The sequence below is a fragment of the Lissotriton vulgaris genome, chromosome 1_1 (genome assembly GCF_964263255.1).
Source record: "Lissotriton vulgaris chromosome 1_1, aLisVul1.2, whole genome shotgun sequence".
Lineage (NCBI taxonomy): Eukaryota > Metazoa > Chordata > Amphibia > Caudata > Salamandridae > Lissotriton > Lissotriton vulgaris.
Window position 1 is genome coordinate 972,570,597 of NC_141685.1, and position 144,179 is coordinate 972,714,775.

Below are 144,179 nucleotides of genomic sequence, written 5' to 3' on the forward strand. Positions count from 1 at the left end.
TTTAACTGGTCAAGTAATGGACATACTGAAATAGGCACAATTCACCAACGTTTTGGCAGACTAACTCACCAATGACTCCAGAAGGCCCTTACGTAGAACTATTTCTGAAGGAACCACTTCAGTAATGGTCCATCTATGTACTTCTATTTAATCAGCATTTTGGCCCCATAAGTAACCTCAGAGGAAGAGTTCTCTAGGCCCGACCCTTCTAAGGACCAGAACCCCTCTTCCCCCTGAGGCACCTGGCATGCCTTGACTCAAAGACTGATTAACACGAGCGCCTAGTCCTTTTCTCCACACATGTTTCACAGAATACGTGAGAGAATTCTACAAGAACACGGTTTTACACTCCTTGCTCTAACACCGCAGAAAAGAGAAGCGCCATCTGGTGGCTGACTATGATCCCTGCATGACAAAATAATTTATTTTAAGAGTGCGGTTTGTCAAAAGCACACTTTTAAAGCAAATCTCAAAACATACCAACGCACAAAAGTAACACATTAACTCGACTGCGCGCTGACAGGAAGTCTTGATGACAAAAAGAAACATCTGCTCTGTAAATGCAGCTCTAATCGATAAGACTCGTTTAGGGCATCTCTGTCTATGCTGCCTCACCTGCCTTCAGTGTAACTTTGCCACTACTGAACGAACGGCTGTCTAAATAGAGGTCCTAAAACTTTTTGTATGCCGAGCCCCCCGAACCCCCCACCCCCCCCCCCCCCCCCCCCCCGTCACAGTGAAAAAAATGAATCACGGCCCCCCTTAGATATTTTTACAATTATTTTTGCTGAATAGGCAATGTTTAAATATGTCTACACATATTTAAACATTCCGGTAAAGTTCTGTTGCAGTTTTAAAAAATGCAATCCAATACATGATTGCCATACATACTATTCTGGTCAGGTAGGCCTTACTAACTTGTAAAAGCGTCCACAGTGTGATTATTAGAAATGGGGGTGGGGGTTTGGAAGAATATTTGGCATATTTTCCCTTTTGACACATACTTACAGCTAGGATATAAATGGCAAAAGATGTTAGTGATGGTCCATTACAGGGTGGCTTATAGCCGCTAATTCTTTTCGCTTAAAACAAAGCACTGTTATCAACATCATGCTTCTTTTGGCCAGAGTCTAGCACCCCTATGGGACCTCTTGAAGCTCCCCTAGGGGGGCCCACCCCCAGTTTGAAGACCCCTGGTCTAAAATGTGTCTATGTCATTGTTACAGTACTTCTCCACGGTGTATCTCTGTCAATGCTGCTTCACCTGCCTGCAGTGTATGTCGGTCACTGCTGGTGCATGACTCAGCAATGCATCCATATCAATGCTGCATCACCTGCCTACAGTGTATGTCTGTCACTGCTGGTGCATGACTCAGCAATGCATCCATATCAATGCTGTATCACCTGCCTACAGTGTATGCAGGCCACTGCTGGCGCATGACTCAGCAACACATCCATATCAATGCTCCATCCTGCCTACAGTGTATGCCGGCCACTGCTGGCGCGTGACTTAGCAATGCATCCATATCATTGCTGCATCACCTGCCTACAGTGTATGTCTGTCACTGCTGGCGCATAACTCAGCAATGCATCCATATCAATGCTGTATCACCTGCCTACAGTGTATGCAGGCCACTGCTGGCGCATGACTCAGCAACACATCCATATCAATGCTCCATCCTGCCTACAGTGTATGCCGGCCACTGCTGGCGCATGACTCAACAACGCATCCATATCAATGCTGCATCACCTGCCTACAGTGTATGCCGGCCACTGCTGGCACATGACTCAGCAATGCATCCATATTAATGCTCCATCCTGCCTACAGTGTATGCCAGCCACTGCTGGCGCATGACTCAGCAATGCATCCATATCAATGCTGCATCACCTGCCTACAGTGTATGTCTGTCACTGCTGGCGCATGACTCAGCAGAGCATCCATATCAATGCTCCATCCTGCCTACAGTGTATGCCAGCCACTGCTGGCGCATGACTCAGCAATGCATCCATATCAATGCTGCATCACCTGCCTACAGTGTATGTCTGTCACTGCTGGCGCATGACTCAGCAAAGCATCCATATCAATGCTGCATCACCTGGCTACAGTGTATGCCGGCCACTGCTGGCGCATGACTCAGCAACACATCCATATCAATGCTCCATCCTGCCTACAGTGTATGCCAGCCACTGCTGGCGCATGACTCAGCAATGCATCCATATCAATGCTGCATCACCTGCCTACAGTGTATGCCGGCCACTGCTGGCGCGTGACTCAGCAACGCATCCATATCAATGCTGCATCGCCTGCCTACAGTTTATCTCTTTTTTCTCGATCAATGGTGAGGGAGGAAGGAATTTGTGATCCGTTCTATTCCCTTGTATAAATATCAACTAATCAAAAGTGAAAGGATCACTTGTCCTGCATTGGAGGATCACTTGTCCTGCATAACATTGGGTATGCGGTCTCGGTACTAGTCCCAATAAAAAACCCTCATTAACGTGTTGTTTTTGTGGTTGTCTCTGAGCGGTATATTTTCGTTCTCCGCTTCTTACACACGTTTTTGCAAATTCATGGGGTTTAGTGGTTTTGCAACCTCCACCAGGAGGTAATACCCTTTGCTATAACAGTAGTGACCAGAGATGGTGCTCGTGAAATAGTGAAGTGGATTTAAAAGTCTCTCGGTTCCGGATATAACTTTTTATTCGTTCCGGGGTCTTTTGAGACAGTAAAACTATTAGAGGTGATTGAGGAGCTTGTTATGGCTCTATCACGCAATGATTGTGAATAAGGTCGACATGTTTCAGCCCTTGTTCGCCAACAGGTCGGGTGGGCTTTCTTCAGGACCAGGGTGAGGTGAAAAGGTGAAGGATACTCCTAAGAATTACTTGGTGTATCTCAATTCAGAACGTCATTCATTAGTGTTCTGACAAGGTCCTTTACTGGTACCTATGGGAAAAGGATGTATAGAATGTGATAGCTAAAATAACATTAAACAAAGGGAGGGGATATGGGAAAGATGTAACATTATTTACAATTATATACACTATCCAGTGTGGTAGGGTATAATCGATTTTGTGCTCGCTCTCCAACCCCTGCACAGTGGGTCAGGTCAACTCATCAAAAAACAGTCTACTTTCCTTCTCAAGCTATCACCCTAGACCACTTAGGGAAAATCTTCCCTATAGCCAATTCCTGAGGTTACGCAGGAATTGTAGCGAGACCACAGAATACAAGAAACAAGCGAATGAACTCAGTGAAAAACTTAGAGACAGGAATTATCCATCAAGAATCATTGAAAAATGCAAGAAGAGAGCACGCAATCAAAACAGAGACGGACTCCTAGAACCTGCCATACACGAGCCAGACACAGAAACTTTGACATGTGTAACCACGTATGGTCCTGGAAGCAACAACCTTAAAAAAAGTGTGAACAAGAACTGGAGAATTTTGACATCTGCAAACATTAAATGGCCCAAACCCAGGTTCGCAAATAAGAGGACAAAAAACTTAAAAGACATACTAGTACACACTAGGCCCCAACCAAAAAAACCAACAGCAATAATGATGACACCTTGGAATACAAACCCAGTCACTGGCCATTATCCCTGTGGTTCCTGTTCAGTCTGCCACCTAACGAAGGTAACAAAGGAGATTCAACTATTACCAAATCTGAAATGGCAACTACGGAATCATACTAATTGTAACACGAGCCATGTGATCTATATGATCACATGCCCCTGCGACAAACGTTACATAGGCATGACTTGCAGGAAAGTAAAGCTTCGCCTATGTGAACACAAAAGCAACATCAAGTGTAAAAAAGCAACAACGAAAATGTCAACACACTTCCTGGAGGCAAGACACACAGTAAATGACCTTATCTGGGTCGTCTTGGAAACCCTGTCCCAAAAAGACCATAATGCTGAAAGCATCCTCTTTGAAAAAGAGCAAAGATGGGTGCATAGGTTGGGCACAGATCGCGAAGGACTGAATGATAGCATCCCATGGGGAAGCATCTACAAGTGAATACAGATACTGTCAACATCGACCTGCTCCAAAAACTATAGCTTTCTTAACATCTCTTTAAAATAATCGCAATAAGTGCGACCTATTAAGATAAAAGGACCTATTAATATAAAATAATTCGGAACAAAAAAGACTCAGCGTAGTCTGTTAACTATGTCTATCCTTCAACATGAACTTAAACACTGAACCCGGAAGTAGAACTAGTTTCCGGGACTGCAGTGGCAGAGTCAGCACAAGACGAGTGACGAGGTGGCCGAAGGTAGCAGAGAGAACGACCGCTACAAAACCGTAATGTATTACCCTGAAAACAAGATATACTGAGTTCTATTTTGTTGTATTAGGCCCCCGCTGACCCACACAGATTCCGATGAGGTCTAAGTAGACCAAAACAAAGGTATGTGCATATTAAGAGCACGCGTCATAGTAGCGCGCAGAATCACGCACTTGAATGTTCCAAAAAAAATACGCATGCCCTAGGAAATAATAGGAAGCACAAAACGAGCACGACGAAGCTAATAGCATGCTGGAATGACACTCACTGGAAAGGGTGTTGTTGATATTTGAACCATTTCCCAGAATAGATGGTGTATGTATGAAATAAAAAAGAAGGTACATGAAATACGCCTTCGAGCCTGCAAATGAATGAGTGAATGACTGATGAGAACCTTGAATGTTTCTATACAAGACAAACGATGGTCGTTTTTTAACTAATACCGAGACAGTCAGTATCCATACAAAATCCAGACTGCTTAATACATTCAGTTTGCCTAAGTTACCGAGAGAGTTGACCTGACCCACTGTGCAGGGGTTGGAGAGCGAGCACAAAATCGATTATACCCTACCACACTGGATAGTGTATATAATTGTAAATAATGTTACATCTTTCCCATATCCCCTCCCTTTGTTTAATTTTATTTTAGCTATCACATTCTATACATCCTTTTCCCATAGGTACCAGTAAAGGACCTTGTCAGAACACTAATGAATGACGTTCTGAATTGAGATACACCAAGTAATTCTTAGGAGTATCCTTCACCTTTTCACCTCACCCTGGTCCTGAAGAAAGCCCACCCGACCTGTTGGCGAACAAGGGCTGAAACATGTCGACCCTATTCACAATCATTGCGTGATAGAGCCATAACAAGCTCCTCAATCACCTCTAATAGTTTTACTGTCTCAAAAGACCCCGGAACGAATAAAAAGTTATATCCGGAACCGAGAGACTTTTAAATCCACTTCACTATTTCACGAGCACCATCTCTGGTCACTACTGTTATAGCAAAGGGTATTACCTCCTGGTGGAGGTTGCAAAACCACTAAACCCCATGATTTTGCAAAAACATGTGTAAGAAGCGGAGAACGAAAATATACCGCTCAGAGACAACCACAAAAACAACACGTTAATGAGGGTTTTTATTGGGACTAGTACCGAGACCGCATACCCAATGTTATGCAGGACAAGTGATCCTCCAATGCAGGACAAGTGATCCTTTCACTTTTGATTAGTTGATATTTATACAAGGGAATAGAACGGATCACGAATTCCTTCCTCCCTCACCATTGATCGAGAATATTGAGCAGCGCACAGCTGTGGGAGTAACTAGTTGCAACCAACTCTGCACTCCAAAATCAGGAAGCGCAAGTAAGATGGCAGACAACTTAGGATTGAGTTACTCAATCGAAGAAATAGATGAAATACTCGCTCGACCTCAACTGTTACTGGATAAGGACCTCTCTCAGACTTTGGCAAATAATACTGAATGGGATGAACTAACTGAACTTAAAAAAGAACAAGTAAGAACAGCGGTCCATGGGATAATAATGACCGAGTACTTGAGGGTCAACGCAGCACCCAAAGGACTTTGGGTAACCAACGCTCCACGCATTTTCCTCAAAAACTTAGCCTTTCGGAAAGACTGGTCAGCTATTTCTTGGAAATGTACCCGTGATTATCTAGTACTGATAATAAAAACAGCCACGAAAATGACTGACGAACTAACAATCAAAATACAAGTCATAGAGACCAAACTGAATAATATGGTACACATAACGGTATATAAAGATCGATTGGAAGAAATCAATAAAGAAATGAAGCAGACCCAGGAATACCTTACACAACAGAAGCTACAAAAATTGGGAAGAGAACTAAAGAAATTTTCCTTAGAAAAAATCCACCCATACAGTAGCAAGGATTTTGATCCTAATGAAAATATATCAAATAATGGCTCCAACAGTGGTACTTCCACCGACGGGTCAGATTGGAGCGGAGATGAGTCCTCCACAAACTACAGAGGAAGGAACCGCAACAGGAGAGGCAATAGACGAGGACGCAACCATTGGCGAATACCTCAATATCCAATGAATCACCAAATGATCCCCTTTCCGCCTTTCAATCCTCACTTTCAGGGGTGGGTGGACCCATATTTCCAGGGCCCAACCCCAATGAACCATGCAATGCAACAACAAAACTTCCAACAAGGGCGTCCTTTTTTAGGGAGAGGCCAGAACAACCGAGGACCACGACAAAGAGGGGTAACCTGGCAGGAGCAACCGCGACAAGTACAAACCAGGAGTGTAACCAAAGGAAGAGCGGGAACAAGCACAACAACCTCATAGTGAATCTATCAGATAAAGTCCTGACAAAAGATCAAGAAAATGTCCTGAATAAAGGACTTGGTTATGTGCCAACACCAAACCTAGACGTCTTCAAAATGAAGTGTGAAGCAGCTGAATTCTGCCGAAAACTAAAACTCAAATCCTTTTTTGAAAATCAACCTCCCTACACATCAGATGGAGATACTACTCTTCGAAAAAAGTCTACCTTCTGCCCTCTGAACTCACAAGTACCCATCGAAATAATAACTTTCGAACAAGCATTGATGAAGGACATAGACAATTTACAAGACACCATCAAAAAACCCTTTCAAAACCTATCAAAGGTAGAACAACAGGCCCTAAAAGAACTAAAAGAGGATAAAGACATAATCATAAAACAAGCGGATAAAGGGGGAGGGATTGTACTCCTCACAAAAGAAGGATATAACCGACAATGCTTGGACTTACTATCTGATGAAAAATTCTACCGCAAGATAGACACGGATCCCACCCCAAGACTACAAATGACGATAAAATTGATGACTGAGGAAGCTGAATTGAATAACTGGATTTCTAAAAAAGAAGCGGAATTCTTGGAAACAACTAACCCTCGGATTCCGTATTTCTATTCCCTACCAAAGACACATAAGGAACGTACTCCACCACCAGGAAGACCCATAGTGTCTGGAATTGGTTCAGCATTAGAACCACTGTCTCAATTTGCGGACCAATATCTAAAACCAATCGTCCAAAAAACACCAACCTATCTACAAGACACCCGGGATCTACTCAATCTCCTAAAGACTCTCAACTATTCAGAAGAAACCATGCTGCTAGTTGGGTTAGATGTCGAGAGCCTCTATACGAGTTTACCTCAACAACAAACTCTAGAGATGTTAGAAACCACTCTCTTTGAGCTGGACTGGGATCATAAAACTCCAAGACACTTTGTGTTAGAATGTTGCAAGATGGCTCTTACAGAAAACTACTTCCTGTATAATGACACCATGTACTTGCAATGCCATGGCACGTCTATGGGCAGCTCTTTTGCGCCTAGCGTAGCCGGGTTGTACGTGAGCAGCTTTGAGGCACAGTACATCAACAACCCGGCTAACCCCTTCCAAAAACAAATTCTGTTTTGGCGTTGTTATATTGACGACGTCATACTGATCTGGGAGGGAGATATGGAGAGCTTAAAAAACTTTCACAATTGGATAAACGCATGTGATGAGTGGCTCAAGTTTACATACACAGCCAACAAAAAACATCTAGACTTTCTGGATATCACCATCTACGCAGAAGGGTCCACTCTCCAAACAAAAACTTACCATAAACCAACATCAAAAAACAGTCTACTTTCCTTCTCAAGCTATCACCCTAGACCACTTAGGGAAAATCTTCCCTATAGCCAATTCCTGAGGTTACGCAGGAATTGTAGCGAGACCACAGAATACAAGAAACAAGCGAATGAACTCAGTGAAAAACTTAGAGACAGGAATTATCCATCAAGAATCATTGAAAAATGCAAGAAGAGAGCACGCAATCAAAACAGAGACGGACTCCTAGAACCTGCCATACACGAGCCAGACACAGAAACTTTGACATGTGTAACCACGTATGGTCCTGGAAGCAACAACCTTAAAAAAAGTGTGAACAAGAACTGGAGAATTTTGACATCTGCAAACATTAAATGGCCCAAACCCAGGTTCGCAAATAAGAGGACAAAAAACTTAAAAGACATACTAGTACACACTAGGCCCCAACCAAAAAAACCAACAGCAATAATGATGACACCTTGGAATACAAACCCAGTCACTGGCCATTATCCCTGTGGTTCCTGTTCAGTCTGCCACCTAACGAAGGTAACAAAGGAGATTCAACTATTACCAAATCTGAAATGGCAATTACGGAATCATACTAATTGTAACACGAGCCATGTGATCTATATGATCACATGCCCCTGCGACAAACGTTACATAGGCATGACTTGCAGGAAAGTAAAGCTTCGCCTATGTGAACACAAAAGCAACATCAAGTGTAAAAAAGCAACAACGAAAATGTCAACACACTTCCTGGAGGCAAGACACACAGTAAATGACCTTATCTGGGTCGTCTTGGAAACCCTGTCCCAAAAAGACCATAATGCTGAAAGCATCCTCTTTGAAAAAGAGCAAAGATGGGTGCATAGGTTGGGCACAGATCGCGAGGGACTGAATGATAGCATCCCATGGGGAAGCATCTACAAGTGAATACAGATACTGTCAACATCGACCTGCTCCAAAAACTATAGCTTTCTTAACATCTCTTTAAAATAATCGCAATAAGTGCGACCTATTAAGATAAAAGGACCTATTAATATAAAATAATTCGGAACAAAAAAGACTCAGCGTAGTCTGTTAACTATGTCTATCCTTCAACATGAACTTAAACACTGAACCCGGAAGTAGAACTAGTTTCCGGGACTGCAGTGGCAGAGTCAGCACAAGACGAGTGACGAGGTGGCCGAAGGTAGCAGAGAGAACGACCGCTACAAAACCGTAATGTATTACCCTGAAAGCAAGATATACTGAGTTCTATTTTGTTGTATTAGGCCCCCGCTGACCCACACAGATTCCGATGAGGTCTAAGTAGACCAAAACAAAGGTATGTGCATATTAAGAGCACGCGTCATAGTAGCGCGCAGAATCACGCACTTGAATGTTCCAAAAAAAAATACGCATGCCCTAGGAAATAATAGGAAGCACAAAACGAGCACGACTAAGCTAATAGCATGCTGGAATGACACTCACTGGAAAGGGTGTTGTTGATATTTGAACCATTTCCCAGAATAGATGGTGTATGTATGAAATAAAAAAGAAGGTACATGAAATACGCCTTCGAGCCTTCAAATGAATGAGTGAATGACTGATGAGAACCTTGAATGTTTCTATACAAGACAAACAATGGTCGTTTTTTAACTAATACCGAGACAGTCAGTATCCATACAAAATCCAGACTGCTTAATACATTCAGTTTGCCTAAGTTACCGAGAGAGTTGACCTGACCCACTGTGCAGGGGTTGGAGAGCGAGCACAAAATCGATTATACCCTACCACACTGGATAGTGTATATAATTGTAAATAATGTTACATCTTTCCCATATCCCCTCCCTTTGTTTAATTTTATTTTAGCTATCACATTCTATACATCCTTTTCCCATAGGTACCAGTAAAGGACCTTGTCAGAACACTAATGAATGACGTTCTGAATTGAGATACACCAAGTAATTCTTAGGAGTATCCTTCACCTTTTCACCTCACCCTGGTCCTGAAGAAAGCCCACCCGACCTGTTGGCGAACAAGGGCTGAAACATGTCGACCTTATTCACAATCATTGCGTGATAGAGCCATAACAAGCTCCTCAATCACCTCTAATAGTTTTACTGTCTCAAAAGACCCCGGAACGAATAAAAAGTTATATCCGGAACCGAGAGACTTTTAAATCCACTTCACTATTTCACGAGCACCATCTCTGGTCACTACTGTTATAGCAAAGGGTATTACCTCCTGGTGGAGGTTGCAAAACCACTAAACCCCATGATTTTGCAAAAACGTGTGTAAGAAGCGGAGAACGAAAATATACCGCTCAGAGACAACCACAAAAACAACACGTTAATGAGGGTTTTTTATTGGGACTAGTACCGAGACCGCATACCCAATGTTATGCAGGACAAGTGATCCTCCAATGCAGGACAAGTGATCCTTTCACTTTTGATTAGTTGGTACAGTTTATCTCTAACAGTGCTGAGCATCTGACCACAGTGTATCTTCGTTTTTAATGCAGCATTTGTCTACAGAATTGATACTTCTGACCTTTACATGCAGCCCCCTGGCCAACAGCAGCCCAGCGCTGCTGTTTACTGGACTCAACCCTAACATTAGATATTAAAAACAGGCATGTCTTTATTTAAAGGTTAATTTAAGTTGATGAAAGGAAATAGCTTGGTTGTCCTGCACCACTTAACTTTAGGAGCACCTTCATTTTAAGGACATTTTGCAGCAAAAGTGTGAAACTGATCAGGTCTCTTCAAAATTCAAAAAGTGCATTTCATTAACATGCAGAACCATGTCACCGCAGTAAATCAGTGCATTGAGAAGCATTTTTTTTTATATAGCGATATTTTCCAGAATTCAGAAACATTTATTCATCTCCCCTACTCTGACAACAATGCCAATAGTGAACTAAGAGGAAATCCTGTTGTTTTATGCACTCTTTGGGTGGCCTGGGTTACTGTTATACATGAACAAGATTATAGTTTATTAAATCAAACACAGGAGAAGGTTTTGTACAGCACACATCCTGAAGTCACGTATTTTGAGGTCCTCTTAGATGAGATAATGAAGAAAAAGGATGGAAAGTGAAATAAAATAATTGCCTAGGATCACAAAATTTGGAAAAGTGGGAAAGCTGAGATTAATCCCAAGTTTTCTGGTTTTACATTGTACAGTTTAGCCACTAGGTGTATATGCTTTAGTTCCTCTATACCCACCTTACAGCAACGCCGAAATAGGGAGCCACTGGGTGGCCCACCTCCTGACCGGTACCTTGCTAGCATCAATGTGACCTTCGGTCACGTCACAGACCAAACTTTATGGCTGCTGGGAAATTGTTTGTGAGTACTCATGGTCTTCAGTGCATTTCCATTACTGCTGTCTCACCTACCTACATTGTATGCCGGTCACTTATGGTCCACCTCTGTACAATGCATTTGTGTCAATTCTACATCACCTGCCTACAGTATATCTCTATCAGTGTGCGACACCTGTCTACAGTGTGTTTCCATCACTGCTGAACATCTGACTACAGCGTGTCTCTGTCAGTGCACGCTACATGTTTACAGTATATGTTGGCCACTGTGAAGCACTTTTCAACAATTTACTTTGTCATTGCTCCTTCAATTGTCTACTCTGAATGCCCCAAAAGTGTAACTCTGGGCTCTCACTCGATTATCCCATTGCGTTGTCCATGTAAGCAGAGACGGCATGATCCATACGGAACATACTCACAGATTTGCCCTTTCGTCCTTACTATTGCCCAACAGTTTGGTTACTCCTGTGCCACTTGACCAGCTCTCGAGATTTGAACAATGTCAAAACGGCAATGTTTTTGATGTAATTCCTGAGTACATTATGTAATGTTATGTTATGATATGTTATGTTATGTTATTTTATGCTATCGAAATTTATAACGCACAGATCCTCAAAAGAATGTCCTGGCGCAAGCCTAGGAGTCAGCTGGAAAAGGGAAGAGGAACAGTAAAAAAGAAACACAGAACCAGCTCAGATAAAAGGAAGGTTTTAAGTTTCTTCCTAAATTGGGTAGAGTTCTGTAAGCTGTGCAAGTTAAAAGGGGGGAGTTCCATGCCATAGATGGCAAATAGGCCAGGGAACGTCCGCCATTTCTTTTCAGGCGGAATCTAGGGATCGTGGCCATAAGCATGTTAGAGGAATGCAAGTGTCTGCTAGGGGTGTAGAACTGAAAGCGTTTCCTGAGATAGAGGGGGCCATACTCATAGAGCGCAGTATGAGCCGTTACCAGGACCTTGAAAGTGACCCTTGCCTTCACCGGTAACCAGTGCAGATTGCGCAGAAGTTGCCTGACGCTGGTACGTTTGGGAAAGTCAAGAAGCAGGTGGGCAGTGGCATTTGGTACTACCTGAAGTCTGTCCATAAGGTAGCCAGGAAGGCCCACATACAGTGCATTTGCATAATCAATGCGGGAGGTAACAGCTCGGACAACCGTTTCTTTTGCTGCTAAGGGCAAGAAGGGTAGACATTTTTTGAGATGCTTCAGGATGCCGAAACAGGTACCTGTCAGTTTATTGATTTGATTGGTGATACTGAGCTTTTCGTCAAACCAAATCCCGAGATTTTTTACTGGGAACCCCAAAGGTGAGGGCCTGGGAGACTCATCCGGCCAGAAAGAATGCCAGACCTGAGGGGGGATGTCCCCAAAGAGTAAAATCTCGGTTTTATCTTCATTACATTTCAGCTGAGCACGCGTAAGCCAATTGAACACCGCAGCCAAACAAGTTTTAACATGGGCAGTGGCTGTCTCATGAATTCTGGCACATGATATCAAGACGTTAACTAGTCTATGTAGACCCACTTTAGTTGAGCTGAAAAGTACAATGTCATCTGCATCTGACAGGTGGGTGAGACGAAGGGGACCCAGCCGTGGAGGATGGGAATTTTCCTGATCGAAGGCTGGTGATGTCTGCCATGAAGAGGTTAAAGAGGTAGGGCACTAACACACATCCCTACTTGAGCAATTGGTAAGTAGGTATCTTCCACAATATTCTAGTGCCATCTCCAAGCTCTTGTAGTGCTCATAACAGCTTGTCCGGGAGACCCCTGCTCCTTAGCTTATTCCATATTAACACCGGTTAACACAGTAAAAGGCTGCTTTAACGTCAACTAAGCAAATATGTAATTGCCTTTTAGTCCCGTTACATTGATCAATTAAAAAAGATGTTGCTAAGATGTTTGTTGTTTAGCGGGATCATGTTGTTTACATATGACCAATCAATTAAGTCATATAATATGAGGGAGGCATATTGCTTGGCTTCCTCATCCTGGAGGGCTATAAGCGGTAGTTGGCCGGATTGGCCCTATCACCTCCTTTAAATACCGGTGTTATAATGGAACCACGCCAACTCTTGGGTACAACACTGCTTAACTGAACTTCCTTATATGATGTAGCCAGTAAAGCTGACCAGAATTGGGCATCCTCTAAAAAAATGACTTGCGGGAGACCATTCAGCTCTGGCACATCATCTTGGCACACAGCAAGCAGGACTTTTTCAACTTGAGCTGGTGAGTAGAGTGTGCTTTTGCCAGCTAAAGGAGTTTGCTCTGTATTTTCTTCAAGATCTACCCCGACCATTAGATTTGTCATCATAGATTTTTGATGGAGTAAAATGCCTTATGGCACTGTGATTGTTTTCATGGTTGCCAGCACCTAGAGGATGTTGATTTATAGCAAATACATCGGCAAGATGGGCTACCAATAACAGCTCTGAGATATTTGAGTTGTTAATCACTTTTCCTTGTCTGTTAGAGATGCAGAATTTCCTTGAGTTGGTCTGCTTGGCGTTAAATGTTAACCTAGTTCAGAAGGCGTCCTTGATGGCTTTCTTACTTTCCAAAGATGCTTTTTGTGTTTTGTCTTTAACAGATTTAGGTGCTCCCAGAGGAGGGGCTTCTGGAAGGCTGTTTTCAGTTGACTAGCTATTTTCTTTTGTTCTCTTCTTAGCACGGTACATTTATCTGAGATTCGAGGTTTTAATCTTCGTGAAGCTGATGGAGCAGTTATCACTAAGGTGGCTTTCATTAATTTGATCATTTGTAAAGCGCACAGCTACCTCCGAAGTGGTGTCCCGGCGCTGGGGGCCGTCGGGAAGATTAAGCGAGCTACTGCCCAGAGTCACATGGTGCTGAGCTGACCTGCCGCCGGCACCGGGGCTCGAACATGGAACCCCGTAGTCCACAGTCAGGCACCCTGACTGCTGCGCCACACCTCCTTGAGGAGTCGGCACCATGCTTGCTCATGCTTCTATTTTTTGTTTCGTAATGTTGATACTCTAGGTCATTAATTTTTTGGCCAAGGATGAAAGATCTGCTATGGATTTATTGTCCCATCTCAAATGCCTTAGGTTAGTTCAGCTTGTAAACTGAATCCTAAGAGTAGAGTTTGGTATGTGTGGTCACTGTCCGTTGTGTATTTGATGGAGAAATGCTGGCTGAATGGAATTAACAGCAAGGAAACAATTGTATAGTCACGAGTCGATCAGGAGTTTGTACCATAATAAGTATAGTTGGAGGAGGGGAGGGGGTGTCATCTGGGAATCTTCCAATCAGGACCCTCATACTAAGGAATTCCATGGCTGTAACGAAATTTTCTCCAATGAGATCTCAACGTTTGACCAATAAACCTGCTTGGGTCGAAACGTTCCCGAGTATATTCTCGACGTTTAGCATGTCATCATCTGGGGTGTAAATTAAGTTTGTGTCAATATTATGTCCCACGTTGGATTAGCTAGCTTATAGCTGTTTATTGTGGTAGTTATTATTTCTAGGAGTGATTTATTTTCCTGACCGAGTTTGGATGAACGTAAACATTAAATAGGGTCTCGTGTCTTGGGCCCATTTCCTAAATTTGATGATTTGAAGGCCGGGGTCTACGTGCGGTAGTTCTTCTGTGGCAATCTCTAATCTAAGCGGAATGTAAACCACTAAGCCAACCTTTTGGTATTCAATAGCTTTGTTTTTTTGTTGCCTTGATTGGATGATGTGAGAAACCTTCTTGGAAGGCCTACCGAGGACCAGATTTTTGAAGAGTGATGATATCAAAATGTTTTTAGTTCTGCAGGGGGCAGCCATCTTTCGGCAAGTTTTTGTTCCATAATAAGAGATGCAGGTCGGTATATTCCTATTCTGTTTCCTTCCAATGATGAGTTCATCAGGTCCTTGAGGCACTTACCACAGAGGAGATCCAGTCCCAGTGGGAGTACATTGACCTGCCAGACAGATTCTTATGAGCTGGCTCCTCCACAGAGTTACTTCTTGCACACTGCAAAACCGATTGAGTAGGGATTACTATGGGAGACTTGGTTCTCTCTCTCTCTGCTAGGGTGTAAATGGGTATCCTGGCACCTGGTATCTCTTTAACCTTATTCCCTATTTTACAAAGAAGTTATCAAACGTTAGGATTAATGATACTATGTCGTTTGTGCCCAAGGTTGTTTAAGTTCCGACTAATATGGCGCGAAACTTGGGAGTTCCGTTAAGCGCCAATTGTCTTTGGAGTTGCAAGTGAATAAGACGGTGGGATGTTGCTTCGGTCTGATCAGGGCTTTGAGAAAGATTCTCCCGTGGCTTCCGAATTCGGTCTAAGCCTTAATAGTAGAAGGCGTTATTTTAAGTAGACTTGATTATTGTAACGCCCTACTGTTGGAGTCACCTAATTATTTGGTCCAACGCTTGCAACGCGTGCAAAATGCGGCGGCAAAACTGGCGTTGTCCAGACCACGAGACTCCTCTGCATCATTGTGTTTTGCCGAGTTACACTGGCTGCCAGTACTGCAAAGAATACACTTTAAATCCCTATGCATAGTGTTTAGGGCTTGGCCTGGTATACTCCTACTCAGCGACTTCGCTCCTCTTCTGCTTGTTTAGTGAAGGTCTCCAGATTCATAAAAGCTGAAACTGGAGGGAGGGCTTTTAGTCTTGCAGCTGCAAGGTTATGGAATGAGCTACCATTGGAAATTAGATAGTGTAAGACCTTATCGTTGTTTAGGAAACAAATTGAAACTTGGCTGTTACCTAGAAAATGATCCTGTTGTTTCTCTTCCCTTCACATTCTGATGGGCTGCGTTTTGTACTATAGCGCCAGGGTACCCGTAGGGTGATTGTTGCGCTTTATAAATACTGTATACAATACAATAGGTTTTGTTCATAAGGGGTTATCATTCACCAGGAATTCCACTGATTGTAAATCTGTTGAGGTTATGTCTTTCCGTGCAGGTATCTCTATTAGTAGCATCATTATATTTCCTCAATTGAGGATATCCTGTCGCTCTTGGGTTATATATTCCAGTCTAAACAGGATTTTGTTGCAGCTACTCTCCTTACAAGGGGTGTTTTAGGGAAAACTAGATGATTTAAGACGTCTTGTGTTGGGTGCTATTGATGATATTCTTGATGGCACAGTTATGGCGCCATTTTTTTGTAGTTTTTCTGGGCCTGTTGTACTTCAATGGGATTTTCATATTTTGGAATAGTCAGCTTACTCTTTAGCTGATCAGTATATTTTAACGATATCTTTCTGTTGTATCTGTTGGTTACAATAGAAACTATGTATGGCTTCACTATGTGTAGGCTCTTGGTGTCTAGTAGCTTAGAATTTTTATTGCCCCTTGATTGAGAAAGGATATTGGCAGGTTGAGCCAGTGGAGTAGGAGGTGTACTTGGAGCTGATACCCGTTTGGGTGTGTTAGCAGATTTCTTTGAATTAGAAACCTGTTCTGAGCCAACAGAATGGTCAACTTGCCCTCTGATTAATTTGCATCTTTGGCCCTCTGCCGTGTCAAGTTGTATATTTGTTGAGCAATGAATGTTTAGTATGTAATTTGTTTGAACTATTTCATGTCTGTGGTTATTGACATTCAGTAAATGAATCCCTTGCCTTTACTGTGTTTGTCTCTTGATGGTTTCTTCTGGCAGGGGCATTACATCCATAGTGACTTGTGAGGCGGTGTCGCATCAAGGTGGTAGTCTGATGTATTAATGATAAGACTGCCCTCACCTCCTGTTGTTCTTGACCCAAATATTGGACAGAGTCTCTTTGATAAAGCCTCCTTTAATCACAGCATCTTGTTTCTTTTCTTGCGCTCTCGTTTACTCTGTTTTTAGTTGGTTTGGGGAATGGAGTGCTTTTCTCGATCCTAGTGCAAGTTGTACCGGGGATGGGGATTGGGACTGGGAACCCACTCTGTCCTTTTTTTTGTTGGTGTTTTATTAATCAGTCAGGTGTATGTTCAGGAAGTTCAGTTTCCACCACTACCACTTCCCTGTTTGAGACTGGTTTGGGTAGCCATGACTGACTTGCTTTCTAGCGCTGTTCTTTCTACTTCCAGAATGATGGATGGGCTTCAAGGAGGGTGAACAGTTTATCTATTATTGGACCTCATGTACACTCTGTTGGTGAACGTGAATAAACTTCTTGAACTCTTGAGATTAGGGCTGTTAGAGTTTCCAGTTTCAAGTTGATGCTGGAGATGTGTGAGCCTATCAAGTTTATTAAATCAATCTGCAAGTCTAACTTGTCAAACTGGAAATTTAAAACTTCTATTGACTTTTACAGCGTTGTTAGTAGGGATTCACACCAAGGTGGAAAAATTATGTGATGTCAGAATTGTTGAGGAAGCATTCCCATTGTTGGTGGAACAATATGGGCAGGCCGGATGTTTTGCTGTCTGTTAAGAGAAATATTTGCCTTACCCTCTGAGGTTCTTTGAATTATACAGACATCTGCGCTTGCATTTGAGGGAGCTTTTTCTTGTTCCTCTGATCTCTCCGGATCAGGGTTTTGGATTATAGATTCAAACACATTTGTAGTTACAGTGGGCCGATTCACAGAACTAACTTAAGACAAAATCCTAAACTTGTCCTAAGTTTGTCTTAAGACAGACTTAAGACAGACTTAAGACAAAATCCTAACTTAAGTCTGTCTTAAGTCTGTCTTAAGACAAACTTAAGACTAAATCCTAACTTCTGTGAATATCAAAAGTAGTAAGTTTAGGATTTTGTCTTAAGTTAGTTCTGTGAATCGGCCCCATTGTCTATTTCACTGAGGTTTGTACTTGTCCTGGGCTGGCGCCTCTCTCTTTAATTCCTGTCGTCATTTGTTTTGCTCCAGATTTGTTTGCTTTGTTTGTGTTGGGCAAAGGTTCTGGGCTGTGGCTGTCTTCATCTAGCATTAAAGTCCTAACATCCAAAGCTTGTAACAGGTTCATATTGTTTGAAATTGAAATCGAATGCGACCATGAGCCGTCAGTCCCACAATCTTTAGCAGCGATATCGGAACCAACATGATTGTCACACTCTGGATTTAAGGGCTTAACACTGGCTCGGCTTGGGGTGGAGTGCAATCTATTCGGAGCATGGGCCTGTGCTTCTACCAGAATAGTTGTAGGTTTAGAGTCCACAGCTAGCATGAGGGACTTTCCACTGGAATTGACAGTACTACCAGGCTTTTGAATTGGACTTCCTTGGAGGACTTTCGACATACCTAACTCCTTTAGTTCACTGAGTGAGTGACATTCTGTTCCTTGGTCATATTTTTGAGGTGTAAGAGGATGAGGCAGCCTTGGTGTTTTCTCAGGCATTCCAAACATTTCTGCCATAGTGTCAATTAGGAATGCAAATGTTTGGTTTTGGATTGATTTTCCCGAAGAAGGATGCTATGGACGCTGGGGAGCAGCCAGTAGGAATATTTCCAGGGGGGATTTAATTGGTTTAGGCCCTTAAGTTCTGCCCATCAGCACTGAGCACTTCCGGTCTTTAAGGTCGGCGGTTGCCGAGATCTTCCTGATCTCATCCTATCCTAGGTACAACTGGGAGAAAACACCATGATTTACCCCTATTTTAGATTATTTTGTTTGTTTGTTTTTCTTTGAAGCCACCACTTATGCACTCGGGAGCTATCAAAACTCAGGTGGTTTAAGTGATGGGCCTTGTGAAGGTTCAAGGAGGTAAAGGCTTGATGAGGCAAAGGTGAAGGCTTGATGGCTCAGTGGGCACGAGTCAAGACTACAGTGCCTCGTGGTCCCGGTTCCTTCGTGCTTTATTTTCCTGGAGCTATATCCTAAAAATAGGATAGAATCTCCCAATCTTTTTTTCCGCCCAGGGTCTGCACAAGTCAGCACCCACTACAACATTGTGAGATGGCTCTCCTTGAAGCCAACGCCCTGTTGCCAGTTTTTCCCCCCCAAGGCATTATGACGGGCAGGAGGTGAGTGAGCTTTGGGTATTTCTATTACTAGAGGACGAGGCACAGGAGCACACCCGGCATGCAAGTCGCCCTCGTACCTAGTCAGGCCACATCCGCGGGACGAGGCTCGACCTGCGTGCAGCGTGGTCTAAACCCACTGCTACCATGCCCAAATCCACCTCTTTTACCACACTCTTGCTGGAGGTCATGGCATTCTGTGGTGCAGCCGGGGTCGTGCCAGGTCTCACCGCACTGCATCTTCTGGGACCCGATGGGGGGGGGGGCACACCTTCCACTCTTTGTACCACGGCTCAGAAAACTTTGGCAGATGGCCGGGCGGGCAGGAGATCAGCAATCAAGCAAGCAGGCTCCAAAAAAGGGCACCCCTTTCCTGGATGCCACTACCCAAAACCGTACTGCAGCTCTGCTCAGCCACTCCTCTTCACTGTGTCGTGCATTGTGCATCTGACGTGCAGTATCCTACAAGCCAAAGGAAGCAAATAATCCCAAAGCAAGAGTAGCTATGGCTACAAAATGCCGCACAAATGTTAGTTTTGTACGGGAATAGTTGTAGACACTCACCCTCTAATGGTCAAACTACTCCACAACCATAAATACAATTGAACAGACAAAAAACACAAAAGGGAGTGCCTCAGGTGTCAGACAAATGTATTATAGAGCTTGTTCTCTTTTTGTTGTTCCTCCTTTCATTAAGAACACAATTCTATGGTGTCGATCACAATATACTCTTCTCCAAGACCAAAATACCATGGGAGCATAGTATGAAGTCTCAAAACAATTCGCTTTATTATTCTTCAAAACATCAATGAAACAGCCCAGTCAATGCGTTTCGTCCTCTGAAAAGACTTCATCAGGGTTTATGTATTTCTTTGCAGCAATATCACAGCAAAATCTAAGTGTGAGGGAATCAGTTCTCCCAGATATTCTTGGAACACTTGTATTGCTCCTATATTATTGTAGAAAAAAACTGAAGGCCATATATTAATAATACAGCTTAATATCCACACTCCATTAGGTTCTGTAAGCTCAGACCGTGTAGCATGACGCGCCACCCACCACCATCAAGTACCTTCTTCTGTGTGGGTTGGCATAGCGGCCGGGGGTTGTCAGGGTCTCACCATGCTGCTTCTTCTGAGGTCCGATGAGGGGGGGGGGGCACACCTGCTACTCTATGTACCGTGGCTCAGCAAACCTTGGCAGATGGGCGGGCAGGCGGTCAGCAGGCAGGCACAAATGAAGGCCACCCCCATTCCTGAATGCCACCGCTCAAGACCGCCACGGCCAAGTGAACTCTATCCTTGAGCTCTCGAGGCCATGAGCCCATGGCACCGTACCGAACGTCCACTCAGTCACCTCCTCACCGTGTCGTGCATTGTGCATCTGACGTACAGAATGCTACAAGCCAAAGGAAGCAGTCCCATAGACACTCCAGCAGCCTGTGTGTGTCAGGTGAGGCCAGGATCCATGCAATGTCAGTGGGCGGGATCTATTGCTAACTATGTTCACATACTTTTCACAATTTAATAAAACAGTTCACCTGCTTTTTGAAAAAAAAGAGCCAAATTCTGAATGGTTACTACTGAGCTTTAGTTGCCTCAGTTGGAAGGGAAGGAGGGAGTCCTTGAACTGCGGGGCAAGAGAATCTAAAAAGAAACAAATCTACTCTCCAGGGTGCCTGCTATCTGAAAACATGTACATATGTGCAGAAGGTTAATCAGCAAACCAAAAGGCTGCTTGGGAGCCTGGATAGGCTTTTATTGATGGCATAATTTAAAGCTTTAATGGTGAGAAAGTCTTATTCTTTTTTATAAGCACACTGTGTATTGCCAATTCTTGAGTGCTTTCTTTTAGTGGAAAGCACCTACTCTAATTGATATTACTAGATAAAATTGCTTTTGAAAAACTGTAAGTGCTTAACAATTAATCTTTTTGCACAGTTTGCACCAGCTGGTCTTATACTATTTACATCCTAGCCTATACTGTGAGCAATACATTTTGAAACAGTAGCCTAATTTATACATTGTATAATTCTTTTTTTAAATTATTGCTTTTTGTCACAGGCAGGGAGGTAAGGTAACAGTAAATATGCTTGTCACTGGTCCCCTGTGAAACAATTAGGATTCAAGTCCTTGACCTTCCACTTTGACACGTGCACATCATCAGATGGCATTAACAGAGCTTTCCTACCAGAATAATGCATTTCATAGAGATTCAATTAATGCATATTTCCTTTTCTTTCAAGGTGTGTGCATTGTATAATATTTCCACTCACGTGACACTGGTGGACACGACTCATTGTGCTCAAACAGTAGTATGATGTTATTTTTTTTAAACAATGGCCAAAATCAATACATGTACAAATGTGAGGCCGATTAGTTTAGAGGAGGGTCAGACACAAATATAGGCCGGTCGGGCCCTGCTGAAGTCTCCCTTCCCTATGGCTATGGCCCGGAGTCCTATAATTTTTAGGGAAAAGAGCAACTTTCCACAAAAGATTCCCTGAGGCTTTTTAGCTATTCTAACTCCAGTCCACGAATACTTTGGGAAAAGTTATACATTCTTTAAGTGTTTTACTTTTAAGAAACAGTTAAAAAGGAGTAATTATGCATCGGTGAAGACAACGGCAATACACTGGAAATACCGTTATCTAGCTTCATTGGTTCCTCAGGACTTCCGCGCATCAAGATTCAGCTCCAATTGGAGCAGCAGGACCAAGATTGTTTGAATTTGACCTTGTCTCTGCCTAGGGGTCAAAAACAATGCTGCTTGAGGGTTCTCCAACGGTGGGCATCTATTCAAGCTTTCCGGCCATAAATGTGTTCTTTGTTACAGTTTTAAACCCAGCAGGGCCGACTCAGACACTTAATCCCCCCCCCCACTCCCCTCACCCCCCTCACCCCCGCCCCCATCCCCAAGGATAACTAATGAGAATAATTGAGTTGGGTATTGAAACCTATTTTAAAGAGAGACAAGAGCCAGACCATTTGTGGCGAGGGGTTTATGAATAAACTATATCATTGTAGGAAACCAGCGAACAAGCTCCTTTCTGGGCCTTCTCTTTCAGCTGATTGGCCGCCGACACAGGCTCGTTTAGCAGACGTGGCAGCCCTTTTGTTGAGAGAGTCATTTAATGTGGATATAAAATGCCACATTGTTTGACGCACGAGGTGAAATTAAAAGCACTGAGGCGCTTCCGCCTGGAAGGGAAATGGCGGCCCATTCCTCTCCTCCTCGTATGAAGCCCATTCATCACTGAACCGTCCTCCTCATTATTGTCTCATTACAAAATTAAGACAATCTGTTTAACAGCGCATGAAAAAGTCCATTTCGTTCCTAGAAAATAAATAACATTAATCAGAACAGGCACATTGAAATAATGTCTATTGGTCGCGTACTCGTTGGAGTCAATGGAATGAAAATAAAAGAATGCACACATTTTTATCCAGTTTTTGCATGCACGGTAAATAAGAGTTCAAGGATGGCCCCTTGTTTGATGACGTTTGGTTGGGTTTTAGATTCCCAATTGGCCCAGGTTTGTTGATGATTTGTAGTGTGGACTTACATTTCAAATGTCCCTGTTCTGGGACTGCTTGTATCGCTGTCTAAAGGGAGCCATGTCGGTATTTTTAGCTTATGGATTCTGGAGTAGCGTGCTACTCACCGAAAAAGTGCTTCAACACCTCGTCAGGGGTAGCAAGCGCAGCTGTATAAATGTTATCCTTTTCCCTCTTCTAACCCTCCACTATCCTTCTCAATCCAAATAACTGACTAACGTATCCACCACTCAAATGACTCATATTTCACTATACTAATTCACCACTAATCCTTTATGGGTTCTGGAGTAGCATGCTACTTGCTGAAAAAGCGCTTTGATGCCTCGTCAGGGGTAGTAAGCGCTATATAAATGCAATTACAATCCAATTTTTAGGCTGCACTATTTATATTTGTACAGAACAAGCCTTGATCTCACACAAATAACGTGGCTGTGATCTGTGTGGGATGGCATAGTGGGCAAGAAAATGATGGACTGGAATGTGCTCCAAGTATTTACTGTTGTCTGAAATTAATTTAAGCATCCCACCCATCAGTTTTTAGTTTTCTCAGTACAACAACATGGTCACCCACACAGACCTGCTAAACTCACCAGTGAGATCCTATTGCCCACTCTGTCCCATTAACCTACAGTAGTGTAACAATGTCATACCACATTCAGGGGGCCATTGGGCAAGCAGGGGCCACTGAGCCTCAACCATGGGGGTTGAGGTCCTTTTCCTCTGAAGTCCTGTGGTTTCTCCTATTAATGTTCTGCATACTGGGCCCAGTACACTGCCCTCAACACATGACTCTCAGTGGCAGAGATGGTGAGCAATCAATCCCTTCTTCAGAAGGTTATGTGGGAGTGCTCGACATACGGACTCAACAATCGCACACAAGTGCATTAACTGAATGTCCAACCCTGTGCTTCTCTATCAGGAAAGAAAAGTACTTTAATTCACACTAAAATGGAAAAATACATGTACATAGGCAAAGCACAATTTAGTGTCCCAAGTGTTGTTGGAAAAGGCTGCATCTCTATCCACTATCTCTCCTTACATCCCCGCCCTCCCACCTCTTGTGGTATTGGTGGTTGCTTCTGGGATTAAGACAGCAGTGAGCTTAAGTATAGATCTACCCCTTTTAGGTATATACACTCAACTATTTACAGTCCAGTAGTTTTAGGTCCCATACAGTTAATTTGCTCAGTTTTTATCACCCATGATGGAACTGTCATTTTATTTTTATTATTTTTTTTTAATTGTTTTATAGAGCACGAACTTGACCCATTAGGGCACAGCTTTCCAAACTTTTCATGTTGGGGACACACTTTTTGGAGATGCATCATTTAGGGACACAGTAGGGCAGTGTAGTGAGAGAGCGTAGCATAGCAAGACCGAACCACCTAAGGGGGGTTCTCACTCACTCCGTCTCCCTCTCTCTCTCGAACTGTCTCCCTCTCTCTGTCTCTATTCCTCTCTCTCTCTGTCTCCCTCCCTCTGTCTGTCTCCCTCTCTCTGTCTCCCTCCCTCTGTCTGTCTCCCCCTCTCTGTCTCCCTCCCTCTCTCTGTCTCCCTCTTGTCTGTCTCCCTCCCTCTGTCTCCCTCATCTGTCTCCCTCCATCTGCCCCCTCCATCTGTCTCCCTCTATCTGTCTCCCTCTATCTGTCTCCCTCTATCTGTCTCCCTCCCTCTGTCTTTAACCCTCTGTCTCCATCCCTCTGCCGCCCTCCTCCCTCTGTCGCCCTCCTCCCTCTTTCTGTCTCCCTCCCTCTGTCTGTCGCCCTCTGTCTCCCTCTCTCTGTCTCCCTCTCTCTGTCTCTGTCCCTCTGTCTCTGTCCCTCTGTCTCCGTCCCTCTGTCTCCCCCTCTCTCTCTCTCGCCCTCTGTCTCTCTCTGTCTGTCTCCCTCTGTCTCCCTCCCTGTGTCTGTCTCCCTTTGTCTCCCTCTCCCTCCCTCTGTCTACCCCGGACTCCCTCCCTCTGTCTACCCCGGACTCCCTCCCTCTGTCTCCCTCTCTCTCTCTCTGTCTCCCAAGGTTTCCCTCTCTCTGTGTTCCCCTCCCTCCCTCTGTCTGTCTCCCTCTGTATCCTTCCCTCTGTCTCCGTCCCTCTGTATCCGTCCCTCTGTCTCCCTCCCTCTCTCCCTCTCTCTGTCTCCCTCTCTCTCTGTCTTCCTCCCTCTATCTCCCTCTGTCTCCCTCCCTCTGCCTGTCACCCTCTGCCTATCACCCTCTGTCACCTCACCCTAGCTTTTGGTGCAGATGTAATTCGAAGAACAAAGATGTCTACTGTTTCTCCTTAACAGAGATAGCTTAAGTCTGAAACATTGCTAAGAATCAAATGAGGTTTCATTCAAACTAATATTCCCTTTAACTCTAAAATAAATATTGGCAAAGCCCTGCCAGTTCGGAAAGTTCCCACATTGTGCAAATTGCCCTTAACATCTGATAATATGCTGGCAAGAATAGCACATACTTTTTCTTTTTAATCTCATGATTAATCACCACTCCAACAGGATTTATTCAAGGTCAAAAGTCACATGCTACATTTTCAAAAAGATTTGTGTCCTACAATGGGACATAAAATAAAAGTTGGAAATACAGCATAAAATATAGAAGGTGCAAGCATCGCAGTACATGCTAAAACACATGGATGCTAATAACGTTTCACTTTCCACCATTTACTTGTTATTGGGGCTTTGTTTTGAATCGCCAGGCCCCCATAGAGCAGAGTGTCTCTGAGTCTGCGCTGCTGCGGCTGACTCAGAGACACTCTTTCAAAGGAATGCATCTTAATTAGCAGCAGTTATGTGCTAAGTACCCTTTATACTGGGTCTTCCCGCGACACACCCACCATTTGCAGGCAACACAGTACTGTGTCGGGACACACAGTTTGAAAAGCTCTGCGTTAGGGTATCAGAGCGCTTTACAGGGGGTCACATTAGGCAAGGAATCACTTTAAGGGTAGAGGACATGTATATACAGTTTACCTTTAAATAACTTCATATAAGGCCCCAGATTTCTTGATGAGGTAGCTCGGTATTCCGAAGGGAGTCGCTAGTCGGTAGTTGGTCAAGGTCTATGTGTTGGTAGGAGGCACCATTTAGGAGAGGAATTTAACCATAAGGAAGGTTTTGGCCTCCTTTTTTAAACGTGCCAGAGAGGGTATTCTTCTGATGGCTGGAGGGAGAGAGTTCCATATTCTTGGAGCGGATCCAGAGAAAGCCCGGTTAAAAGTTTTTTTTTTCCGGATCCATGCAGGGTGGAGTAAGAGGTCTCTGGCGGACCGGGAGTTTCTGATTCCGCCGGATACCACACGTTTCTGTGCGAGATAAGCAGGGGAGTTTGAGTGTAAGGCTTTGTATGTAATGCAAGCCAGTTTGAGTTGTATTCTGGCCTCGAGGGGAAGCGAGCTCAATGCTTTCAGGTGTGGAGTTATATGGTCACATTTTTTTGAGCTTGTAAGAAGTCTGGCGGCAGCTTTAAGGCAGGCTTTTAAGTGTGCCAGTTAGATCTTGGGTAAACCAGAGAGGGTGGAGCAGCCATATTCCAGTCTGGAGATTACTAACGCCTGGACTCCACTTTTTAGGAAGGTAGTGTCATGGAAGGGTTTCAGTTTCCAGAGGTAGCTCAAGTGGAATCTGGCTGATTTGGCCATTGAGTTGTTGTGGTCTTGCATGTCCAACTTGCAGTCAAGGGTTATTCCCAGAGATTTTGCTGAGTCCACGATGGTAGGTGAACAGTCTAGGGCTGTGATAGCCTTGATCCATATCTGAGTCTCGAGATTGGTTTTTGGAGGGGAAATTAAGAGAAATTCTGTTTTCTTAGCGTTGGGCTTGAGTTGATTGGAGGTGAGCCAATGAAGGGTTGATTTCAGGGCCTCATCTAGGGAGAGAATATCCTTGAGAGAGGAGGCTTTGATGTAGAGCTGAGTGTCGTCTGCATACATATGGTAGGAGATATTTGCTGAGCGTAATACTTCGGCAAGTGGTTCGAGGTAAAGGTTGAAGAGGGTAGGGGACAGGGTTGATCCTTGGGGGACTCTGACTTTGACCGGAGAGGGAGTAGTAAGGTTGCCGTTGATTAGGAATCGCTGCGATCGGTTTTGGAGGAAGGATCTTAACCATTCTAGAACAGAGCCATTCAAACCCATCCTGAGTTTGAGGCATTCGATTCGTTTTTCGTGGTTGACTGTGTCGAAGGCCAAGGATAGATCTAGGAGGATTAGAAGGCACATTTTCCCTTGGTCCAAAGCTTGGAGGGCGCCGTCAACGATGTGGAGCATGGTCGTTTCAGTACTGTGCCCAGGTCTGAATCCAGATTGAAGTCATTGAGAAGGTGGAATTTGTTGATGTATTGACTTAGTTGCTGATGTACACACTTCTCCAACACTTTGGCTAAGAGGGGGATGTTGGAGATAGGTCAGAAATTGTCTGGAATAGCTGGGTCCAGCGACAGCTTTTTCAAAATGGGGAGGACTTGGCCGGCTTTCAGAGAGTCAGGAATGGAACCCTGCTGGAGCGAGGCATTAATTATTGCAGTCCAGCTAGGAATAATGGATTGGGCGACGGCCACTAGACAGTTGGAGGGGAGCGGGACGTTGAAATGGTTATTCGGTTTTAGGGACAATAGGATTTTAGATACGGAGTCTTCGTCGTAGAGGTTGAAGTCAGTGCAAAGTGCTTGATTTTTAGGTGAAGACTGTGGGGGCATCGCAGGAGGAGGGTGCATGTCAGGAAGGGATAGAGAGTATGTGGCGGCACTAAGTTCATTTTGTAAGGCTGTGACTTTGTCAGCGAAAAAGGAGGAGAATTCCTCTGATAATATTAAAAACTTGAGTGTTTCTTTCAAGGTTTTTTTTTTTTTTTAAAATTTTTGAAAACCTTTATTAAAGTCGGAACACACAGCTATTCAGCCTGACATCCCGGAGGCAAGGCAGCAGCAATAGCAGGAGAGAAATAGTGTCAAACAATTGAGACATAGTCATTGAAGGTTAATTTTATATTAAAGTAATTGCAAGAACAAGGCGCCCGCGGGCGCGAAAGCGGCAGTGGGAATAGCGCGACGCTGGGTGTCAGGGTTGGGTAGGGGAAGAAGGCAGGAAAACGTACATCAAGGATAGGTCGCAGAATGGGGAGAAGGAGGGAGGGGGAAGGTAACAGGAGAATACAGTACAATATGGCTCAGTTGGCGTCACAGGCTAGGGAGACATATTATCATGCAGGCTGACTGATTCAGGCGGTAAGCACACATTTCCCCTGTATTCATTCCATGCTCCCCAAATTTTAGACCAAGTTTGAGGTTTCCCCCTGGCCACATAGACTGTCTTCTCCCTAAACATGCACCAGTCCATGTTGGCCTTCCACTGCACCAGCAGGGGGGCCTCGGACGCACCCCACCTCTGGGCTATGTCCCTCTTAGCCACCATGTTTCCAAGGGTAACCCACCTAGTCTGCGCAACGTTGTGATCAGAAGGCTCCCACACGTTCAGAAGGCATCGACGGGCTTCAGCGTGAGCAGCCACGCCAGTCACCTCCTCCATAATGCGGTGCACTCTCCTCCAGTAGGAGGCGATCACCGGGCAGTCCCAGAGGATGTGCAAGAAAGTGGCAAGAGCTCCGCAGCCCCGACGACAGAGACCGTCAGGCGAGAAACCCATGCGCATTAATCGGGGCCCTGTCATATACACCCGGTGCAGAATCTTAAACTGCACGAGGCGAAGACGGGAAGAAATGGCAACCTCCTTAGGGGAGGAAACTGCGCTCTGCCAATCCTCATCGTCCAATTCAAGACCATCCGCCACCCACTGGTCCCTCAAACTAAGAAGGAGGTCCGTGCGTACATTGATCAGTTTTTTATAGGAGAGGGAGATTGCGCTGTCCGGCATGTGCCCATCTAGTATCCTGTCTTCCAGAGGGGAGCTCTCAGGAATGACGCCGTCCGGCGGAGAGGCCGAGAGCAGCGCGTGTCGCAGTTGAGCGTAGCAAAAAAACTCTGTCGCGCCCAGCTGGTATTCTGTTTGTAACTGGGGGAAGGTCTTAATTGAGCCCTTGAAGAGCATATCATCGACCCTACTGATGCCGATAAGGTCCCACTTATCAAATCCCTTGGTGTGCCATAGTCTACCCAAGATGTCCGAATCAAAGAGGGGAGTGAACCTCGTGAGTCTGCCCTGCCACCCTTGTGCCTTAGTAATCGCCCGCCAGGTGCGGACCGCAGTCCGGGTGGGGCCCGTCAACCGTCGGTCAAAGGACTTCGAGTATAGGGCCCGATAGTAGTTGCCATCGCCCATCAGCCATCTGTCCATGGCATAGCCGGGGCTCCCCATTGGGCCATAGAAGCCGTGATTGAGGGCAGCTAGTTGCGAAGACCAGTAGTAGCGGCGCACGTCTGGGAGGGCGATGCCACCGTCGTACCAGGGGAGTGTAAGTTTGTGGAAGGCAATCCGGGGCCGACCGTCCCAGAGGAGGGTCCGGAGAAGGCCCTCAAGATCACGAAAATAGCGCGCCGGGACCGGGTCCTGAGCGTTCTGGAGCGCGTATAGGAACCTGGGCAGGGACATCATTTTGAATAGAGCGGCACGGCCAAGAAGGGAGAGCGGCAGTTTACGCCAGCTGTCCACATCACGTCGTAATCGCTGAAGAGGAGGAAGGAGGTTGTTATCATGTCTCAACTTGGGATTGCCAGAAATATAAATGCCCAGGTATTTGAAGCCGCGCGTGGCGATCTGAATCCTGCAGCCTCTGGGGAGACGTGGAGTATCCCCCTTGAGGACATATAGGGAGGACTTGGCCCAGTTAATAATCAGGCCAGAGTACCGCCCAAAAAGTCTGATCACATCACAGGCCACAATGAGGGACCTGCAGGGGGAAGTCAGGTAGAGCAGGATATCATCGGCGTACAGGGAGACCCTGTCTTCGAAGCCAGGAGCCCACGTAATGCCTCGCAGGTCAGGATGCACGCGTAATAAAGCTGCAAGTGGTTCGAGGGCCAATGCAAACAGAAGGGGCGACAGGGGGCAACCCTGTCTAGTACCCCGACGTAGGGGGAAAGGCGCCGACAGGCGGCCATTGACCGTAACATTAGCCATCGGGTCCGCATACAAGAGCTTCACCCAGCTCACAAAAACAGGTCCGAACCCGAGTTTGGTCAGCACTGCCCAGAGGTAGGGCCATTCGAGCGAGTCGAAGGCCATGGTGGCGTCGAGAGATGCCAAGACAGCCGGCTCATCGAGAGTGTGGGCCCTAGCCATGACACCATGGAGGCGTCGCAAGTTGAGGGCGGTGTTCCGGTGGGGGATGAATCCCGACTGGTCAGGATGAACGAGGTCGCTAATGACGCCAATCAGTCGGTTGGCGAGCAACTTGGCGAGGACCTTGGGCTCCACGTTAAGGAGGGAGATAGGACGGTACGATCGACAGACGTCCCGTGGTTTACCCTCCTTGTGGATGACCACGATGGTTGCTAGTCGTTGATCCAGGGGAAGACAGCCTCTCTCAAAAGACTCTAAGAACATTTTACGGAGATGCGGGGAGATCGCGTCCGAGCGGATTTTATACAATTCCACCGGTATGCCGTTAGGCCCGGAGGCCCTTCCGGTACGCAGGGAGCGGATCGCGAGGTCAATCTCATCAGCTGTAATGTCTCTATCCAGGTCCGCTCTCTCCTCCTCGGAAAGGCAGGGCAGGTCAATATCCGAGAGGAAGGCCGATGAGTCCGCCTCCGAAAATTCCGAGGCAGACTCATAGACCCCCTGAAAGTAGCCAGCGAATGAGTCCACGATAGCACTCGGGTCCGTAAGAACCACACCGTCATCCCCGAGGAGTTCGGGTACCACACGGCTGGCCAGCTCCCGCCTGTCCAACCAAGCCAGCAACTTCCCGGCCTTGTCGCCCACGTCGTAGATGCGGCCTTGTTGTTCCTTGGCTAGAGCGAGTGCGGCATTCGTGGCCAAGGCATGGTATTCCGCCTGTTTCAGCGAGAGGGTATGTAGGACAGAGGGGTCCGGCTCGGGCCCCAGCTGGGTCTCGAGTCGCAGGACCTCCTGCTCAACCACCAGCATATCAGAGTCCCTAGTGCGGCGGGTCTCAGCGATGAGCGCCTGGGCTTCGCCACGGAGCACCGTCTTGAAGGCCTCCCAGAGAGTCACGGCCGACCTCACCGAGCCCACGTTCTCGGAGAAATAAAGATCAATGGCTTTGGCCAGGAGGGAGCGGGTTTTGAAGTTCCGGAAATACCACGGGTTGACCGCTGCCGGTCGCTCCGACAGGACCACCCCAAAGTCAAAGGAGACCCATAACGGGGAGTGATCGGAAATGCCCCGCGCCAGGAAGCGGGCCTCGGAAACGGCCAGCGCATCCGAAGCCAACGTGAGGACATAGTCGATACGAGAAAGGCTCCCGTGCGCACCCGAAAGGAAGGAAAATTGACGGAGCGTGGGATGTAGAAGTCGCCACCCGTCTACCAGACCCATGGACTCGAGAAAGGACGGCAGCCACATCTGCGGGCTACGTAGGTCGCGGGGCGGTTGGCGATCAAGCTGCCCAGAGCAAACTGAATTAAAGTCTCCTCCCACTATCAACCGGCCAGCCGGCATAGACAAGATGGCACCACCAAGGTCCTGGAAGGTACTAGACTGGAGCCCCGGAGGGACATACACAGAAAACAACGTGAGGGAACGCCCTTCCCATCTACCCGCCACGGCGCCGTACCGCCCCCTGTCATCAATCAAGGTGGTCTCTATCTCCAGGGGAAGGGACGCGTGCACGAGGATACCCGCCCCTCGGGAGCCGGAAGAGAACCCCGAGTGCACCACCATTTTGTAACCCTTACGGTTCAGAGCTTTACAAGCATTGCCCACTAAGTGCGTCTCCTGAAGAAGGACAATATCTGGCATGTGCCGTTTAATCAATTGTATCACCACCCCTCTCTTGATTTGGTCACCCAACCCGTTAACATTCCAACTGAGAATTCTTAACATCCTACCCCCCATCCCCCCACTGCCCGTCCCACCCAACACCCAAAGACACCCGCATCAAAGTGTTACGGTCCACGGCGGTGGGACACTGTGAACACTGCCTAGAGCCATGTTTTCCGGAAAAGACTACAATTCCCATGATTCCCGGGGGAGAGCGACGCGTCTGGCTATGACGTCGATGCAAGGAAGTCTCAAGACGGAAGGATTCCCGCATCGCCTCGCCGTTTATTCTGGTTCCGGAATGCTGTTACGGTAGGATACCAATTCCCGGAGTGTGGCTGCGTATCCTTTTCAGTTCCCACTGTTTCCTTCCTTCGTGTATCTTACTTGTGTTCTGCAGTAACGGGTTCCGCTCAGGGGAAGTCTCCTCTTTGCGGGTTACGGAGCCATTCCAGTGGCTTCGTGATTGGGGACCCGTTGTTCTTGTTTTCTGATGTTCCATTGACTGTGTAAGTCTCCTGTGGGTAATCTTTTGTTACAGGGAGGTTACAGACTGCCGCTTTACGTTTGACATTTGGTTGAGTTACCACGGGCAGTGGCTGCTTCTCGTGTTATTATTTTTATCACCATCGGCAGAGATTGTGTATCTGTTGGGGTGATTGAAAGAACCTTTATTTAACGAACTGGAGGACAGCATTACTTTGTTGGACAATTTCATATATATATATATATGCTCGCTGGTTCAGGAGCTAATCAGCAGGGTATAACAACTTTAAGGCTTCGGGTGACGTAACCCAGAAGTCTTTTCTCTTCGTGTTCTAGAGGAAGCAAAATCCTATTATCGCTGTTTTACTTTTCTTTACACAACAGGGGTATAATGAGCTTCGCCTGGCTGGCTGTTTTCCATTCTGCCCTCTGTTGAAGCCCCTACATTAAGCAACGCTGGTATGTGAAATATACCATAGGAAGATATTGCTGTTTTACCGTGCATTCATTTAATACGCATTGTCTTGTATTTTAGGATTGTGCTGTTGTATTCTACACTTTGATGGCCAGGCAAAGCCTACCCTTTCTTACCCTCCAGGTAACTAGTGTTTAGCCACAGGACGGTATAGATTAGAGAATTACAAGAAGTTAGGTTATATAGGTATGCATGGCAGGTTGTGATTATTGCATCTTGTTCTCATTTCAGCTTCTCCGCCCTCCCGTTCCTGCCCTGCAGTTCCTGTTATCCCTCGCTTGATCACCACTGTGAGTCTGTTTATTGTCAGACCCAGAGGTTATCGAGAGGTGGAACCCTTTTTGGCATCGTACCATCCTGAGGACATTGGGACCTGACAGAATAAACGGCCCAAGAATTTAGTCCTCCCGGTAGTACGATATCATGTCCACCCTCGAAGACATAATGGCCGCTTTGGCCCTGGTGCAGACTGAGTTACAGGTTTCCAGGACTGAAAATGCAACATTGCAAGCACAGGTGGATAGAATGAGTAGAAACCCTTTCAATGCAGGCACCCAGCCCGCTTCCTCCGTGGTAGTGGAAGTCCCCGCCCCGATACCATTGGCCCCTCCAGAACGATTCCATGGGGATAGTGATAAAGTGCAGGTTTTTCTCACTCAAGTCCTTCTACACTTTTCATGCAAACCTAAGGTCTTTAACACTAACCATGCAAGGGTGGCCTTTCTCATATCTTATTTGGGTGGGGATGCGGCTCAATGGGCCGTACCACTAGTAAAGAGAGACGATCCTTTGTTAAGGGATTGGGAGGCCTTTAAGTCAGATTTCGAGAAAACCTTTAACCGCAGGTCGGCCACCTTGTCTGCAGATAGGGACCTGCTGGGGTTAAGACAAGGAAATAGGGATCTGATAACATACCTTAATGACTTTAGGAGGTTAATTACTGAAACGGACTGGCCTGAAAATAAGCGCTTAGCCATCTTTTACAACGGATTGACTGGCAAGATGAAAGACGTCCTGGCCCAAATAGACCCCCAGCCCAGTAATTGCGAGGATATGGATCAAAGCAATGTTAGACTCGGGGGCGACTGGTTGTTTTATGGATCAGGCCACAGCCAGTAGTCTAGGTCTGGAACTGCAAGAGAAGGAAACCCCTGAAGCAGTGTTTGCGGTAGATGGTCGGAAGTTGAATTCCGGACCTATTCGGTTACAAACCAAGGAACTCTGTATGACCATGGGTGTAGAACATCAGGAGAGGTTGTTCTTCAACATTATTCACGCACCGCAGTATGGGGTGATTCTTGGACTCCCATGGCTGAGGAAACACAATCCCGCAATAGATTGGGAAAATCAGGTTCTCCATTTTTCATCGGAGTTTTGCCAGAGGAATTGTTATCCGATAACACTAAGTCCTGCTATAGGTTTGGCTAGCATCCATCATATTGCCACGGCAGTTGAACATGATGTGGAACTCCCGGCTGAATATCAAGACTTGGCAGAGGTATTTAGTGAGACAAAAGCGGAAACTTTACCACCCCACAGACCGTATGATTGCCAAATTGATTTAATTCCTGGGGCTAAAATACCATCAGGACGAGTGTATGCTCTGACGGAACCAGAGACTCTGCATCTCCGTTCATACTTGGATAAGCTGTTAGAGCTCGGATTCATCAGGGAATCTAAGTCCCCGGCCGCCTCTCCGTTATTCTTCATCCCAAAGGCCAATGGTGATCTTCGAGCCTGTGCTGACTACAGAGCATTGAATGCCATTACGGTGAAGAATAAATATCCTCTTCCTCTAATCAATGTATTACTTGAGCAGGTGAAAGATGCAGTGATATTCACACGGCTAGACCTCAAGGGAGCTTACCACTTAGTCCGAATGAGGACCGGGGATGAGTGGAAGACAGCCATAAAGACACGGTTTGGGCTATACGAATATTTAGTGATGCCCTTTGGGCTGTGTAACGCTCCGGCAGCCTTCCAGTTCTTTTTGGATGACGTTCTGAAGGAGTACTTGGATCGCTTCGTCGTTGTATATATAGACGACATCTTGATTTACTCCTCTACCATAAAACAACATACGGGTCATGTGAAGGCAGTACTACGTACTTTATTGGAGCATCGACTATACTGTAAGCTCAGTAAGTGTGAGTTTAACACTACCACAGTGGAATTTCTAGGAGTCGTGCTCACACCACAGGGCCAGGAGATGTCCGAAAGGAAGATTTTGGCAGTAAAAGAGTGGCCTACACCCAAAACCGTAAGAGACATCCAGTGCTTTATTGGGTTTGCGAATTTCTATCGCAGGTTCATCGAAAACTTCTCTGCTATGGCCTGCCCTATGACGAGACTATTAAAGAAGAAGGTGGCCTTTGTTTGGACAGAAGAAGCCCAACGAAGTTTCGATGAGCTGAAGAAAGCCTTTGTTTCGGCACCTGTACTGATACATGCAGACCCTAGCAAGCCTTTTATAGTGGAAGCTGACGCTTCGGATGTAGCTGTAGGAGCGGTGTTATCGCAACGTCATTCTGACACGGGCCAGTTGCATCCAGTGGCGTATCTATCTCGTACGCTAAATCAAGCTGAACGAAATTATGTAATAGCAGAGAAGGAATTACTGGCGATAAGAACAGCTTTTCTGGAATGGAGGCATCATCTCCTGGGTGCTAGACATGCTGTAACCGTTTATACGGACCATCGCAATTTACAGTACATGGCTGCAGCACGCCACTTAACGCCTAGACAGATGCGATGGATGATGCATTTCGCAGAATACGATTTCATCGTGACCTACAGGCCGGGAAAGGATAACCGAAAGGCAGATGCATTATCGCGACAGTACACTAACATGGACTCTGCAGACAGAAAGGAAGAGGCCATCATCAACCCTGAGAAGGTTATAGGTGTCACTTGTACCCAGATGTTTCTACGCAGCGTTCTTAGAAATGTACAGAGAGAGGAATGGAAGAAATGGTTACAAGCACATAAAGAGTGGACAATGGTGCAGGGTCTCCCCATGCGAAAGAAACAGTTGCTATTACCCATCCAGGCCCTACGGAAGCAAGTGTTTCAGTGGTGTCACAATGCGCCTTGTGCAGGACATAACGGCAACAACAAGACACTAGAGCGGATACAAAGACAATTCTGGTGGCCAAACATCAAAAAAGACGTAACGAATTGGGTGGCGGAGTGTCCGGTTTGCAGCCAGATGAAAACGTTGCATACAAAACAGTCAGGTTTATTACAGCCACTCCCCACGCCTGATGTTCCATGGGAATGCATCTCTATGGAATTTGTGGTAGGCATGCCATAGATCAGGGGTGTTCCGTCATCCTAGTGGTAGTGGATTATCTGACCAAAATGGCGCATTTTATTGCATGCAAGAAAGTACCTTCTGCTAGTGTGTTGGCGCATCTAATCCTCCAAAACATAGTGAGGTTGCATGGGTTACCCCGAGTGATTATATCTGACAGGGGCAGTCAGTTTACGGCCAGATTCTGGAAAACGTGGTGTAAGGCTTTAAGTATAACATCCAGTACATCCACGAGTTTCCATCCTCAAACAGATGGGCAGACAGAAAGGGCAAATCAAACCTTGAAACAATACTTGAGATGCTATGTGGATGTCACTAATGAGGATTGGGTGGGTCGGTTATGGTTGGCTGAAATAGCTTATAACAGCGCTGTTCATGGGTCCACAAAACATGCCCCTTTCTACTGCACATATGGCTTCCATCCTAATTTCACTCCGTTCCATCACCCAGCTTCCGCTTCCCCTGTCCCCGAGGTTCAGGAAAGGGTGCAGAATCTCCAGGAGACCTGGCTGAAGGTTAAGGGGCATTTAGCACAAGCCAAGGCAAAGTATAAAACCTACGTAGACAAGCACAGACAGATTGGTCCAGTGTACAAAAAAGGTGACTATGTGTGGTTATCCACAAAGAACATACGATTCAGGAGGTACAGTATATTCAATCCTAAATACATAGGTCCTTACAAAATTCTTAAACTGGTTAATCCTGTGGTGGTGAAATTGGCTCTACCTTCATCCTTGCGAATACATCCAGCATTTCATGTATCACTAGTCAAACCCGCGAGTGTAGGTAAAAAGATCAGGCCTTCTCCTGTTGAGGTCAATGGTGAGGAAGAGCATGAACTGAGGGGTATAGTGGATTCTAAGATCTATCGCACCAGATTGTGGTATTTAGTGGCTTGGAAGGGGTACGGAAATGAAGAGAATTCGTGGGAGCCTGCATCAGGTGTTCATGCTCCCAAGTATGTTCAGCTGTTCCACAAACGTTTCCCCCACAAGCCATGTCTCTGTCAGTGTTCTTCTGGGGAGGGATGTACTTTTACGGCCCACGGCGGTGGGACACTGTGAACACTGCCTAGAGCCATGTTTTCCGGAAAAGACTACAATTCCCATGATTCCCGGGGGAGAGCGACGCGTCTGGCTATGACGTCGATGCAAGGAAGTCTCAAGACGGAAGGATTCCCGCATCGCCTCGCCGTTTGTTCTGGTTCCGGAATGCTGTTACGGTAGGATACCAATTCCCGGAGTGTGGCTGCGTATCCTTTTCAGTTCCCACTGTTTCCTTCCTTCGTGTATCTTACTTGTGTTCTGCAGTAACGGGTTCCGCTCAGGGGAAGTCTCCTCTTTGCGGGTAACGGAGCCATTCCAGTGGCTTCATGATTGGGGACCCGTTGTTCTTGTTTTCTGATGTTCCATTGACTGTGTAAGGCTCCTGTGGGTAATCTTTTGTTACAGGGAGGTTACAGACTGCCGCTTTACGTTTGACATTTGGTTGAGTTACCACGGGCAGTGGCTGCTTCTCGTGTTATTATTTTTATCACCATCGGCAGAGATTGTGTATCTGTTGGGGTGATTGAAAGAACCTTTATTTAACGAACTGGAGGACAGCATTACTTTGTTGGACAATTTCATATATATATATATATGCTCGCTGGTTCAGGACCTTTCAAACCATTACTCCCGCAGTCATGCAATCTTTCCAAGATGGTATGAGAGCGGTGGCAGGTTGGATGGCCCAGAACTTCCTCCAATGCAACGTGACCAAAACTGAGGTTATGTTGTTTGGAGGGGCCACCCTGCTCTGGTCCCCGGAATGGTGGCCACCTGAGCTTGGACCTGTCCCAGCGCCCAAACAAACCATCAAAAACCTGGGGGTACGCCTAGACCAAACTCTGATCATGAAAGATCACGTCAGTCAGGTTGCGGGAACGTGTTTCCGTACAATTGGTCTTCTACGGCGTATTTTCCCTTTCCTACCAAACACTCATAGGAAGACGCTGGTTCAGGCACTAGTCCTTGGACGGGTGGACTATTGTAATAGTCTACTCATTTCCGCCAACCAGGAACAACTTCGCAGACTGCAGGTGGTACAGAACACCGCGGCAAGACTTATCCTGAATGCTCCCCCCCGCACCCCTTCCCGCCCCCTCCTTTCCCACCTTCACTGGCTCCCAGTGCAACAGCGGATTCAGTTCAAACTCTGCTGCATCATGCATAAATGTATCTACGGTTCTGGTCCCAAATATCTGAAGAATATCTTTCTTCCTTACTCTCCTGGACGCACTCTACGCTCTAGCAACACTATGTTGCTATATGTACCTAAAGTAAACAGAGCAAGACAGGGTGGCCGTGCCCCCTCCCTTAAAGGTCCAATGCTGTGGAATTCCCTCCCGCCCCAGCTAAGACAAACTCCTCACCTTCTCAACTTCAGGAAGAAATTGAAAACTTACCTATTCACACAGGATTAATTTAGCCTCCCCTCTGCCTTTTCCGATCTACAGTTTTGTTTAACTCAATCAGAAGCCACGCGCGGAGATACCCCTTCGGGGCTGATTCACGCGCGATACAAGACTATAAATAAATAAATAAATAAATATAACAACTTTAAGGCTTCGGGTGACGTAACCCAGAAGTCTTTTCTCTTCGTGTTCTAGAGGAAGCAAAATCCTATTATCGCTGTTTTACTTTTCTTTACACAACAGGGGTATAATGAGCTTCGCCTGGCTGGCTGTTTTCCATTCTGCCCTCTGTTGAAGCCCCTACATTAAGCAACGCTGGTATGTGAAATATACCATAGGAAGATATTGCTGTATTACCGTGCATTCATTTAATACGCATTGTCTTGTATTTTAGGATTGTGCTGTTGTATTCTACACTTTGATGGCCAGGCAAAGCCTACCCTTTCTTACCCTCCAGGTAACTAGTGTTTAGCCACAGGACGGTATAGATTAGAGAATTACAAGAAGTTAGGTTATATAGGTATGCATGGCAGGTTGTGATTATTGCATCTTGTTCTCATTTCAGCTTCTCCGCCCTCCCGTTCCTGCCCTGCAGTTCCTGTTATCCCTCGCTTGATCACCACTGTGAGTCTGTTTATTGTCAGACCCAGAGGTTATCGAGAGGTGGAACCCTTTTTGGCATCGTACCATCCTGAGGACATTGGGACCTGACACAAAGACAGTTCAGAAGCACCAATGTCCCATTGCCACACAAGAGAGAAAAAGGAAGAAACAACAAACAAAATAACTGTACCCAACAAACCCCCCACCCTGCACCCCTGCAATAGACTAAAAAGCCCCCCCAACCAGCAGTGTGCCTGTCGCCCCATTAACTACTCTACGAAAGACCCAGAGGAGTAAGGAATCCCCGTGAAATCGTCCCGCCACCCATCATGTAAATGAAGGAGAGATCATTAAGTAACAAGGCACCAGTCCGGCGGTCATTCGAGGCGGGAGTAGCACCAGCTCCTAGTTCATTCTTGCTGCTCCGCTCCTCCCGAGGCACCTCCATCATCTTCTTCTTGCTCACCACGAGCAGGTGAAACAGTGTCGAGCCATTCACTGACATTGTCAGGATAGTCAAAAAAGAGGGCACGTCCCTTGTGTTCAACACGGAGTTTCGCAGGGAACATCATTGAGTACTTGAAACCCAAGTCTCTGAGGCGTCTCTTCACCCCCGCGTAGCTCAGGCGCTGACGCTGCACCATCCTGGTGAAGTCCGGATAAAAGTTCACCTCCGCATTTTGGTAGTGAAGTGGTCCGTGCGATCTGGATGCTTGAAGGATCGCATCGCGGTCCCTGAAGTTGAGGAGGCGCGCCACAATCGGTCGCGGTGACGCACCTGTTTTCGGCGGTCCCCCCGGTACACGGTGGGCACGCTCCACTGAGAAAAAATTACTTAGTCCAGAGGGCGCCAAATGAGTCTTGACCAAGTCCTCCACAAATAGGTCAGCTGCGTCATTCTCGGACCCCTCCGGTACCCCTACTATGCGGACGTTCTGCCGCCTGGCTCGCCCCTCAAAGTCCTCCAGCCGCCTTGAGAATAGATCAGCGGTCGTCCGCAGGTTGCGGACCTCAGTCTGTAGCTCAGAAAAATCCGAGGTGAGGCTGGAGGTCTTGATGTCGAGAGCCTTCACACGCTCGTTGGTCTTGCCCAAGTCGGCCCTAATGAGGGTGATATCAACAGCCATGGAGTCCACTTTATGAGTCAGGGTCTCGTGCTGCTGCTGCATGTCGGCACGGAGGCTAGTAATGGCACCCATGATGTCCACGAGGGTGGGGTCCGATCCATCCGGCGGGCTCGTCGACGGGGTCCCTTTAGAGACGGCCCCCGATGCAGGTGGCGACTTAAGGTTCACATATCGCTCCATGCGATTGTTCTGGGTTTGCGATTTGCCGCGACCACCTTTATTCAATGCCCTGTCCGGATCACCTCTGCCCGCCATGATGGGTACGTGAGGACAAAGGCGAGGTGGCAGCAGGTCCGGATCCACGGCCGAGAGGCAAACAGATCAGGAAGGCAAGACCAGGGTGCCGAAGGCTCAAGCAGGAGCTCAGTTACTGTCCCAACGAAGGCGGCAGGCGGGCACTACGCAGTCCGATCGTGCGAAGTGACGAAGTACGGAGGGACAATGGCACCGTCACGGAGCGGAGTTCAGCTCGACGTAACTTCGCTCAGGATCCACCGATTTGGAAGCCGGTTGTAGTTCCCACCTCAGCAGGCCACCAGCATTACAATTCCACCAATGTGGACCAGGATTTCAGGCAGGATAGTTGCGGTGGGTCGGACGGTCCACGGAGCTCCGAGCTTACGCGGCCATCTTGGTCGCCCGCGAAGCTCCTCCTCTCTTCTTTCAAGGTTTTGGCAAGTTTTTTGGATTGGTGTTTAACCAGATCGAAGAGCTTGCGAGGTCTGTTCTTGGCGTTCTCTAGTTCGGATCTGAAAAATTATTTTTTAGTGTTTAGCATGTTCTTGTTGTAGGCATTTCTGGCCTGGCGGAGAAGTTTAAGATGTGCGGCGGAGGGGTGCTGTCTCCAGATTCTTTCGGATTTCCGGAGGCATCTCCTCTCATTGTTGAGTGGTCCAGTGAACCAGGGGTTCATGTCTTTTGTTTGGGTTCTTTTTAGCTTTAGTGGGGCTAGTTCATCCGTGATGTTCGAGATAGTTGCAGAGTAGTGAATATTGAGGTCATTGACCATTGAGAAATGTGAGGGGGGGGTCAGATTTGCAGAGAGCCTTCAGTTCATTGTCGTCTAGGTTTCTGGTGTCTCTAATCCAGTGTTAAGGAATCACTGGTTGTGGTGTCCTTATCTCGTGGGTGCCAGGTAGTAGGAATGCAATGGCGTGGTGGTCAGACCAGTCACACGGGTCTATAGAGATAAGCTTGACTGTTGATTCCTTAGAGATGATCCAGTCGAGGGTGGCCCCTTTTAGTGTGCTGGGAGTGAACAGGCTTGGGTCATGGCTTGATCGGACAGGAGGTCTGTGATGGCTTTGACATGAGCGTCCTTGGAGTCATTCCAATGCAGGTTTAAATCACCCAGAAAGATATCTTTAGAGTTGGCAGTAATACGTTCCATGAGTTGGTCAGTGAAGGAGTCGTTCGTGCCAGGGGGATGATACATGATGTGTAAATTGCACAAAAGAGTGGTGTTGCTACAAATGGAGAGTGCAAGGTATTCGTAAGAGTCGGTAGAATCCGCCAGGAGTTCTGTGGCACTGAGGTTGGAGCAGTAGATGCAGGCGATGCCTCCTCCTTTCTTGTTCGATTGCCTGTCCATTCTAGCAATGTTGTAGCCAGGAGGGACTAAGAGGTCCAGGCATGGAGATGAAGAGTCGTTGAGCCATGATTCTGTTAGAATAGCTAAGTCAAAGTTTTTGTTCATGATGAGTGCAGCAATGTCAACGGCGTGCTTAGATGCCGATCGGCAGTTGATTAAGAGGCCAGACAGAGAGGAGTCAGGGGGAGTGGCAGGAGTTAGGGTGGACAAGTGTACCAGCGCTAGGTTGCTCTTGACCACACTTCTGTTGCGGAAGGTAGTCGATCTGTTGGTGTTAATAGAGACTGTGCTGATGGCATGTTCGGTTCTGGTGTCTAGCAGGCAAAGGGTAATTGGGGAAGAGTTGTAGTCGCTGAGGATGGCAAGGATTTCCTCTTCAGTGAGGTCTAGTGAGCTTGGGGTGGCATGTGTAGAGTTGTAGGAGGTGGCGAGAGCTAGGGTTTCTTCCTCCGAGAGGTGGCGGTTGCTTGCGAGGGCGAAGATGTCTCAAAGGTAACGGTAGAGGGTGCCAATGGTCTGGAGACGACTCTATGGGTAAGGCTAGGAGATGAGTTAACGATGCTAGGAAGGGCGTGGTAGGGACTCTTCTAGAGGTGGTTTGTGGGATCGGCGGGCAGGTTGGATCTGTCTCGTAGGTGTTTGGAGGTGTATGATACTCACAGTTAGAGTGGCAAGCTGGCTGGCGGGGACCAGAGGTGCAAGGATGATTCTCCTGGTACGGTCAGGAGCCAAGCAAGACAGGCACGCCCACTGGGATCTCCATCTGGGACCTGCTCCCAGGCTGCAGACACTCACTCAGCAGATGCGGCTTTCCCAGCCATGCTTCTGGATGTCTCTGTTGGTCACTGGTGGTGACAAGGCAGACAGCATGGTGATCTCCACGGAAGGCTTGCTCTTGGCACGTAACTTGGAGGGCACTGCACCGGCATGATCTCTGGGATCGATGGGGCCAAGCATAGGCCAATCTCCTTGCTGTGGTGCAGCCATGAACAGGCTGATCTTCCAAGACAACATGATCTTCTTCTGGGCAATATGGCCAAGCACAGGCCAATTTTGTCTCAGATGGCAATCTCCGATGGACTTTGGCAATCTCAGGGTGAGACGTCATGGTTCCTGCCAGTAACCACATCCAGAGATACTGTAGGCTTGCAGGAACTGGGGTATATGGATCATTCTGTGCAGTCCTACTTTGAATTCAAAATGAAATAACATATACAGGTCTGTATAGGTTATTTAATTAATTTATTGAGACCTGGTGAAATCAAAAGTAGGTGTGTTTTTTGTAAAGACCAATTATTTTGTCTTAGATGATTTCCCCCGTGTTATATAAGTGTTGTCTTTTTAACTGTGTTATTATACGTTTGACATTTTAAATGTGCAAAACATGTTATGGTGTTTATATGAAAAGATTAAAGCAATATATATTTTTCATACTCTTCAGTGGTATGTTGTTGTGTTAGATCAGGGGTTTGATATGTAGGCATAGTGTGAATATCATTTTGAGAAGAGTTCCAAGGGGAATTAAAACTTTTTTTGGTTGGGGAACCCTGTCCCTTAGTTTGATGGGTCTCTCTCGTCTGATATAGTATCCCACTTTTATGCAGTAAAGACAGACAGCTAGTGCCTAATTTGTAAAAAATGTAAGTGCGAGGGCCTCGTCAGGAGGCCACTGCAGCCTGCACCACCCACTGCCCCTACCAGCGCTGACAATGACAGTCCCTGCCCAACTACTAACAATCACACTACTACAATTGTGACAATTCAGACTGTTCGAAGCCCCGAAAGGAATAAGAATGGCTTGGGTGGCCGGTATTCATTGTTTTTTTAATGTATATTCTGCTCATTTCTAAATTATACAAGCAGTGCCACCATGTGGCAGCTGTCATAAGTCCTGGTATTGACATTTAATTGCTGGCGCCAAGCAACAGAAAACACAGTCTCAAATTAAGCACTGCAGACAGTATATGTGTATCCACTGTCAGCACTCTCAGAACTGGTTTGGGGTGATTCTTTTTCCAAGTTTTTTTCTAGCTTGCTCTCAAGACACAACATTTGTGTATAGTAAAGGGTTTTGCAGCAGGGTTGTCTCCAGCCTGGAGCACAAAATAGCAGAGGCACAAATACATGTGATGGATCGGCTCCTTGATATTATCAACCAACTGAAAGTGCAATCAGAGATAGACAATAAAGCAAGGTCTCATCTAAAGGATTCCCTTCACCTTGCACAATAGAGTCTACAGTCTCATCCTTCAGCCCTGCCGTTACTAAATGGCAGTTCAGGGAGACTAATTATCAGCTCCTTGCTCAGTAAAAGAACTAATTGAATTTCTAAAGTAGCCTTGTCTCACTTCGATGTCTAGGTCTCCTTCTCCCAGCTTCAGGAACAATACAAGTTCATGTGAAGAAAAAAACTCAACTCCATTTTGTGCAAACACCAAGCCAGGGGAATTCAAAATTGATCTCACAAGCCTTCATTACTCTGACTCACTCACACACAGCAGACACATACTACATATGCTGCATACACAAACACATGTCAAGCCAGTTCTAGTATTTGGGTATGTGAATAGAAGCAGAGCTTTAATTGAGGGGGCCTGTAGTCCTCCACTCTAGCGACACAGAAAACGGTCTAGCCACAACTATCGATTCACAAAACATGGTAGGCTGTCACCACTGCTCTATGTACTAAACCCATGACAAGGACTTTAGTCTATTATCTGCCCATGAGAGCACATGTGGTATCACAAGACCAATATAGGGCATTACTCATGTCAATGAACAGGCCTAAGCCTCTGCACACACACTAGATTTGTATGCTGCCAGGGCGATAAAGAAAAACCAGAATGTCAGAAACAAACAGTAAAGCCTCTTGGGGTAGGGGAATATGGCTGTAGACCATGCAGGGGACATTCCCATCTCAACAAATGCTTACTATTGCACACACTGAAGCATTTGGTGAGAGGTCACTAAAGTGCACTGTGCCCAGCTCAAAAAATATACAGAGCCCTTAACCATGCACCACAAAGCTTGTTACAGCACTGAAGCAATCAACTGACATGAAATGTGCTGAGGCAAGAAGCGGATGTAGTATGTGAAAAGAAGCAAGAACAGAATGTGAATTTTCTGGGAAATGGGACAGATAGTGAATGGCCAAGCCAAGTACTGACATACCTTGTGTTGGAAAGAGGAAGAGGCAATAAGTGGACGTACCATGTGGTAAGAAATGTTGGAAGGAGCACCCAACTCTTCCATAAACTATGGAACCCAATTTTCTCTTACTTGAACTCAGCTATTCGGGGTAAGACACACCAGCAAACACTCCATGCATTGGTCCTGCTCGACCTTGCACTGTTGCCTCATTTTGCTTCTGCTCATACTTTCGAAACCGAAGAGTAAGGTACCATGTTTCAATATGTGACTGATCTGGTGTGGGACTGGGGTGAATGGAACTGGGGGCTTTTATACAGGGATGTTTTGTTCTAGCTGCATTGCCTGTGCATTTACTATGTGTAAAATCTTAAAGAAGCAATCAGTGCGCACACATTATGTTTGGAAACGGTAGAAGCAAAATGTGCCAAGAAACAGTTGAGACTCTACCATGCAAGGCACTACAATCAAGGTCATCCTTCTCTCCAATTTCCGAACAGGACCTACAACAAACAATCTACAAAGTAAAATCCTCAAACCACCATCAGGATGCCATCCCATGTAGTATCAGCAAATCTCATACCACACACGGACCACATATGGACCACCATGGTGAAATCCTCTCTCAAACTGGACTTCTTCCCAGAATGACTAAAAATGGGGCAAATCACCCCTGTCTTGAAAAAAATAACCTCTTGATCATGAGTACCTTAACAACTACCGGCTAGTCTCCACACTCCCACTTTTAGGCAAAGTTATTGAAAGTTGAATAGCCTCCCAACTAGCCTCACACATTTAAGCAAACCACCCCCAAGCCACTCTCCAATCAGGTTATTGACAGGGTCACAGCACAGAAACTACAATCCTGCAACTAGTCGATGCCTCCCTCATGGTCCTCTTGGATTTATCCACTATATTCAACATTGCCAACCATCTGGTCCTCCTTTGTATTCTTGAACTTCTCATGTGATTTGGAGGCACGGTCCTGAACTGGCTCGCCTCATATTTATCCAACCATTCCTAAATTGTGAAAATGAACAATCTCTTGAGACCAGACAGCATTCACCAAGGGGTCCCTCAAGATTCAATCCTCTCTCCAACCCTCTTTAACACCTTGGCTGGTATGACTTTTCCCCTCCTGTGCTGTTACTCCAGATTTCCCATTGTTCATGACGAGCTCAGCTCGTCATAAGCACAGCTCCAGTGTGACTCATGACGAGCTGAGCTCGTCATGAGCAGCAAAAGGGTTATCCTCTACCTAGAACCTCTTTGTGTGATTCACAGAAATTTTGGGATTCTCTTCCACCTCTACGCTGACAACACCCAAATATACTTGAAAATCTCTTCCCAGGAATACATTATCCTGCTTTCAAATACTCTCTCAAATATTCAAACACGGATTTGAATTTAGAACTCAACCCAACTATAACAGAATTTCTTTTGATCTCACCTTTGAAAGCAAAAACGCAAGAACAAGAATGGATGGATAATCTTCATGCCCTTTAGGGCTCTAATACTATTGTACAGAATGCCAGATTTGTTCAAGAACTCATGTACTTTACAAAGAACTACTATTCCCTTGGGGTTCTTTACTGAAGTTATTATGCCCGACTTTACGTCAAACTAGACACCATCAGGGTATAAATATACATTCACTTGCTCTAGCCAGACACGGTGGTTCAGAGCAGTTCGACTATCTACTTGCACGACACAGCTCGCTACAGCAAGTGCCGAAGGAAGCCGACCCTCCAGCTGATGCACTGATCGAGAAGCTGTCCTTTCTCCCGCTAAGAATCCAGCTCCAGTGTTTCCAAGCTCCCCTTGCGGGGTGTTGGGAAATCGAGTCCCAAGACAAGAGATACCAGACCTACTTCATTCTAAACTAAGGTATAGAGCTGATTAGAACCTAAGAGAAATCTTGTATAGATTCTTGGCAAAGAAAACCAAACCTATGCTACACAATACTTACTCCTTCCCGCGTACTAGACTTAGGTTAGGTACATTGGGGTAGGAGTATTTTAGAAGCACCAGTTGAGTATTTTAGTCAATGTATTTATGAATGTATTTTTATTGGCTTACAAACCATGCAATGCTTTTACAGTATTATTTTATAATATTGTTCTCGCTGTACGCACTATACTTTGCAGCCTGCATTACGATTGTAGCAGTTCACTTTACTTGCATGAGAAAGAAGACTGTTCAATAAAACCTTTTATTGAAAACGCCCGTCTCTCTATTTCTCTGCACCTCTGTTGAAACGAAGCATGCACGATTGACTGAGTGAAATACTTATCTATTGTTTCGACGAATCTTGAGATATATTTCTTATTCTTGGGAAACAAAATTGTCATGTTTATGCGGTTGTCAGAAACTAATCCCTTCTTGTGAATTTGAGAAAGTTTATGGTGACCTCTGAGCTAGCTGGCACTCACTATTAAGTTTAATACATTCGATAGAGACCTAGTCGACCTCAGTCCTACGTCTAATCTATAGGATATATTATTTCAATGCGCAGAGCTATAGGGAATATAGAAACTACACTACATGGCGCCCAACATTTGGTAAGGCACTAATTTAACGCAAAATACTAAAGTAACTCAGTGGCGCTTTTCATAGAGACCCCTTTTTTCCGTAAAATACTCCAATAGACGTCTGGAGTGGGTGAAAGGATAAAATATCCCCCATACTGAGTAGGACGAAAATCCTATGTATTCGTTTTTGGTTTGTTCAACGTTGAAGGATACAGTGTACCAAAATATTGTGCACCATATCTTTGTTTCCTTGAAACTTGCTCTGCAAACTTTCATAAAACAATGTTGCTTAATGGCGACAACAACGCAACTGGTGAAGCTGCAGCAGCTGCAGCCCAACCAGGCTTAGACGTTACAGATTTCGAAGAGACCGATGCGGATGCTATAATCATCCCAGAAAATTTAAGGAAAACCATCACTATAAAACTTATAACAAACGGCCTTTCATCAAGAGGTTTGTGGGAGGGCAGGTTTGATAAACAGGAGAGGAGGCTGTATGTATTTTCGAAAAGGAAGATTTTTATTGTCAACAGTGGAAGTAATGGGGTTGTCAGGTAGTTTTCCACTTCTTCTTCTCCCTCGGTGACTTGAGATGACCTTGAACTTGACGGGGATTCCAAGGGTGATGTTTCCGGTTTTTCTTCCTTGGTGGCAAGGTGATCTCCCCAGAGGCTCATAGGAGGGAAACGAGGAAGCCGTCAGATAGGGATTTTAATTATATTTGATGGTTTTCTACCCGTCACCACACTTTTGGTGTTGAAAGTACTCCTCTTCTGGACTGGGGATTTCAGGTTAGTGAAAGGAGGGGGGTTTTATTCAGTGCCATGGGGAATTACATGCAGTGCTCTGCGTATGGTCTTTCTATTTATCACACACAAATTAAAGAGTTGGCGAAGGAAGGATCACATGTACTCTGGTTACTTCATTAGCGAGGTCCTTACTAACTAACAAGTATACTCTAAGGTCTCATCCAATATACATGCAAAACAAATAAAAAAAATTAAGGAGTGATGGTTCCCTTACCCGTAGCCCACCCCGTTCTCACCACCCGCTTTCCACAACCCACCTCCCAGTTCCCTCGAGCCGCTTTCCCTGACCTGCTCCGCCACAACTCTTCAGAGTTGCGGCCGCTCCCCAGCATCCTCTGGAGGACACCACCAGTCCTCACGCCAGTCCTCTTCCGGTTCTTCTGGTTCTCATGAGGGTCTCTCCTCCTCTGTCTTGGGTCCCGCGTCTTCGGTCTCGGGTCCCGCATCTTCGGTCTTGGGTGTCGCGTCTTCGGTCTCAGCTCCGCTTTCCGATGTCCACACACTAGGTCTGTCCTTACTCCTCAACTTCCTTCCTGTCGTCAGCGCGCCACCGGTCTCAGACGCCTCCTCTGGAGTTAGGCCTCCTTTCATTGGATTGGAGGCAATGCTTCCGGGGTCAATCTCGGTCACTTCCGGGTTACCTTTGACGTCGGCGTTTTGCTGTGAACAAACAGGAGAGGGGCATGGTTGTTGAAGTCCCCTTACAGAGTCCTGATTTTGGCGCAGAGTCCGTTTCAGCATATCCTCCCACGGTGATACCCCGGTGAGTCCTTCCGGTACTTCCCACAGTTTCTCACATCCCCTTTCCCTTGCTGTCCTTCTACTAGGGTCTTGCTCTTGGGGGAAATCTAGACAAATAATCTTCATTCCCTCGTTCACTTCCCTTCCTGTGTTTTGTTTGAAATCTGTATGGCTGTAGCGAAAGACACCATCTAAGAACCCATTCATTGAGCCCTTTATTCTTAGTTAGCCATTCTAGGGGCGCATGATCTGTAAAGAGAGTGAATTCCCGCCCTTCCAGATAATAGTGTAAGGGCTCTATGGCCCACTTTATGACCAGGGCTTCCTTTTCTATGGTAGCATAATTTTTCTCTCGGGGAAATAATTTGCGGCTAATATATACAATCGGTCTTTCTCCTTGGGGTGTCTTTTGAGACAAGACAGCCCCTAGACCCTAATCCAAGGAGTCTGTTTGAAGTATAAAGGGAAGGTAATAATCCGGACTGGCCAGGACAGTATCTGATGACAAAGAGTCCTTTAAGGATTCAAAAGCTCCGGTAAGGGAGGAGATTTCAATATTGCTTCGCTTCTGACGTTTTTTTGAAGCAGATTGGTCAATGGGGCCACCATCTGGGAGAAACCAGGGATAAATTCCTATAAGAGCCCAGTAACCCCAGAAAAGCCTGTAGATCTTTTTTATTTCTGGATAGGGGTATTTGAGAGATGGCAGTTAGTTTTGATGTCTGAGGTCTTATGACTCCCTCCCCCAAGAGGTAACCCAGGTATCGAACAGTCTGGGCAGTCAGGTGACTTTTGGACGGATTTATCTTCAGACCACGTAGCCCTAAAGTCTGTATTACGTGAGATAAATGTAATAAATGTTGCTCCCAAGTATCACTGTAAATAATGATATCGTCGATATAGGTACCTGCATACCTCTCATGGAGTTGTAGCACCACGTTCTTGGCCCTCTGAAATGTGGCGGGTGCCCCGTGTAGGCCAAAAGGCATCACTTTGAATTGAAATAAACCATCCGGGGTAGAGAAGGCCGTTTTTTCTCTATCCTGTTTTCGGAGAGGTACCTGCCAATATCCTTTGCATAAATCCAAAGTGCTAATATACTTGGCTCTGCCTATTCTCTCTACCATTTCATCCACCCTAGGGAGGGGATAGGTGTCAAATTCTGAAATGTTGTTGACTTCACGGAAGTCGATGCAAAAACGCACCGACCCATCTGGCTTTGGCACCAGCAAAATGGGTGAGTTCCACCCACTTACAGATGGTTCAATGATATCCATTTTTAACATCTTTTGTATTTCTTCCCTTATGGTCTGACGACGGGCTTCAGGTATATGATATGGTCTTAACCAAACCCATTTCCCAGGTGGGATTTTTATAGGATGTTCAATAAGGGTGGCTCTCCCTGGAGAGGTTGAAAAGGTATCTGCAAGGGGTTGTAATACCGGAGACTGGTCCTCTTTTAGAGCAGGCGGCAGATCAGGAACAATACATTGTTTAAACAAGGGTGCTTGTGACTCCACAATGCTTATCGATACTGGCAAGAGTCCTTCCCATTTTGTAGGCAAATTGACATGATATATTTGGGAAATGTGCTTGGGAGGATCAATTTCGATGCGGTAGGTCATCGGAGTCACCCGTTCAACAACACTGTAGGGACTCTGCCACTGTCCTAGTAACTTCTGATCTGAGGATGCCATCATCAGCAATACAAGATCTCCTACTTGGAAAGACCTCTCTTTAGTTCCCTTGTCATATTGCCTTTTTGTGCCTTCTGGGCCTCTTCTAGGTTGTTCCGTACAATGGTCCTAATCTGGCTTAAGTGTGTACGCAAGTTAGATACATAGTCAGTCAGGGGCTTGGTGTTATTTGGTTCTGTCTCCCATCTTTCTTTGGCCATATCTAACAAAGTGCGGGGTTTGTGGCCATATAACAATTCTAAATGGAAATATCCAGTACTTTTCTGTTCCTTACACCTGATTGCAAACAAGGCCAGAGGTAACATCTCTTCCCATTTCCCTGATTCTAAGGCTAATAGTCATTTTAGGGTGGTCTTAATGGTGGCATTATACCTTTCAACCAACCCATCTGTTTGTGGGTGGTAGGCAGGTGTCTTGATTTGTTTGATTCTTAATTGAGTACAGACTTGCTTTATCATTCTGGACACAAAGGGCGTTCCCTGATCGGTTAGGACTTCTTTTGGGAATCCCACTCTTGAGAAAGCACCAATCATACCTTTGGATATATTAGTGGCGTCCGGACGGCGTAAGGGTATGGCCACCGGAAATCTGGTAGCGTAATCTACTATAACAAGTACATATCTACACCCACTCCGGGATGGTAACAAAGGTCCTATTATATCCATGCCTATACGACGGAATGGTTTGTCAATAATAGGAAGTGGCTGTAAAGGGACTCGGGGAGGTTGGTAACGACTATGTCTTTGGCATACCGGAAATTCCCTGCAGTATCTCTTAACTTGTTGGTATATTCCGGGCCAATAGAATCTTTCTCGGATCAACTTCTCTGTTTTTTCTGCGCCAAAATGACCCCCTAACAAGTGACTGTGTGCTAGATATAATACTTTTTCCCTAAAGGGACCTGGGATCAATAATTGGGCTTTCTGAGCAGGATTCCCTTTTCTGTACAATAACCCATTGTTCTTAAAGAAGTAAGGACCTACATGCTGGGGGTCTTCACCCTCAATGGCATTGTTCCAAACTTCTTGTAAGGCCGGATCTTCTCGTTGGGCAGCGTGGAAGCTTCTGCCTGTTTCCCAGGGATTTTCATCTGGTACGATAGGCAATACCACTGGTTCTTTTCCTTTTTCGGCTCTCCTTTGTCTCTGACTCTTTCTAACTTTCGCCGGAGGCCACTCCTTATCCTCATCTCGGGAAAAAGGAGCTGACGATAACCATTCTCCTTCTGAGGGACGGGTACCCTGTAACAACTGGTACAATTTAGGATAAACATTCCCCAGTATGGCTTGCTCAGGCAAGTGTGGTATTAGACCAACTGTTAAAGTAGTTCCTGAATCTTGGGGGTGTTGTATTTGTACTTGAGCGGTGGGGTAGGGCTTCGTATCGCCATGGACGCATCGAATAGCAACAATCCCATCTATTTGTCCCACATTAGAGCCTAGGTCTTGTGGTCTCACACACTATGCAAACACCCTGTGTCGGCTAATGGTTGTCCATTTACTGATACTGTGCACCTATATGGGGGTGGTTTCTTTTCTAAAGGAGAACAATAATAGTTGTGTGCCATTCCTATTTCCATTGGCTCTTCCTTTTGGGGGCAGAACCTAGCAATATGTCCTAGTCCTCCGCATTGGAAACACTGAGGACCCATAGCTGAAGGTAGAATAAGAGGGGTACTAGGTACAATAGTAAGGGGTTCGGGTTTCTTCACCAGTGGAGGTCCTTTTTGTATTTCCTGGGCTCTGTTATAGGCACTCGCTATCTCAACAGCGGTTTCCAGAGTGAGATGAGCTTGTTGTCGGACCCATCGTTGTATGGGAGGGTGAAGAGAGGTCAAACACTGTTCTAAATAGATCTTGACCATAATCCCATCCTTGTCCGTAGTGGCTGGTTTTAACCACCGATCCGCCATATCTTTCACCCTAAAATATAAGGCTCGAGGAATTTCTTGGAGGCCTTCCTTCATTTGCCTCAATTTTAGTCTATAGGTTTCATCGTCCACCCCTAACCTTTCCATGATACATTTTTTAATATCTGCATTGGGGACTACCCCTTGGAGGGTAGCGGCTTGACAGGCTGCCTGTAAATCTCCTGATAGGAGAGGGCCTAAATATTGGCCCCATTTATTTGCGAGCCAGGATGCTGCGGCTGCCATTCTTTCAAAGTTATTGAAGAAATAATCGGGATCCTCCCCACTCATGTAGCGCTGTAACACTACAGAAGGTAGGGTAGTGGGTCCTCTTTGGTGTACAAGAGCTTCGGTGATTCTGTCCATTGCTGCCCCATGTTTTTGACCCTGTCCAGTGATTACTTGTTGTAACTTGCCACGGTCTTCTTCAACAACAGTGAGAACGCGCTCCATCACCTTTCCCAGATGCTCCTGGTTTTTGGCCATTTTCGCCAAGGCAGCCTCCATTTTGCCTCTCAATCCCACTTCTGACACCACTTGTGGGAGGGCAGGTTTGATAAACAGGTGAGGAGGCTGTTTGTATTTTTGAAAAGGAAGATTTTTATTGTCAACAGTGGAAGTAATGGGGTTGTCGGGTAGTTTTTCCTCTTCTTCTTCTCCCTCTGTGACTTGAGATGACCTTGAACTTGACGGGGATTCAAAGGGGGATGTTTCCGGTTCTTCTTCCTTGGTGACAAGGTGATCTCCCCGGAGGCTCATAAGAGGGATAAGAGGAAGCCTTCAGATAGGGATTTTAATTATGTTTGATGGTTTTCTACCCGTCACCACACCTTTGGTGTTGAAAGTACTCTTCTGCACTGGGGATTTCAGGTTAGTGAAAGGAGGGGGGTTTTATTCAGTGCCTAGGTGTTGGACAGGCCACATGAAGGGCTCGCTCCCTCCCCGCCTGACAGGGCCCGGACACTGGCTCTCCAGGTACTACCCCCCGAAGCAACCCGCAAACCGTCCCCTACGGGACTCCTGCTCCCGGACATCTCTGTATCACTGGCCCGGGCCACCGTCAGCACCATTGCCCGGCCCAGCCGCCATCTTGGACACTGCACCACGAGGCCGCGTGGCCTCAGCTCGACCCCAACCCTGGGCCTGGCCAGGCCCCGACATCCCGGCACCACCATCCACCCAGGAGGTGAACGGACCACTTGGCAGGTCAATGGGAGGAAGAAGTGTCGATGGCTCTCCCCCGCCAGGTGCCGATCGCCCCCAGCCTCCCCGGGCGCTGGCTCCACCCCCATGCTGGGTGTCTGGACTCCCTCATCCCGGACCTCCCGACCTCCAAGAGCGAGGGTCCGGACATCAAAGGAGGCCAGACCTATAACTAGGGCAGCTCCAGAGCAGGAAGGCAGTTGTATCTTGGAGTCGAGAGACACCGTGAAGAACTCATCCTTGATGGACTGCTGGCGCTGCCGCAGCCCTGCCTTGTGAACTGTCGTCCTGCCTGCTGGCGCTGCCGCAGCCTTCTGCAACCTTCATCCTCGTGGACCTGCTGGCGCTGCCGCGGCCTTCTTGCAACCTTCGTCCTCGTCGGGACCTGCTGGAGCTGCCGCGGCCCGTTCCTATCTACGACCACCTCGGGACCTGCTGGCGCTGCCGCGGCCCGTCCCTCTCGAACGCTGAGCTCGAGGATTGTGAGCTACCATCATCGCATCGCAGTACCAGATTGGTAACAAAGACTGTCCCGCTACCCCTTTCCCTGTCAAGAGACTAGAATTAAGAGGATCCTCGTGTCCTGCTCCCATTGTATTGTATCACCGTACTTCAAGAATTGCCTATAAAGAACGTTAACCTTATCCTTGTGTGGTGTCCATCTGTGGGGGGGAAGTTACTTGTCTGTACGATCGCTAGAGACGGCCCTCACCGGAGGCCTCTCCCCTTGTCCTCGGCCGACCCTCCCGGTCCCCGTCTAACATTGGTGGCCAGCGGCGCGATCCGAACCAATGCGTAATCGTACAGAAAGCAACTCACCCCACGACTAAACCACAATGTCGACCAAAGAGAGCGGATCTACAGAGAAATTCCAAATGGAAAAACTGGAGGAGTACAGTCATCGAGAATTAAAACAATTTTGTATGGAACTGGGCATTGCTACCACCGGTCTGAGCACAAAAGATGACTTTAAACACGCCCTAGAATCGTGGGCAGAAGCAAATGCCGCCGGTCCCCGGGACCAAAACATCGAAGCACCGGAGACGAGCACCGCTCCGTCCGAAGAAAGGAGAGCGGGTCTCTCCCGGGAAGAGATCCAAGAACGAGAAAAAAGCAGACTGCACGAATTAGAGTTGGCACGGCTCAAGTTGGACGGAGAACTAAAACTAGCGGAACAAAAAATTAACCTAGAACACTTACGGCTCCGAGAAGAGCGGGAAGAAAAGCAAAGACAAAGAGAGCTCGAAGAAAAAAGACTGGCATACGAACACGAGCGCAAACTGGCAGAGATAGAACTACGGAAGCAAAACAAAGACCTGGGGGTGCCCGAGCAACCGCGCACCCCAGGAGCTACAGAACCAAAGGTCCACATCCCCAAAGATGTCGTCCGAGAGTATTTCCGAAATGACGACATACAACAGTGGTTCAAGGCCTACGAGACCGCCATGACCTCCCACCGGATCGATCAAAGTGACTGGGGAGCCGGTCTATGGGGGAGGTTCGTCAATGAAGGCCGCGATGCCCTGTTACAGCTCCCGGACCATCAAATGACGTCCTATGACCACATGAAGGCCGCCCTCCTCACTCGATATGGACTTACACCCGAAATGTACCGTCAGAGGTTCCGCGACTGCACCCGAATCCCGGGTACAACTTGGGTAGAATATGTGAACTATTTCAGCCGAGCCTTCGAGGGATGGATTAAGGGGAGCCGCGTAACGACCTACGAGCAACTCTTTAACCTCATCGTGTGGGAGCACCTCTCCAACAACTGCTTCGTCGAGCTCAGGCAGCACCTCCTCGACAGTAAATTGACTGATCCACGGCAGCTCGCCGCCGAGGCTGACCGATGGGAGAGCACCCGAGTGGGCCGGGGTGGGCCGAACGAACAGAACAGGAACAACCAAGGTCATCACCGTCCCCGAGGAGGAGGAGGAGGCCAGGGCCGGGGGAAAGACGCCGTCCCGGCCGCTCCCGCTACCAGCACCCCGCCCCCGGCCGGCCGGGGCAACCCCCCGATGCGCCCGGGATTCCGAGCCAATGTCACTTGTCACCGATGCCAGCGAGTCGGCCACTACGCCAATGACCCGAACTGCCCAAAGAACCAGACTCCGGGTCCCCGCCAGGTAGCTGCCGCCGCCCTAGGAGAAGAGCAAGTCTCCGAAGAGCATGAAGAATACGAACAGGAGCAACCAGAGTGGGAACCGGCCGCCATGGTCCTGGCGTGCCTAGGGGGAAGAGACATGATCCCGCGGGCTCCCCTACCCGCCAACACCAGAAAATACAGTCAATGGGTGAACATAAATGGGCGCAAGGCTGAAGCCCTACGTGACACGGGGGCCAGTGACCTATTGTACAGCGAACAAAGAATCGCGGAGTTGGGGGCCAGTCGAGTGTTGGTGGTGCCTCTCCGCTTTAGAGACTTCCTGTTGAATTTGGCCCACGATGTCCCCCTGGCTGGACACTTGGGACAGGACAAAACCTACAACCGCCTGGTGACCCACTTTTACTGGCCAAAAATGAGAAATGACGTCCTCAACCACTGCCGGTCCTGCCCCACTTGCCAGGCCAGCGGGAAGAGCGGCCGCAAACTCAAGGCACCCCTGCAACCATTCCCGGTTGTTACCACCCCGTTCGAAAAGGTGGGAATAGACATTGTGGGGCCCCTGGACCCCCGGACAGCAAAAGGGCATCGATTCATCCTGGTACTGGTGGACCACGCCACCCGCTATCCCGAGGCCATTCCCCTTCGAACTGTAACAGCACCGGTGGTCGGCCGAGCCTTAATGGGGATCTTCTCCCGGGTGGGCTTCCCCCGGGAAGTCGTCAGCGACAGGGGCACGAACTTTATTTCAAAATAAATGAAATCCCTCTGGCAGCAGTGCGGGGTCACCTACCGATTCACAACCCCCTATCACCCGCAAGGAAACGGACTGGTTGAGCGGTTCAACCGCACACTCAAGGGAATGATTATGGGGTTGGAAGAGCCCCTCCGCCGCCAGTGGGATGTGCTACTCCCGTGCCTCCTCTTCGCCTACCGAGAAGTCCCCCAGAAGTCCCTCGGCTTCAGCCCCTTCGAACTCTTGTACGGACACCCTGTTCGAGGGCCCCTCAGCCTAGTCAAAGAAGGTTGGGAGATGGCCCCCCTGAAAACCCCTCCAGACGTCTACAAGTACCTCCTGACCCTACGCAATCAGACCAGACGATTCAGAGAGATCGCCAAAGCCAATCTTGAGGCCAGTCAGGAGGACATGAAGAAATGGTACGATCAGAATGCCTCCTCCATAGAGTTCGAACCTGGCCAGCAAGTATGGGTGATGTCCCCCACCGAACCTTGTGCCTTGCAGGACAAGTGGACAGGGCCCTTCAAGGTGGTCGAGCGCAAGAGCCCCGTCACCTATCTCATCGACATGGAATCTCCCCGGAACCCCCTCCGGGTCCTCCACGCCAACAGACTCAAACCCCACTTTGTGCGCTCGGAGCTCAGCCTACTGATGGCTACAGACAGTGGAGCGGAAGAAGACTCCGAGCCCCTCCCTGACCTACTGAGGACCCGGGAGAAAGATGGTTCAGTAGACGGGGTCCGACTCTCGGATGCCCTAACCCCGGAGCAGCGCCAAGACTGTCGGGCCCTCCTGCTGCAATTTGCGACCCTATTTTCCCTCACCCCAGGGGTCACCCCCTGGTGCTTGCACGACGTGGACACTGGGGACAGTCCCCCTATCAGACATCGGGCGTACCGCGTACCAGATCGGGTACGTGCCTGCATCCAAGAAGAAGTGTCAAAAATGCTCACACTCAGAGTCATCGAGCCCTCGGACAGCCCCTGGGCCAGCCCAGTCGTGCTGGTCCCCAAAGCTGCTGCCCCAGGCACCACCCCTGAGCTCCGATTCTGCGTCGACTATCGGGGTCTGAACGCTGTCACCCAAACCGACGCTCACCCCATTCCCCGAGCAGATGAACTGATCGACCGCATGGGGGCTGCCCGCTACCTCAGCATCTTCGACCTGACAGCGGGCTACTGGCAGATCGGCCTCACCCCCAGGGCCCAAGAACGATCCGCTTTCTCCACCCCGGATGGCCACTACCATTTCAAAGTGATGCCATTCGGCATGAAAAACGCTCCAGCCACTTTTCAACGACTTGTGAACCAGGTATTGGCGGGCCTCGAAGAGTTCAGCGCCGCCTACCTGGACGATATCGCAGTGTACAGCCGCCACTGGTCAGACCACCTCCGCCACCTCCGAGAGGTCCTGCAGGCCCTCCAACAGGCCAGCCTCACAATCAAGGCCAGCAAGTGCCAAATTGGCCAAGGGTCCGTGACCTACCTCGGACACCAAGTGGGAAGCGGTCTGGTGGCCCCCCTTCAGCTCAAGATCGCTGCCATCCAGTCCTGGCAGCCCCCCGTAACGCAAACCGAGGTCCGAGCCTTCTTGGGGCTCACCGGATACTACCGGCGGTTTGTGAAGGACTATGGCAGCATTGTGGGGCCCCTCACAGAGCTCACATCCAAGAAACACCCAAAAATGGTCAACTGGACTCCAGACTGTCAAGCGGCCTTCGAGAAGCTGAAGGCCGCCATGTGCACCGCCCCTGTGCTCCAGGCTCCCGACTACAGCCGGGAGTTCATCGTCCAGACTGATGCCTCCGACCATGGCATCGGGGCCGTCCTCTCCCAGCTGAACCCCGATGGACTTGACCAACCAGTGGCCTTCATCAGCAGACGCCTACTGGCCCGAGAACAGCGCTGGAGCACCATCGAGAGGGAGGCCTTTGCAGTAGTGTGGGCCCTCAAGAAGCTCCGGCCCTACCTCTTCGGTACCCACTTTCGGGTGCAAACAGATCATCGCCCCCTGCAATGGCTAATGCAGATGCGGGGGGAAAATCCCAAACTATTGCGATGGTTCATCTCCCTGCAGGGGATGGACTTCACTGTGGAGCACCGCCCTGGCCAGGATCACGCCAACGCGGATGGCCTGTCACGCTTTTTCCGCCTCGACGAGGAAAGTCCCCAAGAGGATGGGTGACTCTCCCCGCCTTCAGCTGGGGGGGACGCATGTTGGACAGGCCACATGAAGGGCTCGCTCCCTCCCCGCCTGACAGGGCCCGGACACCGGCTCTCCAGGTACTACCCCCCGAAGCAACCCGCAAACCGTCCCCTACGGGACTCCTGCTCCCGGACATCTCTGTATCACTGGCCCGGGCCACCGTCAGCACCATTGCCCGGCCCAGCCGCCATCTTGGACACTGCACCACGAGGCCGCGTGGCCTCAGCTCGACCCCAACCCTGGGCCTGGCCAGGCCCCGACATCCCGGCACCACCATCCACCCAGGGGGTGAACGGACCACTTGGCAGGTCAATGGGAGGAAGAAGTGTCGATGGCTCTCCCCCGCCAGGTGCCGATCGCCCCCAGCCTCCCCGGGCGCTGGGTCCACCCCCCTGCTGGGTGTCTGGACTCCCTCATCCCGGACCTCCCGACCTCCAAGAGCGAGGGTCCGGACATCAAAGGAGGCCAGACCTATAACTAGGGCAGCTCCAGAGCAGGAAGGCAGTTGTATCTTGGAGTCGAGAGACACCGTGAAGAACTCATCCTTGACGGACTGCTGGCGCTGCCGCAGCCCTGCCTTGTGAACTGTCGTCCTGCCTGCTGGCGCTGCCGCAGCCTTCTGCAACCTTCATCCTCGTGGATCTGCTGGCGCTGCCGCGGCCTTCTTGCAACCTTCGTCCTCGTCGGGACCTGCTGGCGCTGCTGCGGCCCGTTCCTATCTACGACCACCTCAGGACCTGCTGGCGCTGCCGCGGCCCATCCCTCTCGAACGCCGAGCTCGAGGATTGTGAGCTACCATCATCGCATCGCAGTACCAGATTGGTAACAAAGACTGTCCCGCTACCCCTTTCCCTGTCAAGAGACTAGAATTAAGAGGATCCTCGTGTCCTGCTCCCATTGTATTGTATCACCGTACTTCAAGAATTGCCTATAAAGAACGTTAACCTTATCCTTGTGTGGTGTCCATCTGTGGGGGGGAAGTTACTTGTCTGTACGATCGCTAGAGACGGCCCTCACCGGAGGCCTCTCCCCTTGTCCTCGGCCGACCCTCCCGGTCCCCGTCTAACACTAGGGGAATTACATGCAGTGCTCTGCGTATAGTCTTTCTATTTATCACATACAAATTAAAGAGTTGGCGACGGAAGGATCACATGTACTCTGGTTCCTTCATTAGCGGGGTCCTTACTAACTAACAAGTATACTCTAAGGTCTCATCCAATACACATGCAAAACAAATAAAAAAAATTAAGGAGTAACGGTTTCCTTACCCGTAGCCCACCTCGTTCTCACCACCCGCTTTCCACAACCCACCTCCCAGTTCCCTCAAGCCACTTTCACTCACCAGCTCCGCCGCAATGCTCCAGAGTTGCGGCAGCTCCCCAGCATCCTCCGGAGGACACCACCAGTCCTCACACCAGTCCTCCTCCAGTTCTTCTGGTTCCCCGAAGGGTCTCGCCTCCCCTGTCTTGGGTCCCGCGTCTTCGGTCTCGGGTCCCGCGTCTTCAGTCTCGGGTCCTGCGTCTTCGGTCTCGGCTCCGCTTTCCAATGACCACACACAGGGTCTGTCCTTACTCCTTGACTTCCTTCCTCTCGTCAGCACGTCACCGGTCTCAGACGCCTCCCCTGGAGTTAGGCCTCCTTTCATTGGATTGGAGGCAGTGCTTCCGGGGTCAATCTCGGTCACTTCCGGGTTACCTTTGATGTCGGCATTTTGCTGTGAACAAACAGGAGAGGGACATGGTTGTTGTAGTCCCCTTACAGAGTCCTGATTTTGGCGTAGAGTCCGTTTCTGCATATCCTCCCACGGTGATACCCGGGTGAGTCCTTCCGGTACGTCCTGCACTTTCTCACAAGGTGGTAGGGTGATCTTTGTCATAGAGACACATGAATATCAGCAGACAGAGGTATTCTATTCATGGATTATCCTCCGTGAAGCGAATCCAGTAACACATGTGTTTCACTTCTACAAAGAAGAGGAACCTCCAACGGAATACACTCCTTTCGAGGATGTAGCTCGCAAGATCTTGAAGGATCCTCTGGAGACAGTGGACTTGAATGAGTACATCCAAGTTGAAACTGCTGATACCAGGGTTAGTGTACCCCATAAGTTATATGAAGTAACACACCGGATGGAGGGGGATATAACTAGATAAATAAGAACACTCTTTTGGGAGAAGCTCTCTAAGGGTTATGACATTCTTCTAGCTGAAAAGGACTGGCCACCTGAATTTGTCAGGGAGTGCTCACATGGCGAAGACATCATTATAAAAAACAAACAGAGACTGTTTGAGAGCGACGCACTATTCACCAGCTCCCGTGGGATGCTCCTATTATAACACAATTTCTTATTCTGTGCTGTGAATTTATACACATTTGTACATCAGAACATATATTCTAAACAAATTGTCCATGAAACTCAAAATTCTTGCCAAAGAAATGAAAAATTCAAGTGCTTGAAGACGTCATTTTTAATGACTTTTTTCTTTCTTGTATATTCTTCTTTTAGTACATTACATCATGTACAATGATTCATCTCAACATCTTTCTGCAGTCAATCCCAATGCATTTCGGTATAAGAATACCTTCGTCAGGGGAATACTGAAAATCAACATAAACAATAATCAAAACACTGAATGTGGAGCTATGGACCCCACCTCGTGTGCATGCAAACACTTGTGCAGTTATGTTATAACCAATACCATCTCTGTGATCACATTGGTGCCTATGTGTCTCTGTAACCCTAATAGTGTGTTACCACAGGCATACCAACCTGCCCTATGTTATTCTACGACCACATGCTGGTCAATAGCAAAGTAATCGTACCTGCTTTGATGAATCTAATGCTGACCAGTCTTTTTATACTGTCAAGTTGCAGGCTGTGAAAAAGAAATCATATCACTGTCTGCTGTCCACATGCCTGTAACTGTCTCTGAAGCCGGAGTCGGAGCCTTTGACTCGCAGCAAGCAGCTCTGCTGACACTGCCTCCTCCGCCCCGGAACAGGAAGGAGATCCTTCCGAACGCTCTGCGGCAGCTTCGCCTTGCACTACGAACAGCAGGCCGGCGTCTCTTACCGAGTTCCTCTGCTCTCAACCCGCTCCTGATCGTCTCGTGCTGTATGCCCGCTGTCTTCCGTGACCTACTAGTAACCGCCTCCATTAAGCCAGACACTAATAACGGACTGCTTGCGCTTTCTAATGGCAGGTGCCATCTTAAGATGGTGTACAATGACGCTGTGGTATCCAAGAATTATATCTACTGTTGCATGTAAACCTAATGAATGTGAAATGTGTAGGCAGTCGTATGGGTGCTGACCAGTGGTTAAAATAAGATGTTTACAGTAGATGGTGATGTATACAACATGTGTGACAAAGTCCTTATACTGACAAGAAGGCATTTGCATGAGATGAAAAAACATGATAAACAACAACAATGTTTGAACAGTACATATTGCAACATTCATGATCATAAGTTATAAAAAAAACACATATATTCGATTTTGTCATTAAGACCACATGGCTCAAGCGTATTCAAATTGCGGATCCAGTATGTTTCTCTTTGGGACAGTTGGCGATTGGTGTCAGCATGTACCTTTTCATCTATACGCTCAAGCACAGTGTATCGCAATTGTGGTATAGTATGTTGCCGTTCTTTCCAATGCATGGCCAAGTTGGATTTGGGGTTGCAAGTTCTTATCATACTCTTGTGCTCTGTGATCCGCACCTTAACCTTACGTGTGGTCTTCCCTAAGTATACTAACCCGCAGGGGCATTTAATGGCATACACTACCATGTCGGTATTACAATCTGACGTGTGTCTGAGTTGAATCTGTTTGCCTGTTTGTGGGTGAGGAAAAACGTCCCCTACCATTACATTACCGCAATGTCCACAATTGTGACATTTCACCATACCTCTGTGGTGACTAGTAGTTGTTTGGATATGTGCCTGCTTCAATATTTCTTTCAGATTTTTAGATCTGGTGTGTGCAAACAAAGGTTTGCCTACAAACACTGTCTTAAAATCGGCTTCTTGTTCAATAACCTCCCATCTTTTAAGAATACTTTTCTTGATGGACCTGCAAGCAGTAGAGTATTTGATTACAAACACCTCCCTTTTGAGTAGTTGTTTGATGATTTTAACTAGAAGTTCTTGTCTGTTTTTTGAACTGGCTTTAAGCTTTGCCTGATTGAGTACCTCTTCCGGATACCCCCTGTCTTTGTAAGCCTGTGTCATGACCTCCATCTCTTGTAACCCCTGTGCTTCCTGAGAACAGATTCTGCGGGCCCGCACAAACTGAGAAAAGGGTAGATGGTTTTTTAGAGACATGATATGGAAACGACTGTAGTGCAATGCACTATTACGGTCTGTTGACTTTTTATATAGTCTTTTTTTTTTTTTTTTTGGTGCAAAACATTTATTGAGCATTGTCAGGATTACACAGCGTCTCGCCAACAACCCGGAGGCCGGCCGCTATCAGTGCAACTTTATAGGACAAGTAACAACAAAGGTGCATCAGTGCGAATACAATCGCGCCAAACAGTAGAATCCAAGTGACAAATGCAACATCTACACAGCCAAACCAATGTGTCTTGCATTTTTCGAATTTTTTGTACAACTTTTATCAACATGAGCATGTGCGGTGTCTAGGTGAACCCAGGGGGGGGGGGGAAGGCAAGCAGTCAACAAAGCCATGAGTCCAAAACACATAGTAACGGCGTTCACAGTACAGAGGTCATGAGGCCGGAGGGCACCCCGGCAACGACATGGGTGTATGAGCAATCCACAGATGTTCTAGAACTGGGAGGTGGGGGGGTGTGGGGGGGCGGGGGGGGCAGTAAACACATCATGCCAGAACACAGCAGATCAGTCCAGGACCCTCAGACCAGGCCCAGAAAGCAACTTTTCAACGTCCCATCATCCCAATCTCAGGTGTTATCATCCTCCAGAGGGTCAGTTATCAAATAGCATTGCAGTGGGGCCCAAATGTCAGTAGGCCTGGAAGTAGGCGGCAGCAGCTCGGAATAAGTATGCAATTGTTCTTGGCAGTATACCATATCATTCATCCAATCCTTAAACTTGGGTGCCCTTCCTCTTCCCCACCTACAGGCCACCCTGCGTTTAGCCAAAAGCAAGGCTAGTGCCACATATTTGCGGTGCGCCGCCTGGAGAGGTGCAACATATCCCAGCAGAGCTACCAATGTGGACGGGTCCACTGTCATGTGTATCATCTTGGACAATGCATGAAACACCTGGGACCAGTAGTGGCCCACCTCGGCACATCCCCATGCAAGGTGAAGGAAGTCAGCCCCAGGAGCCCCACACCTGTCGCACGTGTCCGTTGGTCGCAGCTGGAACCTGTGTAGGCGCGCTGGAGTGTGGTATAGTCTGTGTAGGAATTTATAGTGAATTATCCTATAACGGCTGTTAGAGGAAATGCGCTCAGTCTGTTGCAGGCAGAACTCCCATTGTTCATCAGTAAGGGTCTGGGCTAGATCTTGCTCCCACTTGTGCCTAGCGGGCAGTGCAGTATAAGTCATATTGGCCCGAACAGATTTATAGAGTGTGGAGACTAGTTTATTAGGATTTTCGTGAAGAAGCAGGTTCTGTAGAGGAAGAAGCACTAGGGGCTCGCAGGGGAAGTCTGGTGTGATGGCCTGTAGCCCGTGCCTGAGCCTAAAATAATAAAACAGGTCTAGAGGTGTCGGTCGTATGCCCTCATATAACTGATCTTTGGTACGGAAGGTGCCATCCCTATACAGGTCCCCCCATGTAGTGACATGGATTCTCTTCAACAATTTTTGAAAGCCAGCCTCCTGTAGAAGTGGGAGTTGCGGGTGGTAGGTCAGCGGCAGTAGCGGAGCATATAGGAAGTGTAAGTCCATCTTCAGGGTAATGGAATTCCACCCCGTCACAGTGCTAGACACCGTGTTAGGAGTCTTGTCTCTGCCCTCAATCTGGGAGTAGAATGCGCCCTCAATGGGAGTCGGGTGGGCCAACCAGTGTTCAGCTGCCAGTTGAGGCATATATTTCTGCTGGTGCACCCAGAAGTAAGCATAGTGGGCCTGCGCCGCCCGGTAATAAAGCTCAAAATCCGGTACACCAAAGCCCCCCTGTGAGAACGGTCGAACCAGAATTTCCCATTTGAGCCTGGGTGTCTTCCCTCCCCACACCAGCCGAAGCAACTCCGAGCGTAGCAGCCTAAAGAAATGGGGCCCGGGATGGAAAGGAATGTTCAAAAAAAGGTACAAAAGTTGAGGGAGAATCACCATTTTAACTAGTGAGGCCCGTCCAGCCATGGAAAGGGGGAGTGTGATCCACCTGGAGACATTGTCACTTATCTTATTCATCACAGTGCCATAATTAGCACGAATCAGCTCTTCTCTACTGCTTTCTATATGTATACCCAAATACTTAAAATCTCCCTCACACCAGGCAAGTGGGAACTCAAGTGGGAACTGACGTGTCGAGGCAGTAAGAGGGAAAATACAAGACTTATTCCAGTTAATCTGGACTCCAGAAAGGGCACCAAACCGTATAAATTCTCTGAGGATGGGGTGCAAGTTTTCGCCGGGGTGGCGAACATAAAGGGTGATATCATCAGCATACATAGAGACAAGTATTTGCCTCTGAAAACAGCGCAGTGCACTATCCCGGTGATGCTGCCGTAGTTTAGCAGCCAGGGGTTCAGTGGCTATAGCAAATAGTAGCGGGGACAGGGGGCATCCCTGCCTCGTCCCCCTTGAGATTTGGAATTCCGGAGATAGTTTCCCATTTAGGAGGACTCTGGCCACAGGACGTGTGTACAATAATCGGATCCAGGAAATGAATATAAGTGGGAACCCCATTCGCTCCAGAACCTTAAACACATAATCCCATTCGAGCGAGTCAAACGCCTTGGTGGCGTCCAAAAAAATGGCCGCCATAGGGAGGTCCTCGTGGACGGAGTTATGGACCGAAAAAAAAGTACGGAGAGTGTGCGACGTCGCTCTGCCAGGAACAAATCCGACCTGGTCTGGAAGAATCAGATTAGGAAGGAGGAGGCTAATGCGCGTTGCAATTAGTTTAGCAAGAATTTTCACATCACAATTCAATAAAGACAAAGGCCTATAGGAGTCACAGCTAGTAGCGGATTTACCCGGTTTGAGCAAGGATGTAATAAGGGCAATTCTCATGGAGGCAGGGAGATGGCCCACTTCCAGCGCGTCCTCATAAACCTCCCGCAATACTGGCGCCATGAAATCAATAAACGTTTTATAGAATTCAACAGGGATGCCATCGAGACCGGTGGCTTTGCCCGATCTCATATGCATGATCGCCTCCCTGACCTCATCCAGTTCAAACGGGGCACTTAGAAAGGCTCGCTGCGCATCGCTTAACCACCCCAAGGACACATCCGCCAGATAATCGTCCAGCGTGAGTTCACCAGTCCTAGTAGAGGAGTATAGCGCACCATAGTGTCGTACAAATTCGTTCAGGATTTGTGCGGTGTCCCTGAGTATCAGCCCTTCAGCAGTCTCAAGTTCCAGTATAACGGTCGGAGAGCGCATTAGCTCAACCGTCGCCGCCAGGGCCTTCCCAGGTCTCTCACCCTCTCCATATTTATTCCTAAACTTTATTTATTCCTAAAGTATTTATTCCTAAACTTAACCTCTCTAGCAGCCTCCTCGGAGTATTCAGACAGTTTTTCGCGTATGACAGCGAGGGTTGCCGTGTCCGGGTTAACTCTGAGGCAATGTTCTGCATTCCGCAAGTCAGACTCTAGAGTGCGCAACCTATGTAGTATGCTTTTGAGTACTCCCGAGCCTTTCGAAATACAAAGACCTCGGAGCGTGGCCTTAAAGGCGTCCCATATCGTCTCAACGTCCTGGACAGAGTCCTTATTACGTTTAAAGAAATCCAGGCATTCATCCCGGAGTTCCTCCTGGAAGACTGAGTCCAATAACATAGAGGGTTGCATACGCCACGCAGTCACGGGGGGCCCCAGTTCAGAGCCGGACAAAGTAATAAAGACGGGGGAGTGGTCGGAAAATGTCCTGGGGAGGTGCGACGCGTGAACCAGCGATGTATACAGATGTGAGGTCAGGAGGAAGTAATCGAGCCGTGCCCATGATCTAGCCTGCGCTGTGAAATGTGTACCTTCCCCTCTAGGCCCGCAGTGTGAACGCCAGGCATCTATAAGATTGTTACCCGCAATGGTCGTCTGAAGGACGTCCCGACTGTTAGTGTAATGGTGGGGGGTGGGGTGTGACCTATCCAGGGGGGGGTGCAAGGTGGTATTGAAATCGCCCCCCCATATGAGGTGTTGCGGACCCGTCTCCACTATCGCAGCCCACAAAGCAGTAAAGTAGTGCGGGTCATCTATGTTGGGCCCATAACAACACGCCAATGTTACTGCCATATGTCCCAGTCTACCCCATAGCAAGCAATATCTCCCCTGGGGGTCAGCTCTGGAGCCCGCCCTCTGAAAAGGAGTGGTTCTCTTAACCAGAATGGCCGTACCCCGCGCATATGAGGAGTAGTTAGCAAAGACCGTGTACGAAGCCCATCTACTGCCAAAGGTGTGCGACCAGTGGGGCGCAAAGTGCGTTTCCTGCAGGAAGGCGATGTGAACGTTGTGGCGATCAAGGTAGCTTAATATCTGTCTCCTCTTCCTAAAATCCCCCAGCCCCCTCACATTCCAAGTAATCACATTTAAGCGTGTGTCACCCATGTATAAGTTCGTAAAAATGTATGCAGGAGTAAAGTGTGTGGAATGGCCCAGTAAGCGCCAAGGAACAGGTCATTGCCCAACCGGGCTGGCCCTACGACTCCCATCGGGAGCAGGTTGCTAAAACATCGAGGGAGCACCCTCACCACCTGTGACACGCCACAGCCACAGACAACACTCCTCCAACCCATCCCGTCCCCCCATCCCCCGGCCATAACCAAGGCGCCCCCCCCAGGGCAGTTAAGTAAGTTCAAGACACAAAAAGCACATGCTATAAACTGAAACCCAACAGCACCCCCAACACACACCCTCACCCGCCACCCCCCCAACAGTCCCAACAACAGGACCGGGCCTGAAGTAGAAAAACATCTCTCTGCCATGAATCCCAAAGGGCAAAAATTCCCGGCTCTACTAAAGGAAGCCATCCTCTGCCCAGCACATTCCCGGCCCGTAAGGCAACCAGCCCACCACCCCCCACCCACTGAAGCCACCCCAACTTGCCAGCAGCGCACACCCACCCCCCACCCAAATATCAAAACAAAGCAAGAAAACAACCAACAATTAAGAGTCAAAGTCATTGCTATTGGGGAACACCCAGTAGGGATCATCTGAGGTGCACGTGTAACCACCCCCAGTTCTCCCACTCCGTGCAAGTCCACCCCTAGGGTCCATCTGGAGTAGAGAGGGAGTAAGGGGGTGGGGGCCTGGCATACATTACCACCTGCAGATCATCACCCGTCCATGGCACGCCCGGGGCAGCTGCAGCCACCGCAGAGAAGGATGGGACCCCCCGTGCAAAAAAGGGTATCGAGGGCGATCCAGGTGAATGCGGGATCAAGAGCAGTACAACGCCATTCGTCGATCACTCAGGACCTGACGCATTTAAGGCCTCAGCATCCGCAGGTCGTCTCTGTCGTTTAGGCAAAGTTTTAAGGTAGTCCTCGACCTGTTGAGGGTTGAGAAAGAAGTGTTGCGTGCCCTGATGGGTGACCCGCAGTTTGGCCGGGTACAAAAGGGCATAGTCAATGTTCAGGTCCCGCAGCTTCCTCTTGACCGCAAGGAATTTTCGCCGTTGCTCTTGAACCACCAGGGTAAAGTCAGGGTATATGGAGAAGGGCACACCATCATACGTTAGGTTCTGATTCGCACGGGCTGCTCGGAGCGCCGCGTCTCGATCCCGATAGTTGAGCAGGCGTGCAATTATACGACGCGGTGGGCTCCAGGTTTGGATTGAGGTCCAAGGGAGCGATGAGCGCGTTCCACTATAAATTGACTCGATAGAGCTTCTGCCCCCACTGCCGCTGTAAGCAGCCTCTCTATGTACAACTCCATCTTCCCCGTGTTGGTCGACTCTGGAACGCCCGTGACGCGGACGTTGTTCCGCCGACTCCTAGCCTCCAACTCCTCATTCTTGGCGGCGATCACTCGTAACACATTGTCCATCCTAGCAAGTCGGGAGGCATGTGCCGCAGTGGTGTCGTCATTTTCTGATATCCGGCACTCCACCTCAGTTATGCGCTCTTCATGTACATCCATCTTTTGGACTATCCCATCCATTCTAGAGGAAAGCCTATCTACTTTGTCAACCACCGCTGCAAAGCCCTGGCACATCTCCTGTAGTATGGTGGCTATATCTGGGGCCAGAGGGGCAGAAGTCGAGGCCTCCGTAACCGGGCTCCGGGGCTGTGCTGCGTCTCCCGTGTGTCTCGTCGCCTTCTTCTGCGATGTGGGTTCGAACTGCAGCCTGGGCTGTCGACTGTCCGGCTTCCCCATGTCGGCAATGTGAAGTACAATGTCTCTGCGTCTAGGCGCTTATCGCACTGCAGCAGAAGAGGAGCCAGGGAAAGGGACAGCAAACCCGCGCCACTCAGCGCAGTGTAGGGTCTTCCCGCTTCAACCGTGGCTCTCGGCAGCAGGGGGTGTCTTCAGGGCTGGCCGCAATAGGACGGCGCGCAGTGCGGAGGAGCACTGGTAAATAGGGCAAAGGTGCAAGAACCGCCAGCCAAAGATGAAGCTCCTTGAGGATACAGCCAGGAGCCCCAAGCCGGAGGAGCTGCCAGTCTGAGGGGGAAGCGGCAAGAAGCGGGTATTTAATCTGTGCACAGCCAGGTAATGGGCGGGCCGTTGTAAGTCCTGGGCACCCTGCAGGCATTTGCCGGCAAAGCAAAATGGCGCCAGAATATCTTGCCTAGTCCAACAGCAGAGGCGTCTCAGCAGGGCAAGGTCGGCGGGAGCAGCACACCTCCTCCGCTCCCGCGCCGCATACAGCGCTTACCGTGATGTCCTCCACCGCCGATGACCGATGACGGTCACTCTGCAAGTACTGGGTGCGCCGCCTGCCAGGCTCGGTGGGCCCGCCTGCCTCATGGCGAGCCGGGGGCTTGCGTAGTTCCTGGAGCTGAGGTCAGGCACCGCAGCAGCAAGGCACACGTCGGCCGGGGGGTTCCGCCAGCTGTAACTCCGGCGTCCAAGGGGTCAGAGCCTCCAAAGTTGCACCGAGTGTGCAGTGGTGCTAGCCGCCCCTCTGTGGGGATTTTCGGGTGGGTGAGAGCAGGGGAAAGAGGATCAATAACGGCTATTCATGCCAGACTGCTGGAGCCTCACGAAGGTGCGGCCATTCAGCTAGTGCGCCCTCTAGCGCCCCCCCTTTTTATATAGTCTTGTATGTAATTCTTGACCCTGTTTTTCAATGAGTATATCAAGGTAGTTGATAGATTCACCATGTATGGAATACGTTATTTTAATCTGATCATGACAATCGTTCAACTCAGTCAAAAGGTTTTCTAGGACATTGTGGGGACCGTTCCACACCATAAGGATGTCGTCAATATACCTGACATAAAGTTTCAGGTGTTGTGTCCATAAATGATTCTGTAAAATGTTTTCCTCCTCATGCTTTGCCATAAATATATTGGCAAATGTCTGCGCCCCAGTAAAACCCATGCTGGTTCCTGTTCTCTGAAGGTAGAAGTGATCCTCCCATTTAAAGTACCCATGATAGAGACAAAAATGAAGCAGCTTTAAAAGGAATACACTGATGCCTTCGTCATAATCATGTCTAAGTAACATCCATTCTACCGCCTCTATCCCCTCCTGATGGGGGATAGAGGTGTACAACGCTGCTATATCTACAGTACATAGCCATATAGTCTCTTCTGGAGTAATGGTGATTTCATTGATTCTCTTAAGGCAATCTGTTGTGTCTTGTATGTATGTGCACCATTGTTGTACTAATGGCTGCAAGTAATGATCCAAGAACTTTCCTAGTGGGGTTATGCAGCGACCCACATCCCGCCACAATTGGCCTGAATGGTGGGTCAACCGGGTCTTTGTGCATTTTCGGCACCATATATATGTGGGGTCTCTTCGGGTATTGTGTTGTCAAAAATCTGTGGGTTTGTCTCATCTATCCATCCCATCTTTTGAGCTTTTTCAAGAATGGTCTTTAGAATAGATTGAAATCGAACCGTTGGGTCCTCTTCCAATTTGATGTAAGTGTCCTCATTGGTAACATGCTGATTGACCTTAACCTGATAGTATGCGTTATTGAGCACCACCAGGGCGCCCCCTTTGTCCGCAGGTACTATCTTAAGGGTATCGTTCTCCGCTAGTTTACGTAACGTGATTTGTTCCTGTCTGGTCAGATTGTTCTTACTTTTGTGTGTTATGGAAACCTGTTCTATGTCCTTTTTGACTAAAGTTACAAATAAGTCTAGAGTCTTGTGAGAAAAGGGGGCCACAAATGTACTCTTAGGTCTGAAGGTCTGTGGTGTAGCAGGTGTGGTGGTGGATGCCATTGGTTCTTGACTGATTGTATGAAAAAACCATCTTAAACGAAGTTTCCTCATAAACTTAAATAATGACACCTCTGTCTCCAGTTTGTTGGTGGTGTACGTGGGTACAAATGACATGCCCTTGTCTAACACTTTCAATTCTTGTTTATTTAATTGATAATCAGAAATGTTCATCACAAGTTCCTCTTGTTTCTTGGCTTTTTTTTAACCTTGTCCCCTCCTTGTCCATTTTGTTTTGTTTGGGGTTGTTCTGTTGGGGGGTGGTTGGATGTTTTGCCCCCCTCTAAAAAAGCCTCTCTCGGGCGGTGTTTGAATCTCCCTGTGCTCCTCCCTCATTGCTTGTGCTAGGAGTGACGACAAGTGGTGCTCGAGTGGGTAGGGTATCCTGTTCGGTCGCTACACTCTCCTCGGATGTAGATGCTTGAGGTTTCTTGTAAGCTCTTCTCTGTGCATATTGGTCTGCCCAAGAATAGACTTAGTCTAACTTGTAGTCTATTGTGTCACGCTTAAACTTGCGTAGTTTGCGTTCATGTACCTCCCTTGTATGTTCTTCTAATTGATCATTGATATTCTTAAGAGTTGATGCTAGTTCTTCCTCAGATAACCTACTGGATAGTTCAGTGTTAAGCTCCTGAATTTCACTATCTAGTTCTTTTAGGATATTGGAAAGTTCCTATGAGCAATATCAAATCAAGGGAACATTTGTTAAGTATAGCGTACCACCTTAACATGAATGGTTTGTTGAACTTGAATAGTAAAGGTCTGAGTGATATGCGTAACCCGCGTGGAATGCGCTTGACTTTGTGGTACTGTATTAATGTTGTGGCATGAAGCCTTTGATTGATTTGTTTTCTTAACGTGTACTGTAGTTGTTTAATCATTTGGGAGGTGGATCCTGGCCTACCCTGATAGTCCCTGACATCTTTGATCAATGCATATATGCTTTCTGCTTCTTCTGTGGAGTATGCCTTTACATCTGCCTGGTTTGTGGTTAAGTGTGAGATTTCATCAAAATCCATCGTGCGTGGGTGCTGAGTGTCTAAAGCGAGCCAAATGGGGTAAAGATACTGAAAAAAGATTAGGCACTCTGCACTCCTAGAAACTTATTGTCCAATAAACCCAATGTTTGGTTGAATCCTGTTGATTGCGTGGTGCTCTCGCTCAAACTGACATAGATTCTTGAAGGTTTTGTATGAAACAACAAATCGTCTTTATACCGGCGTTATAACATACATCTGGAGGAATGTAGGCATTTATTAGCACAAATGAGTTCTGAGGGGCATCTATAGCTAGATTTGTTATAGTTATTGCCTGAAATAATTTATTCGGATCCAAATAATGGGAATAATTCCAATTAATTTTATTGGACAGTAAACAAGCTAGTCCTCCCTTTGCTCGCCCTCTCGTAGATGGGGTGGCACTAACCTCTAATACATAAAAATCTTTTCCCACCGGGAATTTCCCCACCAACCAAGTTTCCTGCAAACAGATCACATCTGCCTCCAAAGATTGCAAAAATAACAACTTTTCTGGACTCTGTGATAGTCCAGCGATATTCCACGATATTATTTTTAAATCAACGCTCAAAATGGGAATTCATTCTGGATGTAAAACCAGGTTTGTTTGATAGAATAGCGGGTAACCAACTCCACTCCAAATCAGCGTCCTTTACCATAGTTTGTTTTATAGGCTGAGGGTTATTTATGATCACCTGTCGCTCATTTTTTATTATACATATTTTTAATTCCTCAGGCACTACAGAGGATCCCTCTGAAGGACCGGAATGTGTTCCCTGAAATGATGACATTTTTTGGGGTCTTGGTCATGTTACAGCATGGACAGTCACAATTGTTTTCTGTAATGCCTTTAGGCTGGACGTTACAAAATCTTCATTCTGACTATATGCCATGGCGTCTAATCAACACCACGTCATTGTTTTCTGAATTTAACCTTACAAATGAACAAATCACTTTGGCACAAAGAGGAGCATTGAGAAACTGGAAAGATTACCATTACCTGTTTCTGAAAAGCCAGCAATAGAATGGATAATACACGGTACAATCACTCTGCCTGTCACAATTTTCCATTTTCAGTATTGTTTGAAACATATACTAGCAAGCGTATATGAAAGTTTGGGTAAAGAATACATCAATACGACCTCGGATTTACCATATACACACAGATGTTGGAGTGGGGGTAAAGAAGTGTTTCTTAGTGGTACAAACTGCAAAAACACACTAAGCGGTACACTTTTATGTTAGGGTATTAACTTACACCAACTTATCCTGCCACCTGCAAGGTTCTCCAGCTGCAGTGATAGATCCAACTTTTAGGCTGCTTTCTAATGGAAGCTATATTATGTTGAATGATCACAGTTGCTGTGGCATGTTGCCAGGAATAGCCTATCTCATAACTGTGTCAGCCAGGGTCACTTGTATGCAAGTATTGTTTCCTAAAACCAAGACAGACGGGGAGTCGCCGTTATGGCCTTCACTGAACATCTCTTCTATACGAATTGATACTTTAAGAAGAATGAAAGCCATTCTTTCACAAAAAACGGTGCCACTGACCTCGTCCAAATAAACGTATGAACTGCAAGTTGCAAGAACTTCTGGAGAGATACATGCCCTTTCATCGACAAACTGCCCTATACATTTCTCAGAAATGTTAGGTCATATCTTAAACATGTCTGATACCAGTGGTATTGTACATGTATTTAAGACAGTTTTTTCGGGACTGTTAGCAATGTTAGCACCTTTTGAAGCAGTCCTCTGCATTTTTCCGAAATTCGTGCACTCTGTGTTCGGTGGCCTGCCTCTCATTTTGGGACTAGTAGCAGTAATACTATTTTTGTTCCATCTGGCGAGTCCAGTCACCATCGACACCCAGATTACCTTAGAGAACACTCTCCTGACAATGAAGTGTTGTGAGCCCATGATACAGATTCTGGGCTTGGCTCGTTTAAGAGATCTAAATAACACGTGGTTTCTACCATTCCAACCAATGTGGCAAGATTGCATCTTACCTGTTTTACGATGCCTGCTATGTGGAGAAGAATGCATGCTAGACATCTGTCTGACACTCCCATCAGTTCTTCCAACGGATGTTGATACTTTGCTTGGACCAATAACGGCTCATGCACTGTGTTGTCCCCAGCGGCTACCAATCCTGATGACGGCATTCGTTGAGATCTCACAGACGCAGACTGCAGACGGTGAGATAGGTGGAGCGACAGGCACACAAGTACCATCTACTTCGAACATTGCTAATGCGGCTGACGCTGATGGCAATGCTTCTCATATTTGTGCAATCAATCTGCTTAACGAGGTAGTCCAACTTTCACCTACTGTAGTAGACAAATTCTTTACCAGCTTAGAAGATTTAATGTTTTCTCCAAACAATGAAACTGACTTTTGAAGTTAGCACACAGTGTTCTGTGGGACTCTGAATTCGACCTTCGCTTCCCATAACAAACATCTAACTTTGGAACTGTGTTTTTCCATGATTTGACTTTTTCCCAAATTGAATTTTTTTTGGGCACAAAGTAATCTGCTTAAAGTAGAACTATTCCTTGGGAACAAGAATTCTTTGAATACTTCCGAGAGACAATATTTGACCTTGTCCACAACCAATTTACATATTATGTCATGGAATGGTCTCGACTTTTTTTTCTGTATTTAAGAACCATTTCATAAATGTATTTTAGTGATTCATTTGGATAGCATATCCAATGTCTTATTATATTCTTTGAATGAAACATAGCTTTTAAAATGCGTACAGCACAAATGTTTTTTTCGTGTACAACCAATACCAATGCATTATTTTATTTTTTTGGGTGGGGATTTAACACATCATGCTTTAGATATATTGTATGTGCTTAGAACATAGTAAAGTCATACATAATAAAGTGGACTGGGTGTTGTATGGCGTTTTAAGGATCTGAGCAAATTTTCCCGATTCATGTCCTTATATAGGTACAATTCACATTGCCCTAATATAGGCATAGATATCATTCCCTTATTTAGACATAGCCCATGCAGTCCAAATACAGCCATGGCTACTTCCACCCGTACCAAAACGTCACAACAATTTCTTGGAAAATCGGCTTAAGCAGTCAGGGTCCTCCCCTTGCTTGAATATTGATTTGTCCAAGAACTCATGTACTTTACAAAGAACTACTATTCCCTTGGGTTCTTTACTGACGTTATTATGCCCGACTTTATGTCAAACTAGACACCTTCAAGGTATAAATATGCCTTCACTTGCTCTAGCAATACATGGTGGTTCGGAGCAGTTCGACTATCTACTTGCCCGACGCAGCTCGCTACAGCAAGTGCCGAAGGAAGCTGTCCCTCCAGCTGATGCACTGATCGAGAAGCTGTCCTTTCTCTCACTGAGAATCCAGCTCTAGTGTTTCCAAGCTTCCCTTGCAGGGTGTTGGGAAATCGAGTCTCAAGACAAGAGATACCAGACCTCCTTCATTCTAAACTAAGGTATGGAGCTGATTAGAACCTAAGAGAAATCTTGGCTAGATTCTTTGCAAAGAAAACCAAACCTATGTTACACAATACTTACTCCCTCCCGAGTACTAGACTTAGGTTAGGTACATTGGGGTAGGTGTATTTTAGAAGCACCAGTTGAGTATTTTAGTCAATGTATTTATGTATGTATTTTTATATGGCTTAGAAACCATACAATGCTTTTACAGTATTTTTTTATAATATTGTTCTCGCTGTACGCACTAAACTCTGCAGCCTGCATTACTATTGGAGCAGTTCACTTTACTTGCATGAGAAAGAAGGCTGTTCAATAAAACCTTTTATTGAAAACGCCGTCACTCTATTTCTCTGCACCTCTGTTGAAACGAAGCATGCACGATTGACTGAGTGAAATACTTATCTATTGTATCCTGGACTCTAGAGATATATTTCTTGCTCTTGGGAAACAAAGTTGTCATGTTTATGCGGTTGTCAGAAACTAATCCCTTCTGGTGAATTCGAGAAAGTTTCTAGTGACCTCTGAGCTAGGTGGCACTAAGTATTACGTTTAATACATTCGATAGAGACCTAGTCGACCTCAGTCCTATGTTTAATCTATAGGATATATTATTCCAATGCACAGAGCCTATTGGCAATATAGGAACTACACTACAGGGGGGGGGGGCGGTGAGAACTTCAGATTTCCCAACAATCACGCAGGTTAAAAAACATTGTCAATCAATCAAGCAGGGACTTATAAAGTGCAACTACTCACTTGTAAGGGTCTCAAGGGGCTGCAGCGGGGAGGGTCTAGGTCTGTGGTTCAGTCAAAGAGCCAGGTCTTGAGGTCCTTCCTAAATTGCGGCGGAGATGGTGATTGCCTGAGGTGCAGAGGCAGGGAGTTACAGGTTTTCGCAGCGAGGTAGGAGAAGGATCTTCCTCCAGCCGTGGTCTTGCAGATCAGTGGGACAGTGGCCATGGCCAGTTGGGCAGAGCGGAGATGTCTGGTGGGGGTGTAGAAGGAGAGGTGGTGGTTGAGGTTTGCAAGCCTGATGTTGTGGAGGGATTTGTAGGCATACCTTTCTTGTTCACAGGTAACCAGTGAAGTTCTCTTATGTGGCCGGTGATGTGGTTGCAGCATGGGATGTTCAGGATTAGTCTGGCAGTGGCGTTCTGGATGGTCTGCATTTTCTTTAGAAGTTTCTGGGAGGTGCCTGCGTTGAGTGAGTTGCCATTGTCGATTCTGCTGCTGGAGAACACATGGGTGACCGTTTTCTTGGATCCACTTGAAGATCTTAAAAAGAAGGAAAAGCATGTGGAAACAGGTGGACGTGACAGCGTTGAATTGGTGATTCTTTGAAAGCAAAGAGTCCAGGATGATGCCAAGGTTTTGTGCATGGTCCGTGGGTATGGGAGGGATTCAGAACAATGCGGTCCACCAAGTCATTCCAGGCAGAAAGGAGCCCAGGATGAGAACTTCAGTCTTGTCTGAGTCAAGCTTGAGGCAGCTGTCCTTCATCAAGGTGGTGACTGCCTTCATACCGTCATGGAAGTTTCTCTTGGCTGCTTTGGTTTCATCTGTGAGAGAGAGAATCAGCTGGGTGTCATTGGCGTAGAAGATGTTGAGTCCATGGCTTCTGATGATGGCTGCAAGCAAGGCCAGGTAGATGTTGAAGAAGATGGGGCTCAGGGAGGATCCCTGAGACACTCCGCAGCTGAAAATCTGTGGGTTCTGATTTGAATGGTGAAAGTCTGACTCTCTGCATTCGGCCAGTGAGGAAGGAGCGGGTCTATTTGAGGGCTTTGTCGCGGATGTTGGTGTCATAGAGTCTTGTGCAGAGTGTGTGGTGGAAGACGGTGTCGAAGGCTGAGAAGTCCAGGAGGATGAGAGCTGCAGTTTCGCCTCCGTTGAAGAGGGTGTGGATGTCATCTGTAGTGGTGAGGAGAGCGGTCTCAGTGCTGTGGTTGCTTCTGAAGTCTATTTGGGAGAGGGCCAGGATGTTATTCATTTTGGTGAACTCAGAGAGTTGGGCGTTGATGGCATTCTATATGACTATAGCTAGGAAGGGGAGCAGAGAGATGGGTCTGCAGTTATTGAGGTCCATCAGGTCGGCAGAAGGTTTCCTCAGCAGGGGGCTGATCTCCAAGTGCTTCCAGTCATCCTGGAAAGTTGCGGACTCAATGGAGCAGCTGATGTTTGTTAGAAATGGCGGTCTCTAGTTGGCAGGTTGTTACCCTGTCCAAGTAGGAATCCTTCTTTTTAGTCAAGATAAGGGGGATACACTACTGAAATAACCCCAGCTCACCCCCTTGCTAGCTTGGCACGAGCAGTCAGGCTTATCTTAAAGGCAGTGTGTAAAGCATTTGCACATATCATCAGTGAAAACACTACAAACGGACACCACACCGGTTCAGAAACATATCCAATATTTATCCATGTAAAACAAGACAAAAACGATAAAAATCCAACATACAGTAATCAAAATGTGCACTTTGCAAGAATAACCTAAAAAATGCAGTTCTTTTAAGTTGGTAGCTCTGTCCGGTGCTGAAAACAGCCAAATCCAACAGTTTTGGTTGACCGCGTTGGTGTGGACCGGCATCGGTGTCAGAAGACTTATAAACAGTTCCTTTTGTTCCGGTTGACCACGGGGTGTGGACCGGCAGCGGCACTCATCGAGGTTGCAGTGTCAAGTAGAGTGGTGCAGCGTGCGGTGCCGACAGGTCGCGGTGCAGGCAGCGGTGTCGGTGAGAACAGGGCTGCGGTGCAAAGTGGGATAGTGCTCGTTGTGGTGTTGACGGTCACGGTTTAAGCTGCGGCATCCGTCAAAGATTGGTGGTCGATGGGGTTGGCGTCGGTGGGCTGCGGCTGTGGTGTGTTATGGAGCGGTGCTCTGTATAGCTTACGAGTGGTGCCACCAGACCATGGTGCAGACCACGGCAGTGATATCAGCTGGCAACAGCGTTGCTGATGAGATGAGGGCAGTGGAGCGAAGCGAGGTGGTGTGTTGCCCTCAGGTCATGGTGCCAGCAGTGGCTCGGAGGTGGCAGCGGTCATCGCCGTTGGTGAGACCAGGGCTGCAGTGAGAAGTGCGGCGGTACCCTCTGCGATGCCTTCAGGTCACAGAATTGTCAGCAGTCTTGGTGGCGGTGTCAGGTTGTGGTTTCCCCCTGTGGCAACTGAGACACGTGGTCCCAGAGGCAATACCCAGAGGAAGGTAAAGTCTTTGATGTTCCTGTGACTTCTTGAACAGGGGGCAAGCTCTACCTCAAGCCCTTGGAGAAACTCAAACAAAGAAGTTGCAGAAAGTTCAGTCCAGTCATTTTTCTGCCCAAGGCGGAAGCAGCCACTGCAGGCCAACACAGCAAAGCACGCAGCAAAGTGGTAGTTCCTAATAGCTTCTCCAACTCTCCCTCTTTGCAGGTTTCTGAGTCCAAAAGAGTTCTCAAATCCTGGGGTCTGGGACCCAATATTTATACCACATTTTCCTTTGTACTCATGTGGCAGAGAGTCTCTGTGCTTATTCCAAACCAATTCTGTCCTCTCTGGTCCAGCTTCCTGACAGGAGGTAGAGACAGCATTGTGTAAGGCAGATCAGGCCTATTCAGGTGCAAGGAAATCTCCCACTACTCTAAATGCAGCCCAGGTCTATTCAGCCCAGCCCTGACTCATCCAGCAAAACCAGGACACACCTCAACCCCCCAGTGGCTGTCTGAAGAGAATGCACATCCCTGGCCCTTGTCACTCCAAAGCCAGACAGTCAATCCACAACCCAGCAGAGGCACAGAGGATGGCTAAACAAGAAAATATCCACTTTCTAAAAGGGGTATTTAGAGACACACAATTTAAAAATAATCTTTACTAAAAGATACATTTTTACATTCTGAGTTCAGGCATGCTAAACATGTAAGATGTTATAAAGTATCTCCCATTGTATCCTATGAGACAGATAGTCTTTCAATAGTGAAAAATGAAATACACTGTATTTCACTACCAGGACATGTCACACACACCAGTTCATGTCCTACCTTTCACAATCACTGCAAACTGCCCATGGGGGGACCCTGGGCCTACCTGAGGGGTACCTTACATGTATGAAATGGGAAGGTTAGGGCCTGGCAAGTGGGTACACTTGCCAGGTTGACATTGCAGTCACAAACTGTGCACAGGCACTGTAGTGGCCACTTCTGTGGATGGCACAACCAGTGCTGCAGGTCCATTAGAAGCATTTGATTCACAGGCCCTGAGCACACCTGTGCATGGTACTAGGGACTTAGTAGTAACTCAAACAAGCCAATCATGGAAACACCAATTCATAAAGATAGTTTACATGGAGAGCATATGCACTTTAGCACTGATTAGCAGTGAAAAAGTGTCCAGAGTCCTAAAACAGTCAAAAACAAGGTAAAAAACAGGAGACCAAAAAGAAAAAAGTCCGGGTGTAAACCCGCTGAAAAAGCCAAGTCTAACAATGATGCAGAAGAGTTTGGGAGCGATGCTGGTGCCAGTTCTTTTGTAGATGTGGTGAGGGCAGGGATCTGAGGGGGTTCCTGAGTGGTTGCTATTCATGAACCTGAGGGTAAGGGTGTTGTCAGAGGTCAGGGTAGTCCATTTGGTTAAGGTCTGCTGGGGGCTGGATCCATTGAGTGCGGTGGTGGTTGTGGGCGGGTGAGGTGGTTCTTGGGTTGCGAAGCTGTCCTATATGACCTTGATCTTGCGCTGGAAGAAGGTGGCGAGGTTGTCATAGAGGACTTGGGATGGGGGGATGTCTGGTTTCTCTGTGCAGGGTTTGGCAAATTCTCTGACTATGGTGAAGCAAATCAGGAGGGGAACCTTATGGAGCAGTAAGAAGGAGAGGAATGTGCATTGTGAGGGTTACTTATGACTCAATATTTTGTAAAATAACCATTTTAAGACCTTTAAAACAGAGACAAGAGTGTGTGTGTTTTGATCGGCATGTGTATGTAAAATCCCAAGTGAAATCTGACAAACACCTCACCGTATCCGACTTAAAGCACCTGTACACAAGTATTTACTACAGACTACATTAATGAGGTGGGTGTAACAACCCAAACACCCCCCTGAAGCTACACCTCTGGCTCAACTCTGCTTTCCCATGTTCCTAAGTCCGACAGCTAGAGCCAATAGGTCACATTGCATTCTGCTTGATACAATTCCTCTGCTTCTATCTTTCAATGAATTTGGAGGGTCTGGTCTGCAGTTCCCGGAATAAAATGTAGCAAGTGCTCGCAATCATTGACCGGAGCTGGACCGGTGAGAGCACAGAGAAGTCTCAACTACGGGCAGGACAGTTCCTGGAGAGTGTTGCATTAAAAGCAATAAAGTTATCTCTGCCTGGCTACAGTAGCGTCTGCTACCGGATCCGAGGGGAGGGGTGAGGGGGGGCTAATGGAGGAAGCGGGGACAGGAACAAAAAAAGAAAAAAAAGCCACTTACCTTGCTACGGCTGGCCGAGACTCTCCTCCGTCCTCTTCTTCCTGGATCCCGTCGGCAGCAGGAAGCTACCAGAATCCCCTTAGCCAATCACAATGCTGCAATGCAGCATTGTGATTGGTCTGAGCGCCATGGCTCAGTGCTGAGAAGGGGACTGGGAGCAGGGCCGGCTCTAGGGCGGTGCGACCGGTGCCACCGCACCGGGTGCTGACTTCGCCTGGGGGCACCTGTTTGCTAGTTTATATTGTGTTTGAAACCACCTGCTACCGCGTTCCTGGCCTCCAGCAATTTTCAGCCAACAATTAAAATGTCAAGAAAACTCTGGCGATTAATGTTCTTTCTGGCGAGGTCGAGTTTTGTCTAATAGAACTTTTGACTCCTGAAAGTTTTGATTCATGGCAAGTTAGCGTACAGGGTTAATATGCCTGCTAAAAAGAACATGTACCATGCAGATCACAAAGTGAACATAATGTGAACAGGTCAGTGGATTACTGCTTTTGTCAGAGACTTCCTTTTGTTAGTTGCAGTTTACAATGAGCTATTAACTGTCATCAAAGAACTGCATGCAGACTTCAAGGTATAGATTAGAACGTATAGATTTTTTCCCCCGACTTTCCTTAATCTAATGTTGCAAAAAGGGTTAATTTGGGTACAAACCAGTTCTCATTATTAAAGAGAGCCCCAATCCATTATGCTACATTTTTAAATTTAGAGTTTGTGCTACTCAAGACCAAGTACTCTTCAACTATACTACCTACCTGTATGGATGGCATGTGAATCCACCCCTTGTTGTCATCTATCTTATGTAACATTTCCTATACATTGATTTACCCAACTAGTAAAGATAGTCTCTTTGTAATGAAAGTGTGTTATTTAAAGTGCTATGACACCCTTCACTTTTATGAGTGACACTATAAAATTAATTAAATGCCTTTGAGAGAGAGGGGTTATGGAGACTGTTAAAGGGTGGTAGGGAGAGAATCTGTTGCGGAGGTGGTCATTGGGGGGGCTGCCAAAAAACATTGTCACTCTGGGCGCCACCAGTGCTAAAGCTGGCCCTGACTGGGAGGCTTTGCATGTTCCTCACCAGGCTGTGTAATGCAGGCTGGTGGGGAACATGCAAAGTGTGCATGACTGTGTGGCCGGGCCAAGAGGGTGGAGCTGAGGGAGGATCCTTGGGGTACTGCGCATCTGATCTCTGTCGGTTCTGAGAGGAAGGGCAGGAGTCTTATTCTCTGTGTTCTGCCTGTGAGAAATTATCATAACCAGCCTCAGCCTTTCCTTGGATGCCGGCGTCGTGGAGTTTGGTGGCTAGTGTGCGGTGGGAGACTGTGTTGAATGCTGCTGATAGGTCCAGGAGGATGAGGGCTGCTGTTTCTCCTTGGTCGGGGAGGGCACAGCTGTCTCAGTGCTGTGGTTGCTGTGGAATCTGGATTGAGAGGTGTCTAAGATGTTGTTGGTTTCAATGAGTTGCGCCAGCTGGGTGTTGACAGCCTTTTCGATGACCTTGGCTGCGAAAGGGAGCAGAAGTTGTTAAGGTCCGTCAGGTCTGCAGAGGGCTTCTTTAGGAGGGGTTGACTTTGGCTTGCTTTCAGGCATCAAGGAATGTGGCGAACTCGAGGGAGCAGTTGATGGTTCAACGTAGCTCCGGTGCGAAGGCTGTGGTTGCGTTGTGGAAGATGTGCAGCGGGCAGAGGTCAGAAGGTGCTCCAGAGTGGATGCTCTTCATGGTCTTTAGGGTGTCTTCTGTAGTGAGTGGGGTCCAGGTAAGAAGGGTCTGTTGGGTGGCATCACTAGGTGTTGGGGCGGTGCAGAGGTCTTGGTCATCGAAATTGTCATAGAGCGTTTTGATCTTTGGTGAAAGGAGCTGAGTCCGTTGCAGAGGTCTTGGGAGGGAGGGACATCAGTTGTTTTACTGTTGGGTTAGGCAAATTTCTGTATGTTGGTGAAGTTCCTTGGAGAGGATTCTGTCTTGGAGGAAGTTTTTCTTTGTGGATTTAATGAGTTGGTGGTGTGCCGTGGTGGCTGTTTCGTAGGGGGAGCATGCTTCCTGAGTTTTGCTGTTTCTCCACGTCTTTTCCAGTCATCGGCAGGAGTGCTTGGATTCTAGGAGTTCCATGGTGAACCAGTTAGATTTCTTGTTGGGTTGTCTCGTGGTGTTCTGAGTGAGGGCATGTGTGTTGGCACAGTTGTCGATCCTTTGATGGAGGTTGCTTGCCGCGGTGTTGGCATCTTTCACAGTTGGGGGTGGAGTACAGGTGAGGGCGGAGTTGAGGTATTCTTTGGAGACTTTGTTCAAGATTCTGCATGAGAGGCGGAGCAACAAAAAACAGCAAAGAATGGCAGTAAGGATTGACTGGTTGCACTACCAACACTATACACCAAAGTCACGGCAAATTCTTATTTGCATATGTTGCCCACCTCTTAGGTCCACTGCCAATGAGCCCTAGACATGCGAAAATGAGAAGAATAGAGAGGCAACAAAAAAACACATAGAGAGTATACAACAGATTTCCTTATGCTTTCATAAAACGAGTGCTAGTCCTTCATTGATATGCACAGATCATTTTTATTGCATTCTTCATAACGTCTCTTGATAAAAGATGATCAGACAACACAGCCAACGCGTTTTGCCCAAGTTGGGCTTCCTCAGGGCAAATACCCAACAAGCATTTACAATGCAATGGTTTCGCCTTTGGAAAAGTTAGAGTTATTGGCATTGTATATGCCAAAATTTGTATTTATGTTTTTGTTTCGAAAACAGATAAGTAAATGGCATTGTCATTTACATTGCCATTACCTTTTTTTTTGCAGTCACTTGGCACTCTCTAGCACTCCCTAGCACTCTTTATGCACTCTGCATTTCTTATGCACTCCCTGTGCACTCTGCATGCACTCTGTACTCTATATGCACCCTGCACGCTCCACTTCCTATGCACTCCCTTTGCACTCTGCACTTTTTATGCAGCACTCTGTATGCACTGTGCACTTTGTATGCACTCCACACTTCCTATGCACTCTGCACTCCCTATGCACTCTGCACTTATCATGCACTCCCTATGCACTCCCTATGCACTCTGCACTCCCTATGCAGCACTTTGCATAGAGAGTGCAGAGTGCATAGGGAGTGCATAGAGAGTGCAGAGTGCCTAAAGAGTGCAGAGTGCACTCCCTATGCACTCTGCACTGTCTATGCACTCTGCACTCCCTATGCACTCTGCACTCCCTATGCACTCTGCACTCCCTATGCACTCTGCACTCCCTATGCACTCTGCACTCCCTATGCACTCTGCACTCCCTATGCACTCTGCACTCCCTATGCACTCTGCACTCCCTATGCACTCTGCACTCCCTATGCACTCTGCACTCCCTATGCACTCTGTATGCATTCTGCATTACCTATGCACTGTGCACTGTCTATGCACTGTGCACTCTGCACTCCCTATGCACTCTCTGCATTCCTTATGCACTCTGCACTTCCTATGCACTTTGCACTCTCTATACACTCTGCACTCTCTATGTACTCTCTCTGCACTTTGCACTGTCTATGCACTCCCTATGCACTCTGCATTACCTATGCACTCTCTATGCACTTTGCACTCCTTATGCACTCTGCACTCTCTCTGCACTCTTTATACATTCTGCACTTTTATGCACTCTCTCTCTGCACTCTCTATGCACTCTGCACTCCTTATGCACTCTGCACTGTGTATGCACTCCCTATGCACTCTGCATTCCCTATGCACTCTGCACTTTGTATACATTCCCTATGCACTTTGTATGCACTCTTTATGCACGCTCTCTGGACTCTGCATTCCCTGGCAGAAGAGAGAGAGAATGGGCATAAAGGAGTGTGAGGGCATGAGGGAAGGTAGGAGGGTGTGAGAAAGGCAGAAAGGAGAGGGCAGCAGGTTAGAGGGAGTGCGGGAAGGAGAAGGAGGAGAGAGATGGAGGACAAGAAGGTGAAAGAGAGCAGAAGAGAGAGGTGGAAAGGGAGGGCAGTAGAGACTAAGAAGGCAGAAGAGAGAGAGGGATAACAGTAGAGAGAAGGGCAGAGGTAATAGAGTGAGAGAAGGCAGAAGAGATAGGGAGGTCAGGAAAGAATAGAGCAGGAAGGAGCGAGAGAGTGTTGAAAGAAAAGATAAGGAGTGCGGGATAGAAAGTGTAGAGAAAATGTGGATGTAGATGGAGAGTGAAAGGCAGGAGTGTGAGAGATGTAGAGGGAGGGCGAAAGGAAGTGAGATTGAAACAAAGGAGAGAGATAAAAGATTGAGGACAGTAAAGTGAAAGAGATCAGAAGAGAGGTGGAAAGGGAGAGAGTGGGAGAGAGGGAAAGGGAGGGAGTGAGAAGGAAGGATGTAGGGCAAGAAAGAGAGAGGGTAGAAGGGAGAGAGGGGGCAGGTATTAGTGTAGTAATGTAGACAGAAAGAGGAAAAAATGTGTGAAAAAGTTGACAGTGCCTCAGGAAAGCAACACCGTAGCAGTTTGCAGATTTGTTCTCATCACATAAGGAACACCATTGGAGTTTGCAGATTTGTTGTCACCTGCACTCACTTTCTCATCATAAGCACTGGTCAACTTATAGCCTCTACACATGCCCTTTTAAACATGCACTATTTGCACTTGATCTCTCTGTACTTGCCCTGTCCGGAAAACACCCTCTCTGCACACGCCCTCTTTACTCATGCCTTCTCTTCACTTGCCCTCTCTACACATGGACCTGTGCAGAGAGATCATATGGAGAGAGGCATGTGCAGAGAGGCCGTGTGTAGAGAGGCTGTGTGCAGTGATCGCGCATGTTGAGAGGGCAAATGCAAAGAGGAGAGGACAGGATACAGAGGTAGTGCAGGAATAAGAAAGTGCAAGAAGTAGTGGGAGGGCAGAAAAGAGTGGGAGAGCAAGAGAGAGGGCAGAAATAAAAGGGAAGGGATGAAAGAGGCCAGGAGTAAGAAAGAAGAAAGGTCAAAAGGACGCGAGGCGCCCAGCTCACCTCACCATTAACAGGGGTCTCAGAGCACACACTTGCACGTTTATCTACGCCTGATGGGTCAAGTAAGGGCACACCCCATGATGGGGACTCGTTGGGTGGATTGCGTTCTGCTGACGTCACTCTCCGGGTTGCTGACCGCTCTCCAGCATTGCTGCCATCATTTTGCGTCACCTAGTCCCCGTCACCTAGTCCCTGTGGCCTGCAGTCCGCTTAAGATGCGGCTCCAAGGTCAATTCACCAAAATGCCTGGGGTAGCGGAAGTGCCTTTACATTCCACTTGACCTTCACTTACACATACATATTTATGCATATACAAACACACACTCTGCCTACTCATTTACACTCTTACATAAACACACTTAAAACTGCCAGCACGCACACAACATACATATATCTAAAAGCATTTTTCCCCTTACCTCAGCTGCGAGGGAAAAGCATTCGCCAGCTATGTATACCCCATTTTTTATTAAACTAATAGCAAATCATTTAATATTGACTATTTGTATAACAAAAATGTTACAAAAACAGAGGCGAGTGAAGCCCTTACCGACGTCCAGTATGAAATGCTTCTGTTCCTGGCACTGCTGACGCTAGGGGTCGCAAAGGCAGTGCCAGGGGTGACAAGGGGCATGCCAGGGGTCGCAGCAGCAACCCTGGTGACCCCTAAATGACGTCCATGTCCGGCGCCAGAGAAACGATCTAGGAGCGAAAGGTGCACATTGAGAGGTGCAACCATGTAAGAATTTAGGCCGAAGATACCGCCATACACATGTTCATGCAAACCGGAGATCACCAGCCTAAGTCCTTCTCAAAGTGGAAAACAGAATACTTCCAAAGTTTGCAATATCCCGGCATTTCAGCCTGGATTTATGTATACTATGCAATTCTCGGACAAAAGTAGTTTTCCAGCATTTGCATTTGGGAGAAAACTACAGTTGAAAAGGCAGCTGACTCATGGCCAAATCCGAGGGCCCTCTACAGGACGACCCTTCGCTATCGCACTCAGAATAAATAAAGGCTCTGTACGAGCAAAAAAGTTTATGGCAGAATGAAGGTCCCAGAAAATCAGGGGAAATTGGAATGGGATTGTGCTCAACTCAGGAGGACATTTTAAAGTGCTAAAAAGAGCGATTGTTGTCACCTGCTGAGAACATTTACCTTCCCTGCAACATTATTTGTTCACCATGCTGTCCCCAGAAGTGCTTGTGAGAAGGGTCAGCCCCGCCTGTCGATTTTATTTACAGGAAAGAGCCAGCTCTGATAATATTAGCTCGTGTGGCTGCAATTCATTCCATGATGCTCCACCTCGGAGGCCGGTTGAATGGTAAACATGAACATGCCTGTATCACTACATATCTGAATTCCACTATATCCGAATAGTACGGGTGGAGTAGCCTCGTCCAAAAAGTTGGCACACTACGATTTTGAACATGTGCTTGCCACCCACCCTCTGCGCTGGGTGTTTACAAGTGGGGGGCTCACTGTTTTGGTGGGTGAAATCCGGTACCTGTAATGTAGTGAAACCTGCCTGTGATCCCTTGTAAAATTCGTAGCAGGGGTAAAAAGGGTCAATTTGCATTTGTGGGCGAAAGTCACCTGTGTCAATAAGGGGGGGGACGGGCACACGGAGGGGGTGAGGGGGGACGGCGGGAGGATTGGGAGTCAAAAAAGCTCAGTATCTCAACTCGGCAGCGAGCACCTAAAGCATTCCGTCCCACATTTTAACCGTTCTTCACTTCGTCTGGTCTGTGAGGAGGGGAGAGAGCGGGAGGGGGGACGGCGGGAGGAAAATCGTGTTAAGGGCATATTACTGCTTCTGAAAGGGGAGAGGGGGGACGGGCACACGGAGGGGGTGAGGGGGGACGGCGGGAGGATTGGGAGTCAAAAAAGCTCAGTATCTCAACCCGGCAGCGAGCACCTAAAGCATTCCGTCCCACATTTTAACCGTTCTTCACTTCGTCTGGTCTGTGAGGTTTCCCACATCTGACCGAACATGTCCCATACATTACGTTCTTGATCATGGATTTAATAGCAATGACAGTTTCTGTTCTTGGGCTAGGCACTTCTCCAGATGGGCGATTCAAATACTTCCAGTCCCCGAAAAGCCATTTCTTCCATTTAGCTTATGAATAACGGCACACCACATTCGCAAGCTATTCAATAGACCCTTCACTGGAAACTGTGCATTGCTGGATGGAAGGATACCCAAGGTCAGACCCACCTCTCTGCCTAAGTAAGTCATTTGAATTACAATTTTCAATCCTCACAAAGGATTTTGTTTACCATATGCACATTGGCTGTCTGGAGTGTTGTCAAATTTCTGAACATAGCATCTCCACTACCCCACACCCCCTCTCAAGATCCACTTCTACATATGTATTTACCTCGTCACAACACCCAAAACACTCTGAAGCATCTTACTGCTGCCTACCACACTTCACATACAGATACATCTGAGCTCCTACGGCTGCCCTTCCAATAAATATTGGATAACAAGTTACCTGTAAATATATTGGTCACATTTATATTGCAGAGATTTGTGCTGGTCTGCTAGTACATTTTATGACTTCGTACTTGGTTATTCCAAAGCTCTAATACACATCTTAGAATCAGCTTGCTTTGCTGAACAAAGAGACGTTTGTATAGTGTGCCTCAGCAGACACCGAGATATCTGTATTTGAAATGCATTCCACTTGGCATGTGGATTCGCAAGGGTTTTCTATGAGGCTCTTACTGCTTGCAACAGAACAGGCCTAACCAGGATCTTGTGACGTATGTCTATTTACAAAGATCCAGGTGATGTATTAGTATTTGCCGACAGCCCTTTTCAAAGGGAACCTAACAGTACATGGAAGGAGAGTGGTTTGGCAGACAAGAGGCACACATCCCGTGAGACGCACAGTACTTCAGAACAAGGTCAAGCCTTGGGAATGTGTCATTCTGCCCAAATTCCTCATGGCACCTGGGAAACGAGCCCCCGGGTGCCTCTGCCGGCTCGTGTGATCGCATCCCATGGCGGTAGAGAGAGCCTCACACCGTTCAGGGGATCCGTGCCGCTGCAGCAGCCGTGTGCACCCTGCGTGCGGAGCCACGCAACACCCGAGCAACACAGCACTCACCGTGGGCGGAGGCGCGGGGCTGCAGCTGTCCTACTCGGCAACACCTGCCCGGCAACGTCCTCCGCTTCTTCCGGGGCTCCCTCCAGGCAGGCCACGGGAGCCCCGCGTGGGCCGCCATACTTGTTGTGGGCCGCCGTCTTCCTTCTTCCCCTGGGCGGCGGGGGGGCGGGCACTTCCGGCCGGCCGCGCTAGGATTGGCCGGCCGGCCAGTCACGGGGCAATGCAATCGGGGAGGAGGAGACTGGAGGCCGGCGACGGAGGAGAAGAGACGCAGTAGTGCCGGCAATGCCGGACCAGACACGGGGGCGTTCCCGGCGTCCCGTGACGTCGGCAAAAGCCAAAGAATGTCGGGAACGCCCCCGTGTCTGGTCCGGCATTGACGGACAGGCCCCTCGTCCAATGGCAAGGCTCCGTTTACGGAGCCAGCCAATCAAGGACGAGGGCCGAACAAAGCCACCTTACAGTTCTCAACAGGATTTCGCCTGCGCCGAAAAGATGCGCAGAGCGCATCTTCGGCGAGGCGAAACCTAAAAAGGAAGAATCGGTAGTATAGCAATATGTCATTCGCAAGACGATCACTCTGTTCTGAAATTTTCAAGAAAGCGGAGGTATCCAAAAGATTTCAAAAAGAAGCCCTGTTAATTAGTCAGGAATATTGACATATACCAGTGATCGGCACAGAAAATCTTTTTTTTAAAATAAAAGTATTGAGATCTTCTGAGTGTCTTGGTTCGACGAGATGCTAATAGTGTGCACTGTGATATGTGACACTATGCAGAGTGAAATAAGATTTCCTACATTGAACACCAGGTCGCTCTTCTCGCCAGCGGCAACGTTGGATAACCGCGCGAAAAGAGACGGAGCACATGCTTGTGTGTGGTGGGTTTAGCAAAGGAGAAATGGATGCAGTGGTGGTCAGTCGGGAGCAGTTCTGTGGTGTGGCTGAAGGAGATGTTGTGTCCTCCTGCGAAGATGAGGTTGAGTGTGTTCCCTGCTGTGTGGGTGGGGCTGGAGACAAGTTGCTTTATTTCTATATTGGCGAGGTTCTCTAGGAGGGTGGTAGTATTGGGATCCCTGTGGCTTTCCAGGTGGAAGTTCAGGTCTCCGAGTAGTATGTAGTCTGAAGAGGTAAAAGCGTGGGGTGCGATGAGGTCGGCTGTCGTTGGTGAACGGGGCGAGGGGCCAGGTGGTCTATAGGTGAGTGTTCTGCGAAGCATCATTCTGAAGTTGGCCTGGATCTGGAAGATGATGTGTTCCATGTGGGGCAAGGCGTCATCTGATGTGGTCCGCAGAAACAGGAAAGAAGGCAGTAAGGGATAATCAAAAGCTGCACCACCTAGCTATACACAATTCGTAAACACACTTTTATGGTTTGATCAAAGTTGCCCACCTCCCTGGTCCACTGCCAACAGACCACACAACTATAGGACAATTAAAAAAGCACAGAGAGGCAACATAAACATTTCAAAATGCAGAAATGCACAATAGACTAATCAATCCGGACTCTTTAATGATGTTAGTTATGATCCTTTAACCCCTTGCATGCTTGTGACGGAACCGTTCCGTCACAAGCCTCGGGTGAGCTGTGCTTGTGACGGAACGGTTCCGTCACGGCCCGCTCGGCGCACCTGCGTGGCGCTGATTTTGCGCCTGCGCTGCTCGTTCCATTGAGTGGGCGCATTCGTGACGGAACCGTTCCGTCACAAGCACAGCTCACCCGCGAGCCGTGATGGAGCAGTTCCGTCACAAGCACGTAACCGCCGCGAGGCCGCCCTACCCCCTTAGCGCTGCGGCGGAATAGACGCCGCAGCGAAGGGGTTAATGGATTCTTGGTCCACATATGGCGTATGGTAATGGAATAGTGCAGCCAAAGTGCAGCCAACGCATTTCGCCCTGAATAGGGCTTCCTCAGGGCAGTAGTCGAAATACTCCAATCTTACGATGGTCGTGGACGTACCCGGATCATTATATCATACACTTCAAATTGGTGCGAAATCATTCCACAAATGAAATTAATCTCATGGAAGACCTTCCGTTTGTCTCCCACTTTGCTTAAAAGTCTGCAATTACTCAAGGCACGACGTGGTTAGTCTCCATTATGCGTAGTCAAATCCAAGTTCTGATATCTTGTGTTCACTGTGATAGGTGACACACCTATGATTAATCGTAGTCCTTGGTCGTTACTTCATTCCAAATCCCTGTACGGCGCTGTGCCTTTCAAACCGCCATCAGTCTCCAAATACAACGGAGTTGACTACGCATAATGGATACTAACCACGTAGTGCTTTGAGTAATTGTGGACGTTTAAGGAAAGTGGGAGACAAACAGAAGATTTTCCATGAGATTAAGATGAGGCACTGGTCGAGGTCGGTCGTAGAAGGGCACAGACCCAGTAGGGGTCCGGGGACGATCAGCTGGGAGGCGGTAGCGACACGCTGGGGGGTGAGGTACCTTGGGGGCAGCAGCAGCAGAGAGGGCGGGAAGAGGGAGCGGGTAGGGCAAGAGGGAAAAAGAGGCAGAAAGCAAAAAGGCTAGGAGAATGTGGCACAAAAGAGGAAAAAAGGCAAAGAGAAAGAGGCACACAAGAGAAAAATGCAAAGAGAAGGAGGCAAAGAGAAAAAGGCAACATGAGAAAAAGGCATACACGAGAAAAAGGCAAACAAGAGAAAAAGGCAAACAAGAGAAAAATGCAAACACTAGGAAAAGCCAAACAAGAGAAAAAGGCAAACACGAGAAAAAAGGCAATTACGAGAAAAAAGGCGAACAAGAGAAAAAGGCAAACAAGAGAAAAAGGCAAACACAAGAAAAAGGCAAACGAGAAAAAGTAAAAGGACACAGAACAGAGCTGTTAGACCTGGCACCATTGGCGTGGGTCTCCCTTCTATTTTTCGCTTTTGTCTCCTCTGTGTTTCCTGGTGTTAGATGCTCTGGGCGCTGTGCCACTGCCATTCAGTGCCACCGCGCGAATGCTCCCTATTGTAAATTTACTGTATGAATTGGTATAGTCCTAATTAACCCAAGGAACATGATAGGAAAGTCGAATTTAGTATGCCTGAGCTACAAATATTGAAGTGCATCTTTTAGTGACGATTATTTTTATATTCTGTGATTGAAAATACCACTTTTAGGAAGTAGGTATTTTCTTGCCTAAACCTTCCAGCGTGCTCTGCTGTTATGTGTATTGGCTGTCTGTTTTTGGAGGGTCAGGGCAGGCTGAGCAGACCGGGATTTTATAGAGAGATCTGCAGTGGAGTATGGGGAGGGGTGATCCTTTGATCTGAGCAGGGCTGTGCCTGGCATGGTGAATGATGGCTCCACCTCCCACTGTGCGTCTGATGGCAGGCCCCCTGTTCCTGAAAGGCAGGATGCAGCCTTGTAAACAAAGTGCTACAGGATGACACTAAATTGGTTCTGGCTGGGTTCAGTGATTTGTGACTTTTTGAGAACAAAGACTTTTGGGGTATAAAGATCTGTGCAAAAACCCCTACACGGTGTGTCACTTCTGGATGTCAAGACAAACCTCTGTCCGTGTATCTAGAGGCAAAGGACTCTAAAACTTTCATCCTTCTTGCTGAAGCAACTTCCCAAGGGCCTGATTTGAGCTTGCCTCCTGCCGAAGTCTCAGGGACATTAGACTTCACCCATCAGCCAACCGGATTCCTATTTGAGGGGGATTCTACTCACAGGTGAGGCCCCTGTTGAGAATTCCAGAGCCTCTGGTTCTACTGCGGGGAACACGGGCTGAAAGTCATCGTTATCGCTATTGTGGGCCGGCGCAGCTGAGGAGCTGTTGCCGCTGAGAGCCCGCATTTGTCTGTGTTACCAAAGTCATTGTTATCGCTATTGTGGGCCACCACAGCTGAGGAGCTGTTGCCGCTGACAGCCCGCATTTGCCTGTGTTACCAAATTCATCGTTACCCTATTGTGGGCCGCCGCTTCTGAGAAGCTGTTGCCGCTGAGAGCCCGCATTTGACGTCCTACGAGAATCATCGTTATCGCTATTGTGGGCAACGGAGGAGCTGTGCCGCTGTGCCCGCATTTGCCATCCTACAAGAATCATCGATATAGCTATTGTGGGCCGCTGCAGTTGAGGAGCTGTGCTGCTGAGTGCCCGCATTTGCCGTCCTACAAGAATCATCGCAATCGCTATTGTGGGCCGCTGCAGCTGAGGAGCTCTGCCGCTGAGTGCCTGCACTAGTCCCCACTTCGAGGATCTTGTTACCACCTGTGTGTGGCCCTGGGTACCCACCTTTAAGCCCCGTCCCAGGATTATTGTTAGTGCACGTCGCGACCACTACAGCTAGGAGCTGTGGCCGCTGCGAGTCCGCCTATCATCACTGCGGCTTCCTTGTGAGGCAGTGTGCCGGGCCCCTACAAATCTCAGGTACATTGTGCACCACCGGGTCGCGTGGACCCTGGCCTCGAACTAAGTTCGTTCCACAAGCTTTTTGGGTGCCTTTATTGCTTTTGAAGTGAATCTGTAGTTATGTGCATTGTGGCTTTTAAGCCTCGTGTTCATTCTATATAAAATAACTGTTTTTCTATAACTGCTTGTGGTGTCCGTTTGTGGTGTCTTCCCTGCATTATTGCGTATGGGCATCAATGCTTCACACACAGCCTCTGAGATAGGCCTGTCTGTTCGTGCTATGTTACCACAAGGTTGAGCGGGGGTTATCAAAGGGTGTAGCCCCCTTACTTTGACTTAGGAACACGGATCCCTATTTGGACCTCGGCGCCAGCCGCTCCCAACTAGAGATCCCCATTTCTAACATGAGCAAAATAGCAGAAGAGCAGGGTGCTCTTCCACTGGGCCACCAGGGATGAGGCGGAGGCAGGAGCCTGCAGGTGGAGAAAGGCCTCAAACACCTTCCTGAGGATCTCAAGCTGGAACTTAACAGTGGAGCTATGCGGGGCGAGAGCAGTGACTCTGACCAGGGAGGTCAGAGTTCTTGTTCTTCTTGCTGTGCAGCAGGTGCCATTCAGTAGGGGTCGGGGCAAGGCGATCAGCTGGGTCGCGGAAGCGGCAGCGACACGCTGGGGGGAGGGGCCGCGGGGGCAGTAGCGGCAGGGAGCGCGGGAAGAGGGAGCAGGGAGGGCAAGAGGGAATAAGAGGCAGAAAGTGAAAAGGCAAAGAGAAAGATGCACAAAAGACGGAAAAAGGCAAAGAGAAAGAGGCACAAAAGAGAACAAGCATTGGTATTGCCAATAGGTCTCGCCTTTGGGACCTTATAAGTGTCTAGCCTTGCAGCACATTTTCCTGGGGGTGGTGCAGCCAGGAATCGAAGAGCTATACAACTGTAGAGTACCCGTAATGTTAGATAACAGTGCATGGGCAGGGAGCGAAGAGAACACGGACGCAGAACTAATAGGACATATGTGGGGATCTAAGAGTACCTTCACATTGTGTTCAGACCACATTTACGGCGATCTCAGAGGACATGGGGGTGTCGGGTAAGTGTCTGTGCAGGGAACTAAGTTAACGTGCACTGGAACTCCATGTGCCTGCACGGGAGCTCACTGGGCCTGGAAGGAGAGACTGAGATCTACAGTGTGACTCCTGCCCAGCATCTGGGGCCGCTCCCCCACACTCCTGACACTTACCACCTTGAGCAGGGAGCAATGGTTCTCTACTCTGATGGAATTAGTCGGGTGACCCACACCTGGGGTTTCTGTCCAGTGAAATCTGCTTACAGGTAAGAAAAAACAAATTTTTAAAGTTAGAGAATAAAAGAATAATGCGAAAATGAAATTAAATAAAGTGCATGCCTTTATAACGTTATTTTTATGGAATAGCATACCGTCATTTTAAAATTATTTCCCTGGCATCCTGTGCCAGTAGGTTAGGGACTAATTTATCAAATTAAACATATTGATACTTTTTTTTCATTGTATTGGTATGCATTGTTTAAAAATGCGTTGTTAATATACTTTTAATAGTTGTAATAAAAAAATTGTTGTATTTGCTTCGTCATAAAAACCTGCAGGGTCATTGCATTTTCCTTGACCAAAATTTGTGGCACTGGTGTGCGGAGTGTTTGTATGCGGAGTTACGTCGTATATTCGAGCCAAGCAGGAGCTGCCATCAATGGGTAGAATAGTGCTTTCCATTCCTGGCTCCGGGAGCTGGGTGGTGGGGGCGCGGTGCCTGCAGACCTCCACAACTGGCAGGGGCAGTGCAGAACCGGACCGGGCATGGCTCAGCCGCCGGCACACAGGCGGGCGCCCCCATCATGCTTAGCCAGGAAGCTGCAGCAATGCTGTAGATGTGGACTGCCATAAAAAAGTGCAGCACTGACTTCCTAAGCATGACAACACCACACCATCCCCATAAGCCCTCTACCCTGTTAAAAAGACACACGTGCACTCCAGTGGAGAGAGCTACTTACTGCTGAGAGTCCTCTTCTGCCTGCACTTCATGTGCTGCCGTCGCCGCAGGAGGGAGTCCAGACATGCACAGTCCTCTTCCTGGGTGCAAGGTGCTCGTCCCACTAGATGCCAATTTTGCAGAAAAGCTTCACCAGGGAAGAGATTCCAAAAGGGGAAAAACATCAGGAAAAAAACATGATTGTGCGCCTGAGAGTGAGGAAGCAGCTTTGCCTGTCACTGCTGCTGGCTATGATGAGTGACTGAGCTGCTGCACTAGTCTTAGGAGACTACTGGCAGCTCACAAGGACAGGCACACTCCACACTGCATCTATTAACGAGCAGCGAGGCAGCTAGGGAAATGGAGTCCAGGCCAAGGGGCACTTGCAGCTGCGGCTGTCTTGGCCTGTAGTGTAGTTCCTATATTGCCAATAGGCTCTGCGCATTGGAATAATATACACTATAGATTTGGCATAGGACTGAGGTCAGTATGTCTCTATCGAGTATACTAAACTTAATTGTGAGTGCCAGCTAGCTCAGAGGTCACTAGAAACTTTCTCGAATAAACAAGAAGGGATTCTTTCCTGACAACCGCATAAACATGACAACTTTGTTTCCCCAAGAATCTAAACATATCTTCAGAGTAGTGTAAACAATAGATAACTATTTTACTCAGTCAATCGTGCATGCTTCATTTCTACAGAGTTGCACAGAAATAGAGAGACGGGCGTTTCAATAAAAGGGGTTTATTGAATAGTCTTCTTTCTCATGCAAGAGTAGTGAACTGCTACAATCATTATACAGAATGCAAAGTATAATGCGTACAACGTAAACAGTAATATAAAATAATACTGTAATAGCATTGTCTGTTGCTATGACATGTAAAAATACATACATAAATAACACAGGCTAAAATACTCAACTGGTGCTTCTAAAATACGCCTACCCCAATGTACATAACCTAGGTCTAGTACCAGGGAAGAAGTAGGTGTTTCTCTTTAGCATAGGTTTAGTTCTGCCAAGAATTGCCAAAGGTTTCTCTAGGTTCTAATCAGCTCCATACCTTAGAATGAGAGAGGTTGGTATCTCTTTCACTGACTCGATTTCCCAACACCCCGCAAGGGGAGTCAGAAACACAGGAGCTGGATTCTCAGCAGAGGAAGACAGCTTCTTGTCAGTGTGTCAGCTGGAGAGTTGGCTTCCTTCAGCACTTGCTGTAGCGAGCTGCGTCGTGCAAGTAGGTAGTCGAACTGCACTGAACCACACCGTGCTTTGCTATAGCTAGTGAAGGTATATTTATACCTTGAAGGTGTTTAGGAATGCCAGCTTTGACGTAAAGTCAGGCATATGAACGTCATGGATGAACCCCTAAGTTGTTCATGCATAATAATGAGTTTCTTGGAGAAATCAATATCCAGGCTAGGGGAAGTCCCTTCTGCTTAAGAGTCTGGTTTTCCAAGAAATTGTTGTGACGTAGATGAACGGATAGAAGTAGCCATGCCTGTATTTGGGTAAATGTGTTGTATTTTGTAAAGCGCACGGCTGCCCCAGCGATGGGGCGTCCCGGCGCTGCACTCATACCGCTGTGGAACCCTCCCGGCTTTTCCCTGTGAAATGTCCACTCCTGGGCACCCCCAAGGTGAAGCCAGGCATCCAAGCGCTGCTGGGGACGTTGTGGAGATTAAGTAAGCTATTGCCCAGAGTCACAGAGTGGGACCCATGATTAGACTAGGCACCGAGGCGAGAATTATAAGGTCCAGGGAGATTGAGTCCAAGAGCCGCCGAGGCGGGAATTGAACCCTGGTCCTGGGCCAGACCTCTGCATCAGAGTCTGCCGCTCTAACCATTGAGCCACACTTCTCCACATGGGCTATGCCTAAATAAGGACTGGATTTCTATGCCTTTATAAGGGCAAATGTGAATTATACCTATACAAGGGCATGAATCGGGAAAATGCATACGGAATCTAAATCGATACACAACAGGCCGGGACTGTAATCAAGTGCCTAGCTCTCCACCCGCCGGCTTACACACAAACACACACACACACGGGCTGCTTTAGTCTAAGAAAAACTTTGTTAACTTTGTTAATTTGGAATGCTTTTGCATACGTAATACATAGCAGCCATACCTGCAATGCCTCCGGCAAGTAAATAATATTAGTAATAAGTCTCCCCAATGATTTATCATTTAAATATCAGCTTTAAATATAGTTTGAAAATTCACCTATTTTACTCCAAACATATCAGCTAATGAGGTCAGAAAACAACACACATTTTTGTCTCGGATGCAAACTTTTCACTTTTGGTTTACATACAGTAATTCAGCCAAGCAAAAGCTTCAGCTTTAGTAGTCAGGAGTGTACAAAGGAGAACTACCGTCAGATAGATGGAGAGTTACAGGTAGCTCACAAGTTACTCGTTGGAGAAGCCTGCCCTAGATAAACAGTGAAGAAGAAAAAAGCATACAGAGGAATGAATGAACGAGGGACGGGAGGAAAAAGTGTGAGGGGGACAGAGCGAGAAGACAAAGGTTAAGAGATCCTAAGAGTGAGAAAGAAGCAGTGGGGAATCAGCAAAGTGCAAAAAGGAAAGACGAGAGTGTGTGAGAAAGGAGGGAGAGAAAGTAGAAAGGGTAGGCGAGAGAGGAGGGGAGAGAGGGGTGGTTAAAGAAGTAGAGAGGGAGATGAGAAGGGGGAGCCGGGAGGGTCATTGCTCACCCAGGCATCAGCCTGCAGTGAGACCTCCCCTCTCAGTGCAAACAATTGTCAGTGGTGGAGATGGCTGGCTCAAAGTACAGGGTATCGCCGGCTGCTTCTGCTGACCTTTCATCGAGCTCGGATTGCACAGCCTGTCCATTGTCTCAAATGTTTGCCTTCAGCACATGTGCTTTGGAGGCAGCTGTTCTGGACCAGAGGGGTGCATGCATGTCAGCCCCTTGGGAAAGCAAACAGATGCTGCAGGGGCGAGGCCGGGCTGAGCGGCGCAGTTAGTAGATCGCTGAAAGTATCCCCACTTCTGCCCCCAGGTGGCTGTCACCTGTGGGCCTGACCCCGCAGGGTCCTCATTATATAGCCCTCTCAGTTAGGTGGCTGGGGAGAGGGCCTCGTCTGGGTGTCTGCAGCAATTCACCAGTATTTATGCAGAAGTGCAGCCTGAGTTGGCATGGGTGCTGGTGTCTGTAGGCATATGTCCTGGTGTCTGCCTGTAAGGGGTGTTGTATCTCTGTGAAGGGAGTGTTTGCATCGTTGATTTGATCTCCAGGTATGTGTCTGCAAGGGAATGTGCAACAGCATTTGGGGTTCAGTCATTTTTTGTGATTGAGGGAGTCTGCTGGGTTGTGCCTCTTCAGTTGTAGGTCTGATGCTCTGTCAGGAGTTTCTTAGTAGACTGAATGTGCCTGTCAGCCTGTGTCGGTGTCGGAAGAAGTGATAACTACCTTCCGCCCACGCTTACCACTGCTCAGGCTTCACGAACCATAGAGTGAGGCTATCCGGACAACCAAGAACCAAAGAGGTTCCGGCTGAAAGACTAGTCACCATGCACAACGCTCTTTTTATTTCAAACACGGCATCAAAAAGTGTTTCTTGGTTGCAAATGTTGTTACTTTATTTATATTTTTCACATAGACCAAATAGCATTATTTTTAAATCTCTGCAAGTTAAAATTAGCATTGTCTAAGCCAAGTGGCTTTAACCTGGTCTGGCTTGCAGTGTGTGATGGGCACGGAGGAGAGTTCGAACTGTGGAGAGACAGATTAGCAGTAAGAGGCCGGGCGAGCGCATGTAGCTGGGCGGGAAGCCGTCATTGTGATTCCCCTGCCCCAATGGGGCAGATGCTCCAGTGGTTGACAGATCTCACTCACTGTGTGCAGAAAGAAACTTCTTTTCCACATCATGAAGCTGCAACAGCATGTTGTAACCATTCGAGGAATGCAGTGACCCTGCATTGGTCAAATCAGAACCGGCAACAAAGAGCCTATCTGAAGCAAGACGCCAAAAGGGGTGGACTTAAAGGACTCAGCCTCGCCCATAAGGCTGTACTCTGTGATAAAACACCACCCAGCTACTGGGTTCCTCTCCAAACTCTCCTACACCCTACAACCCTAGCATCGCCTGGAGTCACTGACATGAAGATACAACGGCTTTGTGATGAGATCACTACATCCTGAAAGCTCTACCCTTTGAAACTCTCTGCTTTCGCATCTGCAGTGCGAGGCTGTCTACATGAAAACCTGGCAAAAGCCAGAAGACGCCGTTCTTCCGCCAAGCATTCAGACTGGAATCGGCCTAATTACCCTGCCTATTGTTCTCAGCTCCCCCCACCGCTTCATTTTACAAAAGCTCTAAAGCATTCTTGGGCTGCAGAAATGTTTAAAACATTACATGGGTAAATTAATAAGTCACTGCCAGCAGAGCACAAATATGTCATGCAACATGAGAAAAACGAATGGTGCGCCTGCGCGCGCTGCAAGGACTTTAAGGAATGCAGCTGGCACACTGCGCGCCGCTCGCGCCGCTCGCGCCGCTCGCGCCGCTCGCTACCGAGCCCCATAGGCCTTGGGAGTGAACATTTACAGGAAAGACGGGACATGCACCCGTCTGGTCATTTGTGTGCATTCAATTATTGAAAGCCACACGCAAAGGCCAATGGGATGTGTAGGAGGAGGCACACCCACATGGAGAAGGCTCTTGGAAGTCTGAAGTGATTCCAAGAGCCCTCTCCTAGTGCAGCGCATGCTCTCTGCGGTAGGCGAGACCTAACAGGCAAAGAAAAGGTGACAAAGAGAACAAGCATTTGCAATGCAAAAGGTCTCGCATTACTAAAAGTTTGAGTTATTGGTGTTGCATTATTATTTGCAAAGCCAATAGCTCAAACTTTCAGTAATGAGAGACCTATTGCATTGCAAATGCTTGTCTAAAGGGGGCCTCGAAACTGGTCTCGATCAGGCTCTGTTTTGTGCCCTGCAGGATTGCAGTAACAGCAGGCACATCAATGTGTGCGTGCTCACACTGCTCACTTCTCACTAGTGGAGAAGTTACGGCATGACGTCATGCCAGGTGAGCGAAGTAGGGGAAGGGAAATCCTTTAAAGAGAGTCCTTTTCTCTCTGGATTTCCCTTCTATTTTTAAAACTCAGGAGCAGCAACATTGTGGTGGTGTCACCAGGGCTCAGAGTGGAAACTTTTTCAATATTATATACAAGCCATAGTTGCTGCTTATTTATGTTATGCAACTAAAAACCATTGACAAAGGCACTAGTCCTAACTTGTTGTAGGTATGATATTACTTGTTGTATCATATATCTGGAAGCAATGACAGAAACCGCAAAATACAAGTCGGGCGGCACACTATGCTAAGCACAGATTTTTAGCGTACGTGTTTTTAAGTCACACCCTTAATTACATTGGCCATGCCCCTTTGATAGACCTCCTCCCCCAGTTTTTTCATCCCACTTATAGCCCTGCTCTTAGTTAAAAGGACGTTGAACCCTCACTCTCATCCTGAGACATGTTTCATCATTGGCTCCTCTTTTATGTTGAAATTAATATCTACAGTGTAAGCATGTGGTAATGTGTCAATTTGCTTCAGAAGATGGACAACTCAAAAAGGAACAAGTTTCAGTTATTGGCATTCTAAATGGCTATGCCTTTTATTTTGGTTTTTAAAACATAAATAAAAGGCATTGTCATTTATAATGGCAATAGCTTAAACTTGCGTAAATGCGAGACCTATTGCATTGCAAATGCTTGTTTTGGCAGTCGCGGTCTCTGTAGAGATTTTATTGACAGGAGTGCATGGCATTTGACCCTGGGCGCGCTGTAAAGACGAAACCTAAAAAGGGCACTTTAAATCAGATAAAGTTGGTGGAGGGGAGTCTGTGAAAGGGGCATGGTCTTTAAAGCAGAAATATGAGTCCTTTGCAAGAAACTGTATGTGTGTACGTGTATCGGATTTCTATAACGTAAACCTGTTTAATAAAGAAAGTGATTTAGACCATGCAGACTAAAACTATGTACTTACTGTAGCGAGCAAAATCTTTCTAAAATGTAAGTGCATATCTCACGCCTGATCTCCTTCCTCTTCAGCACTGTTTTCACTCTTCTGCGTCAACATCCTTTTATCTCCTCAGTTCCCCACAGCCCCCCCACACACAAACTATGCACCTACTCACCTGTAAACACTGCATTGCCTTTTTTAATTCCTCACATCAGAATTCAGCAGTTGTGTATCTCTGTCACAAAGAATCACAATTATGAGCGGCACGTGTCGCCCGTTTACTGAGGGCACTGCAGAGACACCAAGGATTGGATAAGCATGACCCAGCAACTGTGGCTGTGAGAAACTCACACGGCCTCAGCTCCAGGGTTCTCAACTGCAAACACCACCCAAGTCATGCTAATTCGTGGTGGGGTCTCAGTTTACAATATGCACACATGCCAACATTATAGAAAATGCAAAGTGTGGGATTAAAAAAAATAATCGGGATAATGTATTTCCTCCATTAAACAGCTTCCATGACTAAAATGAATGTTTCCTTGTGTAAAGTAACTGGTCCTTTTTTAAAGCGCTCCAGTTCATTTGGGTCCAATTTGCGCCTTATAAAAAAATGAAGGAAAAGAAACCCTTAATCCTCTTCTCCCTTCATTCTGCGCATACATACCAGTGGCGCGTTACTGCCTGAACAGAGAGATTACACGAAGCATGTGCAGAAGTAGTGACGCATCGATCACAGCGAGCATGCTCACACAGTCGCAACACGAGCCGAGGATGGACCAACAGCAGTGAAACATGCATATTAACGGTGAGCAGGCAGGTTGCACTGAACATAGCCACAAGCCATGACACTGGCTCACAGTCCACAGACTCTGCCAGGCTGCCCCGGGCCACCGCAGGGGGCCACCTCAGAGGGCGGCCACCCTTAGTGCCACAGGATGGCACAGACCCCCAATGAGCGGTCTAGTGTGCGGTACCCTGGGGGTCCACAGTGATGTCACTTCCGGCGGGGGGAGGGGCCGTAGGCATATAGCCTGTGAAGGACTGGGCTATTCTAAGGCCCAGCGGTGCAAGGGGACAACACCTGAAACCTTCGTGGGTTACCTGTTCCGGCGTACAAATCACAGAGACACGGGACACTTCCTTCGGCGTCAAAGATCGGAGTTTATTTACTGCAGGGATACAGAAATCGCAAGAAGTACACAGCGTGTAGGTTCTGAGAGACTGCTTCGAATTGCAACAGTGGATCGCTCCTTTTATACATATTTTAGTCATAGCACAACATGGCGAACAAAAGGTTACAACTCAGTTCCCACAGTAAACTTTAAAGGGTCGCTTTCATGTATTCAGAAACCCGGAACATAATTACAGTAGCATTGCCGGTTCCCAACTGTAAAAGTACGTTATCCCACCATTAGGTACATTCCATTCTGGCTGTAAACGAGTTAAGAAAAGAAACAGAAACAGGTGCAAGGAAGACAAAGATAGACAACAGATTGAAAAAGAGGGTAGGGGGCAGTATCGGAAGCACGATTGCAGGATCAAAGGATTCGTGCCTAATGCATGCACGACTGAAACAATAGACCGGCACGGCAAGATGAGCCTCGAGCTGAGCCATCTGCCTTTGCAGTGTCATCCCCCTCGTCATAAAGACACCCTCAAAGGAACACGTGTCTTCCGCAAGAGCTTGGGAATCCCAGGGTCATGAAGCGGACAGTGTCCGTTCGCTGTCTACTTGAGAGCAAGAGACAAAATGGATGCCGTATCTAAAATGGAACCCGGGGGTTCAGATGGAGAAACCCACGAATAAGGCGAATGGTTCAGGGCAGCGTAGCGAAAATGCTTACACCCACTGAACTCGTCATTTGCGGTTCATAGATACCAAACTCGTCCATATTCGAACAAGTCAAAAACGTCCTTACGATTCTCACGGAACCTCAGACGCTCCTTTTGCCCTCATGTAGGCAAGTACTAGTCGATATCAGATTCGATCTCGATATTCATCAGATCGTTCAGATGTTGCTGCAACATAATTCTATCCATCAATGCTTCCTTGGTAACAGATGGCCGTCTTATACACGTTGTAGCACAGAGGCCACATAAGGCAGGACCACACTGTACGCAAAGACAACACGTGAATAGGAACGTCACAACAACCCCGATGATCATCAGAATCTTCCAACCCCACGTCGACATTAGGCCCCAAAACCATCCTAGTAGCGTCCAATCACCTACGTCCACGTGTATGGACTCGGAGATCTTATGCAACTTCGAGATGGCTTGATATACAGTTGGAGGAAATGCAGCAACTCGAATGGATCACCTTGCACACACCACCTCTATCTGCAAGAACAACGTCTAGTACCATACGGTTCTGCAACGTCATAAGCCTATCCGCATGAAGCTCTGCTGTTAGATTACCAAGAGCACTAGCAGTTATATTAGCAGTCGATTCTACCACACGAGTCAACTGTCTCAGGTTCCTACTATTAACCATAGGTCCCCAAAACGGCAGGAAACCCTTAAAGAAATCTCCTGCTTCTTGACCGGCAGTGTCCTCTTTGCTAATAACGCCTCTCACAACTCTAGTCTTGTGATAGTCCGAGGCAACTGTGAAAGTCGGTGGCAAAGATTCGCAATATAACAGGTGCCCGAGAAGTCACGGGGCAACCACGTGTATGCGCGATCATAACATACAAAATATGTACCCTTGGCAGTCAGGAAAACAGGGGAAGAGAGCATTGGTAGAACAAACGTTTCAGTGCAAGCACTCTTCCCAAGCTGAGCTCGCGGATTTCGACCAAGTCCTTGCAAGCAAAAATTACCAAGGTGGGGTACAATCCAGATCGGAGACGAGCTTTTAAGCTGTCTATCACCCACTGACATGCTATACTCAGCCTCACTCAGATCCTTGTATGCTCGCACCTCTTCCTCCGGAATAAGCGATGCATCAAAAATATCTCTATCTAAGTCAGCAATCGCTATTGCCAGAGTCTTGTGGTACGGGCCGGGACCAAGACCTGCAGAGCGTGGCTCTCGATGGGGGTAGGAATCTAGTGCACTACAGAACATAGTTTGGAATGCTCGAGCTGACCCCTGGGGGCTGTAAGGAAGAACCAAATACGGAATACCCCTATCCATGGTATGTGGCATTAACCCACACACCCAACAGTTAGTAGTATTCATCACCAACTGATGCTGATGGAGGAGCTGGACAAAGGAGTTGTTCATGAATTCCACACGTCTAACCTGTTCATGTTGGGGCAGAGGATGAAAGGAATGTGGAGAAACAGTGGGAATAGAATCCAGTTCAGAAGAAGAAGAAGTAGGTGAAGCGGAAGGTAATAACGACTGTATTCCAAAATACACTTCACCCACCAACAGCATAGAAACAGTCAGAAACAGCAGGAATACCTGAAACAGAAAGCATTTTGTTCGTACAATCTTATGTAATTTCGATCTTTGAGCCGACATCCTCTCTACGTCCGACAGCTTAGAGAACGCCATCCTCTAAAAACCGTCCGTAACGTTCTTGACGCACTTCGTTCTGAGTAGCGATTATCAATTCCCAGGAGTTCCCAGGGATCGACAAAAGTAACCGACCTAGTGTCAGGAACCTGCTAAACAGAAGGAAGTACCCGCACGGCCCTACGGTCAACCCGGATGAAAGGTTTTCTTAAACAAACATTCAATTTCAATGCAAATCTCCTAGCTGTACAAAAAGAGGAATACACGTGAAAAAGAACTCAAAAATTAATAAAAGAGGCAATTATTCATAATGTTCGTAGCAACAGTAAGGGGGTAATATGAATTCAAAAGGAAAAACAGAAAGGGATTTCTTTATTAGTCTTTGTCACGTGAACGAAGAAAATATCGACTTCTTCCAGGTCGAGTCTGTTCTTCAAATAACTGTTCAGATGGCAAAACAGTGTTCGATCGTTCTGATGACAGTTCAGGCCTTGAATTTTCCAATGCTGACGATTCAACAGATGTATCTGGCTGCAATGAATTGTCTCCTACAGGTTGAGCATCACTAAACGGCACAAAATGTATTGGGGTCTCAGTTTCTGTTGCAGCAACTCCAGTTCTAACCCAAGAATCTGCTGGCAAAGGGATCGGGACTTTCTTGGTGTGGGTGGCGTGCACCCAGTTCTTTCTGCCTTCCAACCGAACTGCAGTCCTTGTCGCCAGCAGAACTTGGAAGGGACCCACAAATCTCGGCTCCAGATTACGTTTTCTCCCAAAGTTGCGAGTGACCACCCAGTCACCCGGTTGGAGCAGATGTCCAGGACCCTCTGTCTGTGCCGGTAGAGCTTCAAAGACCTGTTGATGAATTAACCTCAATTTAGCAGTCAGATCATAAAGATAATCAATCAACATTGGGTATTCGGGACTATCAAATGCCTTAGGCCTCGAGACTCCCCAAATGTTCGCAGGACGGCGGAACACAATCTCATATGGGCTAAGCCCTACTCGAGAGTGCACAGTCGCCCTGGTCGACAAGAGAGCTAGAGGCAAGGCATCAGGCCATGACAGACCAGTCGTAGCTTGAATCTTAGCAAGTTTCAGTTTCAGAGTACCATTGTACCCTTCCACTAAACCTGCTGACTGGGGATGATTGGCGCTATGGAATTTTTGTTGTATTCCAAGGCCCTTGCACACACTCTTCATCACACTCCCCACAAACTCACTTCCGTTATCTGACCATACAATCCGTGGCATTCCATACCGAGGAAAGTATTCTTTCAGTAGGACTTTCGCTGTGGACAGGGCAGTATTATCTTTAAGAGGATAGGCCTCAATCCATCTGGAGAACGCGCAAACCACAACTAAAACGTACTTCAGGTTATTGCATCTCTCCATATGGATGAAGTCCAATTGGATGACTTCAAAGGGACATGTAGGAGGAGTAAAATGGCCAGGTGGAGTGGGGGTGCCCTTGCCAGGATTATACGTCATACATACCATACAATTCTTAACCACTCTCTCAGCACACTTAGCAATACCATCATTCTTCCATACAGGGGACAACAACTTACATATACCTTTTGCGCTAATATGTGACAAGCTGTGAGCCATAGTCACAACGGCTAGCACATATGCATCCGGTAACATCCACCTCTGACATTCCGACAAATCAACCCAACATCCATGCGCATCTAACTTTCCCATGCTTTCTTTCCACTTAGTCTTTTCAGTTTCGGTGGCCTCATTCTGAATCGCTTTCACGCTCTCAACAGTATCCTCACACATACCAGTCTCAGCCGGCCACCTCACTGAACTCGTAACGTACATTCGGTTTGCAAGATTCTTAGCCGTTTCCTTTGCAATCTCATCCGCAAACGCGTTACCACGACCAACATCATCCGTAACCTTTCGGTGCGCGCTACATTTAATGATTGCCAACTGCTTAGGCAATGTAAGTGCGTCCAAGAGATCGTTCACGAGCTGTCCGTGTTGGATCTTCGTACCATGCGATGTCATAAATCCTCTTTCTCTCCACAAACGACCAAAGCTATGTGCAACGCAAAACGCATATTGACTATCTGTAAACACATTCACTCGCTTTCCCTTAGACAAAACACACGCTCTCGTCAACGCAATCAACTCTGCCGCTTGCGCTGAATTCTGGTTCAATCTCGCAGTTTCCACAACCGTACTCAACGTCACTACAGCATACGCAGTCGTCACATCACCATTCGGCAACTTAAAACATGATCCATCAACATACAAAGTACCATCGGGATCTGCCAATGGAGTGTTTTTTAGGTCAACACGACCCTTCGTTTCTTCCTCAGTTCGTAGATAACAATCATGTGGTGGTACATCATCTGATTCCATATTAGTCGGCAACAATGTCGCCGGATTCAGCACATTACAACGCTTGATCTGTATATGACTTGCCAAAAGCGTCAACTCATAACCAGACAACCTTGCGCTCGTCAAGTGTTGAGTTTTCGTTCGATTCAAGAGAGTGTCAACTGCATGCGGAACCATCACCGTAAGCATATTATCCATGACCAGTCTTGCCGATTGCCGCATGCACACCGCAGCTGCCGCTGTCGCTCTTAAACAACTCGGCAAAGCTCTAGCTACTGGGTCCAAGGTCGAGGAAAAATATGCACATGGACGCTGCTTACCGCCAAATTGTTGCGTCAGACCACTCAACGCACAACCCTCTCTCTCGTGAACGTATAGTGTAAACGGCTTACTGTAATCAGGAGTACCTAACACAGGAGCCGAACACAACGCATCACGCAATTCAGAAAAACTTTTCTGAAACTCTTCAGTCCATGGCAAAGGAGTCGGAACATCCTTGCACGTGAGGGCTAACAATGGCTTCGCTAGCAATGAAAAATTTGGAATCCATTGCCTACAGTATGACGTGATACCTAGATATATAGAACAACAAACAAGGGCTTTGACTCATCCACAGTAAAGCAGAGTCCAATACTAGAGTAAACAAAAGAGGTGCAAATACTGTGACTGATTTTGCAGACAAAGAACAACTCAATTGGGATCCAAACTAACAATGAATCAATTGCTAGTCGGCTATTGAAACAAATCAAATATATTTATTTTGATATTTTGATATACCTTATTTTTTATATAAACAACCAGAAATTAGCAAAATACTTTTTATATATATATATATATATAAAGACAGACAAGAGATAAAGGAAATAAATTACGAAGTAGGACAGACAGTCCGTGCTGTGAACAAAAATCTTTCACACATCAGTCATTCCACATTCACACTCACATTCCTTCCATAACATAATGAACACTGTGCATGTGAAATAAGACAAACAAGGGGGTGAAAGAAGGTCAAACAAGCAGAGTCAGGAACAAATCAGAAAAACCACTCGAAAATGTTGATCAAAATACTTAATATCACAACAATTATATGACAAGCATAATATGTACAATTCCTTCTAACCAAAGACCTAACAACAAGAGGTACACAAGGTCGACGCGTTTCGAATCGGACCCTTTGTCCGATTCTCATCAGGACCAGAGAATCTGTGTGTGTTCAGAGTTAAGTCAGTGTCACGGGCAGGTTGCTGCATAAAGTATTATGAAACATCCCTGTCATGTCATGAAGACCGGCGTGCATGAACACTGAGAGACGCCCCGGTCCACACTGCGAGAGGAGTTTACTAAAGCCAGCGGCTGCCATTTGCTGACCTGCCGCCCTAATTAAACTGATCCGAAGCGGATTTCGACCCACTCCTCACACTCCACAGCCTTCACTCAGAAAGCGCCCTTTTGTGATGGCTCCCTGACGACCCCCACTCAACGCAGCTCTACTTGGACTAAGCATCCGATGTTTCATAATACTTTATGCAGCAACCTGCCCGTGACACTTACTTAACTCTGAACACACACAGATTCTCTGGTCCTGATGAGAATCGGACAAAGGGTCCGATTCGAAACGCGTCGACCTTGTGTACCTCTTGTTGTTAGGTCTTTGGTTAGAAGGAATTGTACATATTATGCTTGTCATATAATTGTTGTGATATTAAGTATTTTGATCAACATTTTCGAGTGGTTTTTCTGATTTGTTCCTGACTCTGCTTGTTTGACCTTCTTTCACCCCCTTGTTTGTCTTATTTCACATGCACAGTGTTCATTATGTTATGGAAGGAATGTGAGTGTGAATGTGGAATGACTGATGTGTGAAAGATTTTTGTTCACAGCACGGACTGTCTGTCCTACTTCGTAATTTATTTCCTTTATCTCTTGTCTGTCTTTATATATATATATATACAAAAAGTATTTTGCTAATTTCTGGTTGTTTATATAAAAAATAAGGTATATCAAAATATCAAAATAAATATATTTGATTTGTTTCAATAGCCGACTAGCAATTGATTCATTGTTAGTTTGGATCCCAATTGAGTTGTTCTTTGTCCGTGATACCTAGATAGGCACGCACATCTCTCTGAGTTGTTGGCACAGTCATTCGAGCGATCGCTGCAATTCTTTCTGGGGTCAACCTTCTTCCCTCCTTTGACAATAAGTGACCTAGATAGGTTACTTCTTGACAACAATATTGTAGCTTAGAAGGTGACACCTTGTGATGTAAATCACATAGATGCTGTAACAGCGATACTGTAGCAGTTTTGCAAATCTCTTTAGTGTCAGCAGCCACTAACAGATCATCATTGTACTGAATCAAGGCCGCACCAGCCGGTAACACAAACGCATCAAGTTGACTCTTTAGGGCTTGGCTGTAGATTGATGGACTCTCACAGTAGCCCTGAGGAGCGCGTTTAAACCTGAAGCTGCGACCACCTAAGGAGAAGCCGAATAGATCTCTGCTCTCCTCAGCAATCGGAATGCTAAAGAAAGCATTCTTCGAATCGATTACCGAGAACCAAGAGGCAGAGGCTGGAATCAGAGTCAGTAAGGCCGTAATGTCAGGCACCACAGGAAATTGTGGAATCACAATTTTATTTACCTCTCTCAAGTCAATGACAAAACGGTACACAGGAGGCTTGGATGGATCAGTTCGTTTCAAAATAGGTAACACAGGACTATTACACACATTTCCTCGAGTTTCCTCAATAACGTCCTTCTTGATCAAGTCATAAATGATCGCTAATAGCGCTTGTTCACCATCAAGAGAGATACGATACTGGGGGATACGTGGTAGTCGCACATTTGATTTTAATTGGACAACATAAGGTGATATGTCCAGCAGGCCCACGTCATTGGGACCTGTTGCCCACAAAGTCTCAGGAAGAGAACTCAATTCCGGTGGGAGCTTATCAAATGACAAGTACATAGGAGAGATCACTCTCTGACCCAATGTAAGCTCCACTCCCGCAGGAGAACAGTACAGAGTCGCATATAACCGTTTCAACAAATCCAGGCCCAAAAGATTCTCACCACAACCAGTAGTTAAAATCAAAGGAGCTTCTAGCTCACGAGGCCCAATTGTAAGGGGCAAAGGGCTAGAAACCGGATTGCTAACGGGGGCGCCAGAGAATCCAACGGAAACATTCGTTAAGCCAGACAAAGGTGCGCCAGGGAGTTTCGAATGCATGATGGAACTTTTCGCTGCACCAGTGTCCAACAGAAAAGGCTCAACTACGCCCGATGTGGCAACTGTGACGTAAGGCCCTCTCTGATCAACCAGAACTGATACTACTCCCTCTCTTTGTCTGTGGCTGTCCTAGTAATTACCGTCAGCATCAATGTCATGCTGGACGTAATAGTCGTCCACATGATACTGTGCAGATCTACCAGACGATGAATTGCGCTGATCAAAGCAATTGTTCGAGTCTGATGAAGTGGTAGAACGCTCATTCTGATTTTGAGTGACACCCCGACCTCTACCACGTGATGCTTGTTGAGGACCGCTACGACCTCCTCGAGCCGAAACACCATTATTTCGGTCACGTAAAACCGGACAATTAAACTTCAAATGGCCCTTACCCCTACAGTATGCGCATTGATTATACCCAAGCATAGATCGCGGTGTAGAGGAGTCAGTACGCGACTGCGTCCTAGAAGACTGTGATTGCGATCGATTTTGCTGCTGGGAGTCATTTTGATTCGAACACGGAGGATACACTTGTTGCAGCAAAACCTTAGTTTTAAGATCCTTCGTTTTCTTATCTGCACGATCACTTTCTTCCTTTTCTCTGTTTTCGTAATATTGAGCCATGTCTAATATTTGAGCAGTGGTAGAAACAGCCCACGAACTTTCAGAATTCTTCAATTTGTTGCTGAGTTCAGGCAACAAATTCGACACAAATTTATCTACAAACAGTCGCTGACCTCCCTCAGTGCTCATATCCTGACCACTGTGATCGATGAATGCCTCCTCAAATCTGGTAAAGAAATCGGAGACACTCTCATCCTTCTTTTGTTTGCACGCAGACAGTTTATCCCAGTTAACTCTCATAGCTGGCATAAGTGTCTTCATAAGAGTAATTATTCTTTGGGGCAGATCCGTAATGATCTGTTCAGGCTTAGCCCCACCAACTTGTCGTCCGTCAGCCGCCGCAAGAGCAGCCCAATCACCGCCTAACTCAGCTACGTGATTCTCTTGACTGATTTTTGCCCAAATTGGTTGAGGTACTACGTTACCAAACAACATATCAATGTCGGCAAGGTTCATAATAGTAGCATCCACTAGCTGAGATAACTCCTTGTAATAACCTGCCGGATTTTTCCGGGGGTCAGGCAAATATTGCTTCACCTGCAAAACTTCTGATCGTTTCCATGGGAGGTGTATCCAAACTCTCTGGAAGTGTGGCAAAATAGCAGGGTTAGCAGCGGGATTACCTGGCATCCACACTGGAGGAACTTCCCGCATGGGATACTGACCAGGTTGTGCCATCCACTCCTCAGTTTCGTCATTAAACAATGCTCGAGGTTGTAATGTAGATCGAAAGGATAAGAGACGCTCTAAAGCACGTCGAACATTACCACCCACAATCATACCGTTCGAAAACTGATTCTGGAGTTCAGTCATTTCAGACGGTACATTGTCTACCTCATCATTATCCCACTCCTCTCTTAGGGATTTACACATTTCCTCAAACACGAATCTTTGTGTGGGCTCATTAAATTGAGAAAACGTGTCGAAAACTATGCGTGGGGTGTATTTAGCAGGATGCCTAATCCATTTACGCGTCATTTTCACTAACGTCTCACTCTCCCTACCACCAGGAATTTGGCTTCGTCTCTGCGAGACGTCAGAAACATCGGACCCAAGGATCGGTCCAAATGGAGAGTAAAGATTGGCAACAGCATTAGGTATGCGACTACGGACAGCAGGAGAAGAGGAGAAAAGTACAGGGGCAACAACATGAGGGCTGAACGTAGGAGCAGTCGGAGTAGCCAAGAGAGCAGAAGTAGCGGGAACAATAGACTGAGAAGGTATAGGCAGTGGAGCAGTAGGAAGAAGGGCAGGTAAGGGAGCAGGGACAGCTTGAGGAACAGGAGGATTCGGAGGAACAGGACCAACGGCAGGCTGACCAGCAGCTGCCGGAACAACAGGTTGAGGGACAGGAGGAACCACAGGAGCTGTAGTATCCTGCGCGTATGGAGGTGGTGATTTCAGTAGATAGGACAGCAAAGGATCCTCTACCGCTTCTTCTCCCTTCTTATCAGAACTTGACGGTAAAACAGGATAACACTTATCCACCGCCATATGTTGCAGTCTAGCAAAAACTTCCTTTTCCTTCTCTTCTTTATCTCGCTGAAACTGCTCTGCATTTCTCATCACCGTAATGATAACTTCCCTCTTATTTTTCTTAATCTGTTTGATTTCTTTCTGCTTGGCCTCTTTGCGCCATAACCGAAAGGAATCAAACATGGCCGGCCTAGCTTTCTTTTTAAACAATTTTGCTTCGAGATTGTCCAAAATTGCAGTTTCGAAACTACCATGGGGTGGCCAACTAAGGACACCATCATCTTTAGTGTAACGGATCCAATAATCATTATATACGATAGGACCTACTCCGTGGCGACTATAGAGCTCATAAATTGGAGTTCCAACTGGAGGTATCGGACATGAGTCCTCCAATCAGGAATCCGTACCGCAACATTTAAAGAAACCAAACAAAGTACTACGGCCAGGCATCGTGCACACTAACCGAGTTTACAAACTTCAAGGGTTATCGAATTACGATGTCCTCGCAAAAATGCAAGACCCTCGGTTTTTGGCAATTACAATCGTCAAATAAAACCCAACAACTAAGAACCAACAACTAAGAACCACAAATGCAATGGAACCATGCAAAACAACCAAGTTTCAACAACAACCAAGGATTCTGGGAGCGACCCACAAATACTTAACTGAAAGAACAATGGCGTCACCAGGAAGGCCCGTCTATCGTCTCGCCGTACAAAGGACTACGCCAGGTGCCAAAACAGGTCGACAGTCAGGGCATCAGTCAGTTGCAGCCGTCAGGAGGCGGGAATCTTCACGGGAAAAGTCTTCGGACCACTTATTTCGACAACAGGATCGATGAAGCGGGGTGCACCTTCCCTCTGAGATTTCACACGAAGTTCCTCACGATCGTCGGGCTTTGGACCGGTACTGCTGATGTCGCTCCACGTTGGGCGCCAACTGAAGGACTGGGCTATTCTAAGGCCCAGCGGTGTCAGGGGACAACACCTGAAACCTTCGTGGGTTACCTGTTCCGGCGTACAAATCACAGAGACACAGGACACTTCCTTCGGCGTCAAAGATCAGAGTTTATTTACTGCAGGGATACAGAAATCGCAAGAAGTACACAGCGTGTAGGTTCTGAGAGACTGCTTCGAATTGCAACAGTGGATCGCTCCTTTTATACATATTTTAGTCATAGCACAACATGGCGAACAAAAGGTTGCAACTCAGTTCCCACAGTAAACTTCAAAAGGGTCGCTTTCATGTATTCAGAAACCCGGAACATAATTACAGTAGCATTGCCGGTTCCCAACTGTAAAAGTACGTTATCCCACCATTAGGTACATTCCATTCTGGCTGTAAACGAGTTAAGAAAAGAAACAGAAACAGGTGCAAGGAAGACAAAGATAGACAACAGATTGAAAAAGAGTGTAGGGGGCAGTATCGGAAGCACAATTGCAGGATCAAAGGATTCGTGCCTAATGCATGCACGACTGAAACAATAGACCGGCACGGCAAGATGAGCCTCGAGCGGAGCCATCTGCCTTTGCAGTGTCATCCCCCTCGTAATAAAGACACCCTCAAAGGAACACGTGTCTTCCGCAAGAGCTTGGGAATCCCAGGGTCATGAAGCGGACAGTGTCCGTTCGCTGGCTACTTGAGGGCAAGAGACAAAATGGATGCCGTATCTAAAATGGAACCCGTGGGTTCAGATGGAGAAACCCACGAATAAGGCGAATGGTTCAGGGCAGCGTAGCGAAAACGCGTACACCCACTGAACTCCTCATTTGCGGTTCATAGATACCAAACTCGTCCATATTCGAACAAGTCAAAAACTTCCTTACGATTCTCACGGAACCTCACCTGGAGTCGCGGGCCTGGCGCCCTCTTTGACCCCGATCATCCTCGTGGGCTGTCCCTCTCCCCCCTTGCCCCGGACGAGCTATGTGCCCGGACACTGTTTTTTATTAGGTGAGTGGTTGTGACCCTCCCGGGTCCTGTTTCCCTCTCGGGTCCCGTTTTCGTGTCAAGCCTGCCTGTGTTCCGCTGGGCGGGAACGGGGGGGGGGGGGGTGCGTGTGGGTCCGTCGGGACTGCGGGGTCTGGGGTCCGTTTACCTGCGTAGGTGCTGTATTCTGTTCTGCTGAAATTAGGAACGCACTTTTTCCGAGCCCTGGGGCCAATCCACGCCATTTATAAACAGCCGTACAATAAACCGTTCACCACTGTTTTTTTCATGTGCACAAGAAAAGTGGCTTCAGTAAGACAGGGCTGGAGGGTTCAAAACCAACCAGCAGAAACTATAGCAACCAGGCGCTGCATTCTGGGTACGTGAAGAAAGAAGTCCTAGCGACTATCTATCGAAGGGTGGGGGCATTGCTGGGGAGGAGAGTGGCAGGCAGGGATGGGATGCCGAGGACCAGGCATCGATTTGTGCAAAAGCTTCGCCCCTTATCCTCTAATGAAAGCTGTGGCTCACACGGTGGCCACCGAAAGAGATGCTTTCAATCTTCTTCTGATCAAAAGGTAACTGAAGAAACCTGGTGCTTTAGAATTTCTCGCTTAAACCTCATCTTTTTAAAATAGGAGGAGCCATGAGGCTGATATAACACAATGAAGCCAAGAATCAGCAATTGATGCAAGGTTAAGTTAAGCAGACCTTTTTAAACAGTTGAGTTGGTTACACAAAAACAGTCCTCTGAACTATGACTGAAGCAAAAAAAAACGAGCGGCGAGAAAGAGTTCGCTTTCACTTCCACTTGAAAAACAAAGAAGCCAGTGAGTGGTGCGCGTGCACCACTGCGATTCATGTGCTTTCAATTATCGCGCCGGTGTCTGGGGACGATAATTGAAACCACATGGCCTATTGATGTCTATTACGCGCCCCAAGCGCGTAATAAACACCAATAGGCCATGGGCGGAGCAATGCGCCTGCTTTTGGCTTACTGCGTGCTGGCTTTCAAAAAAACACGCACTCAAAGGCCAATAACGTGCCAAGGCACACGCTCATGCGTGTGCCATTCCTAGGTCAGTCTGCTAAACCCCGTTTTTCCCTACTAAATGTCTTGCGCTGTGAGAGCAGTGCTGCGCACTGCAACACTAGGCCGAGACCTAAAAAGGCAAAGACAAAAAGGCATTCATGAGAAAAAGGCAAACAAGAGTAAAAGGCAAACACAAGAAAAAGGCAAACAAGAGAAAAAGGCAAACACGAGAAGAAAGGCAAACACGACGAAAAAGGCAAACACGAGAAAAAGGCAAACAAGAGAAAAAGGCAAACAAGAGAAAAAGCAAAAGGACACAGAACACAGCGGAATAGCAGAAGAGCAGGGCGCTCTTCCACTAGAACACCAGGGATGAGGCGCAGGCAGGAGCCTGCGGGTGGAGAAGGGCCTTGAACACCTACCTGAGGACCTCAAGCTGGAGCTAAGGGCAGACCGTTAAAGTTGGAGCTGCGTTGGGGGAGAGCAGTGACTCTGATGTCTTTACACAGGACCTGCCAGATCAGCATGAACGGAACGATCTCTCTGCGGTCTTTATACCCTACCTAAGTAATATATCTGCTGTCTTCACACCCTACTTACAAGACCTGCATGTCCTGAGTGACAGCTCTGATGTATTTTCCTTCTCCCTCCTAATCCTGCATTATCAAAGGAATAATTCTGCTGTCTTTGCAACCTACCGCCAAGACCTCTGTGACCTGAGAGATAACTTTGCTGGCTGTCATTCTATCTGTAAGACCTTCTGACCTGACTGATCGCTTCTGTTTATATGAACACAACAAATATAACACTCTGCCAACCACACAAAAAGTGTATTACGCGTAATATGTTACCCATTTGGTAACACGTTTCATGGTTCCCAACTGGGTATTAAGCGATATATAAATGCTACAATAGAGTACTATATTTCAAGATAGCAAAAGGTTAGCTCCCAATGGCAGGAGTGTCCAGGAGAGTCCATAAACATGCTTTGCTGGCTAGAACCTACTTTCCGAAAGGTTGAACTGGGAGTTGCCTAGAACAGGAAATTATACCTCTTGACTATTATTGTTTCTGATCAAAGGCCTCTTGTTAGAGTTGGGTGCAAGTGGGAAGGGACAAGACAGAGGAGATCTAAATGAAAGTTGAGTGGCGGTGGCATATATAAAAGCTGCTTTTCTCAAGGTTCAAACGTCAAAGAGGAGCTGGACTAAGATTGAACAAAATGAGAACAACCAAATCCGTGCAGTGCTGCAGTCCTAGTCGAAACAATGGAAGCAGGATAAGTCTTCTTTCACCACATTGACTCTGATTTTGAGTGTCACATTAATTCTGATAGGCCCCGTAACAGGCGATACCGGGCCATTCCATTGGAATTATGACTTCAGATGAAAACCTTCTGGTAGATGGTATTACACCAGGATTTTTCACCTGCTTCACACGGTAAATGTCTGGGAAAGATATAAAAGGAAAACGTGGAAATTTGCACAGTAAATCAGACTTCTGATTGCTATTCGCGTACTACTTATAATTCCTGTTATTCTCCCCACTATCGGTTAATCCAGAGGGGGAGTAGATTACAGGTATTTTTACATGCCACTCATAATAAGGGAGTGTGTCTCTTTGGTCCCCCCAAAAATGTAATTCCTTACAAATGCTGAAAGTGGAAGTCGTCTTGGTGGAAATTGCAGATGGCCCGGAGAATGAACACTCCTGCAAAGTGGAAAGATCAGGGGTGTCTGGGATCTAACAAAAGTATTACGCTCACCTGGAGTGGTGAAGGGTAACATGGGGCAGCCCAATTTCCTATTGTGCTGGCAGGGCAGCAGTCTATCAAGTGCTTTAGCTCCCACCCTCACATGGGCACGGTGCCAGTCTGGCTATGGTCTGAGCCATGGCCCTACCAGGGCTCATCTGGCTTTGGAAGCCTGAGAGGGGCTTAGGCCATGAACGTCTGCTCAAAATGGTTGCTTCCTGTGGCACAGCAGCAGTAGGTGGAACCTTGGTTTATGAAAGACTATGTAATTTCTGCTCAGGATGCCAACCTTGGTTGCTCTTAGGCTCCTTTCTTCCTTGTGGAGGTGTATTTGTACAGAAAGGTGTCGACGTCCCCCAGCTTAAAAAAAACTTGCAAGGTTACTTCTCATTCACCAATTCCCACTCTTGCCCACTTGGCATCCTTGTACTGACTTGCTGGAGTTGCCATTAGATTACTGGGCCTGCCATAATTACCCCCTTTTGGTGCACACGCGACCCCGTTGCCTCTCTGGGTAGGCTATTGGTGTGCAGCTGCCCATATGATTTGTGCCTAGCAATAAGTATAATTTGTGAGCCAGTCTCTTACAACTCCCCTCCCCCCAGCTCATTCACAGCCCGCATCACAAGAGTAGCTTAAATAGTCTCTCTGGTCACTCATGCAGAACACTCTTCCGCATAAGGTCGCAACAAATGCAGCATAGATGCGACAACGCAATCTCCCAATGTGGTGTGCAACCTGTTCGAATACGTGCTTCGGTGCCCTACAAAGGATTACGAACCGCCACATAAATGTTTCAGGGCAATATAATATAGTGACTGGAGATAAATTATCAGGAATCCTGGATGGCGGATATTTCAGCCTACACGGGTTTATAGATTGGCCTATCTGGGAGACGTGCACCAGAGAGGTCTAATCAAGAACGCCGATCCAGGGCGGGCCTTCAAATGAGTTTCCATCCCCCATAGGAGCGTGCCCCCGTGGCTGCCGCCTCGGTGCAGCTGTCACCTCTCTCTCTCTCTCTCATTATCTCCGACCCTCACTTTGCGTCCGCCTGTGGCGTCACGCCGCTACCGGCCAGCCACGCTGCTCATTAGCATATCATTTCCTAGTCATTAATCCCAGGCCTTCCAGTGTTTTTTCCACTTTATTACCAGATTTACCTACTGGTCGTTGATAGGGTGATGGTTGTAATGTCCGTGGAGACACAAGATCGCTTTACTCCGGGCGCTACAAATTTCGTGATGCCTAGCAGGACTGCGTGGCACGAGACTCATCAGAAATATTGTAGGGTGCACGTCGTTCCACATGGAGCACAGTCAGAGCCACTGGAATTATGAGGCATGGCATGGATTTAACAAATTATGCAGCAGGGCTGACTAAATCGTGCGGCAAGAAATTATAAATTTTGCGGCTTAATGTGACACATTTTGCGATCGCATCACTCCATTATTTTATCATTTTGACACGTTCACAAAGTCTGACTGAAGGGCTCGTCACATTTAGTGCTAGTTCAATACCCATACACTGCAACAGGGGCGCAACTAGGTCTTAATTTCGGGGGGGGGGCTAACATGGCAGATGAAGGGGCGTTGCTAATGTAAATCAATGGGGCGGAGTTAAAATGGCAGATAATCAGGATCGGTTAATGCTCAGGTCAAGCTGAGAAAAAAATGTGGTGAATTCTGCATTTGAAACTGGACAACAATTAAAGCACACATTTTTGTTAGTTTGATGCATTGCCCCCCAAAACCCATACTCACCCTGAATCTTAAAATTACCCCTGGCACACCAAAACACATACCCACGCTGAACCCTAAAATTAACCCCCTCACACCCTAAAACCCATACCCGCCCTGAAATCTATAATTACCCCTGGCACCCCAAAACCCATACCCATCCTATCCCTAAAATTATCCCTCCCCGGCACCCCAAAACCCATACCCACCCCACACCCTAAAATTACCCCATGGCACCCCAAAACCCAATACCACCCTGAACCCTAAAATCACCCCCCTGGAGCCCCAAAACCCATACCCGCCCTGAACCTTAAATTACCCCTGGCACCCCAGAAACCATACCCATGCTGAACCATAAATTCCCCCTTGCCCCCCAAAATCCAAACCCACCCTGAACCTTAAAATTACCCCAGGCACCCCAAAACGGATTGGTGTCAGTACAACGCGATGTATTACAACGCGTTCCGTTACAACGCGATTTTTACATCGCAAATACCATTACAATGCATGCCATTACAACGCATGGCATTACATAGCAGATACTTTTACAACGCATGGCATTACATCGTAAATATAGGTAAGTATATCTTTTTTTAAAAAAAATGTAATAAAGTTAATTAAATTAATTTAAAATAATAAAAATAATATAACATTTTTAAAACAGTAATTAATTTAATTATAGTAATTTAATTAATATTAAAATTGATATTAATTTAATATATTTAAAATAATATAATTAATGAAATATAAAAAATTTATAAATAGAAAATAATATAATGTAATTAATTACAATAAATATAATTATAATTTAATTAAATTATAAATAATACATAATATAATTTTATTTAATAAAATTAAAAGAATTTAATTAATTAAACATTTTTAAATAATATAATTTAATTATAATCGTTTATTAATACAATTAAATTAATAATTGTAAATATAGTTATAAATGTAATTAAATTAAATAAAATTAATTAAATTAATTTAATTTATATAAAGTCGTAATACCCCTGTACCCCCAAAAACAAACCCAGCCCTAAAACCTAAAAACACCCCTGTACCCCAAAACCCAAACCCTGCCCTAAAACCTAAAAACACCCCTGTACCCCAAAACCCAAACCCTGCCCTAAAACCTAAAAACACCCCTGTACCCCAAAACCCAAACCCTGCCCTAAAACCTAAAAACACCCCTGTACCCCAAAACCCAAACCCTGCCCTAAAACCTAAAAACACCCCTGTACCCCAAAACCCAAACACTGCCCTAAAACCTAAAAACACCCCTGTACCCCAAAACCCAAACCCTGCCCTAAAACCTAAAAACACCCCTGTACCCCAAAACCCAAACCCTGCCCTAAAACCTAAAAACACCCCTGTACCCCAAAACCCAAACCCTGCCCTAAAACCTAAAAACACCCCTGTACCCCAAAACCCAAACCCTGCCCTAAAACCTAAAAATACCCAAACACCCCAAAACATATACATCAGTACCCCAAAACATATACTCTTATACTCATACTTATTTTAAAAAATACTTAAATTAATATATTTAATTTATAATATTTAAAAACGAAATAAATATTTTTTGATAATTAATAATAATTAAATCAATTATAAAATATTAAATAAAATAAAAATAAAAATTAAATACTTACCAATACTTACGATGTAATGGTATGCGTTGTAATAGCATCTGCTATGTAATGCCATGCGTTGTAATGGCATGCATTGTAATGGTATTTGCGATGTAATAGCTGCGTTGTAGCAGCATTACGTTGTAAAAGATGCGTTGTAGCAGTAACACACCCCCCAAAACCCATACCCATGCTGAACCATAAATTCCCATCTGGCACCCCATAACCCATACCCACCATGAACCCTAAAATAGCCCCCTGACATCCCAAACCCACACCTGCACTAAACCCTAAAATTACCCCTGGCACTATAAAACACATACCCACGCTGAACCCTAAAATTAATCCCATGGCACCTCAAAACCCACACCCACCCTGAACCTTAAAATTACCCCTGGCACACCAAAACACATACCCACGCTGAACCCTAAAATGTCCCCTGGCACCCCAAAACCCATACCTACCCTGAACCCTAAAATTGCCCCCTGGAACCCCAAAACCCATACCCGCTCAGAACCCTAAAATTACCCCCTGGCACCCCAATCCGTAACCCACCCTGAACCATAAAATTACTCACTGGCACCCTAAAACCCACACCCACCCTGAACTCTAAAATTACCCACTAGCACCCCAAAAAAAAAATGAACACTACAAACTTACACTACATTTGCATATTTGGAGGGGACTGTCCTCTTTGACGTTTCTATGTATGTAAGTCAAGAACAACATTCACAGTAACCTAGATATGCAGGCAGTAGGTAATGCTGTGCTGAAAAATGCATTAAAGTTACTGGAACTTACACAAAAAACTGCTGCCTGCTCTTCTGATACTATACTGTGGAGTCTGGCTGATCAGCAGCACTGTGTCCTGGCATCCAGCCCCTCCCGAAGGTCTCACTGTGCAGATCAATGTGGGTCAAATGCACAGACAGCAGGGGGAAAGGGATGGCCAGTGCAGGTGAAGCTTTTCCTTTGCAAATTAATTCCTGCTGGCGTCATAGGGTTTGCTGTCTGTGCACTTGTATGGAATACACATCTATACAAGTGCACAGACAGCACACACTGGGCTATGATGCCAGCAGAAATTCCTTTACAAAGGAAAAGCATCACCTTAACTGGCCATGCCTTCCCCCTGCTGTGCACATCTTCACACCCCATGCTCACAACCCATCAAGTTCTTAGGTGAAATACCTGCCTTCAGGCAAGGATTTCACCTCTGCGCCACTCCAAAAGGAAACACAAGAGGTCAGGGCAGGGGGGGTTCACTCGCTGAAACGGGCTGCTGGGCCTCTCAGAAAGCATTAAAAAAATCACTTTCTCGGATCGGATGCGCAGCCTTCTTGCACCATTTCAGTGGGTGTAATCTTAGCCCGGACAGAGGAGGCGACGGGGGGGGGGGGGGGGGGGGGGCTGAAGCCCGGTGAGCCCAATGGGTGTTGCGCGCCTGCACTGCAATAACCAACTGAGAGGTGACACGTCAAGCATTGCAAAGGACCTTCCATTGTTCAGTAACATGTGGAGGAGTGAGTTTGGGAACTTTTGGTCTATTTGAGCTAGGAACAACATTATTTTCAATAAAAATATGTAGATAATGTAGAAAATGATGATTTGTGTGCAAATGTGGCACATCTACACTTATGCAGGAAACACAACAGCTGCAGAATTCGAGTGATCTGATTATAGTTGAAGTAAGAGAGGGCCCCAGTGCATATTTGCACAGGAAAAAGAAGCACTGCGTCGCTGTAGTAAAAATATTTTTCAACATGTTGCATAAGTACAGCACTTTCTGTTGGGGCCGCTGGCACGTGAGACGTCCATAAGCAGGGCCGGACAGGCTGCACCGGGCATTTTCCAGATGGACTGGCGGGGTATGGGCTGGTTTATGTTTCTTGAACATTTCTTACCTGCTTCATAAACAATGTGCAACAAATAGTTTTAAAGTGGGCCGGTCAGATCAGCTGGCTTCAGAACCATTTATTTTTGCATTTGGATAGCCACCTGTCTTCTGGAAGGTCATCGCGAGCTGACCTTCAGAATAAGGGGAGTGAGGGGAGTGTTTTTGCTTGACACAGAGAGTCAGGTACATATATAGAGACTCTTCAAAATTAAAAACTGCGTACTTCTTTATACCTGTTCCAACGCATTTCAGATACTGTATTAAAATATAATATTCAGTGCTTAATTTGTGAAAAAATTAAATAAAAAATAAGTGCCAGGGCCCTTGTCAGGAGGCCAGTGCAGCTGGCACCATCCATTGTCATGACAGCACTGCCAATGGCAATATCAACACAACTACTGACAATCACACTCCTACAAGTGTGCAATTCTGACTAGTCCAGGTGCCCAACACTATAAGCTTGGGTGGCAGGTGTCAGTCAACTTTAATGTATATAGAATTAATATACTACTGTTGTTGTGCTAATTTGTAAATCAGACAGCGCCACCATGTAGCAGACTTTCATGACTGTTGGTGTTGACAATTATGTGCCGGTGCCAAGCACCCGAAACCACTGGCTCAAATAAGCACTGACACTACTGCATTGAGTGAAAGTTGTTAGAAGTGATTCTAATCATGAACTTAGACACATTCATGTTCCTCTGCCACTGGCCCGACATCGTTGCTGTTAGTGATGGAAGTCAGTTGTCTTTTGCCTAGAGTGTTACTGCTAACTGAGTAACATTACAGTCTTGTTTTTTTTGGGTGCAGCACACAGTCTGAACTGATATAGTTCCTTTAGAGGTCATTTCTGATCTCATCCAGATAAATTCGGAATATAAATAATAACCTTCAAGTGTACATGACTTTTTAAACACTATTTACATTAATTAAATTAAGTTTAATTGCATAGCAGGTATGTATGAATGCTCATATTTCATAATATACAAATCATTAAATGTTTATTACTGTTTGTCATATTCTTTAAATGTAGCTCTGTGTATATGCCTATAAGCATGAACAGCATTGTAGTGACATCCGGGAATTGTGTGTAGGCTTGCTGTTTGTCACTCTGTCCGTCTGCATGTCTGGGTGCATCCCTGTCTGTAAGTCTTTATGAATTTCTGTCTGCCTGTTGGCTGTGCTTAATTTGTAAAAAAAAAAAAAAAACAATTCCCGTGCCCAAAACTCCGCTCAGAAGCCCACCATCGGAGCAATGAAATGTCAGCGCACTGAATACCAAGACTGTGTAGCCGTTACTCTACCTCATGCCTCTTTAATCAACTACCAGACACTCACAGGCTTTATCCCACTTTTTCAGGCAAGGGAGCAGCCAGAAATGTAAAATACCCACACTTTGAATTAAAGCTGTGATGGCACCCAGCAATCGAGCCCAACCTGACCTAGAAGAGCGCCCTAGTCTCTTCTGTCTAAGCATCTATCCTTTGATTCTTTCAATATTCCATTCACCTGCTAATATCCACTAATTCACCATGATATTCTGCCACCCATTTGTTCTTTAATCCATCACACAATCTTCTCCATCCTATCCACCCTCCATCTGCTATCCATCCTTCCATCTGTTCACTCTGCAATCCATCTATCCTGCCATCCATCCATGCACTCTGCCATTTTAGAACAGAACCCCACCCACCTATCAAAATACTAAGCAACAAAACACACCATAGCAGAACATAACACCACATATTACAACACAATATAAAATCCTAACATGGCACAACACACAAAGCATATCTTAATATTATACTACAATGACACACAATTCATAAGGAATGGAGAAACCAAGGCTGCCGAATAACTGGTGTTCTGGCACCCACACTGCATACTGGGAGTTTTATTATGAACTTTTAAAAGTACTATGTGTGTCTGGCTTCAACATATACAAATGTAGAAAGGAATCTCTTAAAACATCTTCTCTGTGTCTCCCTTCTCTCCCCTTGGCCCCTTTCTGGTGATGAGCACATTGCTTCAGGCCTCAAACTCTGGCATTTTAAACTCTGCCTAGCATACCAAAGCCCTCACTTGTTTTGTGTAAGCCTTCTAGTAACATCCTGTTAATAAAAACAGAATGTGATTGCATTGGGGAGAGTCTGAGGTTCCTCTTCCCCGAGTGCTCATGGTCTGAAGTGCAACATGCAACTACGATTAGCCAATAGCCACCAGGTGCAGAACAGAGCATGTGGCAAGTATAGGGCAGGAAGTACACATCATGTAATAGGGTTGAAGCATAAGATCTGGAAACTTCCTTATTGTGTGGAGTGCAATATCTTTGGCAGTTGAACATTCAACCTTTTATTGTAAACCTGGGTGGGTTCAGGGTACGGACATTGCAAGTTTTCTCTAAACTCGGCATAGAAGGACAATCCACAAGAAATGGTTTTTTGATTCTTAGCAGTTGTCACCAGACCTTATGTGATCAACAGAAAAAGAGCTTCCATAAGCACTACTGAGAGGGACTCTGAGTTCGCCCACTTCTTGTTCCCATGGAAACAACTTTTAATGGGGCAGAGGCTGTGTGCGTCCACTGAAAACAGAATGCTTGTAGTACACCTTTTTTTGTACTGTGAGAAAGTTAATGCTCAGTAGAAGAGTTTTCAGTTGAATACACAGACAAGTCAATGATCAAGGTCATTGCTCAGTTTTTAACTGTGTTTTTTTTCTGCGAAAAATATGAATGCATATGTGCAGAGTGTAATATGTGATATATTACAGTTGATGAAGGTGGGTGTTGTGATCTAGTGTCTGCAAGTTGCCTAGTTGCAAGATGATGTAGGGGGAATATGGAGTGTGGACAGTATTTTGTGTTCAGTATGTTTTTGGTATTGAGGGAGCGTTCCAAATGAGTGAGTTACTTCAAGGCTGCCTGTGAGGGAAGCTGTTCTCTGGTTTGTTAGACGTCTCTATTCATGAATAAACCTCCTTAAACTTACTACTGGCTCGAGTTCGCCCATTGGAGGTTACAAGAATTTGACAACAAGTTGGCCAACCTTACCCAGCAAAATCTGAGGCGGCGATGGCCCTGACGATTCTACACAGCGTTTCCAGCGAATTTTGACGGCTTTCTGGCTCATTCCCAAGGATTTGGATGGCTTTGTGGCACTTTCAGCAGCAGGTTTTCACTCCTTACTGAGCTCAGTTGGCATTTTCACAGATTTGCGGTTTCTCAGTAGATAGCACGAACCCCAGCAACAGACAGCCATTGGCACGCGTGCAACTACAGTGCATGAACACTCTTACTATCGGTGTGGGCTCAGCTACAGTGGCTTGTCAGCGTGGCCCATCGCTTCACATAGGATAACATATACATTTAACGTCTGACGTCCAACGTCCGCCATGTTGTTTTCTGATCTCTTCACGTTTCATTCACGGTGCACTTAGCGATGTGCAAGCTTCATTACAAGTCTTACGTTTCAGCGACACATATGCTGATCTCAAGGTGTGCCTTGGCCGACCTACACCCTCTTCTCACGGTGCACTTAGAGACATGCACGCTTTTTCCTATAAGTAAGTATTATAATTACAATACCTACATTTCAGCAACACACAAGCTAAATTCAAGGTGTGTCAGAGACGTACAAGCTTCGTCTTAAATTGCCACTAATCATATCCTCAACATTACTACCTTTTCTGTGATAAACACGTTAAATTCAAGGCATGTCATCAACACTACATAGCCCTATTACGACTTGTACATTAGGTACTGATCTTCACGTTCATCTAGTGATATTGCTCTGTTCAGGGCTTGTATCTCTACCTATTTCGAACTGTGCAGTCCCAAAGCGCTATAATTACGCCTCCCTTATTTTTAATGCAGTCTGGTCCCCTTGATGTAGAATGGGAGGACTGGATTGAAATGTTTGAAACATACATTGAGGTTCTAGATGGGCAAAAACTTAGTGCTGTGTGAAATAAATCTTTGTTATTGTATACACTGGGCAAGGAGGGTCAACAATTTTTTTAATATCTTCAGATTTGTACACAAGTCAATGGAGATGCCATTACTGATGTGTATGTTGAAGCAAAGCAACGTTGGAGAACATATTTGCTAAGGAAGTTAATGTACTCATGAATATATTCAAATTTTACACTTCTCCCCAAACAGAAAATTAAACCATGGATACATTTCTGGCCAGGCTGAGTGAGCTGTCAGTAAAATGCATGTTCGGTGCGATGTCTGATGAGTTGATACGCGATCAGTAGTACACTGCAGAAGTAAGAAAATCTAAGAGGGTCTATCAGCAGCCAAAAATCCATTGTTGAGATATGCCATTGACATGGCTAAAGGTTTTGAACAATTGCAGCTGTGTATGAAAGAGATGGAGAGAAAGGAAATATTGGTGGGGGAAGAAATGAATGTTACTAGAGAAGGATTGGAGGTTGGTGCAGTGAATAAATCTTCCACCACCTTTTCAAAACGAAAACAGTCCAACAAAGTAAGTTACAGGTGTGGCAGCACTTATCACACATCAGACTAGAAACATTGTCAAGCTTTAAACTAGGACTGCAGGAAATGTGGTAGATGAGACCACTTTGCCAATGTATGTAGGCAAACTGCTAAATTCAAGGTGGCTACAGTTGATGAAGATTGTGGTGGCATGGAGGATCCCATACTCTGTTTTGAGAGCATAGGTTCTAAGTTGTCTAGACCTCATGCGCACTTTGTCAATGCTAAAGAGGTCAAATTGATGGTTGACTGTGGGTCACTGTACACCATTATTCCCAAGAGCATGTTTTCTGAGAATTAGAAAGGGTGTGAGTTATTGCTCAGGGACATCCAACCATGTGGGTTCCAAGGTGAAAGCATACATTTAAGGGTTTTATGGATACTGATATACAATTTGAAAACAGATTACCAGGTGTAAGGTTTATGTTGTGGAAGATGGACCACCAATCTTAGGCTGGATGCATGAATATGATTTGCATATCCCAGAGGGGACCTGTTGTGTAGTTCCTAGGAATCCCCAGGACCTGCATGTTTTGGATGACCTAAACTGAGGGCTTGGTGTCCAAACCGCTTCCAGACACCCCCACACGATATGTCAGCCATTAGACAAGCTAGCTCTACAGTGCCACTACCACCCCCCTGTATCTTACAGTGGTGTAGGTAGTTTCTGGCAACCACTGAACCTGACAACCCTGATTCCTCAGGGATCGTAGAAAACAGTACAGTACTTCTGTCTTAGTCACTCGTGCTCACTTATTCTCAGAAAATACACAGGATGGAGATTAGGACGTTTGTTAGAACCGGCTGTCTCTAGTTGGCAGAGGTATACACTTCTGACAAATAGGGACACACCTTTTCTAGTCAGGGCAAGGGGATCATACCCTTCGATAACCCCTGCTCACCCCCTTGGTAGCTTGGCAGAGCAGACAGGCTTATCTCAGAGGCTGTGTGTTAAGCAATTATGACCACATACAGTAATAGAGTGATTACACTACAAATGGACACGACACAGTAGTATTATAAAAATAAGTATTTTTATATAAGGCTTAGCACAAGACCAAATAACGACAAAAATGTACACAATCTTAATAAATACTCTGGGAAGGGAAAAAGGATAGTTCAAAGGTAGTTTCTTCTTTAGCACAAAGTCTTTCGTATCAAAGCAAATCTTCTTCTTGGAAACACAGTTCTTAGCAACAGGGTAACCCACACGGGGGCTACACAACGTCGAGGCAAAGTTATTCCAAAGGTTCGGCGTCGACCGCGAGGAGCGCTACGTCGAGCCCGGAGTCACACGGACCCCCAACAACACAGTACCTTGGAAAATGAAGCACACGATGATCAGCGGCGTCGAGAAATCCGGCGTCGCGTCTTCGGTGTCGATCAGGCCTCAGCAGACGTCGTTGTCGATGATGCGGTTGCAAAGAGTGAGCAGCGCTCACGGCGTCGAGAGGGCACACAGTTGATGCGATCAGCAGCGGTGCAGACACGAGGTCCCTTGGAGCTGGAGCCGAACTCACTACTCACTGGCGTTGCTGCTGGCGTCGATCGGGCCCGGCGGCCGGCGTCGAGGAAGCGGGATACTTGAGCCGTCACTCACGGTGTCGAGCTGGATTCGGTGACGTCCGTCGGCGTCGAGATTGCGCTCTTTCAGAGGTACTGGATTCACAGGTTCCAGCAAATAGCACTTTAAGCAGCTGAAGTCCTTTAGCCCTGTGACTTCAGCAGGAGACTGGCACTCTTCCAGTCCTTGGAGATTTTCTTAGCAAGCGTGAGAGTACACACACAGTTCCTCTCTCCTGGTTCCTTGGCAAAAATAAAGAAGCACTGCAGGATTCCCCCCAGCAAACAGCACACTGGCAGAAGGGGTAGGCAAGTCCTCAGATCAGCAGGCCTCTTGTCCTTGGTTACAGGGTTCCTTGTCAGAAGTGATCTAACCTCTTGGTTCAGTGGTCCTTCTCTTATACCCCTTTTCGGCTTTGATCCCTTTGTCCATGCAGGGGGATTTCCCAACATCCTGGGTCTGTTGTGGGTGGAGCCAGGCAGTAGCACCTGGCCTATTCATTGCGCAGGGCTGGGTCCTCAGACGCCCAGCAGGAGGTGGAGGCAGCATTGACACTGGCAGGAGTAGAGCTATCGGCCTCCTGGCAGGAGGTGGGGCTAGGATCGTCCATGGCAGGCACAGAGCCATCAGCCGCTTGGCAGGAGGTGAAGCCAGCATTGTATCAGGCAGGGCAGGCTATCAACAACGACTCTCCCCCTGCCCTCAACGCAAATGTCCCACTCATCCCACACTGACTCATCCAGACCTGTGGAACCACCCAGCTCCTGTCATACACACGCAAGACCAGCAGAAACCAGATATAGTTAGACAAGAAAATAGACACTTTCTAAAAGTGCTATTTTCAAACCCAGAGTCCAAAAACCATCCACACCAACGGATGCGTAATTAAACCCCGAGTTCAGGGTTACTAAACTCGACATTGCACCATGCTCCCCGAGCCAGCTAGGATCATAGCATTAATAATCCCGGCGGCCCATTCTAACCGATGGAGAGCAGGCTACCTCGCAATAGTGAAGACCAAGATGGCTGTAATTCACTATTAGGACATGCCAACTTGGTCAGGCGTGTCCTACCTTATACTTACAATGCACCCTGCCCGTGGGCCTACCATAGGGGTGACTAACATGAAGTCAAGGGGAGGTTTGAGGGGCTGGCAAGTAGGTATACTCGCGCAGCATGCGTGACAGCACTAGGCTGCACGTGGATCTCGCAATGACCGACCCGTAGACATTCTTTTACGAGGCCGCTCCTGTGGGTGGCACAACGCGTGCTGCAAGTCCACGAGCGGCATTTGTATTTACAAGCCCAGGCACTCCTGGTGCACTAGACTAGAGACTGACAGTAAACCAAATAGGCCTAACATGGATACAATAGATACATTAATTTAACATAGGGAGCACTTGCGCTGTGGCACTGATCAGCAGTGGCACCGCGCCCAAAGCATATACCAGCAAAACATCGTAAAACAGTGGAGGCAAACAGAAAAAATGGAGGAGAGACTCAAGCCAATGATGTCAGGTCTAACAACGTTTCAATAAATATTTATTGGCCCAGCGTCAGTCTTGTGTAAAACCTACTTTCTGCCACAATCGGGAGACAGAAGCATACAAAAGAGATTGCTAGTACCTATATAGTAAATAGTAGATACATTTCTACCATAGTGCTAATAAGATAAACATAAGTAGTTCAGATAAAAACAATAGCACTTACATATTCCTAAAATGCACGCCCTAAGTAATTTGCCTATATGTACCTGGCCTAGATATTTAAGTGTAGCATGTATATGTAGCCATGAAATCTCTAGGGAACAACCATCCCCCTCACCTGATGGTTGAGAATGAAGATGTCAGATTCTACTCACATTTCTGCAGGAACGCCATGCAAAGGATGAAAAGGTCCCCAACTGCCCAGGATCACCAGTAGCACCCAACAGAGTCATTGTGAGGGATTGTGACGTCCATTGCGAAGCAATAGGATTAAAATCAGGATGCCCGCTACTGATAGCAGGACTTAAGGATGCCCTCCAAAAACGCTTCCGGAGTTTATGAAAGCTGGAATTACTCCAAAGATGGTCTGAAAGGTGGTTAAGAGACCTGATCCAAGACACTAAAATAAGTTTACGATCCCACACATATTAGACATGTTAAAGATACGATGAACCAGTTCTCAGAAATGGATTGGGAAGTTCGTATGGACCAGGGCCTGAATCTCTGCCAAAGACTTTGCAACCTGGAGATCAAAAGTCTCTCGGGCTGAAGTGAAGGCCACATTTTGTTGAAACAACATGGCTTTCAGTCTGCCCAGCTAATCAAACCGTATACTGGAAACATTCAATGAAGGCCACAGTGGTGTCTCCCTAACTGTGCGAGCCGGGGGAAACAATGCTTGCTTACAACAAACAACCCTGAGGTTTACTGTGACTAGATATGCGATGCCTGGCACCATCCGCAACAGCCTTGATCATTCAGCATTAAATAACTCCCATTCAAAAGTAACTCAAAGATTGGATGAATCACTGCAGCTGGGGAGCGTTTCAAGTACTAAGATAAGTTTACTTTTGACGCATTACATGTTTAATGAAGCAGCACCTCTTTGCACACTAAAGACCCACTTAAAGCCCTCTCACAGTCTGTACCACTTAAAAAAACTTCAGTGTCCTTATTTCTGCACCTATATCTATACCTTAACTCCCAAGTTTCCTGTATCTACCCTTCACCCAACGCTTCATACCTGCCTGCTTTGTGTATCTAAGGCAGTATTGGAACTGGAATGTTGTGATTGACAGTGTGATGTAGCCATGGATTAACCATTCCGTTGACGGTGACTCTGCTACTCTAAAAGGTAACTTCTCTAATTTTTCAATGAGCAGAATGGTGTACTTTGCATCTCTGCGTGCCTCGGTCAAATTGTCTGTTGGTCAGATTATAAGCCGAAAATATATTTGAGCCGTTAATGTACTGCCCTGGCATGTTGCCAGAATGCAGCGATTGTAGCGTCCAGTTTAAAAGCAAATGGAGGGCAATTGAGATTGCACATGTTGTAAAATAGACAAATCTTGTTCCATCATGTCAATTGCAGAGGGCACGATGTTGCCCAGTGAATAAATACGTGAAGGAAGTGTGGTCATACCATTGCCTACCACAGCCAAGGCATTTTCTAGGTTAATCCTATCAATCTCACGTAATCTCCCAGCAGCATCCTCTTGGGAGAATTTCCATAGTTCATTGTAGATGGCATATAAGAAGTGTTTCTTACACAGTTTCTTGGAACCTAGCAAGAAATCCATAAGATCCATGTTGTCAGCTAGAAGGGACAAGTGTTGTTTCACCTGTAATAGTCTTGCGGTTTTTAGCCATGCTAGGCACAACTTCCTAACACTTTAGGAAGTCACTACCCCTGGGTCTGTGTGTACATAGCGTGGGTCAGTCCTATGGATACTAAACTCTGCGGTGGTACCCTTGAATCTTGACTGTCACCTATTTGTGTCGATAGGCCAAACCAACCATCCCTTGCAATTGGGAGCAGATGAATTGTATCTACCATTCTGTATTGTATCAGTGTGTCATTTAATAAATCTTGAATAGGTGTGGGTGAGGGGATGCGTGGTGTTTTATAGTCTTTTATTTTTGCAAACCCGTAGCAGGTAGTCAGTTGCACTGTTCTGTTCAGGAAAATTATCTGTAATGGTATGAAGCAAGCTCTAAATAAAGCCTTTGTTCCCTGAAACTGCCAATCTTTTGTCCCATAGATGGAATTGGTGTCTATCGTGTCCCTTCAATAGTTAAAACCTTGTATAGACAGTTGATAGATAAATGGTGCTGAATATATGAGCTTGGTGTTTGTCAGCATCATTTTCATCGCAGCTGCATTTGTTTGTATTAACTCATAGTAATATGACATTGGGTCGGATGTATTCAACCCTGAATAGTATGCAAATGTCTGTGCGAATGTGGCAGAGCTACCTTTCTGTGGTATCAGGCAACGTTCCCCTTGATGGTGTCAATAGTCCATGGGACACTAGCTCTGTGCAAAAAGTGATGACCATAATGCTGGTAACAATACAGACTGTCGAAATCAGGTGTGTCTTCATACAGTTCCCGGTAAGAAAATGCAGCAGACAGTTCTAAATCTGAGAGCATAATAGTTACAGCCTCAATGTCCAAATCATCAGTGTTAGAAATGGGATTTATGGTTGCCTAAGGTTTGCACCAAAGCCAGGCAGAAACCACCACTCTAGTCAGGATAAGGGAGTTACACTCCTAAAATAACCCCTGCTCACCCCCTTGGTAGCTTGGCACGAGCAGTTAGGATTACCTTAGAGGCAGTGTATAAAGCATTTGCACCAAACCAACAGTAATACAATGTAAGCACTACAAACGGACACCACACCAGTTTAGAGAAATATCCAATATTTTGTATTTACTTAAAACAAGACCAAATACGATAAAAATCCACAATACAGTACTTTGAAAATAGTTGCTTCACCAGATGTCTTTAAATGACAAAAATACATTGAAAACACAGTTCGTACGAGTCGATAGCTCAGTCCGAGTCTACCGCGATGCTGAAAATAACAGAGTCTCACAGTTCCAGCTGACCATGTTGGTATGGGCCAGCAACAGCGGGACAGACTCGATAACAGTACCTTTCCTAGTGCGGCTCACACGGAGGTGCGAGTCGGTCTTGGCATACGTCGTGGTTGCGATGCAAAGTGGAAGCGGAGAACGGTGTGTTGTCCCTCAATGCAGTTCGAGCCACGGCTCGGTGACGATCGTCCAGACGGCGTCGGTGAGACCAAGGCGGGTGGTACAGGGCGAGATGGTGTTCAATGCGGTGCTGGCAAGTTGCAGTGCTGGTAACAGAGCCGGTCGCGGCGTCCGTCGAGGTTAAGGTGCAAAGTGGAAGCCATGCACTGTGCGGTGTCCCTCGATGCGGTGCAAGCAGCGGCTTAGTGAAGATCGTGCAGACGGCGTCGGTGAGACCAAGGCGTGTGGTGCAGGGCGAGTCGGTGCAGCCTGCAGTGCCTTCAGGACACAAGGCCAATGGCGGAGTCGGATGACGGAGTCTGTCGCGGTTCCCTCTTCTCTGTGGCAACTGAAACAGCGGTTCCAGGAGCGGTACCCAGAGGTTGGTGAAGTCTTTGCAGTCCGTCATACTTCTTAACAGGAGGCCAGCTCGGTTTCAGACCCTTGGAGATACTCAGCACAAGTAGAGAAAGTTCAGTCCAGTCCTTTCACTGCCCAAGGAAGAAGCAGCAGCTGCAGGCCAACCCAACAGAGCAACAACACAACAAAGGGGTAGTACTCCTCCTGGCAGCTCTTCCAGCTGTTCTTCTTGGCAGGTTCCTTGACTCCAGCGAGTTCTCTGAAGTCTTTTCAAACCCTGAGACCTCCAACAGGAGGCAAGCTCTACTTCAAGCCCTTGGAGAAAATTCTTACAGCAGGATGATGAAAGCACAGTCCAGTCCTTTCCCTTCTCAAGACAGAAGCAACCACTGTAGTCCAACCCCTCAACACGCAGCATAGAAGCAGTACTCCTCCTCCAGCTTTCCCTAGTCTTCTTTCCTGGCAGGTTCCTTAGTTCAGGAGTAATCTAAATCTCTGGGGTCTGGGCCCCAATATGTATACCAGCAAATTATTTGCCCTCTGAAGGCAGAGGGACCTGTACCTAGTTCAAACCAGTTTTGGGTGCATTCTGCCAGTGTGCACCTTCTTCTTTTGTCAGTGTAGGCCTGGGTCATCAGACGCACCACAGGAGGTGGAGCCAGCATTGTTGAAGGCAGGCACAGCCCTATTCAGACCCAGGTGCGACTCCTCCCACCTATCTATGTGTAGATGTGTCTATTCAGCCCTGTGCTGACTCACCCTGTCTCTTGAAGTCTCCCCCAGCCCTGTCACTCACAAACCAGACAGACAATACACAACCTAGCAGAGCCAGGCTGGATGATTAGGTCAGAAAATACCTACTTTCTAAAAGTGGTATTTTCAAACACAGAATGTTAAAACCAACTTCACTGAAAGATGCATCGAATTTCTACCATGTTCCCTGGCTTGGTTAGAATCCAAGGCTGTAATGATCAAACTGCCCATTGTGGCCTATGGAGAATAGGTAGCCTTGCAATAGTGAAAAACGAAGTAGGCTGTAATCAGGGCTCCCGGTTTTATGGTATTTTTTTTTATTTCCCTCTGTATTTATCCATATTTATTTTTGCCACAAGCAAAAGACGCCGCTACAGCTAGTATTTTTCCGCATTTATTTAAATTGACAATGCACATCAGCGCCCGGTTGTTATTTGTCAACACAATACATTCATCTGAAAACTTTGCCATTGTAGTACAAGCACATGTGCATTTCAAGAGACTTTGCGGACATTGAGGCTCTTTCTGGTTTGTTAATGAAATGAAGACCACTGAAAACCCGTTCAATATTTGCTGATGAGACTGGAATTGCCAAAAGATTCAAAGAAAGACTACACAGTGTTGACCATTCTTGCTTCTGAGAATGCCAGTATGTCATTGCACTGATGTCTTTTTGTGGGATAGGGTGCATTATATATTTCTTGAATTCTTCTTTTACTGTGGTGGTGAGCCTCAGCAAGGCCTGCCAGTGCAAGGGATTCACCTTTCTCTGCACAGAGTCCTCAGACCAATAGGAAGAAGTTGGCACAGAAATTGGAATAGAAAAGACAGAGTTTATTAAACCTAATGAGGTGGAACTAAATTCACACAACACCCTTCGGCAATGTATGAAGTAGCACACTAACTGGAAGGAGCTTGGTCCTTTAATACCCACACAGGGGCTCAAGTGAAGGCGGTACAAGTACATAATGCTGGTTTCAAATACAGATAAGGTCATACAGAGAGTGTGCTGGCAACAAATGGGAGGGGCTGACAGTTAACTAATTCTGGTGGACACATCCTGACAGTTACAAGTTGTGGACAGCTGTAAGCTCAACTGAGTATGTGCGAAGCAGAAAGGCTAAATATATCTCGCTCTAGGCAGATTTCAAGAGAAGTTGACAGGAAGGTAGGATAGAGCACCTGGTGAGCACATGGCAAACAAAATGGCTGCCAGAAATACAAAATGGATTCCACACAATGGACAAGATAGTCTCTAAATACAAGATGTCTTCTGCTAATGCTTAACCTAATCGCTGCTAAATTACAACAAGCGACCTTTTCAGCATTAGCTGAAGACATTCGTTTATCTGGGGTAATCTAGATATTCATATTGTACATTGATGTTCATCATCTCAGTAATTTCATTTTTTAACATTTGTTGTGCTTTTATGTTTGCAGTATTTCCTTTGGCAGGTGTACAAGCAGTGATGCACATGGAGCAAATCATAGGACCACATTGTATACAAGTACAGCATGTAAATAGTATCACCAGTAGTATACATAGAATAGTGAGTAGCTTCCAGCCCCAAGTAGCAAAGAGTGTCCATACCCAGTTTGAAAATGTCCATGTACCAGTCTCTGTGTGAATTTTTGCAGCAATCTTATGCAGTTTTGAGATTGCATCATATACTGAAGGTGAGTCATCTGGTATATGGTATAAATACACAACACCTGCTACCGATGATGCGACATGCACCACCTCGATCAGCAAAAATCACGTCTAGCACCATCCTATTTTGGAGTGCTACGCAATTTGTAGTTCCTCTGTAATGTTCCCAAGTGCCATAGCTGTTTGATTGGTGACAGCTTCCACAACACAAGTTCATCACCTTATCTTTCTGCTATTCAATGCAGCACCCACAAAGAAGAACAAACCCAAATTGAAATCGACATATTGTTGCAAAGTGGTATCTGTCTGGTCAACTTCATCTACACTTATTGTTTGTTTGTATCTATTCTTGGAAATATCATTATACAACTTTAAATTCAGGTGATATGATGGAGGGGCCAAGAACACAGGTGGTAACAAAAATGATATGTAACATACCTCGGACCACCCAACAGGCGATTGATAGTATCCTTTATTACCACATACGAAGTACGTATTGTGTGATGATGTAAAACTACTAATATTAGCTCCTTCAATATTCAATGTCAAAATACATTCACTCCGTCCTAGGGGAATTCTCCCAGCACTGCCAATACATAAATCTGCTTTAGCTCTAGTCACAGAAATAGCAAAGGGTCCAGTGTATTTGATTGTTCTTATATTTGTGAAGACATATGGTGTCGAAATATTGTCCGGGTGATACTCTTCCCATTCCCATTTAGTCCCTTTAGCTTGAGGATAACTGTTGTAAACATATTCAGTCAGTTCTTGCCTTGCATCTCTATGATACTTAGTCTCTATCTATTTCATGTGTTCTAGAGTAAGGTCAAACCAGGGAGGATTTCTAAGGGTTTAACCAAGTTCAGAGGTCCATTCTGTGTAAAACAAGTGCTTCTTCATTATGTTGTTCTTTCAAATGGAGAAAAATGGAATCTAAGAAAAGTTGCTCTTTATCAGAGAAATGGTTCAGCTGGTTCTGGATCTTCTTTGCAAGAGTCTACCTCTGTTTCCAATAATTGTAACAGCAATGGTTATATGTTTTTATCCACAGAAGATTGTGTTCTGTTTTCTTCTCCTTCTGACAGATATAGTGAAGGGGGTGGTGATGTGTCTGATTTTGGGTTTGCAAGTTCCCAAACCTTTGCAAGTTCTCAAACTTCTATCGGTGAGAATGTCAGTTCTAAAACTCAAAGGTATCGTAAACCACCTTCTTATCTAAAGGATTATGTTTGTAGTTAATGTTTTGTTTTGTTTTGTTTTCTTGTGCAAGGAGAGGAGATGTGTTGTAAACAATTCAGTCATTTCTTGCCTTGCATCTCTATGATACTTAGTCTCTATCTATTTAATGTGTTCTAGAGTTAGCATGTTAATGATACATATTCTATGTTCTCCTGTTGGGCAGTTTGAAGACTGGTCAGCAGGCGTTGGGTTATACTTTGCTGTACTCCCGATTAAACCTATCATCTGATTTACTGGAGTCTGGACATATTATCTACAACAAAAACCATCTTCATCTTGGTAGCATACTTTATTCAGATGAAAGATAATTCCACCTACTGAGGGCTTTCCGAAAGAAAACAAAAGGGCGAACCAAGCTTGACATGAACCATTGTGGGAAAACGGTAAAGGAATAAAAGTTGTTCCTCCTTTCTTTTGGTGTGCAGGTATCATTCCACACACCCAAAAGTTGGTAGGATTTGTGGTATTGTGTGTATGATGCAACATCTGGATGAATGTGTTATTTAGGTAGGATTGTCGATGCTTCTGCTCGTAATAGGGAAGTGTAAAATAGTGATGTTCCACTGAAGCTGGAGTAGTGGCAACAAGAAGCTGTCGAGCAGGAGCTACTTTCTCAACAAACCAGGTGATTATCGCCATAACCACCAGAGCAACAACAAACCCTACAGCACAAATGATTCTTTTGTTATTCATTTCAGCATCAGCAATAATTGATCTTCCTAAAAACTCGTTGAAAACAAACGTTGGATTGCTTAGCCCTTGGGCACCCGCTGATGTCTTCACCACGGGCCAAGACGGGTGTCAATACACTAACGCAGGGCTGATTCCCCCCCTTGCCACATCGGCTCTCCATTTCAGTAACCCAGGACGGTAGCTCAACCAGTCTTTTTCAACACTGCAGATTCTGTCCTTGATCTCAAGTGGTATCGTGATGCTCCAGGAATCATGTTGTCCGGGAAGACTTCCGCAGATTCGTCAGGTGAGATAGCTTGACCTTTCTCTGCCTCCAGAATCTCTTGATGGTCGGTCAGCACAGCAGGTTCCACCAAGGCAGGCGACACACGCTTACACTGTGTGCTGTGGACCCAGTTCTTCTTGTTTGTCACTGGAACTGCTGTCCTTGTAGTCAGGAGCACTTGCTCCGGACCTCGCCACCTCAGTTCCAGGCTGTTCGATCTGTCGAAGACCTTGACCATCACATAGTTGCCAGGACGGAGTTCGTGGGCCTCACCTGTAGATCTGTCAGGAAGCGCATCTCGAACCTGTTCATGAATAGAGATCAAACTGTCGGTTTACTGTGCCAAATAATCATTCATCAGAACACAAGGAACATCATGTATGGGGCGTGGCTTAGGAACTCCCCAAATATTCATTGGTCTCCCAAAGACCACTTCGTATGGGGTGAGACCAGATCGTGAATGTGGCACAGATCTTATGGACAACAATGCCAAGGGTAATGCATCTGGCCACTTTAAAGACGTGGAAGCGAGTATTTTCGCCAACTTCAATCTTAAAATAGCATTGTATCTTTCCACTAATCCTGATGATTGCGGGTGGAAGACTGTATGGAACTTCTGTTTGATCCCTAATCCTTTCAGGACATACTCAACAACTTGCCCAATAAAATGAGGTCCGTTGCCACTCCACAAAAGCTTACAAACACCATTTCTAGGGAAAAACTCCTTTAGAAGCACCTTTGCTGTGGTGAGAGCAGTATTATCCTTTGTAGGGTATGCCTCTATCCATTTACTGAAGGCACATACCACCACTAGGACATATTTTAGATTATTGCAGCGTTCAAGTTGGATGTAATCCATCTGCAAGACTTCAAAAGGTGCGGTTGGTGTAGCAAACCCTCCTGTAGGAGTCTGTGTCCCTTTTCCAGAGTTATACTGCCAACAGATCAAACAGGACTGTGCCACTCTTTTAGCTGTGCTGGCAATTTCAGGATGCTCCCAAACTTGTGTAAGCAATTTAGTTATTGCTAGAGCTCCAACATGTGCCAGCCCATGTGCCATTTGAACCATAGGTTGTAAATAGGCTGCAGGCAATTTCCCCTAATTCTTTTCTTTGTTATGCCAACAATCATCATTGTCTAACATTCCTTCTATAGACCATTGCTCAAGCTCTTCCACCGAGGCAGATCTCTGTATATCCAATACTTCCTCTCTAGCTCCATGTCACAGCTCAGCTTGAGACTTCACTACGTACATGGAAGTATTGTTTCACTGCATCGCAGTTTCACGAGCTACGCCATCTGCAAAGGCCTTGAAGAACCGGGCCTTAGGGCCTGGCGGCGCAGGGCGTGCCTGAAATCTCCGAGTTCACCTGCCTTGTTATACAGAGACAGGGAATACTCTGTTGGGCGTAGAAACCAAGTTTTATTAGCTGCAGCTAAGCACAGTTGTCCCAGAAGTACACTAAGTAGGTTCTCAGGAGACTGCCACTTTACTCCGTGGCTCACAAACTTTTATAGCCAAAATACATCTGTACAAACATACACCCAATGCACAAAGTTCTAGCCAATCAGAGGAGTTCGAAAACAAGGTGTTGTGCAACCAGACTGCTCTCTGCTTACATGTTGTGTGTTATTCAACCCCCAGAGTTATTCAATACTGGTACCCATGGTTTAGCGTTGCAATGGCAGGACATGTCTGTATGCTTCAAAAGAAAGGTTGTGAAATGGGAAAACACAGGGAGAGAATAGGGAAGGCCAAAAAGATAAGATAGGCAAGAGAAGAATACTAAAGGCTAAAAGATAGTTGATACAGGGATTAGGTAGTCCAGACAAGGATTAGTTAGGCCGGCTAGTGTCTGAGATTGGTTTCAAAACAAGGACGGAGGGGGTTTTCGACACATTGCAGTCCAAAAGGGCAGAGATACTTCGTTCATCGAGCAGCCTGTGGAAAGGCAACACAAAATGGCGGCGAATGTAAGATGGAGTCAAAATTAAAGAACCTCAGACCCTCCTTTTGCCATTACGCAGGCAATTCACAAAGACTCACGCTAATCTGAATCGATGTCGATGGTCATGAGGTCATCAAGCTGTTGGTGCAACATCATCTTCATATTCTCTGTTTTCTGTGACATGGGTCTTGGGACACACATAGTAGCACAAAGACCACAGATTGCGGGGCCACATTGCAAACAAAGGCAACATGAAAAGATGATGGCCAAAACTACTCCAACAAAAGTCAATACCTTTCATCTCCATGTGGACAGAAGTCCCCAAAACCATCCCATCTGAGACCAATTTCCTTCGTCCTGGGGGATGGACTCAGCAATGTGGTGTAATTTAGAGATAGCCTGGTATACTTTAGGGGCGTTGTCAGGTATGTAAATGCAACAACTGGATCCGATCAATTTACAGACTCCACCACGATCTGCAAGAATGATGTCTAACACCATTCTGTTTTGCAATGTCATAAGGCGATCCACCTGAACGACAGTTTCATTTATTGTTGCTTCAACTACTCGAATGAGATGCCTGACATTTCTACTATTGGCCATAGGGCCCCAAAATGGGAGGCATCACTTAAGGAAATCACCTCCTTCTTGTCCTGCTGTGTCTTCCAAACCCATAACCCCTCTACTGTACCTTGCCTTGTGATGTCTCGAAGGAGCTGTATATGTTGGAGGGAGAAGAAAAGCTATATAACAAGTTCCTGAGAAATCGGCTGGTAGCCATGTATAGGCTCTGTCATGGCAAACGAAATATGTCCTTTGAGACGCTACCAGTGGTGGAGACGTTTGGGATGCATAGGTATATGTAATGTTACAAGTGCTCTTTTCCAATTGGGCCTTAGGACTTTGACCTTTTCCTTGGAGACATAAGTGACCTTGGTGGGGTACAGTATATATAGGTGGGGATCTTTTCCTTTTGGCTCTGTCTGTAAGACTAGTGACATAATGTGTCACATTCCAATCAATGTATGCTTGTCAGTGGGGAATTCATTACATTTCTTATAATGTTTTGACATAGCCATTATTCCTTTTATTAGTGCGTCATGACTAACGTCAATTCCATCCCTATACGGACCAACAGAATGTCGATGTTGGTTCTCATAGGCATTGGCAAACATAGAGGTGTAAGCCCAAGCAGATCCTTTTAGGGAGAAGGGTAGAACTAAATATGGCATTCCTTTATCTGTATTATGGGGTAAAAGTCCACATACCCAGCATCGGTGGTATTGATCACCAATTGATGCTGGTGTAACAATTGAATGAAGGAACTGTTAAAATACTCCATTCTCTTAATTAGCTCATGCTCTGGTAGCTTATGAAATTGGTGTGGGGAAGCAGTAGTGCGAAAAGGTATGGGCTGGGAAGTAGATATGGGTACAGATGTTGGCTGCAAAGTGTGAGTAACCCAACCCACACAAGCTAATAAAATACATAAAAAGGTTAAAACACATAATGCTACACCACATCTACTATATAATAATTTACAGTATTTTTTCTTCATTCTTGTTCTTTAGTCATTTTCTAATTCACTAGAATTCATCCTCTTAAGTGTTGCTCGTGGCAATCTTCCTATCTCACTTAGTGTGGTTATTAGCCGTCCTATGACACTGCAGGGCCTGCAGGCCAATTGCCACTACTCAGGTCACAAACCAAGTCTCCTACCACGACCCTGCAACTTAATTGGATGATTCAAGTATCGTGTGAAAAAAATATAATTCAGGAATAAAGAAAAGAAAAAAAAGTCTTAACTGTCTTTGGCTGCTCTAGGCCTCAAATTGTATCTGGTCTTGCTTGGCACATTCTGGTCCTGGAAAAGTGTCTCTGGATGAGTTGTATTTATTCTGAGATGCGATGGTACAGCTTCCTGCAAAACATCATTGTCTTCCTTCTCAGTCCGAGTCCATTCCAGGCGTGCATCGCCAAAAGGTACAAACCCGGGGACCCTTTCTCCTTCAAAATCACCTACACCTTTGCGGACCCACTGGTCAAAGGGCAAAGGCAAGGGTACCTTTTTACAGTGTACACCATAGATCCAGTTCTTCTTTCCAACCACTTTCACAGCAGTACGTGTCGTCAGTAGGACCTGTCTCGGCCCCCGCCAGTGAGGCTCCAAATTCCTCGTCCTTTGGAAGTTTTTCAGGCACACCCAGTCCCCGGGTTGGATGGTGTGCCCAGGATCTGAAGAAGCCTGAGGCAAAGCGTCTTGTACCTGCTGATGGAGAACTCAGATATCACGGACTCTGCCTCTCATTTTTTGAGCTATCCTTTATTGTCATTTAATGTATAGAAAAATAGTCCCGGTAATTTTATTTACCACATAATCTGGCGCCCGAACAGGGACCCCTCCCCTTCCCCACGCGCCGGCGATGTAACGCAGGCCCCTGACCCCTTCTACAGCCGTGACGGACTCCTGTGCACACCTGCGGGTTTTCCTGCTATCTCCCTCAGGCCCACGGAGGAGACGGAGACTGCGGTCCGGCATCCAGACGAGGCGGTGAGGAATGCGGAGAGTCCCGACCAGAGCCCAAGCCGAGAGAGCAAGGTCCGAGGTATCTGGAGGCCCACCTGTTCCGAAGCGCATGCGTAGTAGCAGCCAGACGCCGTAGCAGTCCAGTCCAGTCCAGTATCAAGTTTCCGAGGCCTTCAGTTTTGCTTCCCGGTGAGTACCGTTGTTGGGAACGCATCTAGACGGGTTCATTAATTTGTGCCCGGTCCAGACGGGTCTGGGTACACATATCCGGTCCAGACGTGTTCACTTAGGTGGATACGGTATGACGTGTCTCTTTATGGGACCGGTATATCTGTACTGTTTTAGCAGTGCATCTAGTGATCCAGTATTCTAGTATTGTTTTTTGAGATTTCCAGAATTTATGTTTTCCGTGTACCAGGTAGTATCAGTCTGAAATGCTTTAATGTGTTTAATGTCGTGGTGTGAATGATTGTTTGCTATTCATTACTGTGTTTATTGTGTTCACGCTCAAGTAAGTTCAAATATGCCGCTGTTTTCGAAATTACGTCAGATAGGAACCAGGAAAGGGGTACTCGAAGAAGCAGTTCCCGTCCCGCCTAGGGACACTCCCGGACATTTTATGTACCAAAAACATGGCTTAGATGCCATACTGTACTTAGACTTATGGGTTGATTATACCAAGGATCTAGAAGAGAAATATAGATGGCCTGTTTCAGGGACATGGGATGCTGATTGCATCATGAGAGTAGAGGAAGCACTTTGGAAAAAGAAAGCCAGACAATCCCAGAAAGATGCCATAGAAGTGTGGCGTAAAGAAGCGCATAGAAGAACAGAGAAAGAAATCAGAAAAGCAGAGAGGAATCAGAAAAAGCCCAAGAAGGAGAACTACTAGAAGAAGGTGAACGAGTTAGAGCAGAACAATTAGACAGACAAAGAAATGCCCTTATGAAAGGCATGTACCCCCTTCTCGCCGAGGGCCTGCCTAAAGCGACCCGGAAGTACCTAATAATTTACCGCCACCACTGGTTCCAACTAAACTCCGTCATAAACAGACCGCAGCGGATATTTTCCTTTCTTCTTACTTAGATGACACTGTCCCAGAATATGCAAATACTAATCCTCCTCCAATTATT